At 46.0% G+C, this 125,869-nt stretch overlaps 3 protein-coding genes across 4 annotated transcripts in view; 2 read left to right on the forward strand and 1 right to left on the reverse strand.

Moving 5' to 3' along the window:
• TMPRSS6 (transmembrane serine protease 6) overlaps window positions 1-3,193 on the forward strand; it is a 122,900-nt gene extending 119,707 nt beyond the window's left edge. For both annotated transcript variants that reach the window (XM_068255027.1, XM_068255028.1), the window contains one exon: window positions 2,269-3,193. In XM_068255027.1, coding sequence (XP_068111128.1) covers window positions 2,269-2,430 — 162 coding nt within the window. In that variant the 3' untranslated portion in view covers window positions 2,431-3,193. The remainder of the gene's footprint in view (window positions 1-2,268) is intronic.
• Window positions 3,194-12,150: 8,957 nt separating this feature from the next.
• On the reverse strand, window positions 12,151-111,931 carry KCTD17 (potassium channel tetramerization domain containing 17). The gene is made up of 7 exons (XM_068251940.1): window positions 111,533-111,931; window positions 109,860-109,968; window positions 100,781-100,866; window positions 62,634-62,729; window positions 28,607-28,732; window positions 24,257-24,342; window positions 12,151-12,383 (listed from the first exon to the last, which is right to left on the reverse strand). Exons 1-6 carry the CDS (start codon window positions 111,719-111,721, stop codon window positions 24,262-24,264), a joined length of 687 nt encoding a protein of 228 aa, XP_068108041.1. The 5' UTR covers window positions 111,722-111,931; the 3' UTR covers window positions 12,151-12,383; window positions 24,257-24,261.
• LOC137531918 (E3 ubiquitin-protein ligase TRIM11-like) lies at window positions 56,668-58,787 on the forward strand. Its single transcript, XM_068251939.1, has one exon. It carries the CDS (start codon window positions 56,693-56,695, stop codon window positions 58,238-58,240), a length of 1,548 nt encoding a protein of 515 aa, XP_068108040.1. The 5' UTR covers window positions 56,668-56,692; the 3' UTR covers window positions 58,241-58,787.
• Window positions 111,932-125,869: the final 13,938 nt, after the last annotated feature.

Consider the following 125,869-nt stretch of genomic DNA (forward strand, 5'->3'; position numbering starts at 1 on the left):
GACATCTCACCTGATCCTCGGTGGTAGAAGGTCCCATCGTGCTGCCCGGAAGCTGCGCGGCCCGTCCTCTCGCTCCATCCACTGTCCTTCCGGCGGCTTCTCATGCTTTGCATAATGACGCAATCAGGAGAAGCCCCCTAGTGGCGGCGCCTCCTGATGCGTGCTTCCGGGCAGCATGATGGGACCTTCTACCACCTTCCGCTGCGCTTACTCTGCATTAAAAACGGGGGCGAAGGGGGCTGTTCCGACTTAAGGACAGATTCAAGTTAAGAACGTTCGTTAACCGAGGACTAGCTGTATAAGTTAACCGGTGATGATGTAATGTGCTAAAGTATGCGATATGATGATAATTTGCCATAATTATGATTTTGAAATTGAATTGATTTTGCGTAATCCATTTGTAACTTTGCATGTTTCGCAAAGTTACGAACTTGGCCGTCATAAACAATTTTTGGTGTAAACTGTGGAAAAACATTTGCACCAGTGTTGCTTGCGAATTTGCATCGAAGTAATTTTTGCATCGAAGATTTCATTTTCGATTTTGAAAAAAGTTTTGCAAAATTGCTTGTATTTTAATTTTGTTTTTGTTTTTTTCAATACTTTTACTGCCAAAATTTTTGCTGGGAAAATGCAAAAAAAAAATCTATATTTTTACCGTGAAAAGAGTGAAAATCGTGAAAAATAACAAAACTTAATGGCATTTTTGCTTGAAAATCGAATTTTATATTATTTTCATTAAAATGAATGCAAAAAGAATATTAGCATTTTTGTTCATCTCTATTTTGCACAAACCAGAATCAAGAGGCAACAAGCAAAAAAAATAAATAAATAAATAAAAAAGTAGTTTTTCAAAAAATCAAGTTAAAAAAAATCCAAAGAAAAAATGGTTTTAAACCAAGTCAAATGATGTTGTACTGCGGAACACTTGAATATATAACTAGTTCTGAGTTATGAATTTTAAAGAAAGCCTGAGACTTTAAAAGAAGAGAAAGTCACAAACTTACCTCCATCCTCCAGAAACTTTCCACATCTTCCTTGACTTCAGATGAAGTCGGCGGGACATCGATATACTGCACAAAATGCAGCAAGTAGCTAAAATCGATTTTCTCAAAAACTACAAGGTCTTTTTGAAAAAGTATTTTTTTAAAATTTGTACCCACTATTCTCCAAAAGGTATGTAGCAATTTTGGTGACAATAGCATGTATGGGACTTTGCTATTCACTGCTAAAGTAAGCGCAAAATTACCAATTATTATACCAAATCAATTGAATTTACAAATTGTAATTACGTATGGGCGTAATTGTGAACATTTACTCGAAATTTTGCTTACTCGTAATTAGCTGATCACCGATTGTTAGAAATCACCTTTACTCCGGCACCAGCACCCCCTTAGAGGTGCACCTCACAGAATGTGAGCTGACTCGACTCTCCACACAGCAAGCATTATAGGGGATAGACTTCTTGAGGCATCTTCCAAGTTCCAAAAGGTTTATTCAGTACACAGATATACAGATACAGTTCGTCATATCTTAGCAAAGCAGATTCTTCTTTAGTAATTCTGTTGTGTTGCAGCTTCTTGATTACCTTCCTAGTGAAGGTAATCAGGTGATCTTCTGTCTATACTACGTTACATCTAGACTAACTATGTACAGCATACATTATATCAGATTACATAAAGAAAGGAAGTAATTATGGTTCCAGTCAGTAGAAGTCAGTAGATGGAGAGCGTGAAAGTAAGAGTGCCCTTCGTTGGCCCATCATGAACCTTAATACTGACCAGGAAAGAGTTAATCGTGACCTCATCTGACACATCCCCCAAAATCTACTATTGGCTCAGACCCCTCGTGGTGTCATAATACCCACCTACTTGATTAATATTCTATGATCCCTTTTCCCCACATACAGGAATGTTATGTTTGGAAAATATGGCCTATGTTGATTGTTCCCGTAGTCCATTTATCTGGGGCAGTGTAGGCCTAAGAACTTGGACTAGGAACATCTTCTCAGTATCTGCTAGCATCATCTGCTTCAAGCAGACACTGAGATGCTTCTGCCTGCATCATGAAAAACTCTATTTTAAAGGTATACTCTGCGAACAAGCCTTTTACCTAAAACTCAGTCCAAATAACTGAGGCCTACTTAAATTATAACACCGATCATCACTAGTAATTGTCACAAGTGATTGCACTTGTAGGAAGAGATGTAATAAAATGTAAAACACTTTTGAAACCATTTAAAAAAAATTATATTTTCCTCTTTTACTTTAGGGTGACTCTGGTAGCCCACTGGTATGTAAAGATCTGAGAGGCCGCTGGTTCCAGGCCGGCCTGGTAAGTTGGGGGGCTGGTTGTGCAATACCCAAATATTACGGAGTCTATACTCGGATTACCAAACTTGTCGGATGGATTCACAATGTCACAGCCATCTAGCAGAATAACCTGGAATAAAAACCACCAAGATTTACCTGTGCACTGGAACGGCTACACAAAGGATGGAAATATCTGATTCAAACTCATCAGGGAAGAGGAGCGAAGGGTCAATTAAAAAGGAAAAGAGTACATCATTGCTAGCTTATAACATTTACATTCTTTACAATAATTCTCAAATAGTTACTTAGTATGGTCGCAAGATTCCAATTTCCAAATTTCCAATTCTACATTAATTCCGACCAGGAGATTTTTGTTTTAAAGGTCAACGAGGTGACATGTGACATGATGAGATAGACATGTGTATGTACAGTGCCTAGCACACAGATAACTAGGCTGTGTTCCTTTCTTTCTTTCTCTGCCTGAAAGAGTTAAACATCAGGGATGCAAGTGACCGTTTCTGCCCGGGTCGGTCTATAGCATAACCCTCACTGGTAAGTAATTACAGCCATAAAACACTTTGCTCTCAGTAAATGGCTTCTGAGAGCAGGAGGGTCAATAATTCATAGATTTGGGCTCTTTCATACTTCAGTGAATGTGTCATTGAGCTGAGACAATGAAACAGTAAAAACTTAGAAACTAGATTTAAATATAAAATAAAACGATCGGATAGCTAAAAAAAAAGTCATTTTTAGGAGAAGGAGGATAGATACAATTGTTTTACTCATCAGTTTATTTTCACCTCGGATGTCCTTTTAAAGAATAAAAAAAAATCTGAATTAAATTGTTATAAATCTTACTTTAGTTGAAGTCTAACATTGAGCTGTTTGGAATATAAATTCTCTTGACTTCTTCAAAAAATTTAACAACTTTAACATTTTGCTTAGTTAACAAAGATTTTTTTTTGCACAATTATATTTATATTTATGTGGTTTTTTTTGGTTTTTTTTTTTGGTTTTTTTGAGATGCATAACACTTTAACTTTTCAAAAAAGAACTTGATTATTAGAAACATTTGATGGTCACTTTTAACAAATTCAATTACATGTCTCATTTAAATCATACAAAAAAAAGTTAGAACTATGATCGGAAAGTCGGAATTTTGTCAAAGTCAGAATTTAGTATTTCCGACCATATCTAGTACTTACCAATAAAGGAAATGAAAAAACATGAAAATTCAATAGTTTTTGACATCTTAGCCAACAGGAAAGACAGTGTGTTCCCACTTTTATAAGTAAGTCATTAGAAAAGTGGCAATATTGCTAAATGTCATAATTTATAACATTGACTTGTGAGCATAAATTCATTAGAAGATTAAGTTGATATAAATTCATAGGCCATGAAATGTGAATTTGGGAATTGAAGCAGAAAGTTCTCACCATCAGAATCCTCAGAAGATACAAAGGTAGCTTAAAGTGGATCCGAGACAAACTTTTGCTCCCTTCATTTTCCTGCCCCTTACATAGAGTTTATTGGGCATTCTTCCCCCCAAATGCTTTTTATATTTTATTTATTACCTAATTGCATGTAAATTAATGTATCCATGCCCAAAGCTCCTCCAGCGCCTTGGCATTCTGAGACCCATGCTGCAAGTGCTCATGGGAGCTCAGCCTGGGGAAGAGGAGGCTTTCGCTGAAGCATACACGAGATTTCAGAGGCAAGGGGGCGGAGAGGGGAGGAAAGAGGAGGAGAGCGGAGTGGAGTTTTCACAGGTTGAGGGGTGGAGATACAGGCAAGCTTGAATGTGTAATGTGACAAACAGAACATGGCCACTCTCATTGTATCGCAGGAAGAAATAATCATATACTGTTGAAGCTGTTTGCAGCTAGAATTACTGCGTAAACCATCTAAACCTTCGATAAGATATATAGACAAGTTACTTACTATAGTTAGTTTTTCATCTCAGATCTGCTTTAATTTTCTACTGTAGAAGCCCAAATTTTAGTTTCTGACATTCTTGTTGAGAAGTTGACCTTGTTCTTCATTAGAATGTAATGTGATTTTGAGAAAGGTTTTCTTGTGAACTGTATGACTGCGTTTTACAAATAATTGTTTCTATAGTGGATCAGGATGTCTTAGGAACCATTAAGTTTACACTTTTATTCTAAATAATCTTTGCTAAACTAAAGCCTTTGTGACACAAATTGCCTTACAGAACATATTAATATCTTTTAGAACGAGAAACTATTTTTCTAGAGCAGACAAAAAGGGTCTATTTTATAAACGTAAGCAAGGTTTTGATACATTGGCTTCTTCACATGAGAGGAAATTAGTGGCCTGAGGCCAAAATAAAATTGCTTTTACAAAATAATCATTTGTAATTCCTGCAAATCATACCTGTATGAAGTACTTAAAACGGAGGTTTTGTTTTTTTGCTTTTTTATCTTGAGGTTGTTTTTTGTTTTTGTAGCAAAGAGTTATACCTAGAGGTGATCAGCTGACTGGTCACATGATCTGGCTCTGCCATCTTGTATGCTGGGAGAAATTGTTTTACACATAATGTCTTCTCAAGAATGTGTTTTCTTGGTAAAAACCTATGAAGCATTGCCATTATTAGTGGAATTCCATGTAATGTCACTGGACTAGGAACTAAATAGCAATAACAGTACTGGGGTAAATGTATACCTATTAACTTTTATTTTATCCTTAAGCAAATCTGTCTTTATTCAAAATGTTGACTAAAGCTTGCAAGTTAAGTCACACACATCCAATGGTGAATGGACAATCACTGTAGGTAAGCTCTCACACTACATGAAAGTAGTAAAACGGGCCAATGATTGGTCAATCAAAATTACATGCGTGTACCAGGCTGGCACACTTTCAATTTAGATTGGCGAACCACTGACCAATTTTACGACCTCCATGTAGTATCAGAGCTTAGTATTCAATATCTGTTGACCCTTATACTACACGGAGGTGGTAAAATTACACACATCCAATTCCGATTGATCTGATTTTATCTCTAGCTGTCCAACACACCAGCTTCCGTCTGTGAATGATGATAATTTTACAACTTTGGAACTTAACTCACTTTCTGTTTTGGCTCCAGCAACAGGAAGAGAAGGAAAACCCAGACAGCAATAAAAAATGTGAAAATTGTTTGCCTTGATTTACATTTTATGCCCAGTAAATAAAAAATAAAATTACAAAAAAAAATGAAAATGTTTGACGTTTGATGGAATGAAATGTTATTTAAAACTCTACACCAGAAAACCAGAAACATATACACTAGCTGATGGCCCGGCGTTGCCCGGGTATGTATTTGGCTGGTGTTGGCTCCGCCCACTTTTACTAACCCCAACACACAATTACTCATTGACCTAGTTTGTGAGCTTTGCAGTCTTTGGCATCAATAATTTGACCAACTGTACCAGGTTTGAGGCTTGTGCAACAGTGCAAGAATGGTAGCAATAAAATATTCCCCTTGAAAATGAATAGGTGAATTTTGATTGGCTTTTGCAGGCTCTACCCACTTTTCTGAATATTAATCTCAGTCACCCAGTGACCAACTGCGCTAAGTTTGAGAACCCTGCCATTAACAGTGTAAGAATGGGTGCAGTTTACATTTTCCCAGTGAAATTTGTATTTGTCTCCGCCAACTTTTTGATTATGGTGATAAAAAGTATCCTATATGTTATTCCAGGTAATGTACTATGTGTGTGCCAAACTTCATTCAAATCCGTTCAGCCATTGTTGCATGATCCAGTAACAAACATCCAAACTTTCACATTTATAATATTAGTGAGATAGATACAAACACTGCAAATCACAAATCCAATTTCCGATTCCGAATATCGATTTGCGAATCCAATTTTCCCTGTATGCTATCAACACAAGAAGGAAAACGCAGAAAAACCGCAGTATGCAGTACCAATTAAAAATCGTAATCGCGTGTAAAAATCGCAAATCGGAATCGCAAGTAGTGCGTAAAATGCTTAAATCCAGTTTTAATTAAGAAAATAGGGGGATGACCTATACTCAGGACATCCAACTTTCTGAATTAAAATTGGGTATAAATTACTTTTTTTAACTCCACGCAGAGCATCATTGGGAACCACCCCCTAGTACCAAGCAATAACTGTTTCTGCTGAATCCTTATTCTAGAGCCCTACCTAGTGTGTCCATCTCCCCTCCACTTAAATTGTAAGCCTTTGGCAGGGTCCTCCCCTCCCTAGCCCCCTTGGCGGTACAAAGTTTCCGAGGCTGCGTCCGCCGGGAGGTTTTTTGCCTAAAATTGTTTTTTTTAAATGCTTTAGCTAGCATTTCGCTAGCTAAGCGTATGGCCAAAGTTGCTCCGGTCCCCCTCATGCCCGCCGATCACCGCCGGCTATACGTACCTCACCACGATCCCACGAAAAGTGCAGTTTCCTGATCGGCTTCCGGCGTTGCTATGGCGATGATCGGAGATGACGTCATCCGCAATCCCGACCGCCGTCATCGTGAAGCCTGGAGCCGATTGGGCAGCTGCGCCGGCGTGGGAACGCTGGGGGGTACGTATAACGGAGGCTATTGCGGGCGATCGCGGGGGACCGGAGCAACTTTGTGCATATGCTTACCTAGCGAACCGCTAGCTAAAGCGTAATGCACCGATTTAAAAAAAAATAAAAAACGTCCTGGGGCCATGTGATCCTCCGCGGCGGCTACCCCGTATGTAGTACGGGGTTATCGCTAAGGAGGCTAGTGTATCCTACATGATCGTGTGCTCCTTTCCTATGACAGCCTCGTACTTGTATTACTGGGCCTACCTAACCAGCCCAAACCACATGATCATGTATCTTGTACCCTCTCCCTTCCCTAGTGTATTATACATGATTGTGTGCTCCTTTCCTTTGACTGCCTCGTACTTGTATTACTGGGCCTACCTAACCAGCCCAAATCACATGATCATGTATCTTGTACCCTTTCCCTTCCCTAGTGTATTCTACATGATCGTGTGCTCCTTTCCTATGACAGCCTTGTACTTGAATTACTGGGCCTACCTAACCAGCCCAAATCACATGATCATGTATCTTGTACCCTCTCCCTTCCCTAGTGTATTCTGCATGATTGTGTGCTCCTTTCCTATGACTACCTCGTACTTGTATTATTGGACCTACCTAACCAGCCCAAATCATATGATCATGTATCTTGTACCATCTCCCTTCCCTAGTGTATTCTACATGATCGTGTGCTCCTTTCCTATGACAGCCTTGTACTTGTATTACTGGGCCTACCTAACCAGCCAAAATCCCATGATCATGTATCTTGTACCCTCTCTCTTCCCTAGTGTATTCTACATGATCGTGTGCTCCTTTCCTATGACAGCCTCGTACTTGTATTACTGGGCCTACCTAACCAGCCCAAATCACATGATCATGTATCTTGTACCCTCTCCCTTCCCTAGTGTATTCTACAGGATAGTGTGCTCCTTTCCTATGACAGCTTCGTACTTACAATACAATAATACAATACAATAACATTTCTATAGCGCTTTTCTCCCATAGGACTCAAAGCGCTTAGGCTCTCTCAGATTCAGTAAGTAGTAGGATGAAGTATTCACACAACAAAAGTTATATTTCTGCAAATGCCAAACTGAACAGGTGGGTTTTCAGTCTGGATTTAAACACGTCCAGGGATGGAGCTGTCCTGATCTGTTGAGGTAAGGAGTTCCAAAACGTAGGGGCAGCATGACAGAAGGCTCTGGGACCAAAAGTTTCCAAGTGGACTCTGGGTATGACTAGATTATTAGAACCTGTTGACCTGAGAATGCGGGAATTGCTACGCAGCTGCAACATATCTTTCATGTATCCAGGGCCTAGATTATTCAGGGATTTAAATGTCAGTAGGCTGATCTTGAATAGAACCCTCCATTCTATAGGTAGCCAGTGAAGGGAGTGCAGGATTGGCGTTATGTGGCAGTGACGGGGTTGGTTGGTTAGCAGTCTGGCAGCAGTATTCTGTATCAGCTGTAGGCGGTACAAGACCTTTTTTGGAAGACCAGTGTAAAGAGCATTGCAGTAGTCCAGTCGGGATGTGATGAAGGCGTGGACTAAGGTTGGCAGATCTTCTGGGGGTATGAGGTGCTTGATTTTTGCAATGTTCTTCAGGTGAAAATAGGATGATTTCACCACAGCAGAGATTTGAGTTCTGAAGTTTAAATCCCCATCAATTAGAACTCCCAGGCTACGCACATGATTAGAGCTGCGTAGATCCGTGCCTCCTATTCCCAGTGGTGAAGACTGCAAGTTAAGTTGTTTTGTTATGCTCTGCCCTCCGATCAGAAGGACTTCAGTTTTGTCTGCATTTAGTTTCAGCCAGTTGTCATTCATCCATTTCTGTAGTTCACGTAAGCAGACGTTTATAGTTAGAGTTGGGTCTGTCACACCAGGCTTGAAGGAAAGATATAGTTGGGTGTCGTCTGCATAGCAGTGGTATGTCAGGCCATGTTTTTGGATTCGTTTTCCCAGCGGTAACATGTAAATCGTAAAAAGCTTGTATTACTGGGCCTACCTAACCAGCCCAAATCACACGATCATGTATCTTGTACCCTCTCCCTTCCCTAGTGTATTCTACATGACCGTGTGCTCCTTTCCTATGACAGCCTCTACTTGTATTACTGGACCTACCTAACCAGCCCCAATCACATGATCGTGTATCTTGTACCCTCTCCCTTCCCTAGTGTATTCTACATGACCGTGTGCTCCTTTCCTATGACAGCTTCATACTTGTATTACTGGACCTACCTAACCAGCCCAAATCACGATTATGTATCTTGTACCCTCTCCCTTCCCTAGTGTAATCTACAGGATCGTGTGCTCCTTTCCTATGACAGCTTCGTACTTGTATTACTGGACCTACCTAACCAGCCCAAAATCACATGATCATGTATCTTGTACCCTCTCCCTTCCCTAGTGTATTCTACATGATTGTGTGCTCCTTTCCTATGACAGCCTCGTACTTGTATTACTGGACCTACCTAACCAGCCCTAATCACATGATCATGTATCTTGTACCCTCTCCCTTCCCTAGTGTATTCTACATGATCGTGTGCTCCTTTCCTATGACAGCCTAATACTTGTATTACTGGGCCTACCTAACCAGCCCAAATCACATGATCATGTATCTTGTACCCTCTCCCTTCCCTAGTGTATTCTACATGATTGTGTGCTCCTTTCCTATGACTACCTCGTACTTGTATTATTGGACCTACCTAAACAGCCCAAATCATATGATCATGTATTTTGTACCATCTCCCTTCCCTAGTGTATTCTACATGATCGTGTGCTCCTTTCCTATGACAGCCTTGTACTTGTATTACTGGGCCTACCTAACCAGCCCAGATCACATGATCATGTATCTTGTACCCTCTCCCTTCCCTAGTGTATTATACATGATCGTGTGCTCCTTTCCTATGACCGCCTCGTACTTGTATTACCGGATTTACCTAACCAGCCCAAATCACATGATCATGTATCTTGTACCCTGCTTGCCTCGTATAACTTTTCCCTTTGTTGTATGACCTTGTTGCATTATGTCTGCCCACCTTTGTATCATTGTATGCATTTATTGTCCCTGTGCTGCGTAATATGCTGGCACTGCACTTTATAAATACAATAAATACATAATAGTAATATTAGGAGGGTTATAGCTGCCTGGTATGTAGTTGGCTCCACTGCTTCTTCTCTCATCCATCTTGGTCTTTTAGGCCAGCTCTCCTCCCATCCATATCCACCTCTCATGGGTGCTCATGTGACATCACACAGGTACTCATTTGAGATGGACGCGTATGTATGTGTACACCGCCGGTGAGTTGGTGCAGCATGAACAGAATGGCGGCAGCTTACCCTGCTGCTGCTCAAATTGCCAGCAACATTAGACACTATTCCTCCTCCGAGTTGCTACAAGAAGCAATTTGGGTTTTGTCAGACTGGTAACCCTGAATTATCCATGTGCGAGGTGCGCACTATATCACAATGTGCTATAGCGGCACCCAAGTCAGGCAAAATGCGCCCGGCACCGAAAGCACCTCCTGCTTCAGAGATGGAAATAGACTGAGAGCACCTGGCCATACAGCAATAAAACAGGGAGGGCAGCCCAATACATGAAAGGTAACTATGGCCCTTTTTAATATACATGCCTACATCATTCTGCACCAGAAGGCAATACATGTTTTGGACGTGACTGGGGCTATTTCTGGGTACAAGCCATACAGGCAAAGGACTGTGGTGCCCTCTAGTGTACAGGGCACAATACTCCACCTTCTGAATATTTTTTTTTTCTGGCAGTCTGTAGTGCACAGAACAGTATATTCCAGTTTTTCAGTGTCCCTATGGAGTATTTCAACTTTCCAAGGTCTCCTGTAGTGGATCCTAACATTCCAGTATCTCTAGTAAAGTAAATCCTTGGCTGATTTTATTTTAGGCAGATTCTGCTCAACCTACTACATTTTTTTTCTCCAGAAACGTTCCCTTAAAATAGTTGTGAGAGGGACATGACAAAAACTATTTTGGGATTTGTTTGGCTTTCAAAGGTTGAAAAGTTACTGTGTCAACTTCTATTTGGGTTGACTTTATGTATAAGGTGCACTGTTTTGCTTAATACATAGGTGGAGGAAAGTCGAAAGCATGTATAATCAGATCTGCACAGGTTTGCAACAGTATCAATAAACTACAGATATCAGTATGTTGAGACAACAGTTTCAAGTGGACCCAAACTCTTGCATTGCACACAATGAAAAGTTTTCATTCCACAAATAAATGCTGTAGAAATAAACTGCACTGAACAGTGTGTGTGTGTGTGTGTGTGTGTGTGTGTGTGTGTGTGTGTGTGTGTGTGTGTGTGTGTGTGTGTGTGTGTGTGTGTGTGTGTGTGTGTGTGTGTGTGTGTGTGTGTGTGTGTGTGTGTGTGTGTGTGTGTGTGTGTGTGTGTGTGTGTGTGTGTGTGTGTGTGTGTGTGTGTGTGTGTGTGTGTGTGTGTGTGTGTGTGTGTGTGTGTGTGTGTGTGTGTGTGTGTGTGTGTGTGTGTGTGTGTTTAGCTACATCAGAGTGTAATTAGCCTTATCAGTGGGTGTGACTCACAGTGCAGCTGCTCTGCCTGTACAAGAAAAGACAGATGCTTTAACCCTTTCTGTGCTTCCTGAAGTTCATCCAGTTTTCTTTTTTTTTCCTTTTAGGATTTCCATAAATTGTTATGAAGATTGTTTTCCCTATTGGTTATGCTTTGCTTTATCTTTTAAAGCAGACAGAAAATTCTGAGCTTAGATCCACTTTAAAGTGGACCTGAACTCAGAACGGCCTTTCTGCTCTAAAAGATACACCCCAGCATAATAACCTTTAAACCAAAAAAACATTTCTTTGTTACAGCTGATACAAATCCTGCAGTAAATCTGCAGTGTTTCTACTTCCTGCTTTCATGGGAGTGGACACATTGTTAACATCCTGTGCTTTCAAAGGAGCTTCTCTGCCATCTCTGCCATGGCAGTCATGTGACACAGGAGGGAGATCAGATTACAACTTGTGATTAGTCAAAGATGAGGGGGAATTAGATAGGCTAAACCCTCTAAATACATACAGGGTGCATTTCTCTGTTTTCCTTCTGTCCTGTGCAAGTGTTCAGGTCCACTTTAAAGGACAACTGACCTGATGGAGGCTGCCATATGTATTTCCTTTTAAACAATTTTTGTTTTACCTTGGACTTCAAAAAATTCAGCACAACGGTTAATAAGGGCAATGAAAACAGATTTCTCCAAAACAGTTTTAATAGGTAAGGCCCAATAGGCCACAGCATAAAACACATCAAAAACAACTGAGTAAACAAAATGTTCCTTTATTATCTCACTTCCAGACAGACACAGTGCAAGTGAAGAACTATCTACAGCTACCGCTACCCAACACACATCCTGATGAGTACGCAGATGTTTTTGGATGGGTTCATTGTCGATGTGTGGCAGTTAACAGTGACAGGTTGGCATGAAAAATGCATGAGTTTTTCGGAGGGATGTTTTGACAGAGGAGGGAATTGTAGGGAAATGACCAATGTCTGTAAGATAAAGAGAAGAACACTAAGATGAGAATGAGGATGGGGACATTCAGAGCAGACAGTGAACTGAAATTATGTGTAGATCAGGTTCATCTTTAGGGATGGTCAAATAATTTCAAATCACTGCAAATGTTAGGCCATTTGGACAATGGACCCAGAGCCGGGACAAGGTCCTCCAGCACCCAAGGCTGAGACACCAAAGTGCGCCCCTCCATCCCTCCCACCCCAGCCGTCACACACTGATTGCCATTAGACTAAGAGGTGCCCCAGGGCCCCCAACATTTTAATCTCTAGTTATCTGGCTTCCAACCCCCTTTGCTTAATTCTCTCTGCTTCAAACACAATATGGAAATGAAATCTGAGTGAGTTGTGCACCCCCTCCTGCCCTGCACCCTGAGGCTGGAGTCTCTCTCGCTTCTGCCTCAGCCTGGCCCTGTCCCCTCCTACACTGCGCCCTGAGGCTGGAGCCTCTCTCGCCTCTGCCTCGCCCTGCGCCCCCTCCTACACTGTGCCCTGAGGCTGGAGTCTCTCTCACCTCTGCCTCGGCCCGGCCCTGAATGGACCAATCAAATACAGCAGGCGTGGCTTTAGTGATGAGCAGAAATTTCATCTATGCATAATTACGCATTGTAATTTGCATTTACGCATCATAATCATAATGCGAAATTTTGAGGAAAAGCATAATTATTTTCATATGTAATTGAAAGCATTAAAAAAGCACATAACAATGTTTTTTAAACTGTAATTTTTCTGGAGTTTAAAAACCATTTTTCTTTGCATTTTTAAAATTGATTTTCTCAAAAACTACAAGGTCTTTTTAAAAAAATCTTTTTTTTTTTCGACTTGTACCCACTATTCTCCTTAACGTTTGTAGCAATTTTGGTAGCAATAGCGTGTGTGGGTGCTTTGCTATTCAGCGCCAAAGTCGGCACAAAATTAGACATCAATTATGTATAAATACATGCGTAATTACGAATGATTACACCCACACGTAATTACAAATTGTTAATTCAGTTGATTTTGTATAATTGCAAAAATGTATGTGAGATTTTGCGTAATCGTAATTAGCTGATTAAATCATGACTGCTTTTCATTGTTCTGTTTACATGCAGCAGAAATTACCATAAAACTTAGAATCATTTGCTACTCATTGACTTACCCTGACTATGGCCCAGTGCACACCAAAACCTCCAGCAGATCTGCAAAACGCTAGAGGTTTTTGAAGCAGATTTCAGAGCGATTCTAGGCATGTGGTTAGAGAGGTTTTCTACACATGCCTAGCGGTTTTTGGAGCGTTTTTGTGTAGCAGATGTCATATATTGTTACAGTGAAGCTGTTACTGAACAGCTTCTGTAACAAACACGCCTGCAAAACCGCTCTGATCTGGCGTTTATCAGAACTGTTTTCCACTTTCCTATGAGGCAGGAACGCCTCACAAATCTAAAAAATGCTGCAGCCCGGGAGTTTGTGTTTGTGGAAAAAACGAGCCGCTCTGGTGTGCCCCATCCCATTCACTTTCATTAGCCTGGCGGTTTTCCCCCTGCAAGCGTTTTAAAAAATGCTTCAGAACCGCTCTGGTGTGCACCAGCCATTATACTATATATGAAAGCAAAAGGAAAAGAGACATGGGGAGCGCCCTCTGGTGCCCAATCAGATGTTTGATCTGTAGAAGAGACTAGAATAATCTAATTGGTCTCTTAAAGGGACTCCGAGCAGTGCAGAAACTATGGAAAGATGCTGTAACGATTGTGGAACTTTCTCCGTGATCAGCGCACAACGCGTGCGCTGACACGGCGGAAATCCTCCACAAACGTATATTTGCAGGCACCCAGCAACAGGTGCTACGCACCTGTAGAGGGAAATTCCTGTCGGCAGATGGCGCTGGGGAGTGCAGAGGAACCAATCCTCTGTACCTCCACAAGTGCCAGACAGGAATTGTACGGAGCGCAGAACGCAATCGCAAGAGAGGCGAATGAGATTGAGCAAAGGGATAGGTTGTATGTGTGCGCGCCAATCCAGTCGCCACCCTGCGACCGCGCACACACAACAGCAGATACGAAACAGGAACGCGATCGCGAGAGGTGAGATCGCCAGACGGGACACAAGGCAGAACAGAACAGAATACAAGGTTAGCAAAGGCACAGCAAATAATACAATGAGGAGATATGGAAAATAATAAACGCTAGCTAACCGCGAACACCGCACTCATTCGCAACAGTGCACGCGGTTATGCGCGGTCTCCACGTGATAAGCACAACAGAGACAAGCATGCCTAACTAACCATTGACAGACAAACATGAAACAAAGGACGCGACGCTTGCTTAACGGTTACCTCACCGAGCCTTCAGCAAGCGGTCGCAACAGACAAGACAGACACACGAAAAACAGGAACTAGGCAGAAAGGATCCACCGCTCTTCCGCCAGAGCAAGTGTGATCCAAGCAGGAACACAGATCAGAAAGATCCACAGCCGCTAACGCTAGCAGCTAGTGCGATCTAAACAAGACAGATCAGATGAGGTAGCTGGTAGCAACCGCTGCTCCAGCTTACACTCCAGGAACTAGATCAGAAGGATCCACAGCCGCTACCGCTAGAGGCCAGTGCGATCCAAACAAGACAGAACGATTCGCTATCAACCGCCGCTGGTGACAGCGCAATCGCGACAGACAAGACAGAACAGAAGGATCCCCAGCGCTAGCAAAAAGTAGCTAGCGCGATCCCAGGAGACAGAACAGAAGAGATAGCTGGCAGCAACCGCTGCACCAGCTATACTCCAAGAACAGAGATCAGAACCATTTCCTGTCAACCACCATAGGGACAGGACAATGGCAAACAGGCAAAAACAAGACAGAACAGGCAATACAGATAATACAACCTGACTGGGCTAGAATGGGAGCCTAAAGCAACCCCCAGGAATTAACTATACTAGATAGCAATGGCTGACACTCCAGCAGTGTCCATCAGGAACAGACCACGGAAGGGAAATGACCAGCCAAGCATTGTGGGAAAGACATAGTACTTATAGTACACGCCTTCAATGAATGTGGCCAGGCAATTTGCATGACAACGTATGCAAATTCCTCTGCAAGCACAAGCTGCAAAACTGACAGAAGGTCTTCTTTCCAGAGTCCTGCAGCATGCAGACCTGAATAATGATCAAAAGGCTGCCTGCCTGCGCAGGCAGCTGAGCGGATCGTTACAGTACCCCCCCCCCTCCAGGGTCGAATTCCAGACGACCCTCAAAACTGCTATTAGCAACAGACTCAAACTGAAGACTCATGAAGGTCGGGGCAGCCCGACAAGGTCCAATTCCAGAGTCAGTCCACCCGAAACTGACCTAATCGGAGACAGAAGCCACCGAAACATGCCCATCAGTACTACCAGTCTCAGTATAACACCCATCAGGACTGTGAGCGCCAGAGAAGAAGCCAACGACACCCTCCAGACAATACCCACCACCTTCCACGGAGCGTCCGAAAATACCAAACCTGCCACAATACCTGTTCGAAGTGTCCCTTACAACACAAAAGCCACCGTTGATCTTATCCAGTGTACCAAGCAAAATTTCTCCCGGAATCTCCCAGAACCTTTTGAAGCTCCACAGAGATCCCAAGAGGGCAGAACAATCACCAGGCTCACATGGAGAATTACCAAGAACCCCCATGGAACCAATGACAATTCCGGATTCAGAATTACTGGGACACCCATCAAGATCAAGACTTTCAGGGACCACTTCTGGGCATGCAAGCAGGCAGGCTAAATCAGAGCATGTCTCCACCGAGGAAGTGTACGCTGGTAACCGAGGCACACTTGGGCTTTCTGGGTCACAGAGCACACTGGGGTACACCAGCACAGGAGAAACCTCAGGACATGTTGGGGAACTGCCAACCTTAGAGTCCAACACGAGGAAACCAAAACCAGGACCGGGCAGAGAATCATCACGAGCAATGGTCTCAAGCACTGGACTTTCACAAGAAGACTCGGATACAAATTCAGAAATTTCTGTGACAATAATATCATCATTGACTACATATGAGTGAAGCTCCATCAGAGCTGAAAAGGTAGCCAGCAGGGCAGCAATGCCTACGGAAGAGGGTAACACCTCAGAAGGACTTGGGGGGCAGGAGACATCTCCTACAAGTTCTGCACCCTTTGGGAGGAACTCTGAGACCTCCAGAACATCAAACAAGACCTCAGGAACATCATTTTTCAAGTTTTCTAAGAAGGATTCTGTACTATCCATGTTACAGGGCAAAACTGGAACTTATTTTGAGAACAGGGCAGATGTCCCAGGGAAGGTCCCACCATAAACTGCGACTGAATTTCATCATCATGAGTGGAACATACAGGCATATTCACTGGACCACACACTGACTCCCTACCTTTAATCTTGCTGCACCCAGAATTCTGCGTAGCAGTCAAACTAGCTTGCAACTCCAAAACTGCAGAAAGACAGGTAAAAATAGCAGCAATACCTAGACGAGCCTCTAGGGGCAGGGCAGGAGATATTGTACAAGGCAATATTGACTCATCCAGAGTACAGGGTGGAGAGTCAGAACTTTCTTCAAAGCACGAAAGGGACTCCCAAATATCAGTGTGATTGGACATTGTTTTGTTATTCATGGTACAGGGCAGGCTCAGAGAAAGCGTCTCTGAATAAGGCAAAGAAGGTTCAGCATCAGATTCGCAAAACCGAAGCGCTGTCTCACTCTTAGATTCGGCTAACAATGTCGAATCCGAGGAATCAGAACGCAAAACCTGCGAATCAAAATTCACTTTAGGTTGTGAAACTGATGCTTCCATAGCGCAAACCTCCGCGATCTGCGGAGCAGACTGCAAGGCATCTAGGACCGAAACGCTGGAGCAACTGTCCCCAGGCAACGGGCCCCTACAGGTGTGAACAAGGTGAGACAGAGACTCATTTGCAGAAGAAATAGCGACATCAACAGGATAAACTTTATTAGGCATATTAATCTTACTTTTGACGCTGCATAGTCGAGAAATTTTCCCCATAGCAGGGTCACAGACGGAAGATCTCAAAGATCTGTTTCTAAATGAAAAAGGATCCCACACATCCTTGAGGAAACCGGCAGACTCATGCCGATCACAATCTGCAGGAACATCCGAGAAACAGGCATCAGATCGCACAGATTCAAACTGCACACTGTCAGGGGCGAATCCTTCAGGATTCGCACAGGAATCAACCACAGAGGCACACTCATTCATTTCAGATTGCACAAAGTCAAGACTCACATGCTTTACCCCAGAAAGGCAGGAACAATCATCCGACAACAATGTCTCTTTATTGGAATCAATTGGTTGGTGTGTGTGCAACTCATCCAAAATCGTCTGCCACACATAAATCACCAGATCCACATCATCCTCGTCACATTCATCGGAATCAATCAGAAGGTACATTGAATCGAGACAAGCATTCAAGACATTTTCGCTTTTTGCGATGTAAAAATCGCAAAAGGCTTTCCAATCAAAATCGAATTCTTCCAGCAAGGCCCCAATATCCCAGGAAGCAAATGGGGGTTCAAACAGGCCAGTATCCAAATAATCTCCATAGGGGTGGAGTTCAGGAACAAAAACAGATTTTTTAACTGCTTTAATGTAGTGTGCGATCCTACCTATAGCAGGATCCACATAAGCTTTGGATTGGGGCAAAAAACCTGGAAACTGATCAGCAGATGCATTATAAACATCATTATCATACTGCATGGTTTTGCCCATTTCAGACTTGACAGAAATAACCTCTTTATTTGTGGTTGCTATGGGCAACGGATCTTTCCGCTGGGAAGCCTTCCTAGATCTTTTACGTTTAGACTTAGAGGCTTTGGATGGCTGCTTTTTAAAACCTGAAGTGGCAACAGACACATTGAACTGATTGTCATACTGAAAGGTTTTGCATGGAAGGGAAAGATCAGCTGACTTATCAGCAGCTACACACTCAATCAGAGCAGGTGGTAAACCAGGCAGTTTAAACCAGTGAGAGAATATCACTGCAAGAAACTGGTACAGATTATCATTCCAGGAATTTATTTTTAACAGATTATATGCCCAGGTGAACAAATCGTCTTTTAAGAGCACATAGGCAAACAGAAGAGCCGACGTGGACGGGTCAGAAATCTGAAAGGTGGGATTCAGACAAAACCTCACACATTCAGAAAGAAATTCCGCCTTAGTCTCTGAATTTAGCCTTTTAAAACTCTTAAAGACACAGGAGCCAAACTCGACAAAATCGTACAAATCAGAAATTCCCTCTACACTGGGGTTTTGGGTTGGGCTGGTCATTCTGTAACGATTGTGGAACTTTCTCCGTGATCAGCGCACAACGCGTGCGCTAACACGGCGGAAATCCTCCACAAACGTGCAGGCACCCAGCAACAGGTGCTACGCACCTGTAGAGGGAAATTCCTGTCGGCAGATGGCGCTGGGGAGTGCAGAGGAACCAATCCTCTGTACCTCCACAAGTGCCAGACAGGAATTGTACGGAGCGCAGAACGCAATCGCAAGAGAGGCGATTGCGAATGAGATTGAGCAAAGGGATAGGTTGTATGTATGTGCGCCAATCCAGTCGCCACCCTGCGACCGCGCACACACAACAGCAGATACGAAACAGGAACGCGATCGCGAGAGGTGAGATCGCCAGACGGGACACAAGGCAGAACAGAACAGAATACAAGGTTAGCAAAGGCACAGCAAATAATACAATGAGGAGATATGGAAAATAATAAACGCTAGCTAACCGCGAACACCGCACTCATTCGCAACAGTGCACACGGTTATGCGCGGTCTCCACGTGATAAGCACAACAGAGACAAGCACGCCTAACTAACCATTGACAGACAAACATGAAACAAAGGACGCGACGCTTGCTTAACGGTTACCTCACCGAGCCTTCAGCAAGCGGTCGCAACAGACAAGACAGACACACGAAAAACAGGAACTAGGCAGAAAGGATCCACCGCTCTTCCGCCAGAGCAAGTGTGATCCAAGCAGGAACACAGATCAGAAAGATCCACAGCCGCTAACGCTAGCAGCTAGTGCGATCTAAACAAGACAGATCAGATGAGGTAGCTGGTAGCAACCGCTGCTCCAGCTTACACTCCAGGAACTAGATCAGAAGGATCCACAGCCGCTACCGCTAGAGGCCAGTGCGATCCAAACAAGACAGAACGATTCGCTATCAACCGCCGCTGGTGACAGCGCAATCGCGACAGACAAGACAGAACAGAAGGATCCCCAGCGCTAGCAAAAAGTAGCTAGCGCGATCCCAGGAGACAGAACAGAAGAGATAGCTGGCAGCAACCGCTGCACCAGCTATACTCCAAGAACAGAGATCAGAACCATTTCCTGTCAACCACCATAGGGACAGGACAATGGCAAACAGGCAAAAACAAGACAGAACAGGCAATACAGATAATACAACCTGACTGGGCTAGAAGGGGAGCCTAAAGCAACCCCCAGGAATTAACTATACTAGATAGCAATGGCTGACACTCCAGCAGTGTCCATCAGGAACAGACCACGGAAGGGAAATGACCAGCCAAGCATTGTGGGAAAGACATAGTACTTATAGTACACGCCTTCAATGAATGTGGCCAGGCAATTTGCATGACAACGTATGCAAATTCCTCTGCAAGCACAAGCTGCAAAACTGACAGAAGGTCTTCTTTCCAGAGTCCTGCAGCATGCAGACCTGAATAATGATCAAAAGGCTGCCTGCCTGCGCAGGCAGCTGAGCGGATCGTTACAGATGCATATCATTTTAAAGCTCTCTTTCTCCTCTTTCCAATAATATATAAACCACCGCCCTACGCCTTTTAGTTTTCGCTATTTTCGCGATTGAAATTGCCGCGGCCGCAATTTCGATCGCGAATATAGAGAAAACTAAAAGGCGTAGAATGACGATTTAGGTGTCGTCAGAAAGAGGAGAAAGAGAGCTTTAAAATGATATCCATCTTTCCATAGTTACATTGTATTACACAGGGCGACTTTTTCTCAAAGTCAGCAGCTCCATTCAGCAGAAAAAGTCGCCCTGTGTAATACAATGTAACTATGGAAAGATGGATATCATTTTAAAGCTCTCTTTCTCCTCTTTCTGGCGACACCTAAATCGTCATTCTACGCCTTTTAGTTTTCTCTATATTCGCGATCGAAATTGCGGCCGCGGCAATTTCAATCGCGACAATAGCGAAAACTAAAAGGCGTAGGGCAGCGGTTTATATATCATTGGAAAGAGAGCTTTAAAATGATGTGCATCTTTCCATAGTTTCTGCACTGCCCGGAGTCCCTTTAAGAAGCCCATACTTAACTCAATATTGAGGCCCGATCTGCCTTCCGAATTATTAATTTTATCAATTCAGAAGAGGATTGGTGCCACAACATAGCCATCTGATCAATCTTCCAATCGATTTCTGTCCGAAATTGGTTAAAAGGATCGACCGAGCATGCTGAAAAATCTCGGCTGTAAGTACTCAATCGTGTGTGTAGCATTAACTGCGTTCGATATCACGATGACCGATGTAACTGAGGTATCTTCCCCCCCCCCCAGGTGTAAAGCTAGGTCAATTTCCAAATAAATAGATTTCATGCTGAAAATGATTGGATATCAGTCTGCAGTGTATGGGCAGGCAACAGGCCCCTCTTTGATCAGACTCCATCAGAGAGGGGTCTATCTGTCTGATGGTCAGTCTGCCCATACATCAAGTCATCTATGGGTACATTTAGCTTCCACGTATTCCTAGCCCTTTTTATATTGAATTGAGGGTTCACTGGCAGATTGACACTTTTTTGGTTGTCCAGTTTTAAACATCTGATCTGCTCTCATTATGACAGCAGAGCTCTGTGCATCAGTTATTGGCCCCTAATTACTGTGAGCCAATCACTGTTTAAAGTAGGGAAATAACTGCTCTGGTCCTTCAACATCTACAACTGTCTGGTCCCCAAGTAGTTAAAGCGGAACTGTAAATTCATGAATGAACTGAAACCAGCTGGCGCGGGGGAACAGAGGCTTGTGGAGGACCGGCGCAGGACAAGGGCGGCTGCTGGGGGCTTGGGGAACCCCCAGGTAAGTGAAGATGTTTTTTTTTTTTTTTTTTATGAATTTACAGTTCCGCTTTAAAGTACTCCAGTGTCCAGTACTTGTAGTTTTAGACCTTAAAAAAGCACCACTGCACAACTCATCCACTCCTGGATCTCTTTGCTGCCTTTTCAGCCCGGTCATCTCCTCCTTTGACGTGTCCCCATATCTTCCGGCATCTTCACCGCTATTGCGCTGACCCGGTGTAACCCGAAAGTACTTCTGGGTCAGTGCCCTAGCAGTGAAGATGCAAGAAGATATGGGGGATCTGGAGGAACGGTAGAGCTGAGCAGGCTGAAAAGGCAGCGAAGGGATCCAGGAGTAGGTGAGTTATGCTGTGGTGCTTTTTTTCAGGTCTTTAAAGTATGGAAGGCACTACAAGGGGGCGTGATTGGGGAAGATAATTGCCATTTCCTCCCCACCCATATTCGACGTTCCAGTCAGTTGAAGATTTCAGCTAACTAGAACATGGACCCCTTGGGGGCACTGGACTGAGAGAATGGTGCTGTGACATATGTCACAGCATCATTTCCACAACACCACCTTTAAAGAGAACCAGAGCTAAACAAAAGAAAATATTCTATACATACCTGGGGCTTCTTCCAGCCCCATATGCGCTGATTGATCCCACCCTGCCGTCCAGCGCTGCCCGCAGCTATGAGAACCAGGACCCCACTCTGCCGCCAGTCGGAACCAGTCTAGCGTAGCAGAGGTGCGCTCTTTGCGTATCTCTGCAGCAGTGTATGGAGAGATACGTGGAGGTCGCACTTCTCCTGCGTAGCCCGGCTCCGATGACGTGAGTGACGGGAGCCGGTTCTCGTAGATGCGGGCAGCGGTGGATGGCGGCGTAGGATCTATCAGTGCATATGGGGCTGGAGGAAGCCCCAGGTATGTATAGAATCTTTTCTTTTGTTTAGCTCTGGTTCCCTTTAATTATCAACCCCCTCTCTCAGTTCGGGGTACTTTAATCTAGTGTGTGAACCTAGCTTTATAAACAAACTTTTATTTCAGCCTATCAGCAGAAATAATCACGATCTTCTGAGCAGGGGTGCAGCTAAGGTTTTTGTGGCCCCAAGCGGACTGTAGCAAGAGGCCCTATCCTGCGGCGCGCGAAGCGCGCCGCGGCGAAAAATGGGTGTGGTTATCCCGCGCAAGTGGGCGTGGCCATGACATGTGGGTGGAGCAGGAGGGCGGATTGGGGCGGGGCTGTTTGCAGGGAAAAAATGGATGTTGGGGTGATGCGGCCATGACATTGTATGGGCGAAGCTTAACCGTAGCACAGCAAATATAGCCAACTATGACCATTAAATAATAAATGCAGCAACAGTTACCCCAGACACCAGAAAATAAAAACGCAATTTGGGCCACATTTCAGCAGAAATCAAACGCAATTAGGGCACATTTTCAGCAGAAATCAATCGCAACTAGGGCCACATTTTCAGCAGATATCAAACGCATTTAGGGCACAGTTCAGCAGAAATCAATCGAAATTAGGGCCACATTTTCAGCAGATATCAAACGCAATTAGGGCACAGTTCAGCAGAAATCAATCGCAATTAGGGCCACATTTTCAGCAGATATCAAACGCAATTAGGGCACAGTTCAGCAGAAATCAATCGCAATTAGGGCCACATTTTCAGCAGATATCAAACGCATTTAGGGCACAGTTCAGCAGAAATCAATCGCAATTAGGGCCACATTTTCAGCAGATATCAAACGCATTTAGGGCACAGTTCAGCAGAAATCAATCGCAATTAGGGCCACATTTTCAGCAGATATCAAACGCAATTAGGGCACAGTTCAGCAGAAATCAATCGCAATTAGGGCCACATTTTCAGCAGATATCAAACGCATTTAGGGCACAATTCAGCAGAAATCAATCGCAATTAGGGCCACATTTTCAGCAGATATCAAACGCATTTAGGGCACAGTTCAGCAGAAATCAATCGCAATTAGGGCCACATTTTCAGCAGATATCAAACGCATTTAGGGCACAGTTCAGCAGAAATCAATCGCAATTAGGGCCACATTTTCAGCAGATATCAAACGCAATTAGGGCACAATTCAGCAGAAATCAATCGCAATTAGGGCCACATTTTCAGCAGATATCAAACGCATTTAGGGCACAGTTCAGCAGAAATCAATTGCAATTAGGGCCACATTTTCAGCAGATATCAAACGCAATTAGGGCTGCAAAAAGAAAAGAATTTACTCACCTGGCAGGCTGGCAGGCACTGGCAGAAGTCTTCTCTCCCCGTCTCCTCTCCCGGCCGGCTCCTCAGGCGCGCAGTTCCAACGGAGCTCCCTCCCTGGCTTCCTCCTCCGCTCCAATCTCCCGCGCTGATTCATGCAGGGCTACGGGAAGATGGCCACCCGAAGCCCTGTACTGGAGACATAGTCTCCAGAGCAGGGCTTCGGCGGCGGCCATCTTCCTGTAGCCCTGCTCTGCTCTGCCAGTGCCAGCCCGGCGGGGCTGCGGGGAAAAAGTGACGTCACGCCGACGTCACGGAGCCGCCGAGGCCCCTAAGATTGTGAGGCCCCAAGCGACCGCTTGGTTCGCTTTATGCCTCGCGGCGCCCCTGTTTCTGACCATGTGTAGAGCCCCGACTTTAGAGATGTGCCCCCTAGCCTGGATAAAGTAGGGCAAGAGATATACACACTGTAGATCTGATGGACAGGAGACTCAGGGTGGAATGAGAGCATTGTGTTCACATTGGGGGGGGGGGGGGGAGGATAGATTATATCTCTGATTACAAGATAAATTCGTAGAGAACAGAGAGACATACCTGTGCTAAGGCCGCTCGTCCCTCTCATGCAAGACAATACAGTCCGGGTTCAGCACGATCTCCTCGTCTGGCCCAGCTTCACAGCTCTGTGAGAAGTCAGAACACAACCACGGTCATTAGTCAGTCATTAGCAGTTCATCTCACTGGCTTGAGACATGGTGTCAGTCTTCCGTTTAATGTTCACAGAAATTGTATGTGTGTATGCACCTCCCCGATCTTCATGCTTAACCAATCAGCTGGCTGGTATATAGATTGTGGCCATGCATGTTGTACATCTGTGTGCAATCAGCGGGAGAGGTGAACGCAGGTGGACTGGCGGGAATGGGGGGGGCTGTATGGCAGCTATACACCAGCGGTTCTGGATGAAAGCCTGGCTTCAGGGACATAAAGAGATGATTTGAATATTCAGGAGTGATGCATTGTGGGAAACCACAGTGACTCACAGCAAATACCTTCTGTTTTAACCTCCTGAGCGATAATCCCGAGCTGAGCTCGGGGTATGTCGCGCAGGAGGAGTTCTCAGGCCCTGGTGGGCCGATTTGCATAATTTTTTTTTTTGTTACACGCAGCTAGCACTTTGCTAGCTGCGTGTAACTTCCGATTGCCGCCGCTCGCCGCCGTGCCGCGCAGCCCCCCCCCTCCCCGACCCCTTGCGCAGCCTGGCCAATCAGTGCCAGGCAGCACTGAGGGGTGGATCAGGACTCCCTCTGACGTCACGACGTCCATGACGTCGGTGATGTCATCCCGCCCGGTCGCCGTGGCGACCGGGGAAGCCCAGCAGGAAATCCCGTTCTGAACGGGATTTCCTGCTTACTCTGATCGCCGAAGGCATTCGGAGTGGGTGGGGGGATGCCGCTGGGCAGCGGCTATCATGTAGCGAGCCCAGGGCTCGCTACATGATTTAAAAAATAAAAAAAAAAGTGCTGCGCCCCCTCCTGGGCGATCTTATTGTATCGCCCAGAGGGTTAAGAAGGCAATTTATACTTACTGTTGCTTTTTATTAGGAGAAAGAGGCTCCCTGGTGTGTACAAAATTCTTTAAAGACAAATAAAAATGAAAGAAAGGGAGGTAGCTTAACAAAAAATAACAAAATCTTTGTAACAACAAAAGATTTTTATTATTAAGCACAGGCAACGCGTTTCACGGGTCTAAGCCCGCTTCCTCAGGCCAATAACAGTGCCAAATGAAAAAAACTAATTAGCATAGGGAACCTCCCTATGAGAGTCTAGAGAGGCTCCCTATGCTAATGAGGTTTTTCCATTTGGAACTGTTATTGGCCTGAGTAAGCGGGCTTAGACCCGTGAAATGTGTTGCCTGTGCTTAATAATAAAAATTTTTTGTTGTTACAAAGATTTTATTTGAGGTAAGCTACCCTTCTTTCTTTCATTTTATTTGTTTTTAAAAAAAAATGTATACACACCAGGGTGCCTCTTTCACCCACATTGTGCTCATATACCCCTCGACATATCCTGTTGGAGGGGTTCAGACAGACTGCATGTGGTTCACACCACAGGGGACAACTGTCGATTTTCCTGAGAGAGCGACCGTCACCATGTCTGGCTGGACCACCCCGAGTGGAGTCGAGGTTTATGGTCTCCACCTGCTTCTTGCGGTCGGTTTCCCCTCTGCAACCTGCCTTTGTGAGTAGTTTTCATGATACCACTTATAGAACTTATACTAAAACGTAATACGCTATTGGGCTCCTGTCCTTTTTGTGTTTCCTGTGTCTTTTCTCCAGCGTGTCAAGATACCCCTACCATACCACATTTTTATTAGAAGGGCTTTTCAGTATCTTTTGGCCACCTATACTTTCCTAGTGGTTGTTGGTCACCCTGAGCTGCCTGGGTATTCTATGGTCATGATATATTATTCTTAGTTTGGGAAACACTCCTTTTGACACAAAAGGCAGATAAAGACAATCCTTCACAGGGCAATCCACTTCACCCCAGCAGAAGACTTGGAGATTTAGCAAGGATTATATATTTCTTTAAGATACCACAATGTTTTGCAGTTCGAAAAAGAGTTCAAATGTTTATTTGCACAAAATACAAAAATATTCCTTATTGAGAATGATTAAGACAATCCTATCGGACAATCTTCAGGAAGATCACAAGCAGGGCCGGTGCTACAATTAAGGCAGGGAAGGCAGCTGCCCTAGGGCCCCGACTGCCTGGGGGGCCCCAGCCCCCGCTGGCAGCAAACATTAAAAAATCTGCGCAGCCTGGGACACTGTGCTGTGCGTTGTGCATCATGCCTGCTGGCTGCTGCTGCCTGTGTCCTGGGCTGCTGACTGGGTGTGTGGGTGCCGGCCGGGTGCGGTGCGGAGACCGTGAGTTATAAAATTTGAGCCTGGCCAGAGCTGGGGAGCGGGGCCTGGAGCGGGGAGGAAGGAAGAGATACATACCGCTACCACCGGTTCCAGCGTCGGATCTCCATGGAAACCAGCCGGCGTCCTGACTCCTGAGCCGTCCTCTCTTCCACTCAGCGCTGCCGGCTCCACCTCCTGGATGCACATCAGACGCAGGCATGGACGTCAGTGCATGGACGTCCATGCCTGCGAGGAAAGGACGTCCTCACGTGACGTCTTCAGCGTCATCACTGGAGTGGCGGCGGCATCAGCGTGCGGAGAGCCTGTCTGTGTCCGGAGCCTGACTGACTCGTAAATCTTAATGGTAAGTCAGTCAGGCAATCCTCTATGTATGTTATAGTAATAACATGTTGATGTGTGCGGGGGGGGGGGGTGTCATCTAGGGGGCCCCCTATTTATTTTCTGCCCCAGGGCCCCCTGTCACCTAGAACCGGCCCTGATCACAAGTGTGGTCAAAGCACTCTCTCTGCTAGATGCATCCATAATCCATGTTGTGCCAGTAAGGTGGTACAGATGGTCCATTATTCTTATTTGCTTATTGACTGAGCCTCTTTTGGAGGTCCTGTCGTGGTCCTGGGAGAAACAAAAATCTGTTCAACACTACAGGCCTGATGAAGGGCACATGCCTGAAACAAACTAGTGTCTATGCCTAGAAAAGTATTTTTACTACTCCAAGCCAGCATTTGTAGCATTGATCTCAAGAGGATGTGATCGTTGATGTGCTTTGACCAAACTTGTGATCTTCCTGAAGATTGACCGATAGGATTGTCTTAATCGTTCTCAATAAGGGATATTTTTGTATTTTGTGCAAATAAACATTTGATCTCTTTTTCGAAACTGCAAAAAAAGTTGTTGTTGTATCTTAAAGAAATATACTGTATATAATCCTTGCTAAATCACTGATTCTTCTATGACCATGACAATGATCATATGTCTCTGAAGGTTCTATCTCATGCAAGTCATGGACAATAAGTTAAAGTTAACTGAGCTTTTTAACTTTTTTTATATTCTAGAAGACATTTCCCCATTAATCCAAGTGACTTCTTACAGGACCACTATCCCAAAAAATGTAAATTATATAAGACTGTATGTGAATAAAATGTACACATGTTCCAGAATAAAACACACTATAAATGCTTGTATGTGTTCCTATCTTGTTCTTAGAGAAGAATGCAAAAATCTGACAGGTTTTGGACTAGTCTATATCCTCATAGGGGATTCTCGTGATCTTCTTTACCTTCAAAAGCACTTAGGCCCAGTGCACACCGAGCGGATTTGGATGCGATCCGCCGGCCACATCCGCCTGTAAATCCGCTTAACTAATGTATTTCAATGGGCTGGTGCACACCAAAGCGGGTCGGTTTTAGCTGAAACACAAACTCCCAGGCTGCAGCATTTTGTGGATTTCGGAGGCGTTTCTGGCTCCAATGTTAAGTATAGAAAAAACGCAAAACGCTTGATAAAACGCCACATCAGAGCGGTTTTCTGTAACAGCTTTACTGTAACAATATCTGTAATCTGCTACACAAAAAAAAAACGCTACACAAAACTGCAAAACGCTTCATAATAAGAAGAAAATCCGCTTCAAAATCCGCTAGCGTTTTGCGGATATACTAGCGGTTTTTGGTGTGCACTGGGCCTTACTGAATGTCAGTTGTTCAGTCTGACCGCCAAGGTAGTGTGCAGCAAGTAGGGAGGCTGGTGTATAGATCCTTCACAGGGATTGCATTTGTAGAGAATAAAGGAAATATTGAGAATCCCCCATGAGGTGATAGACTAGTCCAAAACCTGTAAGATCTGTCACATTGGGGCAGCGACATAGGAAGTTCAGGTTACAAATTAGTATTCTGAATTTCATGACAAATATAAATGGGAAAAAAAAGACATCTATAATCCAGAGCAGGTCCATGTTGTGAGATGGTGAGTATCCCCCCAGATTTACGGTATAAATCGGTGTGGATGTTTGGTGGAATAGGCAGTACCTGTGTTGTGCTGCACGCTCCCGGACCGCACGTTTTCACCGTAGTCTGGAGCTCTCGGGAGACCACGCAGAGGAACTCTGGCTGCCCCTCACTGCTGTAGCTGTACGGAGACCCCACATTCACCAGCTGCAGAGATGGTACAGAGGTAAAAAGCACAAAGTGTGAATCAAAATCGGCCACCCAACATGCCCACACATTGGCAATTCTTAGGAGAACTCATGGAGAAGCATGTGATCAGTTTGGTCAGCTGATAGATTTGTAAGGTTCTGATTTGCTGGTCAGGATCAAGTGTTAAAACAGGAAGTCTTCACAGCAAATCAAAACCTTACAAAACTATCAGCTGATCAAACTGATCACATGCTTCTCCGTGAGTTCCCATACGCAGGGCCGTCCCTACTCACAACATGAATTCTAAAGCTAGACCTACATGGATGAATTACAGATCAGATCAGCCCTGACTTGGGTTGTTTTGCTGCTGTAGACTTATTGTCTGAATTGGTGTTTTTATTTTCTTTCTGTACATTAAACACTGATGTTATGTCTGTTTTACGTCTGTTGTACTCCTGAGGAAGCCCACCTTGGGTGAAACATGTTGAGTCAGACACCTCACTGTATATAGAGCACCCCTTGTTTGTACCACTTACATGTTATGTCTACAGAGTTTTTCTGATCGTATGCTTTTCAGTGGTGACAGACCCAGCAATACACCACACTAGTACCCACTGATCTAGATGTAGGTGTGTGTGCTTCTGAAACGGTAATACACTCCGCAAATAACGTAAATACAAAAAGCGGTACATTTCAAAAACAATAAATATTTAAAACAATCATTTTCAAACACAAAAAGTGCGGTTGGACGGGCCCAAAGCTCACTTTTTATTGGGCGACCAAATTTCTGCTTTTGGTGTCCAATAGCTGATATTTGCATTAGCGCCTACGGGGTGCCCTAGTTTTCCTTTAGCTGCTGAGCGCCAAAATTTCCTGCATCCACCGAATGCCACACTACTGCGGCACTGACGTCATAGTCCAGCGCGCACAGGAAGTGTCATTTTTTGCTGTATTACACAGTGTTGGAAGCGATACAGTGTGAGCAGCTCATGAGCTCAGCCATTTATTACAACATTATTTTAAATGAATTATCCATGAAAAAAGTTTTGTGTAAAAAAAAAATAGTTTTTGATAAATAAAATAGGTAACCATTTGCACCATCACTTCAGAGATTCTCATGAACTGACTGCTGTCTGTGTTCACACCCAGCCTAAAAAGAACTCCCCTTTACTCACATATCTGATGGGTGTGGTTCCCTCAACACTCACCTTCTCATGCTTGCCTACCCCCCTACATCAGTAGTATCATAATGCATTCTGTTGGGCACCCCCTCAACAGATACACCTATTGGCTATCATTCATGAACAGCTTGTCGGTAAAAAGAATCTGTGCGGGAAAACACTGCTGGCGGATTTTTAGACTTCTGGGTGGGCATTCATAAAGAAGTGTGTAGGGTGTGGTGACAGTGCGGAGATTCCCCGAACTAGGCTGGCGGTAGGCAGGCGGTAAGCAGGCGGAGACACGGAAGCTGCCGAGTTGATACATTTCTCCGTGTTCCGCTCTGCTGCAGCTGCCTGGGAGGTCTGTGTGTCTCCATTCACTTACATTGGTATCGCCACATCAGAGGGAGCGGAACTTCCCGACCTGACACCGTTTGCGGTGATCTTCATGAATGAACATTTTGCTACATTTGTTCCGATAATCATCGCACAAGGCGGTGATTTATCACTCTGCTCGGTAGTGTCAGTTTTGCATGCGGAAAGAGCCTTTATGAATGCTGACTTTGCTGAGTGGTCGGTAAAGTCAGCTGTTTTAAGCATTTCCGCATGCGGAAATGCTTTATGAATGATAACCATTGTCTCTACCCCCACCTTTAAGCCCCGTCTAGACGGGGAGAGATTGTGGCGATCCGGCGGCTTGATTAGCCGCCGGATCGCCTCTTCCGCGTACCCGCGCGTGCCCGCCGCGTCCCCGCTCGTCGCGCGTGCGCCGGATTCGATTCCCCGCCGGCGCCGCTTATCTCCCGCACGATTCCCTGCCATTGTCCCCTCGTGGGGATCGAGCAGGGAATCGGCGGTGAGGAGATCCGTCCTGTCGGATCTTATCAATCGAGCCGCATCAGCGGCTCGATTGATAAGGACCATCGCGGCCGCATCTACGTGTGTAGATGCGGCTTTAGATTGTAAGCCTCTTGCAGGACGCTCCCCCTAGTGTCTCTAGCATGATCATGCATCTTCACTGTCGGACACCTCTCTCATGGACTAGAACAGACTTTATCAGCTTTTACCTAAGACATTGAATTATTACCACCAAATGACATTCAGCCCCACAGCATTATCATGCTTCTTGTTTCTCATTATGTACTCCTTGTACGACTTATCCAAGGTGGACCTTCCATGACAAAGCCTGAAGCACCTGCTTCAGGCGGCAGATTACCTGCGAGTGGCACCAGAACATTTGGCGTCGTGAGCTGGGGTGTGGGCTTGGAAGGGGTGACACCTGCCCGGCAAAAGTGCGGAGGGGGGCCAACATCATTTCTCCCTCCCTCTCCATGGGCCCACCTCCTGTGTCCCCTCACCAGCAGTGTGTTTTTATACATCTCTCACCTGTCCATGCTTCTCAGCAGCCGGCTTCTCTATACTTCCTGTTTCCCTACGCATCATGCAGGGAAACAGGAAGTAGAGAGGAGCCGGCCACCAAGAAGCATGGACAGGTGAGAGCTTTACAAAAACACACCGCTGTGCCCTTCGAGAGGGAGGGAGGAAGGAATGATGTTGCCCCCCCTCCCCACTTTTGCCAGGGGGCTGCAGCATAAAAAAAAATGGCTTCCGGCAGCAAATAGTGTAAAACCAGCCCTGGTCTTGCTTGTCTTGTATGTTTACTCCGTTTATCTTTTGTGCAGCTCTGCGTAATATGTTGGCGCTTTATAAATCTAATAATTAAAATAGTGGAAGTCACCCAAAAGAATAAAACACTTTAAAAGTGTTAAAAAGGAGAGGATGTAGTTGGCATATGAAAGAACTAATTGTATAATGATTTTAGGCAGTTTTATTGCAAAATAAAACTCATTTCGCATTTTTTTCTGCTTCCTTGAGTCAATAAAAAATGGTGCCTGATGGTTGTAGTGAATGGGAATAATTGCCATGTACTCTCCTTCCATCCAGAGCCGGGACAAGGTCCTCCAGCACCCAAGGCTGAGACACCAAAGTGCGTCCCTCCATCCCTCCCACCCCAGCCATCACACACTGATTGCTATTACACTGAGGCATCCCAGGGCCCCCAACACCTTCATCTCTAGTTATCTGGCTTGCAGTCACTGCCATGTATCCCCTTTTCTTATTTCTCTCTGCTTCAAACACAATAGGGGAATGATAGCTGGGTGAGTTGTGCGTCCTCTCCTACACTGCGCCCTGAGGCTGGAGCCTCTCTCACCTCTGCCTCGGCCCGCTCCCCCCCCCACCCACTCCTACACTGCACCCTGAGGCTGGAGCCTCTCTCGCCTCTGTCTCGGCCCAGCCCTGCTTCCATTCAGGAGTCTTCAGCTTTCTGGAGAGCAACCACCATTAGGTCAGACACCCCTACCCAAGCGGGGGAGGATTCTCCCGCAGGCTATACATGTGGTTTCAACCATAACAATGTGAGTACCCTCTTCTGTAGCCTTGAAGAAAAGGCAGCAATATTATACTGCACGGGATGCATAAGCGTAATTTGGGGCTCCGGTGATTGCTGGGCCCTGAATTACATCTCCCTCCAAGTTGCATTGATGCTCCACTTCTGGAGGGGCACCCGATGCGCCGTTTTTGGCGCACCGGGTGCGACATTTCCAGAGCAGCGGGTACGACGTTATCATTGCACCGCGCACTATTATTGGCATGCCACGCTGCGCGCAAAGTGCGCGGTGCTGTGCGCAATGTGTGGGTGCAAACCTCCTAATGTCCTGGTTTGCACACACAAAGTATTAAGGCTCACTAACCGGCTTAGCGCCGGTTAGTGAATCAAGGCCCGTGTGTCCAGGTTACAAAAACTGGGGAGAGCCAAAAACTAATTTCACTGGGAAATTATATGGCAGGGATCTCAAAGTTTGCCCAGATGGTCACTGGGTGACTGGGATTAATATTCAGGGAAGTGTGGGGAGCCTGTAGTAGCCAATCAAAATTCACCTGTTGATTTTCAAGGGGAATATTTAAATTGCTGCCATTTTTACACTGTTAATAGCAGATGCTTTAAATCGGCTATAGTGGGTCATTGGGTAATTGGAGTTCAAATGCAGGAGAGGGGCGGAGTCACAAACCACCAATCGGATTTATTTAATCTCTATGAGCATATACAAATTATTGATGCCAAAGCTCACAAACACAGTCATTGAGTGTTTGTGTGTAGGGTTAGGAAAAAGTGGGCCGAGCCGACACATCCAAATATATACCCAGGCAACGCCGGGTCATCAGCTAGTTATACATAAAAGAACCTCCAGCATGCAACTGTTTGGCAATGGCAATTAAAGGGCCAGTGCTCCTAAAGTATGTGATAACGCCACACCAGCAGAAAAAGTTTTGAAAGATTTGAATGCAGGATTAGCATCTTTATCAGTTAATACACTCAGAACAGTCGCGGTTGAAATGTTATTTGTATGGTGACAATCCCGCTTTAAGACTATTTCCAAGTTATTTGCTGATACTTTCTCTGCATGCATGAGTATAAGCAAACCTCCAACTACTGTCCCATTACGCTATGTACAACCTTAAAGAGGCCCTGTAGTGACATATAGTGGACTAAATAATAATAATAATAATAATAAAGTAATCAGGATAACCACTTTTACAGTAATTGTCCTGATTTCAGCATCAGAAACACTTCCTATATGTATATATTGCTGCATATTGGCATGTAGCCACGCCCTCCTACTTATCCTGGCTGTGTATTATTTGGAATACTCCTTTCAATTCCTCCCTGAACATTCTGGAAGACCAGAGATCTTTTCTGCTGACTTTAGAACTCTCAATAAATGAGCATTCCAAAGAGATCACCTGCCAGTACTAAAGATGTTGCCACCTCTGATAGATTTCAGAGAGAGGAAAAGTTTTACGATGGGTAAACAGTGCACTGACTAAATAATTAACCACTTGCCGACCGCCCACAGCCGATGGGCGGTGGCAAGTACTGGGCACAAACGACCATCGACGGTGGCGGCGGCGGGCGTGGTTATGTGGCGATCCCGTCATTCGCGACGCGATCAGCCGCCGGCGACAGGCTCCGCCCTGCTCGCGCTGTTACCCGCCGGCCGTTCGGAAGCGCCGGCGGGTTACTAGCTCCCACATCGCCACTGACAAAGTGTATAATAGGTTTTGTAATGTATACAAAGCCTATTATACAGGCTGCCTCCTGCCCTGGTGGTCCCAGTGTCCGAGGGACCACCAGGGCAGGCTGCAGCCACCCTAGTCTGCACCCAAGCACACTGATCTCCCCCCCTTCCCTCTGATCACCCACAGCAGTGTTCTCCCCAGGCTCTTTTAGCCGGGTGCTCCACCCGGCTGTCATCGGCTCATCTTCTCCTCTGCTGTGTATGCAGAGAAGCGCCGGCCTGCATTCTGTTATCACGCCCCACCCGGCTACTTTTTCTTGCCACCTGGCTACTTTTTCATGCCACCCGGCTGGAAAAAATTTCTGGGGAGAACACTGCACAGCACCCCTCAGACCCCCCCTTGCCCACCCCCCAAACCACTGTTTGCACCCAATCACCCATCAATCACTCCCTGTCACTATCTGTCAACGCTATTTTTTTTTATGCCCTAAACTGCCCCCCCTGCTCCCTCCTGATCACCCGTCCCCCCCCACCCCTAAGATTCTCCCCAGACCCCCCCCCCCCGTGTACTGTATGCCTCTATCCCCCCTGTAATAACCCACTGATCACCTGTCAATCACCCATCAATCACCCCCTGTCACTGCCACCCATCAATCAGCCCCTAACCTGCCCCTTGTGGGCAATCTGATCACCCACACACACCATCAGATCGCCTGCAGATCCGACGTCAGATCACCTCCCAAGTGCATTGTTTACATCTGTTCTCTCCTCTAAAAACCCACTAATTACCCATCAATCACCCATCAATCACACCCTGTCACTGCTACCCATCAGATCAGACCCCTATTTGCCCCTAGGGCACCCAATCACCCACCCACACCCTCAGAACGACCTCAGTCCCCCCCAGACCTCCCCCCCTGTGTACTGTATACATCTATTCTCCCCTGTAATCACCTGTCAATCACCTGTCATTCACCCGTGATTCACCCGTCAATCACCCGTCAATCACCACCTGTCACTGCCACTTATCAGATCAGACCCTAACCTGCCTCTTACGGGCATCTGATCACCCTCCCACACCATCAGATTGCCCCAGACCTACCCTCAGATCACCTCCAAAGTGCACTGTTTATATCTGTTCTGCCATCTAATCACCCACTGATCACCCATCAATCAGCCCCTGTCACTGCTACCCATCAGATTAGACCCCTATCTGCCCCTAGAGCACCCAATCACCCGCCCACACCCTCAGAACGCCCTCAGACCCCAGCCCTGATCACCTCGCCAGTGCATTGCTTGCATCTATTCCCCCCTCTAATCACACCTTGAGACACCCATCAATCACCTCCTGTCACCACCTGTCACCCCCTAGCACACCTACCCATCAGATCAGGCCCTAATTTGCCCCGTGTGGGCTCCTGATCACTCGGCCAAACCCTCAGATCCCCCTCAGACCCCCTTCCGATCACCTCCCTGGTGCATTGATTGCTTCTATTTTCCCCTCTAACCACCCCCATCAATCACCTCCTGTCACCCCCCTAGCACTCCTATCCATCAGATCAGGCCCAATACAACCTGTCATCTAAGAGGCCACCCTGCTTATGACTGGTTCCACAAAATTCGCCCCCTCATAGACCACCTGTCATCAAAATTTGCAGATGCTTATACCCCTGAACAGTCATTTTGAGACATTTGGTTTCCAGACTACACACAGTTTTGGGCCCGTAAAAATGCCAGGGCAGAATAGGAAACCCACAAGTGACCCCATTTTAGAAAAAAAGACACCCCAAGGTATTTTGTTAGGTGTATGACGAGTTCATAGAAGATTTTATTTTTGTCAAAAGTTGTCGGAAATTGATTTTTATTGTTTTTTTTTTCACAAAGTGTCATTTTTCACTAACTTGTGACAAAAAGTAAAATCTTCTATAAACTCACCATACACCTAATGGAATACCTTGGGGTGTCTTCTTTCTAAAATGGGGTCACCTGTGGGGTTCCTATACTGCCCTGGCATTTTAGGGGCCCTAAACCGTGAGGAGTAGTCTAGAATCCAAATGCCTCAAAATGACCTGTGAATAGGACGTTAGGCCCCTTAGCGCACCTAGGTTTCAAAAAAGTGTCACACATGTGGTATCGCCGTACTCAGAAGAAGTAGTATAATGTGTTTTGGGGTGTATTTTTATACATACCCATGCTGGGTGGGAGAAATCTCTCTGTAAATGGACAATTGTGTGTAAAAAAAAATATCAAAAAATTGTCATTTACAGAGATATTTCTCCCCCCCCAGCATGGGTATGTGTAAAAATACACAACAAAACACATTATACTACTTCTCCTGAGTACGGCGGTACCACATGTGTGGTACTTTTTTGCACCCTAAGTGCGCTAAGGGGCCCAAAGTCCAATGAGTACCTTTAGGATTTCACAGGTCATTTTGCGAATTTTGGTTTCAAGACTACTCCTCATGGTTTAGGGCCCCTAAAATGCCAGGGAAGTGTAGGAACCCCAAAAATGACCCCATTTTAGAAAGAAGACACCCAAAGGTATTCCGTTAGGAGTATGGTGAGTTCATAGAAGATTTTATTTTTTGTCACAAGTTAGCAGAAAATGACACTTTGTGAAAAAATTAATTAAAATCAATTTCCGCTAACTTGTGACAAAAAATAAAATCTTCTATGAACTCACCATACTCCTAACGGAATACCTTGGGGTGTCTTCTTTCTAAAATGGGGTCATTTGTGGGGTTCCTATACTGCTTTGCACCCCCCACCCCAGGTAGAGCCCCCTTCCCCTCTAAACACAGCATAATTTCTTGCATACATGTATTATGGTTGCCTGTGGTTTTTGGCTCGGGATATTGCTGAATTTACTTTTTTGGAAATCTCTTCTTATTCTCTCTCTGTCCTCTTTTCTAACACTAAGCCAAGTCCTTCCTACATACACGAATTATGTAGCCATATTCCCCAGACAACATAATTAATCTGATCTGATATCTGAGAGATGGGGAGTCGCTCATGGCACAAGCCATGCCTGTACCCCTCTAGATACGCCTCTGTGTATATGCAACCTCAGACTGCCTGCCTGAATGGCGTTCCATCTATACAGAGCCCCAGGGACACAGCCAACCTCACTGCTGCCACCTGGTGTCCATACCATGAAAGTGGAGCATCTGACTGGCTGCCTGAATGCTGCTCTAGCTGTACAGAGCCCTGGAGGACAGCAGGTGGCAGCGGTGAGAGTGACTGCACTTGGCTCTGCTTCTCACATAGCTACCAGTAAGTGGCTCTGCGTCTATTGTGACGAGCAGCTACAGCAGAGCTCAGGAGACAGCAGAGAACAGTGTAGGGGATGGGATGCGGGACCAGGGGGTGGGATCCGGGACAGCCTCGCCCAAAATGAGACGGTTGGGACCTATGCAGATTCTTTTTTTTTTATTGTAAACAAAGAAAATAAGAAAGTGATCGAAGTAAGGACAGGCAATGTACTGGAGACAGGCTAAGGGGCACCCAGGACTCACTGATGTGAGGGAGGAGAGGATTCCATAGAGAGAGTAACACACATTGGCCTCGATAAAGCATTGCTGCATTGGGTAATGGAAAAAACAGCTGACTTTACCGAGCACTTAGCAAAATGTCAATTCATAAAGGCTGTTACCGCATGGAAGGCTGACATTACCGAGCAGTGAGGTAAATTACCGACTTGTGTGGTAAAAACGTCTGAAAATTTCAGTAAATGTCAATTCATAAAGGCTGTTACCGCATGAAAAGCTACAATTACCGAGCAGTGAGGTGAATTCCCGACTTGTGTGGTAAACACGTCTATACATTTCAGTAAATGTCAATTCATAAAAGCTAGGACATGCAGAAAAGCCCAGGAAAATTACCGTCAGGTTTCATGTAGCGAAATCAGAGCGGAATCTGTTTGAAACTGTACTGGGAGCTGTGACTCTGAAGCAGAAGTGAACTATAACTGATAGGAGCAGGGAGCCAATAGAAAAAGCCCCTGTCTTCTGCAAGAACCCTGTGATCGTATCTGATTGGACCCGCAGGCTTCTCTGGTGGATCCAGGATTTCCCCATGCAGCAGGCAGAGAGATGACGGAACAAAACAGGCTTCCCCTGCCTCTTTCAGCAGTTTAACCATTTAGGTTCCTGTTTGAAGATGCGGAGGAGCTAGTGGGGAAATCACCTAAGCAGGGCATGTGTAATGTCTCCTGGAAGTTCCTCTAAGCTGTGGCAACTAAATAAAATGTTATGAAAAACTAGTGGACAGATTAAAAATGAGTAGAGGCAGAATAACAAACAGTAAAACAAACATGTACATTCTAAAGGGATGTCTGGGATGCCTCTTACTATTGTAATGCTGTCTCTGCACGGAAAACAGCATGTAACAACACAGACAACTCACACTCTTCTACTCTTACCGACAATGGGCTTTGGTAAATTACCGAACTTCTACCGCATCTGTGAAAATGTTTAGGAATTAGCACACAAAAGTCTAAAATACAGAATGTGGTATTTTCCTGACCAATTTTTTTTTTCGCACAGCCTTTTAAGAATCCACCCTATTGGGTAGATCGTGTAACTCGAGTTAAACATGACGTGGGCTGTCTGTGTGGGGGAAGTTTCCTGGAGATTGGCGAGGCTAGCTCTATAGTGATTGGGCAGAAACAGGCCATACATCCCTCAGTGTATGGCCAGATCGACCACAGAGACCCTTCTCTGATCAAATCAGATCTATTGCCTGCCCACACACTGCACAGCAATTTCCAATTAACCACTTCAGCCCTTAGTCGTTTTCACTTTATGCAACCGAGCAATGTTCACCTCCCATTCATTAGCCTATAACTTTATCACTACTTATCACAATGAACTGATCTATATCTTGTTTTTTCCGCCACCAATTAGGCTTTCTTTGGGTGGTACATTTTGCTAAGAGCGTTTTAACAGTAAGAATAAGAAAAAAATTGAAAAAATGCATTATTTCTCAGTTTTCGGCCATTATAGTTTAAAAATAATACATGCCTCCATAATTAAAACCCACGTATTGTATTTGCCCATGTCTCTCGGTTATGACACCATTTAAATTATGTCCCTATCACAAAGTATGGTGACAATATTTTATTTGGAAACAAAAGTGCATTTTTTACGTTTTGCATCCACAATTTACAAGCTTATAATAAAAAAAAAATATAAATATTTCATCTTTACATAGATATTTAAAAAGTTTAGACCCTTAGGTAAATATTTAAGTGTTTTTTTTTTATGGCAATGCTTTTTTTTATTATTAAACATTTTATTTGGGTATTTTTGGGAGGGTGGGATGTAAATAGTAATTTTTTTAATGTAAATATATGTTTATTTATTTTTATTTTTTTTATGTAGATGTACTTTTACTTTTTGGCCACAAGATGGAAACCTTAAGTTTGTTTATGTGACGTCACTCTAAGCGTAACATGTACGCTTAGAGGGACGTAAGGGGATGTAGGAGGCAGAAAAAGTGAGGCTTCCGTGAGAAGCCATCGCTTTTTCTGTGGGGGAGAGGAATCAGTGATCGGGCACCATGGTCCGATTCATTGATTCCCGGGGTAACGATCCACGGCTGGGAGCGCGCGTGCCGTGGGGGAGCGTGCTCCCACGGCCGATCGCGTGCGGGAGCGCACATGGCCTCCTGGACGTAACTTCTACGTCCAGGGTGCTTAAATGGTTCATTTCACCATGAGGGCAAACAGGAGGTAGCCAAGAGTCGCCCTGGTGGAGAGGCAAGGCTTTAAAAAACCGTGCACGGGCACAAGGGGGACACTTTACACCTGGGGAGACACCTGTCAGGGGTCCGCTGGGTCTGTCAATCATCAAATGCCATTACCGATGTGCAGCCGATCGAGACTTTCGTGATCAAGATTTTCCAGCATGTTGGGACAGAAATCAATTGAAAGATCGATCTGGCAGCCATGTCGTGGGTGGCACCGATTCTCTTTGATTGGGTTGAAATACTGAGTGATGAATGGGAACCTTACATTTACTAGCAAATCTGCATATATTTACCAGCACCTCCAGTGATGAGATCGTACAGGGCGGGAGTCACCTCTAAGTGGGCATCATTGCCTGGGTCGTGTTAGATCACTGACAGGGTTGCGGAGAGGCGTGTGAATTAGAGATAGTGTAAATAATTATTGGTCTTGCACATTCAGTGATTGCCGGACCGTAATGCAATAAATTAATGAAAAGAAGAACTATATGGGTGAAGGTAACTAAAGCAGCAGGGACAGCAGGGTCAGCCATACTATCCCAGGGAAATAAACAACACATATATAAGTAGCTCTTCTTCTACTTACATAACATGTATTGTATGGTCCATGTTTTGATTTCAGAGAATGTTATATAGGAAACTAGCTGATTGCCCGGCGTTGCCCGGGTATGTATTTGGCTGGTGTTGGCTCTGCCCACTTTTTCTAACCCTAACATACAAACACTCAATTTGTGAGCTTTGCGGTCCTTGACATCAATAATTTGTATATTCCCATAGAAATTAAACAAATCAGATAGGCTGTTTGTGGCTCCGCCCCTCTCCAGCATTTGAACCCCAGTCACCCAATGACCAACTGTAGCAGGTTTGAGGCATCTGCTATTAGCAGTGTAAAAATGGCAGCAGTTTAAATATTCCCCTTGGAAATCAACTGGTGAATCTTGATTGGCTATTATAGGCTCCACCCACTTCCCTGAATATTAATCTCAGTCACCCAGTGACCATCTGGGCAAAGTTTGGGAACCCTGCCATAAACAGTGTAAGAAGGGCTGCAGTCTACATTTTCCCAGTGAAATTAGTTTTTGGCTCCACCCACTTTTTGTAACCTCGACACAAAGTCACTCAATGACCAAGTTTGTGAGCTTAGCGGTTCTTGACATCAATTATTTGTATTTTCCCAGTGAAATAGAACAAATCTGATTGGCTGTTTGTGGCTTCGCCCCCTTTTCCAAATTTGATCCTCAGTGCAGTGACCCAAAGGACAACTGTACCAGGTTTGAGGCTTGTGCTATTAACAGTGCAAGAATGGCACTAATATTTCCCTTTAAAATCCACAAGTGAATTTTGATTGGCCTTTTTTAGGCTCCACCCAGTTTTCTGAATAGTAATCCTATCCACACAGTAACCAAAGCAAAGTTTGAGAACCCTGCTGTTAGGAGTGATCTAGTTACCTCTGCAGCGGGAAGCGGTGCGGCCGTCGCTCCCACGCCTGACGTCACCGCGGATCTCGCCGCGTCCTCACGGACATCTCCTTCCGACAGAACAGGTCTCTCCAGGTTGCATCAGAGCAGAGTAACGCACGCACGCACGCACCAGGAGACAGGACCTTTATGCGTTGAGGAGGCAGGTCAGCTGACAGCAGTGTTCTGGCTCTCGCTGCTAATTGGCCGGGTTTCGCTGGGCGGGTAGTTTGGAATTGCCTGTCTGTATTTAAAGAGAAACTCCAACCAAGAATTGAACTTTATCCCAATCAGTAGCTGATACCCCCTTTTACATGAGAAATAGAATGATTTTCACAAACAGACCATCAGGGGGCGCTGTGTGACTGATTTTGTGCTGAAACCACTCCCACTAGAGGCTCTGAATACCGCGGTACTCTGGGCAAACTGCCACAATGTAACAATGTTCACAGACAGGAAATGGCTGTTTAGAGCTGTCTAACAGCCAGAACAGCTAGAAACAGCTACATAAAATGCCCACAGTAACAATGTCACCATGTAATACATGTCAGAATGTGAATCTGGGAGAGGAAAGATTTTACAATGAGCAAACACTGACTAAATCATTTATACATAATTATGGTAAAAATGAAGCACTTTTTTTATTACATTATTTTCAGTGGAGTTCCTCTTTAAACCCTGTATTGTCAGTGGCTCGTTGTCTGCTGTTGCTGAAACTTCGCAGTGAAAGCTCTCAGACCTTAGTCAGATCCGTGTGTGCTTGATCCGGCAGGACCCCGGGGATTCACACTTAGCTTAGGAGAATATTAATATTACTGTATATTGATTTATTGTGTATGACCTCTTGCCTGAACTTCTGATTACTCTCTGCCTCTCGATTCTGTACCTTTGCCAATCTGATCTATTGCCGACCTTAGCTTGTATACTCACTACGATTTTGCCTGACAATTCTGTACCGCTGCCTGACCGACCTGTTACCGACTTTGCTTGTACGACCACTCTCAATTTAGTGATAGCCCCTACCACCAAGGGCTATCACTTAGGTCTATATATAAAATTGTATGTATGTATGTATGTATGTATGTTTGTATGTATGTATGTATGTATGTATGTGTGTATATGTGTGCCGCGATCACTCGAAAACAGCTTGACCGATTTGAACGAAACTTTGTATACAGATCCCTTACTACCTGGGATGATATGTTCTGGGGGTCTCGCGGCCCCCCTGTTTTGGGCGGAGCTACAAACAGCAAATCAGATTTCACCCATTCATGTCAATGGAAAAAATGTAAAAGGCCGCCATTCTTACAGTAATTAAGCCAGAGTCCCCACACTTGGCACAGGTGGTCACTTGGTGACCGAGGTTACAAGTGGGTGGAGCATAAAACAGCCAATCAAATTTAAGCCATTCATTTTAAATGGGAAAATGTAAACTGCAGCCATTCTTACACTGTTAATCGCAGGGTTCTCAAACTTGCCACACTTGGTCACTGGGTGAATGCGATTAAGATTCAAGAAAGTGGGTGGAGCCTACAACAGGCAATAAAAATTCACCTATTCATTTTCAAGGGGAATATTTAAACTGCTGCTATTCTTACACTGTTAATGGCAGAGGCTTCAGACTTGCTACAGTCGGTCATTGGGTGACTGGGGTCCAAATTCACTAAAGGGGTGGGGCCACAAACAGCCAATCAGATTTACTTGGTGGATAAACTGCTTCCATTCACACATTTTTGATGCCAGGAACCTGAAAGCTCACAAACTTGGCCATTGAGTGACTTTGTGTCAAGGTTACAAAAAGTGGGCGGAGCCAAATACAAATTTCACTGGGAAAATATAAACTGCAGCCATTCTTACACTGTTAATGGCAGGGTTCTCAAACTTTGCACATGTGGTCACTGGGTGACTGGGATTAATATCCAGGAAAGTGGGTGGAGCTTACAACAGCCAATCAAAATTCACCTATTGATTTTTAAAGGGAATATTTAAGCTGCTACCATTCTCTTATACTGTTAATAGCAGATGCCTCAAACCTGGTACAGTTGGTCACTGGGCGACTGGGGTTCAAATTCAGAAAAGGGGTAGAGCCACAAACAGCCAGATTTGTTTATTTTTCAATGGCAATATACAAAGTATTGATACCAAGGACCCCAAAGCTGATAAACTTGATAATTGAGTGACTGTATGTCAAGGTTAGAAAAAGTGGGCGGTGCCAACAATTAAATTTTTACACGGCAGGGTTCCCAATATATTTACATTGCTGCCATTCATGCACTCTTAATGGCAGAGGCCTTAAATCTGGTACTGTCAGTCACTGGGAGACTGGGGTTTAAATTCTGAAGGGGGCGGGCAAAAAACAGCCAATCAGATTTGTTTAATTTCAATGGTAAAATGCAACTTATTGATGCCAAAGACCCCAAAGCTCATAAACTTGGTCATTGAGTGACTGTATGTCAAGGTTAGAAATAGTGGGCGGAGCCAAAAACAACTAACTTTTTACATGGGAAAATATAAACTGCAGCTATTCTTACACTGTGAATGGCAGGGTTCTCAAACTTGACACAGTTGATCACTGGGTGACTAGGATTAATATTCGGAAAAGTAGGTGGAGCCTACAAGAGCCAATCAAAATTCACCTATTGATTTTCAAGGGGAATATTGAAACTGCAGCCATTCTTACACTGTTAATGGCAGAGGCCTCAAACCTGCTACAGACGGTCGTTAAAGAGGAACTTCAGCCTAAACAAACATACTGTCATTAAGTTACATTACTTATGTTAATTAAAATAGATAGGTAATATAATCTCTTACCCACCCTGTTTTAAAAGAACAGGCAAATGTTTGATTTCATGAGGGCAGCCATCTTTTTGGATGAAAGGAGGTGAAAGGTAGCATGAGACACAGTTCCAACTGTCCTGTGTCCTGATCACCCCTCTCAGTTGCTAGGCAACGTGAATAACAACATAGGAAATCCCATCATGCTTTGCACAGCATCAGGGAAAAAAAGCCCAGGCAGTTTTCTTTGATGGGTGGAGCTTAGCTAAAAATGCAGCTAAAAATGATGCTTTGGTAAGAAAAACAAAGTTCTGATGCTGTGAAACTGTTAAAGAAACACCAAGCCTTTTCAGTTCTGCTGAGTAGATTTTTAGTCCGGAGGTTCACTTTAAGTGTCTGGGGTTCAAATTCAGTAAAGGGGGGGAGCCAAAAACAGCCAGATTTCTTTGCTGGATAAACTGCTTCCATTAGCACAATTTTGATGCCAGGAACCCAAAAGCTTGGTCATTGAGTGACTGTGTGTCCAGGTTACAAAAAGTGGGTGGAGTTAAAAACAGATTTTTCTGGGAAATTGTAAACTGCAGCCTTACTTCACTGTTAATGACAGGGTTCTCAAACTTTGCACAGCTGGTTACTGGGTGACTGGGATTATTTTTCAGGAAAGTGGGTGGAGCCTAAAAATGCCAATCAAAAATCACGTCGCTTTTCAAGGAGAATATTACAATTGCTGCCATTTTTGCACTGTTAATGGCACAAGCCTCAAACCTGGTACAGTTGGTCATTGGGTCACTGGGGTTTAAATTCAGAAAACAACAACAACAACAACAACAAATAACATTTGTAAAGCGCTTTTCTCCCGTGGGACTCAAAGCGCATAAGCATGGCTCCGACCATCGTGGTACAGGGGAAGAATTTTATAAATCTGGAAATGCCAGGCTAAACAGGTGGCTTTTCAGTCTGGATTTGAATAGCTCCAGGGATGGTGCTGTCTTTACTGGGTGTGGTAGGGAGTTCCAAAGAGTAGGGGCAGCATGACAGAAGGCTCTGTCTCCAGATTTTTTGAGGTGCACTCTGGGAGTGACCAAGTTTATAGAACTTGCTGATCTGAGGTTGTGAGAGGTGTGGTGCAGCTTCAGCAAGTCCTTCATGTATCCAGGGCCCAGATTGTGCAGGGATTTGAATGTCAGCAGTCCAATCTTGAAGAGTATTCTCCATTCTACTGGTAGCCAGTGCAGTGAGCGAAGGATCGGTGTAATGTGACAGTGGCGAGGCTGGTTTGTTAGCAATCTGGCAGCAGCATTCTGCACTAATTGCAGGCGACGCAAGTCCTTTTTGGGGAGGCCAGCATAAAGGGCATTGCAGTAGTCCAGCCGTGATGTGATGAAGGCGTGGACTAGGGTTTGAAGATCCTCTGGGGGAATCAGATGTTTAATCTTTGCAATGTTCTTCAGATGAAAGAAGGAAGATTTAACTACAGATGAAATTTGGTTTCTGAAACTCAATTCCCCATCGATTAGTACGCCAAGGCTGCGCACAAGGTTGGAGCTGTTTATGTCTGAATTCCCAATCCTGATTGGTGTTGCTTTAGGATAGAGCTGTTTTGATGGCGAGCACTGGCTTTGGACAAACAGGACCTCAGTTTTGTCAGCATTCAGTTTCAACCAGTTATCATTCATCCATGCCTGAAGCTCAGCTAAGCAAGAGTTTATTTTTGGGGTAGGGTCTGTTCCACCAGGTTTGAAGGACAGGTATAACTGTGTGTCATCGGCGTAGCAGTGGTACGTCAGGCCATGTCGTTGGATAAGTGTACCGAGTGGCAACATGTAGATTGCAAACAGCAGAGGGGATAGGATTGATCCTTGTGGCACTCCGAATTGTAGAGGTGCAGGTTTGGACATTATAGGTCCTAGGGATACTCTCTGTGTTCTGTCAGTCAGGAATGATCTGAACCACTGGAGGACTGATCCACTGATGCCACAGTACTCCTGCAGTCTGTTAAGCAGGATTTCATGGTCAACTGTATCAAAAGCAGCTGAGAGATCCAACAGGATTAGGATGGAGCATTCCCCTCTGTCCCTTGCCATGAGCAGATCGTTGCAGACTTGGATGAGGGCTGTTTCGCAGCTGTGGTGTTTCTTAAAGCCAGATTGTAGAGGGTCCAGGATGTTGTTTACTGACAGCCTGGTTTCAAGTTGCAGATAGACAGCCTTTTCAATAACTTTACCTAAGAAGGGGAGGTTGGAGACAGGTCTGTAGCTGCTCATAGCATCTGGATCCATGGAAGGTTTTTTGAGAAGGGGCTTGATGATTCCTTCTTTTAGAGAGGTAGGAAACCTCCCTGCTTGCAGAGAGCAATTTACTATTTTGTGAAATGCTGGACCAAGCAGGTCAGGGCATTTCAGCATATGTTTAGTTGGTCCAGGGTCCAGGTCGCAGGTTGTCTGGTGGAGACGACAGAGGGTGTCTGAGATCTCTTCCTCACTAATACTTTTGAAATCAGTCCAGGGTGTTAGGTTGTTTTTGCAGCTATTTCCATTAGTTGCATGAGTCTTGGGTGCTGTGGACTGAATGAGAGACCGAATAGGGGAAAAGGGGACAGAGCTACAAACAGTGAATCAGATTTGTTTCATTTCATGGGAAAATACAAATTATTGATGCCGAGAACCCCAAAGCTCACAAACTTGGTCATTGAGTGACTGTGTGACCAAGTTACAAAAAGTGGGCGGTGCCAAAAACAAATTTCACTGGGAAAATGTAAACTGCAGCCATTCTTACACTGTTTATGGCAGGGTTCCCAAACTTTGCCCACATGGTCACTGGGTGACTGAGATTAATATTCAGGGAAGTGGGTGGAGCCTATAATAGCCTATCAAAATTCACCTGTTGATTTTCAAGGGGAATATTTAAATTGCTGCCATTTTTACACTGTTAATAGCAGATGCCTCAAACCTGCTACAGTTGGTCATTGGGTGACTGGAGTTCAAATGCTGGAGAGGGGCAGAGCCACAAACAGCGTATCTGATTTAATTTCTATGGGAATATACAAATTATTGATGCCAAGGACCCCAAAGCTCACAAACTTGGTCATTGAGTTTTTGTGCGTTAGGGTTAGAAAAAGTGGCGAAGCCAAAACCAGTCAAACACATACCCGGGCAACGCCGGGTCATTAGTGGGTGGAGACAAATACAAATTTCACTGGAAAATGTAAACTGCAGCCATTCTTACACTGTTAATGGCAGGGTTCTTAAACTTTGCGCAGTTGGTCACTGGGTGACTGGGATTAATATTCAGAAAAGTGGGTGGAGCCTACAAAAGTGAATCAAACTTCACCTATTGCTTTTCAAGGGAAATATTTAATTACTACCATTCTTGCACTGTTAATGTTAACCTGGTACAGTTGGCCATTGGGTGATTGGGGTTCAAATTCAGAAAAGGGGGTGAAGCCACAAACAGTTAATCAGATTTTTTCATTTCAATGCAAATAATTGATACCAAAGACCGCAAAGCTCACAAACTTGATAGCTATAGCATAGACATCTAGAGATGGGCCGACATCTAGAGATGGGCCGAACTGTTCGCCGGCGAACGGTTCCAGGCGAACTTCAGTGGTTCGCGTTCGCCTGGGCCAGGCGAACTTTTGCGGAAGTTCGATTCGCCCCATAATGCCCTATGAGGGTCAACTTTGACCTTCTGCATCACAGACAGCAGGCACATTGTAGCCATTCAGGCTACACTAAGCCCTGGAGCCCCACCCCCCCTTATATAAGGCAGGCTTGCCGGCCATTACACAGACTAGGGACAGCTGCTGCAGACGTGTTCTCCTAGGGAAAGATTAGTTAGGCTCTTGGATTGCTCCTGGCTGATTGTTATTGCTAAAATAGCACCCCTCAACAGCTCTTTTGAGAGATAATGTTTTCCAGATGTGTTTTTTTTGTGTGTGTGTTGCTCACTGACATTATACAGCCCTATCTGTTGCAGCTGGACCTTAGTAATTGTTATTACTGTGCCAGCCAGGCCCTGCCTAACTATCTATACTGGGACACCTACCTATGCCTACCTAACTACTGGGGCACCTACTTACCTATACGGGGACACCTACCTACCTACCTATACTAGGGGACTTACCTATGCCTACCTACCTATACTGGGACTCCTACCTATGCCTAGCTAACTACTGGGACACCTACCTATGCCTAGCTAACTACTGGGTCTCCTACCTATGTCTAGCTAACTACTGAGGCACCTACCTATGCTTACCTACCTATACTGGGACTCCTACCTATGCCTACCTACCTATACTGGGTCTCCTAGCTATGCCTAGCTAACTACTGGGACACCTACCTATACTGGGACTCCTACCTATGCCTAGCTAACTACTGAGGCACCTACCTATGCCTACCTACCTATACTGGGACTTCTACCTATGCCTACCTACCTATACTGGGACTCCTACCTATGCCTAGCTAACTACTGAGGCATCTACCTATGCCTACCTACCTATACTGGGATTTCTATCTATGCCTACCTACCTATACTGGGACTCATGGGCGTAGAGCCCGTGGTTGCAGGGGTCGCCGTGGCGACCGGGCCCGCCTCCTAAAGAGGCGGGGGAGGGGCCCGGGGGCCTGGACCCCCCAGGTGTTGAAATCCCGGGGACTGGCTCCCGAAGGCAGAGCAGGATGCTGCAGCGGAGCAGCCAGTTTCTCCCGGAGGCAGAGCAGGGCTACGGCAAGATGGCTGCCGAAGCCCTGCACTAGAGACTATTTGTGTCTCCAGTACAGGGCTTCGGGCGCCATCTTCCCGTAGCCCTGCACTCTGCCTGTCAGCGAGGGAGAAACTGGCTGCTCCGCTGCAGGATCGTCGCTGGAGGAGCTGCACGAGGGAGGCTGGTTGCACGTCGGGGAGCTCACGTCAGAGGCTGGCCAGGTGAGTGAATTTTTTTTATTTGTACAGGTTTATTTTCTGGTGACTGTCCCCACATAACGATTATTTTCTGGTGACTGCCCCCTCATAACGATTATTTTCTGGTGACTGCCCCCACATAACGATTATTTTCTGGTGACTGCCCCCACATAACGATTATTTTCTGGTGACTGCTCCCCACATAACAATTATTTTCTGGTGACTGCTCCCACATAACGATTATTTTCTGGTGACTGCCCCCACATAACGATTATTTTCTGGTGACTGCCCCCACATAACGATTATTTTCTGGTGACTGCTCCCCACATAACAATTATTTTCTGGTGACTGCCCCCACATAACGATTATTTTCTGGTGACTGTCCCCACATAACAATTATTTTCTGGTGAATGCCCCCACATTGTGTTTATTTTCTGGTGAATGCCCCCACATTGCGTTTATTTTCTGGTGAATGCCCCCACATTGCGTTTATTTTCTGGTGAAAGCTCCCACATTGCGTTTATTTTCTGGTGAATTCCCCCACATTGCGTTTATTTTCTGGTGAAAGCTCCCACATTGCGTATGTTTTCTGGTGAATGCTGCGCACATAACGATTATTTTCTGTTGACTGCTCCCCATAATGCGATTATTTTCTGGTGAATGCTCCCACATTCTGATTATTTTCTAGTGAATGCTCCCACATTGCGATTATTTTCTGGTGAATGCTGCGCACATAACGATTATTTTCTGGTGAATGCTGCGCACATAACAATTTTCTGGTGAATGCTGCGCACATAACAATTTTCTGATGAATGCTGCGCACATAACGATTATTTTCTGGTGAATGCTGCGCACATAACGATTATTTTCTGGTGAATGCTGCGCACATAACGATTATTTTCCTTCAGACTGGCATCTTGCTACTAATTGCCCTATTTCCTCTGGGTTCTGCGTATGTTTGCAAATTGAACATGGCAGCCATGCTGCTGGAAAGCGGAATTGCACAGCTATGGGGATTTGGATATGTGTGTGCTTCGGGTGTTGCAAGGGGGGGGGGGGGGGGATGTTGTTGCCGGGAGGGGGGGGGCCCACATCCAGATTCAACATCGGGGCCCAGAGGTTTCTAGCTACGCCACTGCTGGGACCTACCTATGCCTACCTACCGATACTGGGTCTCCTACCTATGCCTACCTACCTATACTGGGACTCCTACCTATGCCTACCTACATACAAGAAGATAATAAGGTCGTTGCTTCATTGTGGACAGACCAAATTTGATCAGCTGGACAGTCACTGTTGTTCTATCATTGAGCTACCACAGCCCGGCGACCATATGGGCTGGGAAACCGCCACGGCCTGCACTCCGGCCATGGTGCGCACCAGTCCAGCACGGTCGTCACTACGCAAACAGCTGTTTGCGGCGCGTTACACAGTGAGTTTGGTGTGTCAGTGTGAAGCAGAACTCTAATTACACTCCCTGATTGATGTATACCCATGCAAGATGTTTTAAAGCACTTTAGGCCTGCAATTTAACATTCAATGTGATTTCTGCCCTTTAAGGGAACCAGAGATGCCGGACGTACAAAGAAAAAAATATTTTATACATACCTGGGGCTTCTTCCAGCCCCATTAGCCTGGATCGCTCCCACGCCGCCATCCTCCGCTTCCTGGATCTGCCGGTACCGGGTCCCGTCACTTCCGGCGGACGCGACCAATTGGCTGCATCACAGGGGCTCCCAGCATAGCCTTACGCGTGCGGCTGCGCAGTATGCAGCTGCACACGTAAGGGTATGCCGGGAGCCCCTGTGATGCGACCAATTGGCCGCGTGCTGACGCCGACTGGCCGAAACTACGGGACGCGGAACCGGCGGATCCAGGCAGTGGAGGACGGCGGCGTGGGAGCGATCCGTGCGTATGGGGCTGGAAGAAGCCCCAGGTATGTATAAAAGCTTTTATCTGGCGTCTCTGGTTCCCTTTAAAACGCTGCTTTGCGTCACATCCAGATTTTTCCCCGGGACTTTTGGCATGTATCCCACTCCGCCATGCCCCCCTCCAGGTGTTAGACCCCTTGAAACATCTTTTCCATCACTTTTGTGGCCAGCATAATTTTTTCTATTTTCAAAGTTCGCCTCCCCATTAAAGTTGTGATGATTTGCTCAGCTGCCTGTGCAGGCAGCCAGCCTTTTGACCATTGTGTAGGTCTGCATGCTGCAGGACTCTGGAAAGAAGAGCTTCTGTCAGTTTTGCAGCTTGTCCTTGCAGAGGAATTTGCATGACAACGTATGCAAATTCCTCTGCAAGCACAAGCTGCAAAGCTGACAGAAGCTCTTCTTTCCAGAGTCCTGCAGCATGCAAACCTACACAATGGTCAAAAGGCTGGCTGCCTGCACAGGCAGCTGAGCAAATCATCACAAAAGTCTATTGCGGTTCGCAAACTTTTCTGCGAACCGAACCTTCCGCGAAGGTTCGCAAACGGGGTTCGCGAACCTAAAATCGGAGGTTCGGCCCATCTCTACTGACATCTTCCAAAGCATTTTACAGAATACATAGTCATGTCACTGACTGTCCTCAGAGGAGCTCACACTCTAATCCTACCACAGTCATATTCTAATGGCCTGCCATATTATTTTTATGCATTTATATAGCACTGACATCTTCTGCAGCACATTACAGAGTACATAGTCATGTCACTGACTGTCCCCAGAGGAGCTCACAATCTAATCCTACCATAGTCATAGTATAATGTCTTACCATATTATAATTATGTATTTATATAGCACTGACATCCTCTGCAGCACATTACAGAGTACATAGTCATGTCACTGACTGTCCTCAGAGGAGCTCACAATCTAATCCTACCATAGTCATAGTCTAATGTCCTAGCATATTATTATTATGTATTTATATAGCACTGACATCTTCTGCAGCACATTACAGATAGTGTTGGGCGAACAATGTTCGCCACTGTTCGGGTTCTGCAGAACATCACCCTGTTCGGGTGATGTTTGAGTTCGGCCGAACACCATCAAGTGTTCGGCCAAACCGTTCGGCCACATGGCCGAACAAAGAGCGCATGGCCGAACGTTCCACGAACGTTCGGCTAGCGCTGTGATTGGCCGAACGGGTCACGTGGTTCGGACCCGAACGCACTCTGATTGGCCGAACGGTCACGTGGTTCGGGTAAATAAATACCCGAACCACGTCATATCTCCGCCATTTGTCTGTGGGTTTAGCTTTGGGTAGGCAGGCAGGGTAGTTCACTCTCCAGCCACGCTAGCCAGGGTCCCCCCCAGTCATTGTGTGTCGCTGCTGGGAACAGTAGTACACCGCTCGCTCAGCCACACTATATATAGCATTGGTTACTGCCACTGTGTACCTCGCTCAGCCACACTATATATAGCATTGTGTTTACTGCCACTCTGTGTACACGGCTCAGCCAGACTATATAGCATTGTGTGTACTGCCACTGTGTACCTCGCTCAGCCACGCTATATATAGCATTGTGTTTACTGCCACTCTGTGTACACCGCTCAGCCAGACTATATAGCATTGTGTGTACTGCCACTGTGTACCTCGCTCAGCCACGCTATATATAGCATTGTGTTTACTGCCACTCTGTGTACACCGCTCAGCCAGACTATATAGCATTGTGTGTACTGCCACTGTGTACCTCGCTCAGCCACGCTATATATAGCATTGTGTTTACTGCCACTCTGTGTACACCGCTCAGCCAGACTATATAGCATTGTGTGTACTGCCACTCTGTGTACACCGCTCAGCCAGACTATATAGCATTGTTTACTGCCACTCTGTGTACACCGCTCAGCCAGACTATATAGCATTGTTTACTGCCACTCTGTGTACACCGCTCAGCCAGACTATATAGCATTGTGTGTACTGCCACTCTGTGTACACCGCTCAGCCAGACTATATAGCATTGTTTACTGCCACTCTGTGTACAACGCTCAGCCACACTATATAGCATTGTTTACTGCCACTCTGTGTACACCGCTCAGCCAGACTATATAGCATTGTGTCTACTGCCACTCTGTGTACACCGCTCAGCCAGACTATATAGCATTGTTTACTGCCACTCTGTGTACAACGCTCAGCCACACTATATAGCATTGTTTACTGCAACTCTGTGTACACGGCTCAGCCAGACTATATAGCATTGTTTACTGCCACTCTGTGTACACCGCTCAGCCAGACTATATAGCATTGTGTGTATTGCCACTCTGTGTACACCGCTCAGCCAGACTATATAGCATTGCGTACTCTGCCAGTCAGTGTGTATATTGCTGGAATCAGTAATACTCCACTCACCGCCAACCACTATATGAGCTCACCATGAGTTCCTCAGAGACCTCCGCTGTGAGCAGCACTCCCAACAACAGCAACAGCCAACGCCCCACGCAAGCTATAACATCCACCCCAGCAGCCAGTGGTCAGCAGCAGCCCTCCCCGGAGGAGAACGTTGTGTCCATCGGTCCGTCGCCAGAGCGATTAATGAGGGCTGCCATTGAGGAGATGATGGGGCCTGATGTGGAGGAGGAGGTCTGGCTCAGGCCAGCATCCCAAGTTAATGTTGAGGACGATGAGGGGTCTCTGTCTGGGGATGTTGGGGTGGCAGAGGTGGTGGGTGGGTGAGACTCAGGAGAAGAATTGTATGATGAGGATGATGATCGGGACCATCTGTATGTGCCTCAGAGTCCGACCCCGGAAAACATGTTGTATCGTGTGTTTAGGTACTAAAATCTGCGTTCCCACTTCCCAGTACTGCCCGCAGTGCCCGGGTCCACGGATCCATATAATTTTTTGGGCAGCACTATCAAACTGTGGTACTATGAGTGAGTTGCCATGGTCCTTCTGTGCTGCCTGTCACACTCACCGTCTGTCTGCAGATAGATTGTTCAACACAGCTACGCCATCTGACATGTAGTCCTGGACCTTGACCATCTTCTCCAGGCGATTGGTGTTGGAGGACGTGGAACTGCCCGATTGCTGTTCTGTGGGCTGCTGCATGGGTGTCAGAAAATGTTCCCACTCCAAGGACACTGCCAATACCATTCCCTTTTGGGCACTAGCAGCAGCTTGTGTTCTTTGCTGCCCTCCTGGTCCTCCTGGGTTTGCTGAAGTCAGTCTGTCGGCGTACAACTGGCTAGAGAAGGAGGAGGATGTCAATCTCCTCTCTAAAGTCTCCATCCTCAAGGGCCTGCTGGAATTGTTCCATTTTTGACCTGTCTGACACTTTCTTCAATCAGTTTTTTAACATTGTGTTTGTATAAACTGGGTATAAACCCAGTAATTGGTGTTGTCCAGATTCCAGAATAATGAATAATAATGAATAGTGAATAATGCGCGGGCCGCGTTCAATGCAGTCTAGCATGAATTGAGCCATGTGTGCCAGAGAGTCCTGCCAGACTCCTCTGTCTTCATGTTCTTGTGAGCGTTGTGATTGTTGTGATGCACCATATTCGTCACCAGCATCACTTTCTTCCTCTTCTGCTGTCCATTCCCGCTAAATTGTGGAAGTCCAACGTGCACCGCTCTGTCCCTTGGCAGTGGGGGCATCCAATTCCTGCTCCAACTCCAGCTGTTCCTCGTCCTGTTCTTTGTCATAGCTGGGACCAGCGTTTCCTGAGGCAGGTTGCCTGATGTTGGTATCATCACGCTGATCGTTTTCATCTTCAGAATCCCCCACTTGCATCATGCCAGCGGTTTTCCATCTTCAACATTGATTTCTTCAGTAAACACAGCAGTGGTATTGTAATGCTGACTGTAGAGTTGTCACTGCTCAGTCACGCAACGTGGATTGCTCAAAATTTTGGAGGACTTGGCAGAGATCCAACATGGTGGCCCAATCAGATCCACAGAAGCTTGGTAGCTAGCTGCTGGAATGCGCCTCGGCACTGCGCAAAAGCGTGCTAGCATGTGCAGCGTAGAATTCCAGCGCGTAGGGAGGGACATCACCCAGCGAGCGATGGTGCTCTAGATTGAAGCGCTCCTGCATCTCTTGGTGAGTCCTTCAGAAGCGGTACTGGACTTTTAACAATGTTTGTTTTTTTTTTCCTTCAACAGAAGATCTGCCACGTTGGAGTGAGGAGGACGCCGCCGACCCCGACACCAAGCTGAACCCCGGCGAACTCCAAGCAGAGGATCTTCAGGAACCCTCAAGGCTTTGAGCAAGCTGAGGAGGATCAGCAGTCCCGACGAGACCTCTCCTCATATGCGACTGAGTGCAGTGGAGCTCCCCAGAACAACCTCTCAGTTGTCACTTTGTCACTGGTCACTTTGTCACTTTGTCATTTTGTCACTTTGTCACTTGTCACTTTGTCATTTTGTCACTTTGTCACTTGTCACTTTGTCACTTGTCACTTTGTCACTTTGTCATTTTGTCACTTTTCACTTTGTCACTTGTCACTTGGTCACTTGTCACTTGGTCACTTGGTCACTTGTCCAGATGATCTCGGTACACCTCCTGCGATTCAAATTCCTGCACACATTGCTCTGGGATTTGGGTGTGATGAATGATGCATCTAACTGGCCACCGGAGGCAATTAAGGCCTTCAAAACATTGAAAGCAGCTTTCTGTTCCGCCCCCATTTTGCGTCATGTTGAGTTGTTGACGTCATGTTCATCTTCGGCCTCGCCTTGCATTTCAGTGCGAGGTGCATTTTCCACAGAAAAAGGTTGTGAATCCGGGCACAACATTTGTGGCTGTTCCATTGACCTTTCACAGGTAGAAGATTGTGGGGGTGGGAATAGCTCCTCCGAATAGCCCATTGTGTCCTGAAAACTACTCATTGCATTGCTTTGCGCACACATTTTTTTGTCCTCATGCAAGGCCTGAGTTGCACCTGAAAGCGTGGCCTTCTCCTCCTGCGCCTCCTCCTGTTCCATCACGTCTGCTGCTGCTGGGTTAGCGTTGACGCCCGGTCCCTGTTTATTTAACCTCTTATCTTTATTACATTTATGACTGCATGGCGGTAAAAAGCATGCTATCCGCACGCTTCTTGTCCTCATGCAAGGCCTGGGTTGTGGTGTCTCAAAAAGCATGGCCTTCTCCTCCTGCGCCTCCTCCTCCTGTTCCATCACGTGTGCTGCTGCTGCTGGGTTAGCGTTACCGGTACCTTTTCCTGGAACCTCTTCTCTGTATTACATTTATGACTGCATGGCGACAAAAAGCATGTTACCTGTGCAAAGAAACATGACATTTTCCACATTTAAAAGACTTCCTTTGAAACTTTACAATCAATTTTCTCAAAAACTATAAGCTCTTTTTCAAATATTTTTTTTCCTCTTGTACCCACTCCCAAGGTGCACATACCCTGCTAATTTGGGGTATGTAGCATGTAAGGAAGCTTTACAAAGCACGAAAGTTCGGGTCCCCATTGACTTCCATTATGTTCGGAGTTCGGCGCGAACACCCGAACATCGCGGCGATGTTCGGCGAACGTTCTCGAACCCGAACATCTAGGTGTTCGCCCAACACTAATTACAGAGTACATAGTCATGTCACTGACTGTCCTCAGAGGAGCTCACAATCTAATCCTACCATAATCATAGTCTAATGTCCTACCATATTATTATTATTATGTATTTATATAGCACTGACATCTCCTGCAGCACTTTACTGAGTACATAATCATGTCACTGACCATGCAGACGGTGTTCTAGTTTAGACCAGGAAGCTATTGCTGTACGGAGGGAGTGTAATCCAGTACGTATCTGTGCTTCTAATTAAAAAAAATCAGCTTTGCCGTCACCCCTCCCCCAGGCAGACAATAAGTAACTGGTTCTTCTGGAATCTGAGAATCAGAGACTTTCACTTTCGTTTCCTCTCCTGCTGCCAGCGATGGCGTCTGCTGATCTGAGCGAGGAGCTGGAGTGTCCCATCTGTCTGACCATTTATAACGATCCTGTAAACCTGAGATGTGGTCACAACTTCTGCCGGGTCTGTATTGATCGTGTGCTGAACTCACAGGAGGGGTCTGCAGGTTATTCCTGTCCTGAATGTAGAGAGAAGTACAAGGAGCGGCCGACACTGCAGAAGAACATTGCTCTGAGGAACATAGCAGAGCGTTTCCTGACTACTCAGCCAGATCAGGAGGCATCCGGAGTCCATTGTACTTACTGTGTGGACTCTCCTGTACCTGCTGTTATGTCCTGTCTGCACTGTGACGCTTCTATGTGTGATAAACACCTGAGAGTCCACAGCAAGGCACCAGAACACGTCTTATGTGCCCCCACCACCTCCCCAGAGACCAGGAAATGCTCCATCCATAAGGAAATACTGAAGTATTACTGCACTGAGGATGCTGCCTGTGTCTGTGTGTCCTGCTATGTGATCGGGGGACATGTAGGACATAAGATGATGTCACTGGATGAGGCCTCTGAGGAGAAGAAGAATAAGCTGAGGAATGATCTGCAGACACTGATGACAGAGACAGAGGAGGCTGAGAAAAGAGTCCAGAGTCTGGAGGAACGCAGCAGAAAAGCAGACGGTGAGGCAGAGAGAGTCACTGCCCTGTTTACAGACCTCAGGAGACAGCTGGAGGAGCTGGAGAAGAGAGTCCTGAGTGACATCACAAGGCGGGTACAATGTTATGATGACATCATCAGACAGCTGGAGATAAAGAAGGAGGAGCTGTCCAGGAAGATGTGTCACATTGAGGAGCTGTGTAACATGACTGACCCACTGATTGTCTTACAGGAACCAGACACAGGTGACTTGTGTGACACGGAGGACAGACATGATAAGCAGCTCCATGATGGCGGGGATCTGGATGTGGCCAGCATCTCACACACATTACATACAGAACTAGCTGATATCATGTCTGGGGTAACTGGGGGGCTCTCTGTACAGCCTGCAGACATATTACTGGATGTAAACACAGCTAGTAATGGGCTACATGTATCAGATGACAGGAAAACTGCATCCTGGTCAGATATACGGCAGAACCGCCCAGAAACGCCAGAGAGATTTCAGGATAAGCCTCAGGTGTTGAGCAGCCGGAGTTTCTCCTCAGGGCGACATTACTGGGAAGTGGATGTTGGGAGATTAGCTATATGGGCAGTCGGGATGTGTTACCCCAGTATAGCCAGGAGAGGAGATCAGTCACAGATTGGATGGAATAACAAGTCCTGGTGTTTACACAGGGGGTATAATCAGTACTTGGTGACACATGACAGGATAAAGATCCAGTTACCTGACAGGATCCGCAGTGATAGAGTCAGGATATCTCTGGATTATGAGGCCGGGCAGATCTCCTTTTATGCCCTGTGTGACCCCATCAGACACCTCCACACATTTATTACCACCTTCACTGAGCCCCTCCATGCTGTGTTAGGTGTAGGGAAGGGAAGTTGTATAAAGATATCTGGGGGGAGTCAGGGGGTGTGAGAGCTCCGCCCACTGGTGACATCACAGGGGGAGGATTGTGATTGGCTGATTGTCCTGCCAGTAATTACTAGCTGTCTGTGATCTCCAGGGACAATTCCTGGTTTCTGTCCTAAATAATTATATCCTGAAATCCTCATTTATTGTCACATGATTATAATTGTATTTCTTTATCTGTAACGGATAATAATCACTATTCTCTGTAGTACTTCCAGTGGTGAGCTGCCTGTGATAAGAAACATGTATGAAGCAGGTCACTTAGGCACACATATCAGCAATGCTATGCTGCGCGCCCTGCACAAGAGTAATTCAGGAATCCAGTGATCGCCCCCTCTGAGTTGCAATAACTCGGAGGGGGAATAGTATTTAACACCACCAGGAAGTCTAGCGGCAGCAGGGAGAGCTGTCATGTGGCTCGCTAGCGGTCGTAGCATATGTACGTAACATGTAACCTGAAACTAACTATTCCTATATCTTCTTCATATATTCTGGAGTTATATTACAAACAAATAAATAAACAAATAAATGTTATAAAACAGATAAACAAGAAGCATTACTCATGAATATAAATATTTACTGACTATGTCCAGCAAATGGAGCTTCAGACACCTCATTAGGTTTGTACAGCCCTGCTGATCAGGTGTGGTTCTGTAATGAGATTACACTGCACTGCTGGCTGACTAACACAGGAGGGGCACAACTCTCTATAGGGCAGTGATGGCTAACCTTGTCGCTCCAGCTGTGGTGGAACTACGAGTCCCATGAGGCATTGCAGTACTATGACAGCTCTACTGCATAACTCTGGGAGGCAGAGTCATGATGGGATTTGTAGTTTTGTCACAGCTGGAGTGCCAAGGTTAGCCATCACTGCTATAGGGATATGTACACATGTGTAATGCTAGGTACACACGATACAATTTTCTGTGAGATTTACCTGCCATTTTGTTTCTTTTTCAACATGTCCGATCTTAATTTTGATCGATTTTCTGATCAATTTTCCGATTGATTTCCGTTCACTTCTATGGAAATCGATCTAAAAAATCAATCAGAAAATCTATTTCAATTAAGATCGGACATGTTGAAAAAAATCGATCTGGCAGGTAAATCTAACAAAAAATTGAATTGTGTGTACCTAGCATTAGAGCCATCTACTGTATATATATACAATCAAATATATGTATATATGTATGTGTGTGTGTGTATATGTATGTGTGTGTATATGTATGTGTGTGTATATGTATGTGTATGTGTGTATGTGTGTATGTGTGTATGTGTGTATGTGTGTGTGTGTGTGTGTGTGTGTGTGTGTGTGTGTGTGTGTGTGTGTGTGTGTGTGTGTGTGCGCGCGCGCGCGTGTACCTGCCGCGATCACTCGAAAACGGCTTGACCGATTTGAACGAAACTTGGTATACGGATCCCTTACTACCTGTGATGATATGTTCTGGGGGTCTCATGTCCCCCTGCACACCTGGGTGGAGCTAAAAACAGCCAATCAGATTTCACCCATTCATGTCACTGGGTGACTGGGGTTCAAATTCAGAAGGGGACGGGGCCACAAACAGCCAATCAGATTTGTTTAATTTCAATGGGAATATACAAATTATTGATACCAAGGACCCCAAAGCTCATAAACTTGGTAATTGAGTGACTGTATGTCAAGGTTTGAAAAAGTGGGCAGCGCCAACAACTACATTTTTTACATGGGGAAATATAAACTGCAGCCATTCTTACACTGTTAATGGCAGAGTTCTGAAACTTAAAGAGTAACTGTCAGGCTGCAGAAGCTAATTTAAACCTCTATTCTCCTGTGTTAAACAGTTTAGAAGGAAGCCCAAAAGCAATTAGTGAAGATAAAAATCTCAGTTACCTTTGATGTGTGCTTATCAGCAAGGCTGTTATTCTTAAGAAGACGCAAGCCGCATACCATACTGCAAAGCATTCTGGGGCTCTCCCCTCGGCTGCTAATGAGACGTTACAGCAGCTTGTAATCGCGTAGCACTGATAAATCTCGGGCAGAGTACACTGCAGGAGTCAGCTATTGTTCCTAGCCACATGGCTCATTAATATTCACTGCACAGTAGTGTTATTCAGTAGGAGCTTTTCTGTGATCAGAAGCAGGCAGGACATGACGACACATTTGGCTTCACAAACATGGAACCTGCCATGAGCTGTCAGGAGCATCATTCTCTGCATATACTATATACAAATTCTGTGAAATCCAAACGTGGACAGTGAAATGCATATGTAATGTAAGTACAGCCAATCTTTAGCTACTGATATATGTGTTTATTTTCTCTGAGACCTTATACCTAACAGCTCCTCTTTAACACTGTTAGTCACTGGGTGACTGGGATTAACATATGTGGGTGGAGCCTACAACAGCCAATCAAAATTCACCTGTTTATTTTCAAGGGGAATATTTACATTGCTGCCATTCTTACACTCTTAATGGCAGAGGCTTCAAACCTGATACAGTCAATCATTGGGTGACTGGGGTCCAAATTCACTAAAGGGGGTGGAGCCACAAACAGCCAATCAGATTTACTAGATTGAGTTTAGCCATTCTGTTCTTGGCAGGGTTCTCAAACTTGGCACACTTGGTCACTGGGTGACTGGGATTAATATTCAGGAAAGTGGGCGGAGCCTACAACAGCCATTCAAAATTCCCCTATTAATTTTCAAGGGGAATATTTAAACTACTGCCATTCTTACACCGTTAACAGCAGAGGCTTCAAACTTGCTACAGTTGGTCAGGGGACCACATTCACTAAAGGGGCAGGGCTACAAACAGCCAATCAGATTTCCTTGGTGAATAAACTGCTTTATTCACACATTTTTTAAGCCAGGTACCTGAAAGCTCACAAACTTGGTCATTGAGTGACTGTGTGTCAAGGTTACAAACAGTGGCCGGAGCCGAAAACAGATTTCACTGGGAAAATGTAAACTGCAGCCATTCTTACACTGTTAACGGTAGGGTTCTCAAATTTAGCATAGCTGGTTACTGGATGACTGGATTAATATTTAGAAAAGTGGGTGGGGCCTAAAACAGTCAATCAAAATTCACCTGATGATTTTCAAGGGGAATATTAAAATTGCTGCCATTCTTACACTGTTAATGGCACAAGCCTTTAAACCTGGTACAGTCGCTCATTGGGTCACTGGGGTTCAAATTCTGAAAAGGGGTGACGCCACAAACAGCCAATTAGATTTGCTTCATTTCACTGGGAATATACAAATAATTGATGCTAAGGACCCCAAAGCTCACAAACTTGGTCAATGAGTGACTGTGTGTCAAGGTTACAAAAAGTGGGCGGAGTCAAAAACTAATTTCACTGGGAAAATATAAACTGCAGCCATTCCTACACTTTTTATGGCAGGGTTCCCAAACTTTGCCCACATGGTCACTGGGTGACTGAGATTATTATTCAGGGAAGTGGGTGGAGCCTATAATAGCCAATCAAAATTCACCTGTTGATTATAAAAGGGAATATTTAAATTGCTACCATTTTGACACTGTTAATAGCAGATGCCTCAAACTTGCTACTGCTGATCATTGGGTGACTGGGGTTCAAATGCTGGAGAGAGGCGCAGCCACAAACAGCCATACTGATTTGTTTAATTTCTGTAGGAATATGCAAATTATTGATGACAAAGTCCCCAAAGCTCACAAATTTGGTCATTAAGTGTTTGTGTGTTAGAGTTAGAAAAAGTGGGCGGAGCCGACACCAGCCAAATACATACCCGGGCAACGCTCGGTCATCAGCTAGTATATAAAACAATGTTGTTGTGACATGTATGTGAAAAAATGTATCTGAAATGTCTCTGAACTGAGGTTTAACTAAATTGAATGGAGTTTGGGTAATCCATTTGTAAATTTCACGTTACACAAAAATTACAACCACGGCAGTCGTAAACAATTTTCCACGTCAACTGTGAAAAAACTTTAGCACAAACCAGAATGCGGGAATAGTGGGAATGAGCAAGAAATAATAGGAAGTTAAAACATTTCTTTTCAAAAAGATTTTTTGAGAAAATCAATTTTAAAAAATTAGAAAAATAATTTGCTTGCTCTCAAAAGTATTAAGTTTAGCATTTTCCTGTGATGACGTGTATTGCGGAACAGGAATATAACTATGAAGGAATTATAATGGAAATTAATTACAAATTTGTTGGGGTGCTGGAATTTGGCTTCGTAATTGTAAATTTGTAAGCGAAATTAAGATTTTACAAAATTTGAGCTCAACACAGGTGGTGCTGCTTCTCTACACTGCCCAATCAGCAGGCTAGGGGGCAGGCCTTACCCAGGTTGCGTTGCTCAGCAACAGGAAGCAGAAATAGAGGCACAGAGTGTGTTACTCAATTCCTTGTAGATCAGCAAAGGTAATTTATTCTTTACCTGCTCAAATTTCCAGCTGTCAGACATGGTGGAGACCATCTGAGCCAACTCCGCTTCCTGACACTGCAACACCCGATAAACATGTTTCTGTTGGGACTAAAAAAAAAAAAAAAAGACACTGATGATGAAATGAAACTAAAAAATGCTTACAGTTAAAAAAATAAATGAATGAAATAAACAATTGTATCTATCCTCCTTCTCCTAAAAATGACTTTTTAAGATATTCCACAGTTTTATATTATATTTCAATCTACTTTTAAAGTTTTTACTGTTTTGATGTTTTTGCTCAATGACACATTCATTGGAGTATGCCAGAGCTAAAATCTATGAACTATTGAACCTTTTTATCTCTTCCCTGCTCTCAGAAGCAATTTTCTGCTAGGAAAGTGTTTTATAGTTGTAATTTCTTATCAGTGAGGGTCACACTGTAGTCTGACCCAGTCCTGATTCAGACAGGAACCGCCACTTACATACCTGATGATTAAGGCTGGTTTCACAGTGGGACGTTACAGGCGCACGTTAGAGCAGCCTGTAACGCAGCCCACCGCACAGTAATGAAAAATCAATGGGGCTGTTCACAGTGCGGACGTTGCGTTACATTGTAACGCTGCGTCACAAGACAACGTACTGCATGCAGTACTTTGGACGCGGCTGAGCCGCGTTAGACTGCTTGCACATGCTCAGAAATGTTGGGGAGGAGCGGAGAGCGGCCAGGCACATGGCTAATTAATATGCACTGCACGTTATGACGTGCAGTGTTTACTTCCTGGAGCAGCCGCTCTGTGCGGCGATTGGCCGGCGGGACCACGTGATGCCGCATGCGCACAAGAGTGCGCATCACGGCATCACTGACGCCAGAGTGAGCTGCACAACGCGGCTCACTCTGACGTCCAGATCTAGCACCACCAGGCGTTCCGTTAGGGGGACGTTATGCGACCTTAACGCCCCCTCTAACGCAACGTCCTGGTGTGAAATTAGCCTAACTCTTTTAGGCAGAGAAAGAAAAAAAAGGAACACAGTGTAGTTATTTGTGTGCTAGGCACTGTATATACACATGCTTATCTCATCATGTCACATGACATCTTGGGTTTCCTGTAAGGTGGGATTATACTCCAAAAAGTAAAATTTCAGTATCTACTTGTTAAATAAAAGAACATTTAAAAGCATCACCAAGTATTCCCTGTGTGTAAAAATGTTTATCTTCACTGCCTAAAGCACTACAGGCTTGCTCATCTCTGGTCATCAACAAATGTAATCATTGCAAGCTGGCACTCTGTGCCTGTGTCTTGACTCTGCTCCCCCTCCTTCTGCTGAATAGACACATTGTCCTGGCAACAGCTGAGTCAATTCAGAAGAGGGAGGGGGCAGAGGGAAGAAACAGACAGAGAGTGTTGGCTGGCAATGATTACATTTGCCAATGACCAGAGATGAGCAAGCCTGTACTGCTCTCTGCAGTGATAATAAACATTTTCACACAGGGAATGCACGGGAATGCCTTCAAATGTTATTTTATGTAACTAAGAGTAGTTAATGAAATTAGACTTTTGGGAGTATAATCCCACTTTAAAGGGAACCTTAACTGAAATTGATATGGATGTTTCCTTTTAAACAATACCAGTTGCTTCACAGTCCTGCTGATCTCTTTAGCTGCAGTAGTGGCTGAATCACATACCTGAAACAAGCATGCAGCTAATCCAGTCTGACTTCAGTCAGAGCACCTGACCTGCATGCTTGTTGAGGGGCTGTGGCTAAAAGTATTAGAGATGCAGGATCAGCAGGAGAGTCAAGCAACTGGTATTATTTTAAAAGGAAAAATCTATATCCTTCTCCGTTTAGGTTCCCTTTAAATTTTGGCAACTAAACAGCATTATACATACGGTAGCACCAGGAGAAGTTTGCTAGCTCTCAATGAAGAGATGCTTACATGCACCCAACAATCTCCATGCATACATTCAAGAGAAGGTGTCCCCTGGTCTACGATTCAGAGGATTCACTGGTAAACAAAATAAGGTTTATTAAAGAACTAAAATGGGACAAAATGCATTTCTCGGGACTTTGCCACTTCCTCGGGTCTGTAACAAGGTGTTTGGATCTGGGCCAAGTGAGCACCGCTTGACTTAGCGTAACGTAAGGCCAGTAATGTCTGAAAGGGGCACACACAAGACAATCCGTGCACCGCTTCCTTGATACACTGTGTTTATTTTCCCATGCAATACATCAGCAGATGGATAGGCAATATTCCAGTGACAGTGTTCACATATACGTTTGCATTATGTCAATCTGACCTGTGCCGTGGACGGGTGCGGGGGGGTGACCAGGGGATGGGAGGACTGCGCGACAGCCGTTTCGCGCCGGTGTGGCGCTTGTTCACGTGCAGGTATCCTTGGGCGAATGGCGGCGTGTACGGGCTTCCGTGATGACACTCGGAGGCCCCGCCCATCACGCACGCCATTGGCTCCTGGGTGCTGGGTAGTGATTGAGTGCGAGGCTAGGGGGGAGGAGACCGGCCTGTGACATGGCATTGGTTAAGTGGTTGCTATGTCAACAAAGACACGCATATACAGTGATTACAGATCGCCGCAACATGGCGAATTTAAACTGTGCATACATTGTAAACATCATACCGTGACGTGCTCCAAATTATACAATTATTAGTGCCCTGACCCATTCATTATAAAACTTCAAACACTTGTGCTTTCTTTGTGTCTTAATAAAAGACACGCTCGCACTGGGCCAATGTGACTGCCTGAACCGTGCCTAAATCTCCACCTGCTTTTTATATAAAAAACTTTTTATTAGAAACCTCATTTAAAAACACCCTTATTGCGGCGATCTGTAATCACTGTATATGCGTGTCTTTGTTGACATAGCAACCACTTAACCAATGCCATGTCACAGGCCGGTCTCCTCCCCCCTAGCCTCGCACCTAATCACTACCCAGCACCCAGGAGCCAATGGCGTGCGTGATGGGCGGGGCTTCCGAGTGTCATCACGGAAGCCCGTACACGCCGCCATTCGCCCAAGGATACCTGCACGTGAACAAGCGCCACACCGGCGCGAAACGGCTGTCGCGCAGTCCTCCCATCCCCTGGTCACCCCCCCGCACCCGTCCACGGCACAGGTCAGATTGACATAATGCAAACATATATGTGAACACTGTCACTGGAATATTGCCTATCCATCTGCTGATGTATTGCATGGGAAAATAAACACAGTGTATCAAGGAAGCGGTGCACGGATTGTCTTGTGTGTGCTGCATATGAACTTGTGTTTCAAAAAGATCTGTCTGCACGCTTCCACACGCTAAGATCCCAGTTGCAGCAAGGATTAGGACGGGACTGATTATTGTACATGGTGCAGCAGACCAAACAACTCCCCCCTTACTGAGTGCCGGGCCAACCAGCATCTTTTGTGTACCACAATGTCTGAAAGGGGTTTGGCTAAATACTGTAGACAAACTATCACGCTGGTACGTGATGAGGTAACGTACAAGTGTATACACAAACTATAGTACGTAAAGCGTAGTCAGGAACAGGCCGTAATCGTGCACAAGTCAGAGATATCAAGGTACAGAGTAGCTAAACAAAATTGTAGTCAATAATCAAGCAGAGTCATACACATAGGTCAGATGTCAGTCGTATTGTAAGGATCAGGCAATAACGAAGTCAGGGACAGGCCGAGTTGAACACATGTATCAGATGGCAGTGGTACAGAAGGATCAGACTAGAGCGAGGTCAAGAGGCAGGCAAAAGGTCGGTACACCGATAAATATACAATAGATGTTACTTCAATAATATTACTAGAATATTACGAATAAATTACAAAGTATATAACTACAAGAACAAGACTGACTGACTAGAGTACATATATATTGTGCGTCTACACAATATATTAATGTAGCTCAAAATACTGCTAGCTAGGCCAACCAGCGTGCTGATTAGTATCAAGGCCAGTGAGCAACTGACTCACTTGGCCTAATATACCCTAGAGGCAAAGCAGACCCAGACCCCAGGATGACAGCCCCTCCTGTTAGACACGCCTCCTCAGCCTGCAAAGGCTGCTCTGCCCTACGCGTGCCCGACAGGAGGAACTGCGCGTGCGAGCCCCTTGCTGCACCGCTGGAGGGATGCCGGGGATGCCTTCAGAAGACGTCGTGGGGTGTTGGGGATGCCCTGAGAAGACGCTGGAGCGGAAGTCCCGTTGTTACTCAAACGCACTTATTTTGCCACGCCCACTTTATGCACGTAAAGCAGACAGAAAGCTTTTTTCCTTAGCCATGTTTCCCTCCCGTAAGTTCATGTATCTAATCAAGCAGAATAAGAGCGTAGGTTCTCCCAGGGTCGGGATGGTTGCTGTACAGTCAGGGGTGGAACAATAGACTCTGCAAGGGATGCCTCCGCAGGGGGGCCCAGAAGCCACAGGGGGCCCCGTGGGGGGGAAAGTTTGAGAGACTGACAGCTAAGGGCATGGAGAGAAAAAACGTATTCTGCTCTCGCACCATTTTTATATTGACTGCATGTGTCCACCACACAGATAAGGACTCATACACACTTTGGAATTTGTACACTGTCCCTGCTCCCTAGGGTTCGTAAAAAAAAATAACATCTGTCTCTCACTGCTGCAAAGTTCTGATGACTTCATGTACAACCTTACAAACAAAGGAGTCACATTTTTAAAAAAAGTTGTAGACTTTCCCTTTTCAGCAATCACTCCAAAAGGATTCCTAGATTCTTATCACACACAGGCTAATGACCTTATGGCCTCTGATTACTTTTACAACACAGTAGAGTGGAGATTGATGTCTTATGCTGGGCATACACGGTTAGTTTTTGCGCTGGTATCGATGCCGGCGCGTCACTGCGCGTGCGCGTGTTCGATTCCTGCTGGTCCCCGCTGGTGCTGCTAATCAGCCGCTCGTTTCTTCCCATTGTTCTCCCCACCGGTATGAAGCGGGGTATCGGACAGGTTGGATCTTATCAATCGAGCCATCAGCGGCTCGATTAATAAGAATTATCTGACCGTGTATGCCCAGCATTACTGTTGCTGCTGCTTCATTGAGAGCTTTTTGTCTCATACTGAGTCCAAGTTGTTGTAATAACAGTATCAATCAGACAGTGACATTCTGAATGTTTTGCCAAAGTTACATTGATACTATATCTTACGTTCAGCATGTCAGTGTTGTTCCTCCATATAGCATGTGCTCTCATGTAGTACAATAATACGGCTGTGTGTGTGTGTATGTACTGGGAGCAGAGCTGCAACAAGGGACTTGTTGGCTGCAAGGGGCTGGAGGAAGCCCTGGGTAAGTAGATCTGGGGGTAGCATAGATTGCCTGACATTTCCTTTAAGTATAAGTGTTTTTATCTGAATGGGGAAAACACAATGGTCCTCAGTTTTCCTGTGCAGAACAACGGAGGAAAGAGGCTCCCTGGTATGATAAAAGCGTCTAAAAACAGCTTAAAAACTGTAAATAGTATGAGGTATCTTACCTTAATGATGAAATCCCCGTAAATTATTATAAAAGACTAGCTGATTGCCCGGCGTTGCCCGGGTATGTATTTGGCTGGTGTTGGCTCCGCCTACTTTTTCTAACCCTAACACACAATTACTCACTGACCAAGTTTGTGAGCTTTGCGGTCTTTGGTATCAATAATCTGCATTGAAATGAAACAAATCTGATTGGGTGTGTGTGGCTCCACCCCCTTTTCTGAATTTGAACCCCAGTCACCCAATAACCAACTGTACCAGGTTTGAGGCCTGTGCCATTAACAGTTCAAGAATGGTAGCAATTAAATATTCCCCTTGAAAAACAACAGGTGAAGTTTGATTCACTTTTGTAGGCTCCACCCACTTTTCTGAATATTAATTTCAGTCACCCAGTGACCAACTGTGCAAAGTTTAAAAACCCTGCCATTAACAGAATGGCTGCAGTTTACATTTTCCCAGTGAAATTTGTATTTGTCTTCACCCACTGATGACCCGGCGTTGCCTGTGTATGTATTTGACTGGTGTTGGCTCCGCCCACTTTCTAACCCTAACGCACAAACACTCAATGACCAAGTTTGTGAGCTTTGGGGTCCTTGGCATCAATAATTTGTATATTCCCATAGAAATTAAACAAATCAGATAGGCTGTTTGTGGCTCCACCCCTCTCCAGCATTTGAACCCCAGTCAACCAATGACCAACTGTAGCAGGTTTGAGGCATCTGCTATTAACAGTGTAAAAATGGCAGGAATTTAAATATTCCACTTGAAAATCAACAGGTGAATTTTGATTGGCTACTATAGGCTCCACCCACTTCCCTGAATATTAATCTCAGTCACTCAGTGACCATCTGGGCAAAGATTGGGGAACCCTGAAATAAACAGAAGGGCTGCAGTTTACACTTTTCCAGTGAAATTTGTTTTTGGCTCCGCCCACTTTTTGTAACCTGGACACAAAGTCACTACTCAATGCCCAAGTTTGTGAGTTTTGGGGTCCTTGGCATCAATAATTTGTATTTTCCCATGAAATGAAACAAATCTGATTCACTGTTTGTGGCTCTGTCCCCTTTTCTGAATTTGAACCCCAGTGACCCAATGACCAACTGTACCAGGTTTGAGGCTTGTGCCATTAACAGTACAAAAATGGCAGCAATTTTAATATTCTCCTTGAAAAGTGACATGTGATTTTTGATTGGCATTTTTAGGGTCCACCCACTTTTCTGAATATTAATCCCAGTCACCCGGTAACCAGCTATGCTAAGTTTGAGAACCCTGCCATTAACAGTGTAGACGGGCTGCAGTTTACAATTTCCCAGAAAAATCTGTTTTTAACTCCACCCACTTTTTGTAACCTTGACACACAGTCACTACTCAATGACCAAGTTTGTGAGCTTTTGGGTTCCTGGCATCAAAATTGTGCTAATATAAGCAGTTTATCCAGCAAAGAAATCTGGCTGTTTTTGGCTCCTCCCCTTTACTGAATTTGAACCCCAAACACTTAAAGGGAACCTGAAGTGAGTAAAATTATTTAAAATAAACACATGACGTCGCTGCAAATGAATATTACATACTTACCTCACTGTCAGTTCCTCTCAGAAGCTCACCATTTTCTCCTTACAGTGATCACTTCCAGTTCTGACAATATTTTGTCAGAACTGAAATATACCAGTTGCTGTCAGTTATATATCAGCAGCTGTCAGTTACAACTGAATGTACAAGGTAATGTCCATGTTTCCCTATGGCTCAAGTGAGCGATATTACAGTTTAACAGTGTGATGAGCAGGAAGCTGTTATGGGGTAATGGCCATTTTTAAAATGGAGGACGGAGAATTCCATTGATCATAGTGGACAAATGGGACACGGGAGAGGAGAAAGAGATTGGGGAGTAGACTGCACGGGAGGTAAGTATGACCTGTGCATGTTTATTTTGACTTTTTATTTTCAGTTCAGGTTCTCTTTAACGACCGACTGTAGCAGGTTTGAGGCCTCTGCTATTAACAGTGTGAGAATGGCTGCAGTTTCAACATTCCCCTTGAAAATCAATAGGTGAATTTTGATTGGCTCTTGTAGGCTCCACCTACTTTTCCGAATATTAATTCTAGTCACCCAGTGACCAACTGTGTGAAGTTTGAGAACCCTGCCATTAACAGTGTAAGAAAAGCTGCAGTTTACATTTCCCCATGTAAAAAGTTAGTTGTTTTTGGCTCTGCCCACTATTTCTAATCTTGACATACAGTCACTTAATGACCAAGTTTATGAGCTTTGGCATCAATAAGTTGCATTTCACCATTGAAATTAAACAAATCTGATTGGCTGTTTTTGGCCCGCTCCTTTCAGAATTTAATCCCCAGTCTCCCAGTGACTGACTGTAGCAGATGTTAGGCCTCTGCCATTAAGAGTGCATGAATGTCAGCAATGTAAATATTCCCCTTGAAAATCAAAAGGTGAATTTTGATTGGCTGCTGTAGGCTCCACCCACTTTTCTGAATATTAGTCCCAGTCACCCAGTGGCCAACTGTGTCACGTTTGAGAACCCTGCCAATAACAGAATGGCTGAAATCAATCTAACAAATCTGATTGGCTGTTTGTGGCTCCACCCCTATAGTGAATTTGGACCCCAGTCACCCAATGACTGACTGTATCAGGTTTGAGCCCTCTGCCACTAACAGTGTAAGAATGGTAGCAATGTGAATATTCCCCTTGAAAATCAATAGGTTCATTTTGATTGGCTGTTGTAGGCTCCACCCACATTTCTGAATATTCATCCCAGTCACCCAGTGGCCAATTGTGTGAAGTTTGGGAACCCTGCAATGTAAAAAATGAAGTTGTTGGCACTGCCCACTTTTTCTAACCTTGACATACAGTCACTCAATTATCAAGTTTATCAGCTTTGGGGTCCTTGGTATCAATACTTTGTATATTCCCATTGAAAAATAAACAAATCTGGCTGTTTGTGGCTCCGCCCCCTTCCTGAATTTGGACCCTAGTCACCCAGTGTCCAACTGTACCAGGTTTGAATCATCTGCTTTTACCAGTATAAGAGAATGGTAGCAGATGAAATATTCCCTTAATCTGTCACCCAATGACCAACTGTGCAAAGTTTGAGAACCCTGCCATTAACGGTGTAAGAATGGTTGCAGTTTATATTTTCCCAGTAAAAGTTGTTTTGGCTCCACCCACTTTTTGTAACCTTGACACACAGTCACTCAATGACCAAGTTTGTGAGCTTTCAGGTTCCTGGCATCAAAAATGTGTGAATGGAAGCAGTTTATCCACTAAGGAAATCTGATTGGCTGTATGTGGCCCCGCCCCTTTAGTGAATTTGGACCCCAGTTACCCAATGACCGACTGTAGGAAGTTTGAAGCCTCTGCCATTAACAGTGTAAGAATAGCAGCAGTTTAAATATTCCCCTTGAAAATCAATAGGTGAATTTTGATTGGCTGTTGTAGGCTCCACCCATTTTCTTGAATCTTAATCGCATTCACCCAGTGACTAAGTGTGGCAAGTTTGAGAACCCTGCGATTAACAGTCTAAGAATGGCTGCAGTTTACATTTTCCCATTTAAAATGAACGGCTGAAATTTGATTGGCTGTTTTATGCTCCGCCCACTTTTCCTGGATTTGTAACCTCGGTCACCAAGTGACCAACTGTGCCAAGTGTGGGGACTCTGGCTTGATTACTGTGAGAATGGCAGCCTTTTACATTTTTTCCATTGACTTGAATGGGTGGAATCTGATTGGCTGTTTGTAGCTCCGCCCACATGTGCAGGGGGGCCGCGAGACCCCCAGAACATATCATCCCAGGTAGTAAGGGATCTGTGTACCAAGTTTCGTTCAAATCGGTCAAGCGGTTTTCGCGTGATCGCGGCACATACACACACACATACACACACACACATACACACACACACACATACATCCGATTTTATATATATAGATTTTTCTTAGCACAGGCAATGCTTTTCCCGGGTCTCACGCTTCATCAGGCCAATTGCAGTGCCAAATAGAAGAAATCCTTTACCATAAGGAGCCTTCTTGTGCAGAAAGCAAGGGGGGGTGGGGGGCACCATCCAAAGTTTCACGGGGGGGCCCAGTGATCTCTAGTTACGCCCCTGTAGTACAGTGATACAATGCAGAGATTTGGCAGAGTCCTTTCTGCCAGGGCAATCTGATGATTTGTTAACCCTTTAGCAGCCAAATAAAGTAAAACATTATTTGGCTTCTGGGCTGGATCTTTCCTGCCGCTGGGGGAAGTGTGCCTGGCCGGCTCGGCAGGGTATGCAGAGTGGGCGGCAGGGAGCTTTTATAGTTACCTGTCCGGACAGCTGGATCGGCTTCTTCCTCCTCCTCTGTGACGGCAATGTATTCCCGACGTCTTCTCAGGGTGATCGGGATCCAGGAGAACGTGTCAGCGTTACAGCGCCACCCGGTGGTGATGGAGGATTTTCTTCCATCTCTTTCATCACCCCTCTTCCACCACCAGGTGGCGCTGTAACGCTGACAAGATCTCCTGTAACCTGGTCACATGTCATATCATGTGATCGGAGGAGATCGAGACCCAGAAGACCTGCCGGAAGTTCAGAGCTGCTGGTGGAGGAAGAAGAGAAGCCGTCCGGAACAGGAAACTATAACTGCTCCCTACCCCCGCTCCCTGGCTGCACCAGACATTTACTGGCAGAGGTTATGCTAGGTACACACCATACAAGTTTCTGCCAGATTTACTATTTCCAACAGGTCCGATCTGATTTCCAATCGACTTTCCGTAGAAGTGAAGGGGAAATCGAACAGAAAACAGATCGGACCTATTGGAAATTGGGTGAACCTAGCATTACAGTACATTGCACAGCAGTTTTTAAACCACTTGAGGACCATAGGATTACACCCCCCTAGTGACCAGGCTATTTTTTACAATTTAGGCCACGGCAGCTTTCAGGGCTCATCTACTTGGTGCAATTTTCCATCAGATCGGATCTATTAGATAATTTCCAACCGGTCCAATCGGATGGCATTAGATTTTGCAATAGATTACGTGTCCATGTCAAAGCAAAATCTATTGCAAAATTGATGTGAAATAATGTGGACGTCTACACACAATGCAATTTCTCATTAGATCCATCTATCTGATGGAAAATTGTACCATGTAGATGAGGGCTTGTTTCAGGGCCGCACAACTCAGCACACAAGTGATTCCCCCCCCCCCCCCACCCCTTTTAGTCCCCACCAACAGAGCTTTCTGTCTTAGATCGCAGTGCTGTACAATGTAAATAGACGGCAGTTTCGTCGTCTAACAGTCTCCTAGTGGCGGTCGTTATTCAAGTGCAAATGCACACGCATCGGCGCGAGCGATCTCCAGCAAAACACGCCCCCAGGACTGCACACCAATTGTCGTTAGGCGGTCCTGGGGCTGCTGTCGCGTTGGCGTGGAGCAGTTTTTAAGTATTTGAACAAAAACATTTGTTTGAACCTGCTAATGGGTTAAAATGGCAGAGTAAGCAGCGCACATCCAATGCAAATACCGCCAAACAACGTGTTGTAAACATGGATTAGAGTACAAATCCACTGGCCCAATGACCTTTGTTTAGCAGACAAATAGATTTCGGTGGACTTTGGTTTACTGGTTTCTTTCACACAGTGAAGGGATCTTTCTCACAGTCACACCTCAGCGTATCTGATGTATTTCCCAATGAGGAGGATTTCCATAATACAGCTGTAAATACTCCTGCTCTCTGTTCTGCAGGGACCATGCTGGCCAGTCTACTCAGCAAACCGGGGCCAAGAGAGGCTGCTAAAAACTAAAAAGCTTCAGGGAAACTTCACACGGCGAGAGGTGAAAAACAAGGACTTTGGTACTTTTATAAAAAGCACATGTCAATGCCAAGAAATCCTGTAAGGGCCGGAGCCCACGAACGCAGTTGTGCGCAGTTGTGTCCGCTTTTTAGCAACACATGGAGGAGCGCACTTTGGTGTCTCAGCCTTGGATGCTGGAGGACCTTGTCCCTGCTCTGCACATCATTGTTACAGATGCTGAAAACCAGACAGAAGCGGATACAACTGTGCACAACTGTGTTAGTGTGCTCAGGCCCTAAGAGTGTAAACACACATACAATTTTGATTGGTCAATGATTGCCCAATTTTACCATTTTCATGTGGTATCAGGGTCAACAGACTTTGAATGCTATGAACAGATTGTGTAGGTAACCTCATACTACAAGGAGTAGTAAAAGTGTCCAACCATTGGCCAATCACATTTGGATGTGTGTACACACCCTAAAGCATGGTACACACTCAATTTTCATTGACAAATTACTGACCAATTTTACCACCTAAATTAACGCTGGGTACACACATGAGATAAAAGTCTTTGGAAAATAAAAGATCATATAAAGCCCATAAAATTCCTCTCTACCACGCCGCATAGCCGCTCCCTATCACTTCTCTGTTCGATAATAATCCTACATCTGTAATTGCGAACAATAAATCTCTGATTTGATTTAACCCTTTGAAATAAGTCATGCAGCCTCTGTGGAGCTCTCCCGCCGTTATCCGTCTGTTAATTATAAATTAAAACATGCATCGTTAATTCTGCGGTACGCAGTCAAGGCTACGCGGTACAGTGCTGCTAGAATCCTAATGCCTTATACACACCATACAATTTTCTGTTAGATAGATCTGAAAGATTGAGCGATAAATCTCTTTCATCTGGATCTTTTGTGAATTTTTTTACAAAGATTATCTGCAGATTATCTTTGATCTTTCCCTTTTCAAAGGCTTCTACCTTGTGTGTACCCAGCTTTAAAGGGACACTGTAGGGGGGGTCAGGGGAAAATGAGTTGAAGTTACTCGGGGCTTCTAATGGTCCCCCGCAGACATCCTGTGCCCGCGCAGCCACTCCCCAATGCTCCGGCCCCGCCTCCGGTTCACTTTTGGAATTTCAGACTTTAAAGTCTGAAAAACACTGTGCCGGCACAGCCGTGTCCTCACTCCCGCTGATGGCACCAGGAGTGTATAGCACAAGCCCAGTATGGTCTGTGCCTGCACCATGTGCTCCTGGTGACATCAGCGGGAGCGAGGACACGGCAACGCAGGCGCAGTGGTTTTCAGACGTTAAAGTCTGAAATTCCAGAAGTGAACAGGAGGCGGGGCCGGAGCATTGGGGAGTGGCTGCGCGGGCACATGATGTCTGCGGGGGACCATTAGAAGCCCCGGGTAAGTTCAACTCATTTTCCCCCGACCCCCTTACAGTGTCCCTTTAAGGCTCGTACACACGCTCTACTTTAGGTAACGATGGGTCCGTCAGACCCTCCCACTGGGCGGGCGTTCCAGCGACAGTAGAGCGTGTGTACAATCTGTCAGGCTGACTGATAAGGCTGTTTCTGAACGATCCACTCAGCAGATTATTTAGATAAGATTTCATACTACATGGAGGTTGTAAAGTTGGTCAGTAATTTTAGCCTGGTACACATTTCCAATTACGGTTGGCCAACCACTTTTACCACATCCATGTAGTATGAGGGTTTACCTACACAATCTGCTCTTAGTATTCAATATCTGTTGCCACTCACACTACATGGGGGTGGTAAAATCGGTCAGTGATTGGCCAATTATACTTGAAAGTGTGTAACAGGCTTTAAACTTGCTTGGTGCAGATTGGTGTGGTGTGATTTTAGAGGAGCTGCGCGGTGCTGACTGGTACTCTTAGCAGGCACTGACTAGTGCTGGCATTTTTGGCAGGCACACTGATTGGCGTTTGCCGATGATGCCACCTGCATTGGCAGATATTTTCCATCGACTGCTATGAAGGCCCAATCAGCAGTTGGTGCTACCGAGATGCATGTAGCAGAATTTAAAAAAATGTGAACCAGTGCCAGTATTAGAATCTTTATGGTTCTGATGATGACCCCACTACTAGGATTCAAACCTGGTTTTCTGACCAATGCAATCAATGTAAGGACAATACTGTATATTCATAAGAAACTGAATGAAAGTATAAGGAGAAGAAATGGCTGTACCCACATTAGAGTGAATTAAAGTGTCATGGCAGACAATTTGGTATCCAGAGACCAGAGCCGGGACAAGGTCCTCCAGCACCCAAGGCTGAGACACCAAAGTGCGACCCTCCATCCCTGCCACCCCAGCCGTCACACACTGGTTGCTATTAGACTAAGAGGCCCCTCCCCATCCCTTCCACCCCAGCCGTCACACACTCATTGCTATTAGACTAAGAGGCGCCACAGGGCCCACAACCTCCCCAACACCTTAATCTCTAATTATCTGGCTTGCAGTCACTGCCATGTATCCCCTTTTCTTATTTCTTTCTGCTTCAAACACAATTAGGAATGACAGCTGAATGAATTGTGCGCCCCCTCCTACACTGCGCCCTGAGGCTGGAGCCTCTCCAGCCTATGCCTTGGCCCGGCCCTGCCAGAGACTAAAGTGCCAGGTGAACCATCACAAAAAAGTGCAAGTGCAATAGTATATGAAAAATCACAGTGTATAAAGATTAATGGAAATATATAACTCATAAAACAAACAGAAAATAGTGCTAACAAGCCTATCTGAGCTAGAGGTAACATTAAGGTTCTATCTGAGGATATGGGAACAGCATACAGGTGGCAGAACCAAAGAAATAACGCCAATACAATAGGCAGGTTACATCAAATACTTAGCAAAGGTGTGGTATTGCACTGTGCGTCCCGGGAGTAGAGTAGAGTCACCCACAGTGTAGCATAGAGAGGGGGGATCTTAAAGTGAACCTCCAGACTAAAAATCTACTCAGCAGCACTGAAAAGGCTTGGTGTTTCTTTAACAGTTTCACAGCATCAGAAATTTGTTTTTTTTTTATCCAAACTTCATTGTTTTTCTTATCCATTTTTGGCTGCACAAGCTCCGCCTCATCAAAGAAAACTGCCCGGGCATTTTTCCCCTGATACTGTGAAAAGCATGATGGGATTTCTGATGTTCTCGTTGCCTAGCAGCTGGGAGGGGTGATCAGGACACAGGACAGTTGCAACTGTGTCTCATGCTCCCTGTCACCTCCTATCAACCAAAAAGATGGCTGCCCCCATGAAACCAAACATTTTCCTGTTCTTTTAAAACAAGTTGGGTAAGAGATGATATTACTTATCTATTTTAATTAACATAACTAATGTAACTTAATGACAGTATGTTTGTTTAGGCTGCAGTTCCCCTTTAAAGTGTACCAGAGCTGAATAAAAGTAAGAGTTTTATACATACCTGGGGCTTCCTCCAGCCCCATCCGCACGGATCGCTTCCATGCTGCCGTCCTCAGTCTTCTCCGTCTTCTGTTCCGGGTCCCGTAACTTCTGCCAGTCGCAGCCAGTCTGCGCAAGAGAAGTGCGCCCTCTACATATTTCTCCGGCGGCTGCTGGAGAGATATGTAAATAGCGCACTTCACTTGCGTCAGACTGGATGCGACTGAAGGAAGTAACTGGATCTGGTACAGAAGATGGAGAAAACGGAGGACGGTGGCGTGGAAGCGATCCGTGCGCATGGGGCTGGAGGAAGCCCCAGGTATGTATAAAACTCTTACTTTTATTCAGCTCTGCTTTCCTTTAAATCACTAGGTTGCCTCTTTAATATCAATGATACTCAACACACTGGAGAAGTGAACCATCTCAGACAGGCATGTGCGGCGTAGGTGGTCTCCGGGTGCTCAAGCAACTGCCCTTGTTTGACCCACTACCCCAGGCCCCTGGTCTTCCTCCTCACTGCGAGTGTGGCATCAGTGGTATGGCGTGGACTGGAGCGTTGTAGGAAACTTGCAGTAACTTATACTCACTGGTTGCCGACAGACGCAGGAACCCAGGTGGCGCAGGTGCCAACATGTAGGAAGTTTGGCGTCTCCGTGGCAACCCCACACCACGTGCCATTGTCGCCATTGTGACAGCATAGACACGGCTGCCAAGGAGACCAAAAAGAGGCGGAGGGAACTGGCGGACTGGCGTTAACAGGTTTGACTGAATGCAGCCTCTGTGACTGAATGTGTGTGTCAAACGGAGGTCTCAGGGTGATGGTGTGGGACAGTGGGAGAGCCTTACTACTCTGGTTTGGTACTACTGTGCATTTCATGGGTGGCGGGGAGGTCACTTGTCACTGCAGAGGAAGGAGGTTGGGGGGTAGGTCACCCACCACTTGTTGGTATTACTGTGCATTACTTGGGCGGAGTTAAATGTAAGCACCCCCCACTTAAGGACCCTCTGCACGACCCTGATCCCAGACATAGGCTTATGCTTCGTACACATAATAAATGGGGGTTGGGCAAGTCGGCCAATCGGGGCTACCTCTAGTGAGAAGCTAGTATGTGTATATTGACCCCCTATGTGTTAATAAGATCCGGAGTGCTAGTTTATCTCATATGAGTTCTATTATTCTTCTTTGTTACCTCCCCCACTCTGACGCGTGCTGCCCCATCGTCCTTCCCCATCCCCCATAGCAACAGAGCGCGTCACTAGCCTACCCTGTACTGAGGCAGAGATCTCTGCTTGACTGTGGTGTCACATGTGGGCATCTGATTGCCCTCCCGGGGACATCAGCAACGTCTGTCCAGAATAAGATACACAAGCTGCCTTCTGGGTCTTCCTCCATTTAAGCAGGAGGTGTAAATACAGGGAATAAGCCGCTGCAACCGCAGAGGGGCCTAAAGCTGTAAGGGGGATCCAACTTCTACCTCACTCCCTCTGATACAGGGCTCCATTCTTCACATCAGGTGTTTTGTGGCTACACTTGTTATGGGGGTGAAGACCATGATGGCCTCACTTGTTGTATGACCCTTGTGAGATGGGCCTGGAGGCTGTGAGGGTCACCAGGGGTAGGCGAGGGGAAGGGTGTGACCATTGGTAGCCCATCAAAGTTTTCCTGGGAGATTCCTGTGTTTTGAAGTTACACCCCTCCATCCAAGCAGACTTCTGCTCCCAGCATTCCTCTGACAAACGTATCGATCTCTTAAGATCCACAGGCAAATCGCTTCCATATTCTATTCACACAAACGCGAAGCCTCGCGGGATACAAATGAACCCGGGAAGGATGATTTGATATTCAGAACATCACCGGGCATTTCATTTACGAGATATTGCGTGCATTTCAGCTATCCTGAGGTAATGCTTGTTCTATGTCTATTTATTCCCCCGACCCCCAGGGGGCCACACTTGTATTCTGCACGAATAATGCCTTATTATATACCTGACTTATGGGAAGGAACGAGGTGCTAACACATCACAGGTGAAGGGAGATCATTCTGTTTCTAGACAAGAATGAAATAATTACTTTCAGCAGACCTAAACTTGGCCACACACTTTCCTAGAGAATAAAGCAACTTCAGAAAATACTGTATATGTTATGTGGTTAGAAATGAACTTTTAGGCTGCTTTCACAGTGGGATGTTACAGGCGCACGTTAGAGCAGCCTGTAACACAGCCCACCGCACAGCAATGAAAAATCAATGGGCTGTTCACAGTGCCCTTGTTGTGTTACATTGTAACGCTGCACGTTCTATGAAAGTGCAGCATGCTGTGCGTTATACGCTGTTTTAGCGCGTTAGACTGTTTGCACATGCTCAATAATGCTGTTTTATTTTTTTTTGTATGCAGGAGAGGAGGAAGGGAGAGTTGCTATTTTGCCTAGCCACATGGCTAATTAATATTCACTGCACTGCTAGGCCGGTTCTCTTCCTGCTGGCAATGATTCATATGAATCATTCTCTGCCTGCTAGCAATGATTCATATGAATCATTCTCGGTTCTCTGCCTACTAGCAATGATTCATATGAATCATTCTTGGTTCTCTGCCTGCTAGCAATGATTCATATGAATCATTTTCTGCCTGCTAGCAATGATTCATATGAATCATTCTCGGTTCTCTGCCTGCTAGCAATGATTTATATGAATCATTTTCTGCCTGCTAGCAATGATTCATATGAATCATTCTCGGTTCTCTGCCTGCTAGCAATGATTCATATGAATCATTGCTGGTTCTCTGCCTGCTAGCAATGATTCATATGAATCATTCTCGGTTCCCTGCCTGCTAGCAATGATTCATATGAATCATTCTCGGTTCCCTGCCTGCTAGCAATGATTCATATGAATCATTCTCGGTTCCCTGCCTGCTAGCAATGATTCATATGAATCATTCTCGGTTCCCTGCCTGCTAGCAATGATTCATATGAATCATTGCCAGTTCTATCGAACGAAAATGGCGCACCAAGAGCAGCATAACGCGGCTCTATGTAGCGTCCACCTTTAGCACCACCATGCGTTGCGTTAGGGGAACGTTATGCGACCTTAACGTCCCCTGCAACGTTGCGTTGCAAGAGCCCTTAAAAGATCCCTATTGCAAAAAAAAAGTAGGCATTTAAAATCTGACAGATTTTGGGCTAGTCCATCTCCTCATGGAGATTCTAAGGGTTTTCTTTGTTTTCAGCAGCATTTCCTGAACAGCAGTTTAACTGACAGAATAATAAGATACCAGCCAGCCTCCCTACTCACTTGCACACTATTTTGTCAGTTAGACTTTGCAACTGCTGTTTAGGAAATGCTTTTGAAAACAAAGAACACCTTGAGAATCCCCCATGAGGAGATGGACTGGCCCAAAACCTGGCCAAATCGGTTCTGTCAGATTTTAACTGCCTACTTTTTGGACGATTGTGGCCCTTTAAAGGGGAACTTCAGCCTAAACAAATATACTGTCATCAAGTTACATTAGTTATGTTAATTAGAATAGATAGGTAATATAATCTCTTACCCACCCTGTTTTAAAAGAACAGGCAAATGTTTGTGATTCATGGGGGCTGCCATCTTTGTCATGGGGGCAGCCATCTTTTTGGTTGAAAGGAGGTGACAGGGAGCATGAGACACAGTTCCAACTGTCCTGTGTCCTGATAACCCCTAGCAGCTGCACATGCTAGGCTTCAAATGTAAAATTCAAAATGTAAAAAAATAAAAAATTGCATCAAAACAGCAGAACGAGAGCAACAACATTAGAAATCCCATCATGCTTTGCACAGCATCAGGGGAAAAAAGCCCGGGAAGTTTTCTTCTGTGCAGCTAAAAATGAGGCTTGTATAAGAGAAACAAAGTTCTGATGCTGTGAAATTGTTAAAGAAACACAAAGCCTTTTTAGTGCTGCTGAGTCGATTTTTAGTCCGGAGGTTCACTTTAAGGCCTTATTTAATGAGTTGCAGTGCGTCATATTGCATCCAATTCCCAAAATGGGGCGCAAAGCGAGGCAACTCAATGCAATGCGTTAAATGTAAATAGAGGCTAAAGGAAAGCTGAAGGGGAAAGAAGAGCCCTAAATGGGATAATCTAGAGGCTTCTCCCTTCCTCTTCAGACTCCTCCCCCCAATCCCGCACAGCCCTCCCCCCCAAACCTTTTACAACAAGGGCCTTGTCCAAGAGTGCATGTGGCGGTACTTCCATCTGTGAAAGGCACAAGACAAGGGAAAAGCTAAGCCTGAGCGGCTCCGTGCTACCGCGGTACCTTCTTACAATGGTGTAGGTTTGTGCCCTTAAATTATACTAACGGTGGCCATAAATGACACCCACCCCCTGATTTATAACCCTTCCCCCCATACCTAACCCTAATGACCCCCCTTGCCGATGCCTAATCAACCAACCCTCCACCCTGCCAATCTCTAATCATCCCCCCTCCGATGCCTAACCCTAACCACCTCCCCTGCCGATCCATAACCCCCCCGGCATCTGATACCTAACCCTAACCAAATCCAACCTCCCCCTCTCCCTCCAGCGATGCCTAACCTTACCCACCCACTGCAAAACTGCTGATATAAATGCCGGATTCGCTGCACACAAATTCAGAATATCAGATGCCGTGAAAGTTTGGCGCTGCCATAGGTTCCCATACAAACTTTCTGCCCCCTTTCAAGTAGTGTGCAGGGGCGTAACAATAGACCCTGCAAGGGATGCCTCCGCAGGGGGGCCCAGAAGCCACAGAGGGCCTGTGGGGGGAAAAGTTTGAGAGACTGACAGCTAAGGGCATGGAGAAAAAATTATACTTTGGAATGTTTACGCTGTCCCTGCTCCCTAGGGTTTGTAAAAAAACATCTGTCTCTCACTGCTGCAAAGTTCTGATGACTTCATGTACAACCTTAGAAACAAAGGAGTCACATTTTGAAAAAAAGTGGTAGACTTTCCCTTTTCAGCAATCACTCCGAAAGGATTCCTAGATTCTTATCACATACAGGCTAATGACCTTATGGCATCTGATTACTTTTACAACACAGTGGAGTGGAGATTGATGTCTGACTGTTGCTGCCTCATTGAGAGCTTGTGTATCACATGGAGATCCTGTAATAAGAGTATCAATCAGTAACTTTCTGAATGTTTTGCCAAAGTTACAGTGAATGAATACTATATCTTATGTTCAGCATGTCATTGTTGTTCCTCCATATAGCATGTGCTCTCATGTAGTAATATAATACGGCTGTGTATGTATGTATGTACTGGGAGCAACGAGGGACTTGTCGGCTGCAAGGGGCTGGAGGAAGCCCCGGGTAAGTAGATCTGGGGGTAGCATAGATTGCCTGACATTTCCTTTAAGTCTAAGTGTTTTTATCTGCATGGGGAAAACACATTGGTACTCAGTTTTCCTGTGCAGAAAGCGAGGGGGGTGGGGGGGCCATCAAAAGTTTTGCGGGGGCCCCTATCCAAAGTTTCGCAGGGGGGCCCAGTGATGTCTAGTTACGCCCCTGGTAGTGATGATGAGAAATAGGAAAGCGTCTAGAGTCTGTTTCTTTGGTGCTGGTTTTGTGAACTGTTGGCAATTTCTGTATTTTTACATAGTTACGGTACATAGTTAGTTTGCTTGAAAAAGATCGGTCCATCAAGCTCACCCAGAAACATTGGTGCAATTACCTTTTTATCATGGCAGGGTCACTTTAAGGGTCTGGTAGCTCCACCCCCTTTGACGCGGCGGCGTCTGCTCTGAAAAATTGGCAGATCTGCTGTGACTCCCGAAGGCTCAGATCTGCATCTCACATTATTAGATAAAATAAGGCGGAATTGCTTCGTACATTTTAAACGCATCGCTCATCCCTGGGCAACAAACATGAATAGCTTCTACTTTCATTCTCGTCTACGGTCTACACAAAAGCTAATTAGGCAACGCAGGTTTTTGTGTGAGCGGCATTTAGCCTGCTGAATTATTTTGTGAGAACGTCTCCTTATTGAATATTTTATATCTCACTGCCTCCCCCGCAGTGTGCCAGCTATTCAGAAAGCCCACATGCTTTTATTATTATTATTATCTCTGTGTTTCATTATAAAATTATTATATTGGATATTGTCCTGTGGCTGGTATATTATAGTGATAATCTATGGTGCAACCAAGCAACCATTGGACCCCATAGTAAAGTTTTGCATGCCCCCCCCCCCCCCCCCAAAAAAAAGTTATAAGGAAACTTTGTACCCCTCCCACGCACACCAGTTTTAGGTAGCCAGAGGTGCCCCCAAGAATTACGCAACACCCCCAGTTTTGGTAGCCAGAGATACCCCCAGTACAGGTAGCCAGAAGTACTCCCCATCAAAGGTGGGCCCTCCTGTATGGGTAGTCAGAGGGGCTTCCGTAATAGATAGCCCCAAGAATAGGTAACCAGAGGAGCTCCCAGTATAAGGTAGCCCCCAGTAAAGAAAACACCTCTCCTGTTCTCCGCTCGCATTACTCTGCACTGCAGTGGGCCCACTGTGGATCCTATTATCACCTCTGGCCATTGCCACTGGGCCCCCTTGGCTACAGGCCCCAGAGCAGCCACTATGGCTGCTATGGTGACCCCCCACACCACTGCCCATTTTACAAACATGCTATAGTAATTAAAGCTACACTTATCACGATGATCATTGCTTGAGTTAATCACAAAACACCTGGATATCTGTCGGACCCTCTGACCCAGTGGCAGCTGCATCTTCAAATTTTGGAGGGCACAAAGGGGGCACGATGGCCGTCCGTGCTCTGACCGCTGATCACCGCCTGTCTCCAGGTTTGCTTGAAAATAAAAATGATAATCTGTTTGTTTTTTGTACACAGACAATTACTGTCTTCCCAGCGAGAGATCGGCTCCCGACTGTGGTCTTCTAGGGCAGAGAAGATAATGAAATGAAAATTGCCTTAGCGGTACCCCATTGTTGTGTCATTAATCATACAATTACAGGAGATCCCTGAATGATGTACATGCTCAGCATAGATGACTGGTGAGATATACTGACGGCATTGCGGAGGATGGATCGAGACAGTGATGGGAATTTATTCTCATTTAAATGTGATATTTCATTAAAGGGAACCTGAAGCGACAAGTATATGGAAGCAGCCTTATTTATTTCCTGTTAAACAATGCAGATTGCCTGGCTGTCCTGCTGACCACCTGAAACAAGCATGCAGCTAATCCAGTCACACTTCAGTCAGAGCACCTGATCTGCATTCATCTCTCTTCTTGCTCTTCCTCTGCTGCTCCACTCTGTCAAGCTCTTCAATGGCTGCCAGTTAACCAGAGGATTCGCGTGCATGAAAAAGGGCGCTGTGAAAAAAGGGCCCGACTGGGTAACAAAATGGCGCGGGTGGATAACAAAATTTCTTAACGATAAACATTGTTATCAAACTTGGTTAATGATAAATACCATTGTAATAACAGACGGGAAATAATAACAGGAAGATATTAACGTTAAAAATCGTTACGTAATTCAACAATACAGCTTAACTAAATCCTACTCTCACACAGAACCCTCCCCTAGTGGTGCCTAATCCTAAATACTCCTCCAGGTGGTGCCTAACCCTAACCAAACCCCGGTGGTACCTAACGTACAGTTTCAAGGCACAATCAGGCACTGACTTTGTAACACAAGTTACACTGCAGTCTCTTCCAGGCTATGAGCGTTAGCTTAGTGCAGCAGAAGTCAAACTTATTAAATAATGATTTAATATTCCAGAAAAAAGTGGAACAATGCAGAAAATAATTTATACAAAAGATTTACTAAAACAAAGTAAAAATTACAACATAAAAGTTACAAAGGTACACACAAGACAGGTTGCAGAAATAAAAGGGAAAAAAAATGTTACCAGCGTATACAGAGCGTTGTTTGTGGGAGAACGCAGCTTCTGACCAGTAGTCGGGGCAGCTCTAGCGCCTTTGCTATCTCCGAGGAGCTACGAGTTGTGAAGGACCTGTGCGGGTTCTTATAGGCCCATTTGGGGCTTGGGGGTACAAGTCCAACCTGCCTCCAAAGGTTTGCACAGAATGCTTGTCATATCCTGCGATATGCAAACTTCAAAGGTTTTTCCTGTCCCACTTTTGATCGTTCAGAGATTTCAAAACACTTTCAACAGGCTGTCATTTGTAAACTTAAAACGTTCCTGTGTTAGCTTCCAACTGTCCACACTCATTTAATCTGGATTGTATTTTGTCTTGTTTACCTATACACAAAGTTTAAAGCAATTCAAGATCCAGGACAGAATAGAGGGTCGTTACCTCATTACCTGTATCCAGAGGAACTTAATGCAAATGTAGTGTCATTGACATACAGGCAATCACATTAACAGGTCCTGCTCTACTGTTCACAAGCGTTCACCTTTAGATGCAAATGTACTATTCTGGCATACAGGAGATCCAATTAGCAGCGTCCAACTTCCAGAGGAACTGAATACAGAAGCTCAAAGTAGCAGCTTCCTTCAGCCCTACACATGACACAAAATGAAAAATAAGCTTCTATGTTCTCCATATTACCATACATATCATCATCATCATCACATATATATTCTCACAGTGCCTAACTCTAACCACCCCCTAGTGGTGCCTAACCCTAACCACCCCCCCTGGTGATGCCTAACCCTAACCACTCCCCCTGGTGGTGCCTAACCCTAAGCACTCCCCCTGGTGGTGCCTAACCCTAACCACTCCCCTGGTGGTGCCTAACCCTAACCACTCCCCTGGTGGTGCCTAACCCTAACCACTCCCCTGGTGGTGCCTAACCCTAACCACTCCCCTGGTGGTGCCTAACCCTAACCACTCCCTCTGCAGAAACACCCTTTTACACATAGAAATGATAATATCTTCGATAACATAAAATCTGTACATACAAACAAAATAATGACAAAAAGTATAACGCTGCAAGCTTCTAAAACGATAACATACTTCAAAAAGTATAATGTTCTAATGTTGTTAACGATATTTATCGCGGCGCCCTTTTTTCTGTTTTTTTTCGTCATATAGCAGCGCCCTTTTCGTCCATCCTCAGCCGACACCTTTTTTCCTGCTACCCTTTAAGTTTATATATCTGGGACAGCTGCAAAGGATGTAGCACAGTGACTGCATATCACACCTTCAGAAAGAGAAAGAGTAGCCTTATTAACTCTCCCGGGTCTAGACCTCATGGGGGTTGTGAGCTGGTAAGCTCTCAGGGCTTCTGTTCATATCCTGGATAGAGAGGGTCAGTGAGGTGCTAATAGTTCTGGGTTGCAAGCAAATGTAATGCAAAGTGTATGCAGTCCAGAATGGGCCAATAAGATGCCTTTCCTGACATTTTTGGTTTGGCCCAGTTCCGAGCTACTGTCAGTAGGGATGGTCGCTGGATTCCATGGAATTAAGAATTCCGTGATTACGGCCGGAATTTGATGATTCCGTTCCGTTGTGATGGAACGGAATTGCTATATCACTCTGGCGGAATTTCCGTGGAAAAATATTAACCACTTGAGGACCCACCCTTTACCCCCCCCTTAAGGACCAGCGCTGTCTTAGCTGATCTGTGCTGGGTGGGCTCTGCAGCCCCCAGCACAGATCAGCGTGCACGCAGAGCGACCAGATCGCCCCCCTTTTTTCCCCACTAGGGGGATGATGTGCTGGGGGGGTCTGATCGCTCCTGCCTGCCGGGTGTTGCGGGGGGGGCACCTCAAAGCCCCCCTCCGCGGCGAAATCCTCCCCCTCCCTCTCCTACCTGGCCCCCCCTGGAGATCCGGGCTGCACAGGACGCTATCCGTCCTGTGCAGCCAGTGACAGGACGTCCCCTGTCACATGGCGGCGATCCCCGGCCGCTGATTGGCCAGGGATCTCCGATCTGCCTTACGGCGCTGCTGCGCAGCAGCGCCGTACAATGTAAACAAAGCGGATTATTTCTGCTTGTGTTTACATTTAGCCTGCGAGCCGCCATCTGCGGCCCGAAGGCTATTCACGGAGCCCCCCGCCGTGAATTGACAGGAAGCGGCTGCTTCCTGATTAATCAGCCTGCAGCTGGCGACGCAATGCTGCGTCGCTGGTCCTGCAGCTGCCACTTTGCCGACGCACGGTATAAGCGTGCGGTCGGCAAGTGGTTAAATTCCGCTGAATTTTACGGAATTCAAATTTTTTTCCCCACCGGACTGATTTTGGCCTAATAAGAAGAATTTCTGCTCGACAGACTTCCTTTCTCCCTTCCTCCCTACCTCCTCCCTTTCTCCCAGAGGGAGGAGGGTCTTGTCTTCCAGGGAATTGTAGGATTTCAAAAGCCAACTCACATACATTGGCCAGGAATTAAACCCAGGCCTACCGCTTGGTAGGCTGCTATCCTAACCATTATACCACCAACACCACACACTACAATGCTACATGCTGAAGCCAGCCTAGCATGTACCATTGTGATATACCCAAGAGAAAAATGAGCTTGCTTAGGGAATTGTAGGATTTCAAAAGCCAGCTTACATACATTGTCTCTCTCTCTCTCTCTCTCTCTCTCTCTCTCTCTCTCTCTCTCTCTCTCTCTCTCTCTCTCTCTCTCTCTCTCTCTCTCTCTCTCTCTCCCTCTCTCCCTCTCTCCCTCTCTCCCTCCCCCCCCCCCCCCCCCCCCCCCCCCCCCCTGAACTGAATTTTCAACTTAAAACTAGTGTTGGGCGAACAGTGTTCGCCACTGTTCGGGTTCTGCAGAACATCACCCTGTTCGGGTGATGTTCGAGTTCGGCCGAACACCTGACGGTGCTCGGCCAAACCGTTCGGCCATATGGCCGAACTAAGAGCGCATGGCCGAACGTTCCCCGAACGTTCGGCTAGCGCTGTGATTGGCCGAACGGGTCACGTGGTTCGGACCCGAACGCGCTCTGATTGGCCGAACGGTCACGTGGTTCGGGTAAATAAATACCCGAACCACGTCATATCTCCGCCATTTGTCTGTGGGTTTAGCTTTGGGTAGGCAGGCAGGGTAGTTCGCGCTCCAGCCACGCTAGCCAGGGTCCCCCCTGTCATTGTGTCACTGCTGGGAACAGTAGTACACCGCTTGCTCAGCCACACTATATAGCATTCTGTTTACTGCCACTCTGTGTACCTCGCTCAGCCACACTATATAGCATTCTGTTTACTGCCACTCTGTGTCTGCTGGGAATAGTAGTACACCGCTTGCTCAGCCACACTATATAGCATTCTGTTTACTGCCACTCTGTGTACCTCGCTCAGCCACACTATATAGCATTCTGTTTACTGCCACTCTGTGTCTGCTGGGAATAGTGGTACACCGCTCGCTCAGCCACACTATATAGCATTCTGTTCACTGTTCTGTGTCTGCTTGGAATAGTGGTACACCGCTCGCTCAGCCACACTATATAGCATTCTGTTTACTGTTCTGTGTCTGCTGGGAATAGTGGTACACCGCTCGCTCAGCCACACTATATAGCATTCTGTTTACTGTTCTGTGTCTGCTGGGAATAGTGGTACACCGCTCGCTCAGCCACACTATATAGCATTCTGTTCACTGTTCTGTGTCTGCTGGGAATAGTGGTACACCGCTCGCTCAGCCACACTATATAGCATTCTGTTTACTGTTCTGTGTCTGCTGGGAATAGTGGTACACCGCTCGCTCATCCACACTATATAGCATTCTGTTCACTGTTCTGTGTCTGCTGGGAATAGTGGTACACCGCTCGCTCAGCCACACTATATAGCATTCTGTTCACTGTTCTGTGTCTGCTGGGAATAGTGGTACACCGTTCGCTCAGCCACACTATATAGCATTCTGTTCACTGTTCTGTGTCTGCTGGGAATAGTGGTACACCGCTCGCTCAGCCACACTATATAGCATTCTGTTTACTGTTCTGTGTCTGCTGGGAATAGTGGTACACCGCTCGCTCAGCCACACTATATAGCATTCTGTTTACTGTTCTGTGTCTGCTGGGAATAGTGGTACACCGCTCGCTCAGCCACACTATATAGCATTCTGTTTACTGTTCTGTGTCTGCTGGGAACAGTAGTACACCGCTCGCTAAGCCAGAGTATATAGCATTGTGTTTACTGCCACTCTGTGTACACCGCTCAGCCAGACTATATACCATTGTTTACTGACACTCTGTGTACACCGCTCAGCCAGACTATATACCATTGTTTACTGACACTCTGTGTACACCGCTCAGCCAGACTATATACCATTGTTTACTGCCACTCTGATTCTGCTGGGAACAGTAGTACACCGCTCGCTCAGCCAGACTATATAGCATTGTGTTTACTGCCACTCTGTGTACACCGCTCAGCCAGACTATATACCATTGTTTACTGACACTCTGTGTACACCGCTCAGCCAGACTATATACCATTGTTTACTGAAACTCTGTGTACACCGCTCAGCCAGACTATATACCATTGTTTACTGCCACTCTGATTCTGCTGGGAACAGTAGTACACCGCTCGCTCAGCCAGACTATATACCATTGTTTACTGACACTATATAGCAGACTATATAGCATTGTGTGTACACCGCTCAGCCAGACTATATACCATTGTTTACTGACACTCTGTGTACACCACTCAGCCAGACTATATACCATTGTTTACTGCCACTCTGATTCTGCTGGGAACAGTAGTACACCGCTCGCTCAGCCAGACTATATACCATTGTTTACTGACACTCTGTGTACACCGCTCAGCCAGACTATATACCATTGTTTACTGCCACTCTGATTCTGCTGGGAACAGTAGTACACCGCTCGCTCAGCCAGACTATATACCATTGTTTACTGACACTATATAGCAGACTATATAGCATTGTGTGTACACCGCTCAGCCAGACTATATACCATTGTTTACTGACACTCTGTGTACACCGCTCAGCCAGACTATATACCATTGTTTACTGCCACTCTGATTCTGCTGGGAACAGTAGTACACCGCTCGCTCAGCCAGACTATATACCATTGTTTACTGACACTCTGTGTACACCGCTCAGCCAGACTATATACCATTGTTTACTGCCACTCTGATTCTGCTGGGAACAGTAGTACACCGCTCGCTCAGCCAGACTATATACCATTGTTTACTGACACTATATAGCAGACTATATAGCATTGTGTGTACACCGCTCAGCCAGACTATATACCATTGTTTACTGACACTCTGTGTACACCGCTCAGCCAGACTATATACCATTGTTTACTGCCACTCTGATTCTGCTGGGAACAGTAGTACACCGCTCGCTCAGCCAGACTATATACCATTGTTTACTGACACTCTGTGTACACCGCTCAGCCAGACTATATACCATTGTTTACTGCCACTCTGATTCTGCTGGGAACAGTAGTACACCGCTCGCTCAGCCAGACTATATAGCATTGTGTTTACTGCCACTCTGTGTACACCGCTCAGCCACACTATATAGCATTGCGTACTCTGCCAGTCAGTGTGTATATTGCTGGGATCAGTAATACTCCACTCACCGTCAACCACTATATGAGCTCAACATGAGTTCCCCAGAGACCTCCGCTGTGAGCAGCACTCCCAACAACAGCAACAGCCAACGCCCCACGCAAGCTATAACATCCACCCCAGCAGCCAGTGGTCAGCAGCAGCCCTCCCCGGAGGAGAACGTTGTGTCCATCAGTCCGTCGCCAGAGCGATTAATGAGGGCTGCCATTGAGGAGATGATGGGGCCTGATGTGGAGGAGGAGGTCTGGCTCAGGCCAGCATCCCAAGTTAATGTTGAGGACGATGAGGGGTCTGTGTCTGGGGATGTTGGGGTGGCAGAGGTGGTGGGTGGGTCAGACTCAGGAGAAGAGTTGTATGATGAGGATGATGATCGGGACCATCTGTATGTGCCTCAGAGTCCGACCCCGGAAAACATGTTGTATCGTGTGTTTAGGTACTAAAATCTGCGTTCCCTCCCAGTAGTGTTGGGCGAACAGTGTTTGCCACTGTTCGGGTTCTGCAGAACATCACCCTGTTCGGGGTGACTATATAGCAGACTATATAGCATTGTGTTTAATGCCACTCTGTGTACACGGCTCAGCCACACTATATAGCATTGTGTTTACTTCCACTCTGTGTCTGCTGGGAACAGTAGTACACCGCTCACCCGCCACTGTATAGCATTGTGCTCTGTGTCACTGCTGACAATAGTGGTACACCGCTCACCCACCACTGTATAGCATTTCTGTACTGCCACTGTACTGCTGCCAGTCAGCGTGTACTTTAAGGATAAGTGAAATGAGGAAGAAATCCGGTGAAAGAGGGAGGGGCAAGGGAAGAGGTGTTTCCCCTGACGGTTCACGTACAGGCCACAGGGGAGCACCCAAGAAAACCCACTCAATACTGCCCATGTTGTCCAGGACAACAACCCTCACAGATCCAAAAGAACAGGACCAGATAATTACTTGGATGACCTCTCAAGCGTCCAGCAGTGGGTTAAGCAGCACCAGCACATCACGCACGAGGTCCGAGTCCTCAGCCAGTTAAAGTCTGGGCTTTCTTTGAAGACTGCACTGAGGATGTTACCATGGCGATTTGCAAGGTGTGCAAGACCCGCCTGAGCAGGGGGAAAAGTATTAACAACCTCTCCACCACCAGCATGAGCCGCCACATTCTATCCAAACATCCCACTCTGTGGGCAAACGCGGCAGGACAGGGTACCACCAGCAACACTGCCTCCCTTGGGTTCACCAGACTCACCACCAGACCCGCCTCAGCAGCAGCAGTAGCCCAGCCATTGCGTGGTTCACAACATTCACAAACATCAGACGATGCTGACACTGTCACTTTCCGGACTAGTGCTCTTGAGGTCTCCCAGTGTTCATCAAACACAACAACCAACAGCCCTTCGGTGTGCAGCGCTACGGTTGAGTTGTCTGTCTCTGAGATGTTTGAGCACAAGAGGAAATTGCCAGCAAATGACCCCCGGGCCGTGGCAGTAACAGCCAGCCAGCATAGCCAAGCTTCTGGCCTGCGAAATGCTGCCATATCGAGTGGTGGAGACAAACAGCTTCAAGGGCATGATGTCAGTGGCCATCCCACGTTACGTGGTTCCCAGCCGCTACCACTTTGCGCGCTCTGCAGTGCCTGAGTTGCATGAGCACGTGGTCAGCTAAATAACCCGAAGCTTGAAGAATGCCGTTGCCTGCAAGGTTCACCTCACCACTGACACCTGGACGAGTGCGTTCGGCCAGGGTCGATACATCTCCCTTACCGCGCACTGGGTGAACCTTGTGGAGCCTGGCAGCGATTCCTCACCTGCTACGGCGCGGGTGTTGCCCACGCCGCAAACAGCTGGATAACAACAGCAGCACCTACCTCTCTGACTCCTTCTCCTCCAACGCATCTCAAAGCTGTACCTCATCCGGAAATGCTAACCCAGCACCAGCAGCAGTAGGATCGTGGAAGCAGTGCAGCACAGCTGTTGGCATGCGTCAGCAAGCGTTGCTGAAGCTGATCTGCCTTGGGGATAAGCAGCACACAGGGGAGGAAATTTGGAGGGGAATAAAGGAACAGACGGATTTGTGGCTGGCACCGCTGGACCTGAAACCGGGCATGAAGCTAGACACCTGGCACGAACTGGCAATGTACGCAATAGAGGTGCTGGCTTGCCCGGCAGCCAGCGTTATGTCGGAACGCTGTTTCAGTGCTGCCGGAGGCATCATCACAGATCGGCGTATCCGCCTCTCCACAGAAAATGCAGACCGTCTGACTCAAATTAAAATGAATCAATCCTGGATTGGAAACGACTACGCAACACTCCTGGACCCCAACCAAGTAACATGACCGATGAACATCTGGGATGGTTTAGCGTTTCCGGTCCCTGTTTATTGAACCTCTCATCTGTATTACATTTATGACTGCATGGCGGCAAAAAGCATTGCTGCTATATCCGCACGCTTTTTGTCCTCATGCAAGGCCTGGGTTGTTGTGTCTCACAAAGCGTGGCCTTCTCCTCCTGCGCCTCCTCCTGTTCCATCACGTGTGCTGCTGCTGCTGCTGCTGGGTTACCGTTGCCGGTCCCTGTTTATGGAACCTCTTATCTTTATTACATTTATGACTACATGGCGGTACAAAGCATGCTATCCGCACGCTTTTTGTCCTCATGCAAGGCCTGGGTTGTTGTGTCTCACAAAGCGTGGCCTTCTCCTCCTGCGCCTCCTCCTGTTCCATCACGTGTGCTGCTGCTGCTGCTGCTGCTGCTGGGTTACCGTTGCCGGTCCCTGTTTATGGAACCTCTTATCTTTATTACATTTATGACTACATGGCGGTACAAAGCATGCTATCCGCACGCTTTTTGTCCTCATGCAAGGCCTGGGTTGTTGTGTCTCACAAAGCGTGGCCTTCTCCTCCTGCGCCTCCTCCTGTTCCATCACGTGTGCTGCTGCTGCTGCTGCTGCTGCTGGGTTACCGTTGCCGGTCCCTGTTTATGGAACCTCTTATCTTTATTACATTTATGACTACATGGCGGTACAAAGCATGCTATCCGCACGCTTTTTGTCCTCATGCAAGGCCTGGGTTGTTGTGTCTCACAAAGCGTGGCCTTCTCCTCCTGCGCCTCCTCCTGTTCCATCACGTGTGCTGCTGCTGCTGCTGGGTTAGCGTTGCCGCGTGGTCCCTGTTTATTGAACCTCTTATCTTTATTACATTTATGACTACATGGCGGTACAAAGCATGCTATCCGCACGCTTTTTGTCCTCATGCAAGGCCTGGGTTGTTGTGTCTCACAAAGCGTGGCCTTCTCCTCCTGCGCCTCCTCCTGTTCCATCACGTGTGCTGCTGCTGGGTTAGCGTTGCCGCGTGGTCCCTGTTTATTGAACCACTTATCTTTATTACATTTATGACTGCATGGTGGTACAAAGCATGCTATCCGCACGCTTCTTGTCCTCATGCAAGGCCTGGGTTGTTGTGTCTCAAAGCGTGGCCTTCTCCTCCTGCGCCACCCTCCTCCTGTTCCATCACGTGTGCTGCTGCTGGGTTAGCATTACCGGTCCCTTTTCCTGGAACCTCTTATATGTATTACATTTATGACTGCATGCCGACAAAAAGCATGTTACCTGTGCAAAGAAAACAGACATTTCCCGCATTTAAAAGACAGTTTTCCCTTTGAAACTTTAAAATCGATTTTCTCAAAAACTATAAGCTCTTTTTGCTAAATTTTTTTTTCCTCTTGTACCCACTCCCAAGGTGCACATACCCTGTAAATTTGGGGTATGTAGCATGTAAGGAGGCTTTACAAACCACAAAAGTTCGGGTCCCCATTGACTTCCATTATGTTCGGAGTTCGGGTCTCCATCCACTCTGGATTACAGTGAAACAGACATGAATCTACATGGCTATCTGGGGTTCTCTTCAGACAACTGTTGAACACAAAGGGCAAGGCCATGCCTGGGTGGGCTTGAACCACCAACCTTGCAGTTAACAGCCAAATGCGCTAACCAATTGTGCCACACAGACTGTGTGCCACAGAGACTGTGCATGCAGTTGCTGTTGAATGATTTTATGGGGATGTATGTGTGTCTTTTGGAGGGAGGAAGTAAGTCTGCTCTAAGAAGTTTCAGCATGTAGTGTTGGTGGTATAATGGTTAGGATAGCAGCCTACAGAGTGGTAGGCCTGGGTTCTTTTCCTGGCCAATGTATGTAAGCTGGCTTTTGAAATCCTACAATTCCCTAAGCAAGCTCAATATTCTCTTGGGTATATCACAATGGTACATGCTAGGCTGGCTTCAGCATGTAGCATTGTAGTGTGTTGTGTTGGTGGTATAATGGTTAGGTTAGCAGCCTACAGAGCGGTAGGCCTGGGTTCGATTCCTGGGCCTGGCCAATGTATGTGAGTTAGCTTTTGAAATCCTACAATTCCCTAAGCAAGCTCATTTTTCTCTTGGATATATCATAATGGTACATGCTAGGCTGGCTTCAGCATGTAGTGTTGGTGGTGGTATAGTGGTGAGGAGAGCTGCCTACCAAGCACTAGACCTGGGTTCAATTTCCAGCCAAGGTATGTAAGCTGGCTTTTGAAATCCTACAATTCCCTGGAAGACAAGAGGAAGGAAGGAGGGGGAGAAGGAGAAAAAGGACTAAGGGAACAGTCAATAGGGTCTATGGGCTACCATTTAGCATAAATAAGGTTACATTTGCGATTATTTAAATTTTTCTGCCGGAATCCGGATTTCGCAAAAATCCGGCGGAATTTTCATAGCGACGGAATTCAGCACGGGCGGAATCCACGAATTCCGGTGGAACGGAATTTGCTCTTTCCGATCATCCCTAACTGTCAGTGACTGTACTCCTGTTACTGGAAAGTTGATGTAAGCAATGGGCTTCATAGGATTTTCAGTTTTGCACATAATTTGTATAAGATGTTTGTTTAGATGCTTTTGATACATTACAGCCCCCCGGACGGAGGGGAGGGGTTCATGTAGAGGTCATGGAGATGATGTCACTCCTCCTGGGAGTGGCCAAGTGGCCTGATTGTCACCCAATCACATCTTAAAGGTTTACCATATGGATCTCGGGGTATTTAAAGATGGATAAGATGAAATATTATCTCCAGGGAGAAAAGGTAATTGAATAGGGCCCTTGGTGTCTTTCCATCAGCTAGATGCAAGTACATTCCACCCCAGTGGTTTAAATACTATACAATGGTGATCTTCCATATTAACTTTTTATGTTTTGGGGGATTTTGACATTTAGGGGTTAGAGAAAACACCTACACACTGACTGCATCTCTATTGATTCATTAACACAGTGACATAGTGGCACATAAGATAATATTTTCTAAAAAATTGTCCATGAAGAAAAAGGACTATGCTCACCTCTACCATGGCAGTCGCAGCGCTAACAGGGACCTAGTGTTCTGATCCGCTGCTGCTGATTTTCCAGTGACAGTAATGGTTTCTGGTAAGGACTTCCACAGCCCCACCCATAACAAGCATAGCCCTACCCATGACAAGTGTGGCTATAAGTACACCTGCTCCAGAGGCGTGGCTCTCTACTAGAAGGAGGGAGGGTACGATGTTAGGGGCCCCTCATCCCTGGGTTCCACCGCCACTGTAAGGGTTGCTTCTCCATCCACTCTGGATTACAGTGAAACAGACAGAAGGTGGAAGTACATTTTTTTGTGGGAATTTATGGCCACATTTGCTGCCCCCTTTTTGGGGAAGGAGGGGGGGGGGGGTTGCGTAAACCTATTTTTTCATCTGAAAAAATTGCAAAACTTCACAAAAACAGTGGAGAAGTCAGCAGTAAAAGGCAGACACTTCTGTTGAGACGACATGAAAGAGACGGTCGATATGTCAGATAAAGGAAACCTGTTCAATATCAGCCAAGTTTTCACCAGCCCAGTACTCCCGCCAGTACTCCCAGATCATTGATTTTACGTTTCCTTTCTCCTATCAGTTCTCTGAGAAATATCATCTCATTTAACCCATAAATTCTGCTTGCAGACATTTGTTTTATTGCCATAATAACATGCTACACCTTCACGATAAGAACAGGTCTGTTCAACATACGAGAGACGCAGAAGCGGTCTACTGCTGGAGAAACCAGGGGAGAGCAACCTGCAGACTATGAGGACAGGAATGGTGTTATACGGCACTATGTGAAATGCTTCAGTTATAGTCCTAAGTGGAATAGTTCTCTCTAATGCTTCTGTAGTAGGTACCCACATGAAGACTGCAGAAGATGGAACAGGGAACCTTCTACGACCTGACAAATGCTTGTTCCCTGATGATCCATCTTCTGCCGTGGGCAGGATCGGACTGGGACACTGGGGGCCCACCAAAGAGATTTTAACCTGGGGCCCACACATCCCATGATTGCAGTGAAAAAAGGGCGTGACCATGCACCGGAAGGTGGGTGTGGTCATGCTGTATTATAGACAGGACCAAATGTACATGATATTAGCAGCATTGTAATTCAGAGACACTGCTGCCCAGCAAAACTTTGCATAAAGTCCCCTCCTTCCATATAAAGTAATGTCCTACTTTGCAGAGGTTGCGACCGCATCGGGGCCCTTGGACCAAAGAGGCCCAGAAGGGCCCTCCCTCAACTACAGTATTGCATCTCTATTGGTCCTGTCACTGTGCTCATAATAATCACTTCTATACATATTTTGAACAGTGGTAATCATTAACAAGCTATTTCCCATCCCCTTCTTGCCCCTCTGACACTGTAGTTGCCATTGGCAGGTTTTGGTGCGTCGTATCAATTGTTATGTATAGAGTGCTTGGGGGGCCCAATTGTAAAATTTGCATCGAGGCCTACAGCTCCTTAGCTATGCCACTGCTCTCAGCATGAGTGATTACAGCACTGAGAAGAGAATTTTTGTGCTGCGGGCAGCAATTGGAGCTCTGTCAGACAAGGAGGGGGGGGCCACCAGAGACCTGGAGGCGGGGCCCACCGAGGGAAAACACTGTACTACTGTGGCCCAGTCCGACCCTGGCCGTGGTACGATGGCACACAACGGGTGAAACACGATCACGGTACTTTTGTACAGAGGTCTATGGCAATCGGAACAATCTGATCCGCCGTGACGGTCATTTAAAGATGAGCGATCGCTGCAGGTGGATGCATCCTGCAAAATCACAAGGCTTTGCCAAATGATGCCGCGAAAATTCCGCGTCGTGGGTATGGGCCTGTAAATCGTCCTTGAGACCCCTAACCGGTTCAGTAAATTTTACTTTGAATTGGAGCTCTCCACTTCAGAACAGTTGTAAAAGGCGCCAGTCACATTCTATTGCACACCATGGCCACACAAGCACCCTCTATTTGTAGCCGCAGTTTGCATGGTGGGTCATCCAGTGCCGGCTATATTATCGAGCAATTTTTTCACCAGGACTCTAGCGGATAGGGTTAAGCACTGCTGGAGGGGGGCTTCTTTAGTGTGAGGTGTTGGCGATCCTTTTAGCGTATGTGGAGACCCTTAGTGTTAGGCATTGGGGGTGGGGTTAGGCCTCGATCACATCAGGGCCGTTTCTGTGCGCTTTTCACAGTGTATTGCCCTGTACGTTCTGCAAGGTATTGATTTTCCTATGTAATTAAATGTGCCTCGTTCACATCTATGCGCTGCGCTGAGCAGCGTTACAAAAAACGTAGTATTGCATGCATTTCTGTGCGTTGATTTGTAAAGCACACATCAATGCAATTGAATGGGTGCACTTCTTTAGCACAAAGAAGCACATAGAAGCGCATGCGTTTTTTTACCCTTTATTAAAAAAAAAACACATTTTTATATGAAAACAAAGCTTTATTGACAACAGCTACTGTTACAATAAACAAAACATGCTTAAAAAAAGGGCAATGCAACACACTGAAATGCGCACTAAAGCACACACAATCGCATGCTTTTTTTTATCATGCTCTTTTACACGTTTTTCAATGCACCCAATGTGAATGAGGCCTTAGGGTTAGGCACCACCAGGGGTGATCTTAAAGGGAACCAGAGCTGAAAAAATAAAGATTTTATACATACTGTACCTGGGGCTTCCTCCAGCCCCATACGCGCTGATCGATCCCACGCCGCCATCCTCCTCGGGCCGCAGCTACGAGAACCGGCTCCCCGCTCTGCCGTCAGTCGGAGCCAGTCTGAGCGTAAGGGAAGTGCGCTCTTTGCGTATCTCTGCAGCAGTGTATGGAGAGATAGGTAGAGGGCGAACTTCTCCAGCGTAGCTGGCTCAGATGACGTCAGCGACGAGACCCGGTTCTCGTAGTTGCAGGCAGCGGAGGACGGCGGCGTGGGATCGATCAGCGCGTATGGGGCTGGAGGAAGCCCCAGGTATGTATAACTGCTTTTTCATTTTTTCAGCTAGGGTACATCTCTGGTACCCTTTAAAGTTAGGCATCGCTAGAGGGTGGGGGGGGCTCTGTGTCAGAGTAACGGCAGGTCATAGTGAAATATCAGTAAATATTACCAATATTTTACTTCTATTTACTATCATTTTCTGGCAAGTCCTTCTTGCCTAAGATCAGAAATAATCAGATTGTTGCCCTTTGTCTATGAGTCGCTCAGAGCTGAGTCATGTGACTGACACTTCCAAAGGAAATTTCTCTGGAATAGCCGCATCAAATATAAGATGTGTGTGAGTTGTCTCAGTAAAACAATTGTAAATAGAAGTAAAAATGTTTGTACGATCTTTTGATCAATTTTATCTCTTAACCTCCCTGGCGGTAACCCCGAACGTAGTTCGGGGTAAGCCGCGCAGGAGGTTTTCTCCGGCCCTGCCCGGCCGATTTGTTTAATTTTTTTTTTTGCTAAACGCAGCTAGCACTGTGCTAGCTGCGTCAGCACACCGATCGCCGCCGCCCCGCGCTCGATCGCCGCTATCCGTCGCGCCGTGCGCCCCCCCCCAGACCCCGTGCGCTGCCTGGCCAATCAGTGCCAGGCAGCGCTGAGGGGTGGTTCGGGACTCCCAATGACGTCCCGACGTTGGTGACGCCATGGCGACGGGGGCGACGGGGGAAGCCCTCCAGGAAATCCCGTTCTTTGAACGGGATTTCCTGATCGAAGCGGGCGGGGGGATGCCGCTGAGCAGCGGCTATCATGTAGCGAGCCCTGGGCTCGCTACATGATATAAGAAAAAAAAAAAACTGCTCTGCTGCCTCCTGGCGGATTTTTTTTATACCGCCAGGAGGGTTAATAGCGATCAAAAGGTTGTCGGCGGATTTTAAATGCAGTTAAATGAAATGTATCCTTACCCATCAGTATTGCGGCTGTCATATGGGGGGCGGGATAAATACTCAGCCAAAGTGATGCGCCAGGACAGATCCCTCGCCGAGCCATCAGGGGGTATCGGGGGCTGCCGTACACACACTGGATTCTCGGCAAAGGCAAAGTCGTTATTGGCCGCCTTGGCTGGGTATCATCTGGCATGTGTACAGGCCTTGAAAGGTGACCAGATGAACATGTATAAATACATCAGAGGGTAATACAAAAGCTTGGTAGATGAGCTTTTTGTCCCTAGGGTTGTATAAAGGACAAGAAGACTTTTTGGGGCATTATTTGTTTAATGCGCTACCTGGCTGGCTGGATTTGCAATCTTGATTTCATGCAGTTAGCACTCTATAAATTGTCCAAACTCCTCCCCTATCTCATCATCACCCAAAGAAGGTAGCCTGTCAGGAGGTAGTCAGGGAGGAACTGGGAGGAGTTATCGACCTTCCTGTGAGCACTCAGCTGACCCCGCCCATAAATGGGAGAGGAGGGAGGAGGTGGGTGGGATCAGGTGATGGTGTTGTGCCAAGTAAAGGCACCCATTTTGCTGGCAGCTCTATACTTTGAGCACAGATCTCTGGCTCATGTGACTGAATTTCCCAAAGGGAATTTCAGTGGAATAGCTGCATCAAAGATGAAAATTGTATTGGTATAGCCCTTTCTTTATCTTTACAAACAAGAACAATGGAATATGCGAGAGGGTAAATGAGGGGGTTAAATGTAAGTTTGGGGTTTTCCTCACCTTACTGGCTTCCACTTCCTCCATCTTCTCGTGAATTAATTTCACCAGCGAAGCGATGTTATAAAACTCCGCCTCTTCTAACACTCCTGGAGAGGGAAACGTGGATAATAAATAAAATAATTATTGTGTCTGACATCTCTGTTACTTAAAAATACACTTTCCTTTTTCCGTAACTAGTTGCCAGTAACAACATGCACGGACTAGGGGCGGGTCAACGACATGCTAATGATTCTGAGTTAGTGAAAATATTATGCTTGTTTTATGCAAATGAATGCAGCTTGGAAATTGACTGATCTAATGCAACAGCTTATGCATTTGATTGGCTGGCTGCTCTTTGCAGTCAGCATACATTTCCATAAAATTAGCATAACATTTGCATCCACTTGTTAACACCTCATTGACCATCACAAGCAAGTGGCAGGTCTCAAGGTGCGTACACACATGCGACTATAGTCGTTTGAAACGATCGTTCCCCGACCATTTCAAACGACGATCATTTAAAAAAAAGGTGCCAACGACCAGTAAGTCTAACGACGGACGAGCTAGATCGTTAAAACCGAACAATCTAGCTTGGCGGATTTATCCCAACGATGATCGTTTGCAAAAGTAGTACATCATTGGAAACGTTCGTACTAGGCTTAACATGCGCATTTCGCTATTTCTCCATGGAACTTTTCATTTTTATGCGCAGGCGCAATAGTTGCTTTATGTGATGTAACGTTCATTCTAATGATCAGATCGTTACACACTTTTAAAAACTAACTTTACTTAGGTCGTTCTTTCCTTAATTAAAAGTTCGTTCGTCGTTCACAATGAACGATCGTTGTTGCATGTGTGTACGTAGCTTGAGGATAGCTGCTCTGCTCCAGTCCTTAGCATGATACACGTTAAAAGACAGGGATGGCTCTAGCTACTACGGGGCCCCGAGGCAAAAGTAACCTGGGGGCCGCCATGAACGAGGTGAGTGTGTGCCTGTCCCCACTGTCTCCATAAGGCTGCGGGGGGAAGAAGGGGGTGCGCTGGGGGGAGGGGCCTCAGCCACAAAATTAAGTGGTTTTATGGGGACCCCTATAGATGCTGGGGCCCTGGGACAATGGCCCCCTTTGCCCCTATGATTTTGCCCTGTTTAAAGAGTCCCTGTAGTGACATAGCAGAATGCAGGAAAGAGGCGCTGTAGTGACATATAGCAGAATGCAGTAAAGAGGCCCTGTAGTGACATATAGCAGAATGCGGTAAAGAGGCCCTGTAGTGAAATATAGTAGAATGCAGTAAAGAGGCCCTGTAGTGACATATAGCAGAATGCAGTAAAGAGGCCCTGTAGTGACATATAGCAGAATGCAGTAAAGAGGCCCTGTAGTGATATATAGGAGAATGCAGTAAAGAGGCCCTGTAGTGACATATAGCGGTATACAAAAAAGAGGCCCTGTAGTGACATATAGCAGAATGCAGTAAAGAGGCCCTGTAGTGACATATATCAGAATGCAGTAAAGAGGCCCTGTAGTGACATATAGCAGAATGCAGTAAAGAGGCCCTGTAGTGACATATAGTAGAATGCAGTAAAGAGGCCCTGTAGTGACATATAGCAGAATACAGTAAAGAGGCCCTGTAGTGACATATAGCAGAATGCGGTAAAGAGGCCCTGTAGTGACATATAGTAGAATGCAGTAAGGAGGCCCTGTAGTGACATATAGCAGAATGCAGTAAAGAGGCCCTGTAGTGACATATAGCAGAATGCAGTAAAGAGGCCCTGTAGTGACATATAGCAGAATGCAGTAAAGAGGCCCTGTAGTGACGTAAAGCAGAATGCAGTAAAGAGGCCCTGTAGTGACATAGCAGAATGCAGGAAAGAGGCGCTGTAGTGACATATAGCAGAATGCAGTAAAGAGGCCCTGTAGTGACATATAGCAGAATGCAGTAAAGAGGCCCTGTAGTGACGTATAGCAGAATGCAGTAAAGAGGCCCTGTAGTGACGTATAGCAGAATGCAGTAAAGAGGCCCTGTAGTGACATAGCAGAATGCAGTAAAGAGGCCCTGTAGTGACATATAGCAGAATGCAGTAAAGAGGCCCTGTAGTGACATATAGCAGAATGCAGTAAAGAGGCCCTGTAGTGACGTATAGCAGAATGCAGTAAAGAGGCCCTGCAGTGACATATAGCAGAATGCAGTAAAGAGGCCTTGTAGTGACATATTGCAGAATGCAGTAAAGAGTCCCTGTAGTGACATAGCAGAATGCAGGAAAGAGGCGCTGTAGTGACATATAGTAGAATGCAGTAAAGAGGCCCTGTAGTGACATATAGCAGAATACAGTAAAGAGGCCCTGTAGTGACATATAGCAGAATGCAGTAAAGAGGCCCTGTAGTGACATATAGCAGAATGCAGTAAAGAGGCCCTGTAGTGACATATAGCAGAATGCAGTAAAGAGGCCCTGTAGTGACATATAGCAGAATGCAGTAAAGAGGCCCTGTAGTGACATATAGCAGAATGCAGTAAAGAGGCCCTGTAGTGACATATAGCAGAATGCAGTAAAGAGGTCCTGTAGTGACATATAGTAGAATGCAGTAAAGAGGCCCTGTAGTGACATATAGTAGAATGCAGTAAATAGGCCCTGTAGTGACCTATAGCAGGATGCAGTAAAGAGGCCCTGTAGTGACCTATAGCAAAATGCAGTAAAGAGGCCCTGTAGTGGCATATAGCAGAATGCAGTAAAGAGGCCTTGTAGTGACATATTGCAGAATGCAGTAAAGAGTCCCTGTAGTGACATATAGCAGAATGCAGGAAAGAGGCGCTGTAGTGACATATAGCAGAATGCAGTAAAGAGGCCCTGTAGTGACATATAGCAGAATGCAGTAAAGAGGCCCTGTAGTGACATATAGCAGAATGCAGTAAGGAGGCCCTGTAGTGACATATAGCAGAATGCAGTAAAGAGGCCCTGTAGTGACATATAGCAGAATGCAGTAAAGAGGCCCTGTAGTGACATGTAGTAGAATGCACTAAAGAGGCCCTGTAGTGACATATAGCGGAATACAGTAAAGAGGCCATGTAGTTACATAGAGCAGAATGCAGTAAAGAGGCCCTGTAGTGACATCTAGCAGAATGCAGTAAAGAGGCCCTATAGTGACATATAGTAGAATGCAGTAAAGAGGCCCTGTAGTAACATATAGCAGAATGCAGTAAAGAGGCCCTGTAGTGACATATAGCAGAATGCGGTAAAGAGGCCCTGTAGTGACATATAGTAGAATGCAGTAAGGAGGCCCTGTAGTGACATATAGCAGAATGCAGTAAAGAGGCCCTGTAGTGACATATAGCAGAATGCAGTAAAGAGGCCCAGGAGCAAAGTTCAGACAAGATGACCACCACTGTTCCTCAGAGTGGCAGCATGCTCCCATGAAGGTGGAATTTGGAGGAATGAGGGAGGAGTCCCTGGCAAACACTTTTGACTGATCCCCATCTTTGGGTGAAGTCTCAGGTCCAGCCCAGGGGCTGGACAGGGGGCGGTTAATCCCCTGGGTGGGTTCCTGGTGACCACCAAATATGACATTTTCTACATCCCGGCTTACGCTTCCCGCACACACTTAACGGCCACAAATTCATGTTCCTCAGAATATGACAGTTCATATGACATCAAACTTGGGTGCTTTTGCACGCCTGGTTACGAAATAGCGGAATACCTCGGGTTCTGGGTATGTCAGTGGCCTCATACCTCTCATATGAACGGTATTCCTAAAACATGCTAAAAATCATACAACACATGCATTTCAATCTGCCCCTGCTGGAGCCAGCCTTCATGCTGTCTCTAGCTTCCTTTGGCTCTCCCTGGATGAAAGTACTTTTGGTGTGTTAATTAACATCTGAGTGAGATCAGCTCCTACAAACTCTGACACCTCTGCTAAGGCCCAGATCCCAGTCATATGCTAATTAACAAGTCACAGGCACAAGGCTTCATGAAAAGAGGCTATGAAGCTAGATTTCCCAAAAGAAGAACCCCAGGTTGACAGACTGCTACCCCCCTAGACATAAGATTCCGATCTGGCAACGCAACGACAATCGATGCAGGAAGCTGATTGCGTTTTCTGGTCTCACGGCTCGTCCGTCAGTGCCTCTTTAATTAATTTTGTTCTGCAGGTACGGCGAGTTGAGATTTAAATATCAGCATTTAAAGGTTAGTATTTGATATTAGGCGGTATTTTTAGCACATTGAACTACAAAGCTAGAAAATGTGGGTTTCAATAATAACTGAGATGAGTCACTCCAGCTAAAGAATACAGATTTATCGCAGGAAGAAGCAAATTACATAATTATAAATGAATGCGCACAAGCTCACAATCATAAGGCGTAGTTAAAGTGGAGCTGAACTCTTGCACAGGACAGAAGGAAAACAGAGACATGCATCCTGGGGTCTACATGAAAAGGGCGCCGGTAAAAAAGGGCGCCTGGTGGAGCCCATATATACCAACTTCGGCTACAAAAAAGGCGCCTGGTGTAGCCCATATAAAAACTTCGGCTACAAAAAAGGCACCTGGTGTAGCCCATATAAAAACTTCGGCTACAAAAAAACTCCGGGATGTGTAAATTACTATTCCCCCTCCAGGTCGCCATGGATAGTGGGGGAATGAAATAATTCGGCTTACAGTGCTTGTAGCCCATATAAAAACATAGGCTACAAAAAAAATGCAATAATATGGGCTACAAAGGGGCGCCCTACTGTAGCCGAAAACCTTGTAGCCGAAAAAATATGGGCTACAAAGGGGCGCCCTACTGTAGCCGAAAACCTTGTAGCCGAAAAAATATGGCCTACAAAGGGGAGCCCGCTTGTAGCCTATATCAAAACTCGGGCGCCCTTTTCTACACCTTGTAGCCCATATTTCCAGAAATAACATTGATGTCTATGGCGGCGCCCTTTTTATACAGGCAGCTCGGGTGCTTTTTTCAACCGATCCCGCATCCTGTTTAGAGAGTTTAGCCTGTCTAATTCCCCCTCATCTCTGACTATTCACAAGTTATAATTTGATCTCTCTGCTGTGTCAGCTCAGGCATCTCCCCTGCAACGACAGAGCAGCTAATTTGTAAATACAGGATGTTAACAATATGTCTGCTTCCATGAAAGCAGGAAGTAGACACACTGCAGATTTATTGCAGGTTTTGTATCAGTTGTAATAAAGAAATTATTTTCTTTAAAGGTTACTATGCTGTTGCTTATCTTTCAAGTCCTCTTTAACCACTTCACCACTGAGGGGTTTTACCCCGTGAGCACCAGAGCAATTTTCACCTTTCAGCGCTCCTTCCATTCATTCGTCTATAACTTTATTATTACTTATCACAATGAAATGAACTATATCTTGTTTTTTTCGCTACCAATTAGGCTTTCTTTAGGTGGGACATTATGCCAAGAATTATTTTATTCTTAATGTGTTTTAATGGGAAAATAGGAAAAAATGTGGGGGGAAAAAATCATTATTTTTCAGTTTTCAGCCATTATAGTTTTTAAATAATGCATGCTACTGTAATTAAAACCCATGAAATGTATTTGCCCATTTGTCCCGGTTATTACACCGATTAAATTATGTCCCTATCACAATGTTTGGCGCCAATATTTTATTTGGGAATAAAGATGCATTTTTTTTCATTTTTGCGTCCATCCCTAATTACAAGCCCGTAGTTTATAAAGTAACAGTGTTATACCCTCCTGACATAAATATTTTGAAAGTTCAGTCCCTAAGGTAACTATATTAAATGACTCCTTATCCTGTTGGGAATCTGGCTGGCGTCGTACCTACTTCCCCACTCCTGTGCAACCATCTCCTCTTGTATTTCCGGAAAATGGGAAATTTGCGGTAGTATTGGACCAATCAGAGAATCTGGTGATTTATCATGTAAATCGGACAACCACAGAAATTTTAGGCCAATCAGAAGACTTGAAAATACTTGGTAGTGTTTGAGTCTTGTGATCGGTCTATAATTACTGCAGCAATCCAATTTTGGGGAAACATTTGGCATTCTCTGATTGGTTCAATGCTTCTTCTGAGTTCTGTTCTGAGTTCTGTGATTGGGCAGAAATGACCATGTGGAGGAAATCCAATTTCTGAATGGCAATCTCCGATTTTCACTGCTAAAAGCTGATTTCCGATCAGAAAATTGGAAATTTTCATTCCGACAGGAATTTCCAACTATCCCTAGTTATAGTACATAGCAAGGAAATGAGCAGCGCTACTTAAAAACAGACTAGTGCCTACCTGCAAAAGAGGGCAAGCCCCACTTGTGGGATCGAATACACACCGAGCATACACATGACCTGTCTACCACTGGAGGATGTTGGTTTCCTGTAACAGCTTGCATGCAACCCATTAAGTACTCGTCAATCCTCCATAGGAGGGGCCTAACACTAACTAAATCCTAACCTATGTATATGCATAGCCTGGGTGCGCTACCAAGTAAAATTGAAAAAGCGAAAATTGCGCAAAAGGTGGATCAGCGCAACACCAGGCCGCCTCCGAATGGCCTCCAATCAGAGATGCGCTGAGCCCCCCCAGGAACTACAAACACACCTTGAACCCAAACAGAAGCTCTGCAGTTCCTGGGGGGGCTCAGCGCATCTCTGATTGGAGGCCATTCGGAGGCGGCCTGGTGTTGCGCTGATCCATCATTTGCGCAATTTTCGATTTTTCAATTTTACTTGGTAGCGCACCCAGGCTATGCATATACATAGGTTAGGATTTAGTTAGTGTTAGGCTCCTCCCATGGAGGATTGACTTCTTCGCAGTGGGAGGGACGAGTACTTAATAGGTTGCATGCAAGCTGTTACAGGAAACTAACATCCTCCTCCAGTGGTAGACAGGTCATGTGTATGCTCGGTGTGTATTCGACCCCAAAAGTGGGGCTTGCACTCTTTTGCAGGTAGGCACTTGCCTGTTTTTAAGTAGCGCTGCTCATTTCCTTGCTATGTACTAATTTAATTTGTTTTTGGTCAGCTGCTCCCACTTAACAGCCATGCTTTTGGTGTATATGCAGAGCTATCCCTAGTTATAAGCAGGGCCTGCGCTACCATAGAGGCAAAAGGGGCATTTGCCCCAGGGGGCCCCCGACCTCTGCTGAGGCCCCCGCAGCGCTGACCCTGCTCCATTGTGCCTGCTCCCCCCACTCCCCGGGGTCATAGAGTGGCAGGGAGACAGCGTGTCTCAGAGTGTAGCCGCTGCCCGTCTGCTCACCCACCGGGACTAATAGGTATTTATGGCTGCTTGCAGGGCCCCGGGGAGCAGAGGGGTAATAGCAGGGGGAGGGGGAAAAGCTTTGCGCTGGGGGGCCCCAACGCTATAGTTTGCCACAGGGCTCATTAAACCGGCCCTGGTTATAAGGTTTAATGTCCAAACAACTATTCTACTTACAACAGTTACTAAAAAGAATCCCTGTTCAATGCTTTTTCCTGTTGCATAAAAATAATCTATTATAAATTGGATGGTTGCTGTTCCTGGACAATAAAGTTTGCTATATTGTAAGAGGAAATATCTTTCTGACTGGTCTTTAGGGACCATAGGAGGTGCTGTAATTTCCACAAGTCCAGGAGAGGCAAGAGGACAAGGCAGGGGCGAAGTGAAGGGATGGAGTGGAATAGAGATTTTGGGATGACTGCAAAAAATGGACAGCAAAAACTCAAACTGACTAGGAATAGCAGCAAGGGGGCAGGAGGATTAGAGTCCTTTCATATAGGCTGCTGAACTGCGCGCTGAGTCAGCAGTTACCAGGCAGCAGTGAGCAGTTACCAGGCAGCAGTGAGCAGTCACCAGGCAGCAGTGAGCAGTCACCAGGCAGCAGTGAGCTGTCACCAGGCAGCAGTGAGCAGTCACCAGGCAGCAGTGAGCAGTTACCAGGCAGCAGTGAGCAGTCACCAGGCAGCAGTGAGCAGTCACCAGGCAGCAGTGAGCAGATACCAGGCAGCAGTGAGCAGATACCAGGCAGCAGTGAGCAGATACCAGGCAGCAGTGAGCAGTCACCAGGCAGCAGTGAGCAGTCACCAGGCAGCAGTGAGCAGTCACCAGGCAGCAGTGAGCAGTCACCAGGCAGCAGTGAGCAGTCACCAGGCAGCAGTGAGCAGATACCAGGCAGCAGTGAGCAGATACCAGGCAGCAGTGAGCAGATACCAGGCAGCAGTGAGCAGTTACCAGGCAGCAGTGAGCAGTTACCAGGCAGCAGTGAGCAGGTACCAGGCAGCAGTGAGCAGTTGTAAGAGTCTAACAGTCTTTTCACTGCCTATCAACTACTTGTGTGGAAGAACCCTTGGGAACATTAATAGTTACTGGAAAGACACTGACACAGGGCAGTCTCCATGTTTAGGCGGGGTCGGGGTCCATGTAGTAATATTCACTACAAAATCTTGTCTGTTTCACAGTTGTGCTGCCTGAAGGCCCGAAGATCATGGCTAACCAATATTGGCGTCCGGCCTTGTCCCTTGTATGCAGAGATTTCACTGGATTTTCTGAATCTCGTAATATTATGTACAGTAGACTATGACATCTCTAAATTATCAAAACTATCTGCAATTTTGTATTTAGAAATATTTGTATTTAGAAATATTACCGGTATTGTTTTCATTTCTGCATTGTTTTTCCTGCAGTGTTTTACAAAGTGGTGTACCCCTCCAATATTTACTTCTGAGATTTTCTTTAGGATGCTATTTCTAAACCCATCCTTGTTAACTTCCTCTTGCCAACTAACCTAATTAATTGTAAGATGTTCCCCCAGGTGTTTTCTCAACATTACAACTTTCCCACCCTTTTGTTGCTCTGTTATAACTGTTAGAAATATGCAGCAAATTCAAAAACAAGCATACGTTTTTCATAAAAAAACACTATGTCTCAGTGTTCTCATTTCCTGTGCTATTTTCAACTAACTATACAGTATAATGATTTGCCAATCATCACATTTGTTTTTTAGTTGCATTTTAAACAGCATTTCACTTTATTTGAGTAAAAACACAAACACAACCCAGGAACAGGAATGAAGAAATTATACAAGAAACAATTTAGTCAGCTCTAAAGTGACCAAAGCAAAGCAGGAATCTGAGAAACAGAAAGGATGGTGGGATTACCTTCAATGGAAATGTTCTTGTCGATGACCAGCTTGCCATAACGCAAATACCGAAGGATGGCACCAAAGTATGATGGATCCCTGTCAATAAGAAATGCTCCCGTCTCATCCTAAAGAGAGAAAAATGTATGGACCGAGTTTCAGAACACAACAGACGGAGGCAAAGCTACCTAAGGTAAGCACAGAGGTAAGTCCATGCTGAATGCACATACCTCTGTGCCTTGTCTGTTCCTCTCCTGGTTTCGATGAACTTTGTAATCACTCCTTAAAAATGTAACTTTTGGCTAAAGTCAAATTTCCAGAAGAGGCAGCCTTGTGGAGATGTTCCCTTATATCACTCTCCCTTAAAGTGCACCCGAGGCACATTGTGGCCTATAAAAACAGATGTTTACATATGAAGAGGGAAGCCCCGCCCTTACCGTTGTCAAGTGGGACCTCTGGAGAGGGCGCAGATGTACTCCTGCAGGTGAAGCTGAGGCACAGTCACTCTCATGCACCATGCGGAGCGTGGACATGAACTTCAAGAGGGTCCCTGGCAGTGGTCTGGAGGACAGTATAAGGTGAACAGAGGCGCCTAAAGAGCAAACATAGATAAATCTTTTAAAACATGAGGAGGCAGTGGTGGACTTACCTCCTCCAAGTAGACACAAAAAAACATAGAACATTTATTGATACACTTCAGGGTTCTTTGCAACGCGTTTCACAGGTATGACCCTGTTTCATCAGGCCATTGGGGTAGGAGAATATGGCAAATGCAGGTCTCAGTCTGGGCCAAGCGCCTCTGGCCCAGACTGAGATCAATACATTTTCTATGTTTTAAACAGGAATACGTTTTTGTGTCTACTTGGAGGAGGCAAGTCCACCATTGCCTCTCAATGTTTTAAAGTTTTATCTATGTTTACTCTTTTGGCGCCTCTGTTCACCTTGTACTATACGAGTCCCCCCCTGGTGGAAGGGTGTTACCCCTTTCTTCTGATCTATGGAGAGCGACTTCTTTATCCTGAAAGGGGACAGGCTTAATCTCTCCATGTGCAGCTACAGTGGTTGCCTGAGCGGTAACCCTGGTTTGTGAGTATACAGATACTTACTCTATCATCAATTCATCCTTACCAGTACATATGACACTATATCGGGCTCTCTGTGTCATTCTTTATTTATTAGTGGTCTGGAGGAGGATAAAGAAAGCCTCTGGAGAATCCAGAGGCCTACCTCTTCCTAGGTAAAGATCTTTTTTTTTTTTAGGTCACAATCCACCTCAGGTTTTCTTTAAGGGGAGTAAATGGGATGGGGAAGAGGGGGGAATGGGAGGGGGATAGGAATATCGTAGCAAGCCCGCCTCTTCCTGTCTGAAAACTGGACTTTAGCAGAAAGTTATTGAAGTGATTACAGGGACCGGGGGTAAGGAGGAGTGAAACGGACAATGCACGGCGGTATGGGGATCCAGTATGAGCTGACTTCTATGCTTACCTTAGGTATCTTTGCCTCCTGCCAGGTATCCTTTAAATGAAAGTGATGTGTAAAGTTAAAAATAAAAAATGAAAGTATGCAAAGCACAGGATGTGCACTGAACACGTAAAGACAGACGTGAGATGACAGTGAAGAACCTGGAAAGAGGAGACAAGAATAGACAGATGGAGGAATGTACGTAGGAGGGACAAAGCCTGCCTGTCTCACCGTCTCAGACAGCAGCTTGGACTCCTGGCAGATCCGGCAGAGGAAGGAGTTGGGTTCTTGGCACAGCGTTTGTTTTGTGGTGAGGAAGACCGTGCCTCCCACGTTCAGACGTACCCACTTGCCCCCCTCGCTAGCTGCCTGCTGCATGCCAGCCTCTCTAGCAGCATTGCATGGTGGCATCTGCATCATCTTCCTCGCCGCGTCCCGATGTCATGAACCAGTCCCTGCCACGTCTCTCTATCCCCCGGAACAGCCCTCGGAAATTTCTCGGATGCTAAATAAGGTAAATAGGGTAATTACAGCTCCGACTACACTGAAGCAGCAACGTTATCTTTCCTACGGCTAATTAGTTTTTAGCATTAATTCCGTTGTTTGTCTCGAGTGCTGTAGAGGTTCATCCTCTCCCGTTGGCTCTGATCACCACACCCTTCCTCTCCGGGGACAGGTTGCCAGCCACAGGTATATTCTAGGATGATGCCTATCTCCCTGCCTCCCAGAGTCCCATCTGTCGCTGGATCAGGTTTCCACCACAACAAAACGAAGACAGGCGCCATCCTGGTCCCTCTAAATCTCATCTCATGATTGTGTTTTCTGAGCATGAGGGACGTACGGTTCACTTGGGATAGAAATTTGACTTCTGAATGTTTTCTTATTTCACATGAGACCAGAATCACGAGTTTGAAAAGGGTTTGGAAACTATTAATTAAAGGGAACCTAAAGTGAGAGGGATGGAGGCTGACATATTTGTTTAGTTTTGAAGAATACCCAAAGCGAAAATAAACTAATTAAATAAACAATTGTATCTATCTTCCTTCTACTAAAAAAATGACTTTTCCACAATTTTATTTTATGTTTAAATCTACTTTTTAAGTTTTAACTGTTTTATTGTTTTTGCTCAATGACACATTCATTGAAGTGTGCCAGAGCTAAAATCTATGAACTTTTGAGCCTTTTTATCTCTTTACTGCTCTCAGAAGCCATTTTCTGCTAGGAAAGTGTTTAATAGTTGGAATTTTTTATCAGTGAGGGTCACACTGTAGTCACTTCCTGTCTGTGTCAGGACTGAGTCAGCCACTTACATACCTGATATTTAACTATTTCCTGCAGAGAAAGAAAAAAAAGGAACACAGCACAGTTATTTGTGTGCTAGGCACTGTACATACACATGTCTATCGCACTTTTCTCCTGGTGGACTTAAAGCATTAGAGCTGCAGCCACTAGGACGCACTCTATTGTAAGTAGCAGTGTTAGGGAGTCTTGTCCGAGGTCTCCTTACTGAATAGGCGCTGGCTTACTGAACAGGAAGAGCCAAGATTCGAACCCAGGTCTCCCATGTCAGAGGCAGAGCCCTTAAAGGAAAACCATAACCAAGGATTAAACTTCATCCCAATCAGTAGCTGCTACCCCCTTTCCCATGAGAAATCTATGCCTTTTCTCAAACTGATCATCAGGGGGCGCTGTATGGCTGATATTGTGGTGAAACCCCTCCCACAGTGTGATGTCATGACCATGGTCCTGGCAGTTTCCTGTCTGTGAACCTCGTTGCATTGTGGGAAATAGCTGTTTCCAACTGCCAAAAAACCAAGCAGCATCTCCTTCCACTGACATCACCTGCCAGCAGTAAAAATGTCACCATGTGATAAATGTCAGAATGTAAATCAGGGAAAGGAAAGATTTTACAATGAGCAAACACTGACTAAATCATTTATACATAATGGGATCCATTTTTTGGTTTGGAGCAGACAGTGACACTCACTGTATGGCAAGAAATTAATTTCACATCATGTCACTCATACAAAGGTACACATTAATGATACAATCTTCATTGTACAATCTTACCAAATCTCTGTAGTAGAAGTGTAAACAGAGTGCATACACTTTGGATACTTTAGGCAGTCCCTCATATTACATAGGAGTGGTAAGATTGTATCACCGATGGGTTGGTCACTTTAAAGGACACCCGAGGCAAAAATAAACTAATGAAATAAATGATTGTATCTATCTTCCTTCTCCTAAAAATGACTTTTTAAGATATTCCACAGTTTTATTTTATGTTTAAATCTACGTTTTAAGTTTTAACTGTTTTATTGTTTTTTGCTCAATGACACATGCATTGAAGTATGCCAGAGCTAAAATCTATGAACTGTTGACCCTTTTAATCTCATTCCTGCTCTCAGAAGCCATTTTCTGCTAGGAAAGTGTTTTATAGTTGGAATTTCTTATCAGTGAGGGTCACACTGTAGTCACTTCCTGTCTGAGTCAGGACTCAGTCAGCTACTTGCATACCTGATATTTAACTCTTTCATGCAGAGAAAGAAAAAAAGGAACATCTATTTATTTATGTGCTAGGCACTTACATACACATGTCTATCTCATGTCACATGTCACTTTGGGTATCCTTGAAAGAACCACTTTAGCAAAAGAATTTAAAATTTAAAAGGAGGGTATGGGAGATGTTAGTATTTCCAGTAGGTAGTAGGGATGATGCAAATGTATGCACATCTGTATGCAAATGTATGCAGTTTGAAAAGGACCAATCAGTTTAAACCCAGGTTTAAATATATTGGTCCATTTTTGAGCTGCATATATTTGCATAAAAATGTGCATAATTTTGGAAGTATTTACATCTCATTGATCATGATGATGTATTGCAAATAGCATGCTGTTCTGTAGTGCTAGGCCAATCAATAGTAACAGGAAGTGCTGCCTGTTAGAATGGTTTCATCCAGCTCTGTCTGTTTTCACTCCTGTTCTGCAGCCTGAAAAGGGGATGAGGTGCAGCCAAAACAGGAACCGCCTTACTGTACAGCCTGCTGTTAACTCATTCAGATCAGCTCCTTCTGGGCAAGTAAAAGGTGGTTAAGCAGGATTTATGGCTTCAAAAGCCATTAAAAAACCCATCTTGTGGCCAAAAAGTAAAAATGCAACCACATTAATAACAAGCCTTTATTTACAAGAATAACAGTAATATACCCTTATGCCATACATATTAAAAAAAGTCCATAAGGTAACTATTTATTTTATTTTTAAATGGTGTAATTTTTTTTTACAAGTGTTTTATTTTGGTAACTGTGGAGTAGGGGTGAAAGGGGTTTAAAAAATAACAAAAAAAAGTGTTTTTCAAGCGTTTTGCGTGCAATTTTAATGCGTTTGCGCTTTGCATATACAAAACGCATATGCGTTTTGTATGCATTTTTAATGCGTTTTAACATTTTGATTTATGCAAATTACTAGGAAGACAACAGGAAGCGGAAATACATCACAAAACAATTAAAAAACGCATGGAAAATGCATGGAAAACGCATACCATTGCTTTCTCATTGACTTTCATTATGTGCGTTTTTGAATACTATGCAAGAAAAAAAACAACGTTTTTAAAAATGCACACATACAAAATGCATATGCGTTTTTTCCTGCGGCCCACAGACTTTCATTAGCGGCAAAAACGCAGCGGTTTCCGCAACGCTGGTGTTTCTGCTATGTGTGCACCCAGCCTCAGCCGGACTCCAGCGACTTTGAAGAGAATACCGGGGGGGGGCTTTTAGTTAAGATATGGCGGGGGAAGGGGGGGCAGAGAGGAGAAAGGGGGGAGCTGTGGGCATCAGGAAAGGCATACACCCGCTCCCCTCGTTTCTCTTATTTTATTCGCATCTGATCTGGTATCCTTTAACTTTTAGCCGACAGCGTCACGCTGATGGGCGTGGCCACAGCAGCAGCCCCAGGACCGCCTAATGCCGATCGGCGTAAGGTCCTTGGGGCTTGTTTTGCAGGAGATTGCATGCGCTTCTCGGCTTGGTAGGCGGAGCATGCGCTTCTCGGCTTGGTAGGCGGAGCTCTGCTCTGCCTTCAGTTTCCCAGCGGACACTGTTAGCCGTCTAATTAACGGTAGCGCTGTACTGGGGACAGATGGCTGTCCCCTTGGGAGACAGGAAAGTGATCGTCGGCAGTGGTGCTCAGCAGAGCTCGAATATTCGAGTATCTCGAATATTCAAGCTCTTTTTCAGCTATTCGAGCTCGGTATTCGAGCTCCGAATAGCTGCAGCTATTCGAATGGGCTATTCGAGTAAACGCGAATAGCCCATTCACTATTCGAGCTATTCGAGCAAACGGAGCTATTCGAGCTCGGGTACCGAGCTCGAATAGCGTCATAGCCCAGATTGATGTCCTTAGAGCCAATCAGAGGGCTCCCAGGCCCTCTGACGGCAGCCAATCACAGAGGGGGACCCTGGCCAGCCCCTACCCTATAAATAGCGGCCGCCATGTTAGGTTTCTCCGTCCTTGCCTGAGACTTGCATAGAGAGAGAGTTGCTCCTTTGTGCTTTGGCTTAGCAAGAGCTCTATTGTGGTCATTCACCTAGCATTTTTGCTCACATACACCTCCTATACACACCTATATTGTTGTTAGTTAGATAGACATTGTATTTTAGTTAGTAGCTTTTGTGTTACATAGACAGAGACAGCTGCTGCAGGCAAGCTTACAGCTTTAGGCCTCAGGGCCTGCCTGTGTGGGCAGCTGTTCTCTCCTGTCCTCTGTTAGTATATTTCTCTCATCTATACCAGTATTTCTGCTGTCCTTTACTACTGATTGATTCTGTATTTAGTATTGTAGTTATACTGTACTAGGACACTCACTGTCACTGTTCATAGGCTAAGGCTACTAGCTCCTGCGTGTGTGCACTCACTGTCTTGTACACACACACTCTATTTCCTTCTGATTACTGATTGATTATTGTAATTAGTTGTACTTACTGTTACTACTTACTCTTACTGTACTATAGGAGTCTAGGACACTCAGTCACTGTTCATAGGCTACTAGCTCCTGCGTGTGTGCACTCACTCACTGTCTGTGTACTGTAGTGTACACACACACACTCTATTTCCTTCTGATTACTGATTGATTATTGTAATTAGTTGTACTTACTGTTACTACTTACTCTTACTGTACTAGGACACTCAGTCACTGTTCATAGGCTAGCTCCTGCGTGTGTGTGTGCACTCACTGTCTGTGTAGTGTGTACACACTACACACACTCTATTTCCTTCTGATTACTGATTGATTATTGTAATTTCTAGTTGTACTTCCTGACTCTTACTACTTACTGTAGTAGGGACACTCACTCAGTCACTGTTCATAGGCTAGCTCCTGCGCGTGTTTGCGCGTGCGTGCACTCACTGTCTGTAGTGTACACACACTAAATTTACTTGTGATTACTACTGATTATTGTAACTTCTAGTTGTACTTCCTGACTGTTACTACTTACTTACTGTACTAGGGACACTCACTCAGTCACCTCACCCACCAACCCACTCCATTAAAGTACCCCACTTTTAACCCGCCCTTTTAAAAAACGTTTGTCTTTACGCCCAAAACATCGAAGATGTCTGGAAGTGGCAGCCAGCGCGGTTTGGGCAAGGGGAAGGGCAGCAAGGGAATCAGGAGGAGAGGGAGCAGCATTGTGGCAGGCCGCGGCCGTGGCTAACATTCCTCCCATAGCCACTGGCCGTGGACGCCTTGGGCGCCGCCCAGCAGGAGCATCTGCAACTCACGCTGCAGAGACACAGCAGCAGCAGCGTGTAGCACCTGCTCCGATTTTCCTCCAGCCGGGTCGGAAACGTCCCATTGAGGAAAAGCATGCAGACACTGTGGTGCAACTCATGACGGAGGATGAGCAGCCCGCCATCAGCTCTGCATCCGAGGCCTCCACCCTCACCACCACCACCACCACCCCTGTTCGCAGCAGCCGCCCAGCAGGGTCTGGGGAGGAGTCCAGTTCACCGTCACAAGTTGGCGACCTGTCACTCAGCAGTATTTTTACCCCAGGCACCATCAGGGTATTGTCTGCTGTTGTTGGCGATTTGGAGGAGGAGATGCTGATGGGCACTTTGGGGGATGAGGGATTGGACAGCAAGACTGTGGCGACAGTCAAGCAGCCCATCCATGCATCAGGAGAGGAGTTTGGGGGGTCATCATCCCAGCAGGACATGTTTCAGGAGGGGGAGGATGATGATGACCCGGTCACAGACAGAGACTGGGTGCCACCACCTCCAGGGGATGTCGTCCTCAGCAGCTCTGAGGAGGAGGAGGAGGATGCGCTTGTGGGCCTTGCAAGGAGGCGCATCATTGCAAGCATTGGCAGCAGTAGGCAGGTCCCACAGCCTGCTGGTGTCTCAGGCTCAGCAGCAGCAGCAGCAGCAGCAGCAGCAGCATCTGCCAGTACCACCACCAGCCGCACCCAAGCCCCCCCCCCCCCCCCCAACCACCACAGGGAGACAGGCGGCAGCAGCGCTTCCATGCCGTAGGAGGATGTTTCTGTCACCAATCTGGCGATTTTTCACCATGCCCACTGTGTACAGCAAGTACGCCACTTGCAACCACTGTCAGCGGAAGTTGGGCAGAGGTGCAGACCCCTTAAAGTTCAGCACCAGCTCGCTCATCAACCACCTTGCTGCGAAACATTTCCACCAGCATGAGGAGTTCCAGAGGCTGAAGGCATCTGGTGCTGGCAGTGGCACCACACCCATCACTGCACAGCCTTCAGCTGCAGCAGCAGCAGCAACAGCAGCCACCCGCCCTCCTGCTCCTCCAGCAGCACCAGCAGGAGTGCGGAAACGCACTGCTCCTCCCCCCTCTGCAACTCCTGCCGCCGACACTGAGGCCTGTTCTGGCAGCCAGTCCTCAGTGGCCTCCTCCGCTGTGTCTGCTGATTCCCGTGCCAGCAAAAGGCCACGCCAGAGCCTTTTGAGCGAGTCCTTCCAGGGGGTGGTTAGGGCTCTGCCTCCCAGCAGCCGTCGCGTGCGGCAGCTGAACGGCTTGCTGGCACGGGCCATGTGCTCCCAACTCCTGCCGTACACGCTCGTGCAGGAGGGGAGCGACATTCGTGCGCTGCTTGCTTGCGCAGCCCCAGACTGGCAGCTCCCCAGCAGACACTTCTTTGCCCGCAAGGCCATTCCTGCACTGCACCGCTTTGTGATGGCCAATGTGGAGCGAGGGCTGGAGCACGCGGTTGGTGAAAGGGTCCACGTCACCATGGACTCCTGGAGCAGCCGCTTCGGGACAGGCCGCTACCTGTCCTTCACTGTACACTGGGTCAGCTTGGTGGAAGGGGGTGAGGATGGGAGAGCAGCAGCGGGCACAGCAGCAGCAGCAACACAGTGGGTGGTGCCACCCTGCAGGGTCAGGGGAACTGCAGCAGGTTCCTCCGATCCTCTGCCATCCTCCGGCACACCTGGCCAAACCCCCCGCCTCAGCAGCAGCGTGAAGGCCCGCCACTGCCAAGCGCTGCTGCACTTGGTCAGCCTTGGGAAGACCAAGCTGACGGCAACCCATGTGTTGGCCAAACTCCAGGAGCAGGAGAGGATTTGGCTGACCCCCAGAGGCCTCAGAGTCGGAGAGGTGGTGGCCGACAATGGGGCCAATCTGGTTGCCGCAATAGACAGGGGAAACCTGACCCACATCCCCTGTCTTGCCCACGTGCTGAACCTGGTGGTGCAGAAGTTCTTGCGCACCTACCAGGGGATGGGTGAACTGCTGGAAACGGCAAGGAACGTTGTGCGTCACTTCCGGCGCTCGGCTGCAGCCTGTGCGAGCCTGGAAGACGTGCAAAAGGAGCTGGATCTGCCACGCCATCGGCTGATCCTTGACGTTCCGACTCGCTGGAACTCCACCCTGGCGATGTTGGAGCGTCTGGTTGAACAGAAGCGCGCTGTCAAACAGTACCTTGCCCTGGCCACTGTTTCCGCCGCTCAGAGAAGGGACAAGACCAGCAACATCCCGTCCATCGTCCCCGATGATGACTGGAGGCACATGCAGCAGGTGTGCTTAGTGCTGGCTCCCTTTCTGCAGGCCACTAACATGGTGAGCAGGGACCATGCTATGGTCTGCGAGTGGGTGCCCCTGGTTTGTCTGCTGAACAGGGCCCTCGATGCTTTGCTGGAACAGGGAGCGGCAGCCTTGGACCAGCAGGAGCGGCAAGCAGCTGCACAGTCCACCTCTGAGGGGGAGGAGGAGGATGACTTGGTGGAGGTCCCTGACCTTGCTGCTGATGAGGGGGAGCAGCACAGTGCAGCTGAGTTGGTGCGGGGGTGGAGAGAGGATGAGGCTGACGAGGCAGAGGAGGAGGATGAGGACAGCAGCACTGCCGTCGATGTGCCAGCAGATGTGGCCCGCCTCTTCCCAATGGCAGCGCACATGCTGACGTGCCTGCGCAGGGACCCCAGGGTGATCCAGATGAAGCAGAGGGAGGACATCTGGATCAGCATGATGTTGGACCCACGCCTCAAGGGGAAGTTGAGCCAGTTCCTGCCGCCTGCAGGAGGAGACCCAGCGCAACAAATAAGGAGCTTGCAGCAGGCCCTTGTTGAGCGCTTGGAGGAAGCCTTCCCCCAGCCTTCCACCCCCACTGTCCAGCAGCCAGCACAGAGGCAGCAGCAGGTGCCTGCATCCAGCAGCAAGCGCCCCACAGACCTGCTGTCTCTCAGCCACGAGCTCTACAGGACTGTAGAGGCTCCGGCAGCAGTGACTAGAGAGGAGGTGCATGCAGCAGCATCCTCCACCGGTCACAGCCAGCGCCTGACCCGCATGGTGGCTGACTACATGGGGTCCTACAGCGGGCTTGACAGCGATGCCCCTGTTGATCCCATGGAGTATTGGGTCAAGCGCCTGGAGATCTGGAGCGAGCTGGCGCAGTACGCCCTGGAAGTGCTGTCCTGCCCCCCTTCCAGCGTGCTGTCCGAGCGCTGCTTCAGTGCAGCTGGTGGTGTGGTCACCGAGAAACGCTCACGTCTGTCTCACAAGTCTGTGGACAGACTGACGTTTCTCAAGATGAACCAGGCGTGGGTGGAAGGCGAGTTCCTGGCCCCTGTTGTTGGCGAGAGGGGGACATGAACTGGCTAAGAACCATCGTTAATGTGCCTTACCACCCTTTACCACCTCCTGGCTCCTGCTCACTAAGCCAGCCTGGTTCACTTTGACTATTACGTCGCCTGCAGCCACACATTTTACACCTACAGTGGGCTGCTGTGTACTGCCCTTCTGCTGTCTGTCTGTGTTTCCCACTGCCAGGGTACACAGATTTACCTTCTGCTGCCACTCTGCCACCAGCTATTACGTCAAACAATAGCTATATATCTGTGCAATTTGTTTTACAAACAAAACCAAAAAACCATTAAAAAAAAAAAAAGGTTTAATTTTTCTGAGGTGCCCGGGTTGAAAACTGTGTTGTCCCAGTTGTGTATTGGACACGATGTGGGCTGCACGACCGCTGTCTGGGACCTCCTGTTGTGTTCATTTACGGCCTGGTATCACCGCTAGGTACCAGGGCTATTATGTCACGCTGCCTGCCTGCTGCCACACTCACACTACTCCTCCATTCCTCCTGCTGCTGCTGTCTGTCTGTGTTTCCCACTGCCAGAGTACACAGAATTACCTTCTGCTGCCACACTGCCACCAGCTATTACGTCAAACAATAGCTGCTCACATTACTCCTCCATTCCTCCTGCTGCTGCTGCTGTCGGTCTGTGTTTCCCACTGCCAGGGTACACAGAATTACATTCTGCTGCCACTCTGCCACCAGCTATTACGTCAAACAATAGCTATATATCTGTGTAATTTGTTTTACAAACAAAACCAAAAAACCATAAAAAAAAAGGTTTAATTTTTCTGAGGTGCCCGGGTTGAAAACTGTGTTGTCCCAGTTGTGTATTGGACACGATGTGGGCTGCACGACCGCTTTCTGGGACCTCCTGTTGTGTTCATTTACGGCCTGGTATCACCGCTAGGTACCAGGGCTATTATGTCACGCTGCCTGCCTGCTGCCACACTCACACTACTCCTCCATTCCTCCTGCTGCTGCTGTCTGTCTGTGTTTCCCACTGCCAGGGTACACAGAATTACCTTCTGCTGCCACACTGCCACCAGCTATTACGTCAAACAATAGCTGCTCACATTACTCCTCCATTCCTCCTGCTGCTGCTGCTGTCGGTCTGTGTTTCCCACTGCCACGGTACACAGAATTACATTCTGCTGCCACTCTGCCACCAGCTATTACGTCAAACAATAGCTATATATCTGTGTAATTTGTTTTACAAACAAAACCAAAAAACCATAAAAAAAAGGTTTAATTTTTCTGAGGTGCCCGGGTTGAAAACTGTGTTGTCCCAGTTGTATATTGGACACAATGTGGGCTGCACGACCGCTGTCTGGGACCTCCTGTTGTGTTTATTTACGGCCTGGTATCACCGCTAGGTACCAGGGCTATTATGTCACGCTGCCTGCCTGCTGCCACACTCACACTACTCCTCCATTCCTCCTGCTGCTGCTGTCTGTCTGTGTTTCCCACTGCCAGGGTACACAGAATTACCTTCTGCTGCCAGTCTGCCACCAGCTATTACGTCAAACAATAGCTGCACACATAATTACTCCTCCATTCCTCCTGCTGCTGCTGCTGTCTGTCTGTGTTTCCCAACGCCAGGGTACACAGATTTACCTTCTGCTGCCACTCTGCCACCAGCTATTACGTCAAAAAATAGCTATATCTGTGTAATTGGTTGTAAAACCAAAACTACAAAACCATTACAAAAAAAAAGGTTTAATTTTTCTGAGGTGCCCGGGTTGAAAACTGTGTTGTCCCAGTTGTGTATTGGACACGATGTGGGCTGCACGACCGCTGTCTGGGACCTCCTGTTGTGTTTATTTACAGCCTAGTATCACCGCTAGGTACCAGGGCTATTATGTCACGCTGCCTACCTGCTGCCACACTCACACTACTCCTCCATTCCTCCTGCTGCTGCTGTCTGTCTGTGTTTCCCACTGCCAGGGTACACAGAATTACCTTCTGCTGCCAGTCTGCCACCAGCTATTACGTCAAACAATAGCTGCACACATAATTACTCCTCCATTCCTCCTGCTGCTGCTGCTGTCTGTCTGTTTCCCAACGCCAGGGTACACAGATTTACCTTCTGCTGCCACTCTGCCACCAGCTATTACGTCAAAAAATAGCTATATCTGTGTAATTGGTTGTAAAACCAAAACTACAAAACCATTACAAAAAAAAAGGTTTAATTTTTCTGAGGTGCCCGGGTTGAAAACTGTGTTGTCCCAGTTGTGTATTGGACACGATGTGGGCTGCACGACCGCTGTCTGGGACCTCCTGTTGTGTTTATTTACAGCCTAGTATCACCGCTAGGTACCAGGGCTATTATGTCACGCTGCCTACCTGCTGCCACACTCACACTACTCCTCCATTCCTCCTGCTGCTGCTGTCTGTCTGTGTTTCCCACTGCCAGGGTACACAGAATTACCTTCTGCTGCCAGTCTGCCACCAGCTATTACGTCAAACAATAGCTGCACACATAATTACTCCTCCATTCCTCCTGCTGCTGCTGCTGTCTGTCTGTGTTTCCCACCGCCAGGGTACACAGATTTACCTTCTGCTGCCACTCTGCCACCAGCTATTACGTCAAAAAATAGCTATATCTGTGTAATTGGTTGTAAAACCAAAACTACAAAACCATTACAAAAAAAAAGGTTTAATTTTTCTGAGGTGCCCGGGTTGAAAACTGTGTTGTCCCAGTTGTGTATTGAACACGATGTGGGCTGCACGACCGCTGTCTGGGACCTCCTGTTGTGTTTATTTACGGCCTGGTATCACCGCTAGGTACCAGGGCTATTATGTCACGCTGCCTACCTGCTGCCACACTCACACTACTCCTCCATTCCTCCTGCTGATGCTGCTGTCTGTCTGTGCTTCCCACTGCCAGGGTACACAGAATTAGCTTCTGCTGCCACTCTGCCACCAGCTATTACGTCAAACAATAGCTGCTCACATAATTACTCCTCCATTCCTCCTGCTGCTGCTGTCTGTCTGTGTTTCCCAACGCCAGGGTACACAGATTTACCTTCTGCTGCCACTCTGCCACCAGCTATTACGTCAAAAAATAGCTATATCTGTGTAATTGGTTGTAAAACCAAAACTACAAAACCATTACAAAAAAAAAGGTTTAATTTTTCTGAGGTGCCCGGGTTGAAAACTGTGTTGTCCCAGTTGTGTATTGGACACAATGTGGGCTGCACGACCGCTGTCTGGGACCTCCTGCCTGCTGTGTTTATTTACAGCCCTGGTATCTCCGCTAGGTACCAGGGCTATTATGTCACGCTGCCTGCCTCATTGACTGCCTGCTGCCACACACTCATCCTCCTCCTCCTGCTGCTGAATTTACCTCCTGCTGTCTGTGTGTTTCCACTGCCAGGGAGCACATACAATGGCGCTTCCAACATGCGTGCGCCACCAGCTATTTGTTACGCTCAAAAATAGCTGCATTTCTTTAAAAAAAAAAAATTGAAAAGAGAAATAAGTGAAGAAGAAGACGATATAGAAGAAGATGAAGAAGAAGAAGATGAAGAAGAAGAAGAAGAAGAAGAAGAAGAAGCAGAAGGAGAAGAAGAAGAAGATGAAGAAGATGAAGAAGATGAAGAAGATGAAGAAGATGAAGAAGAAGATGAAGAAGAAGATGAAGAAGAAGATGAAGAAGAAGATGAAGAAGAAGAAGATGAAGATGAAGAAGAAGATGAAGAAGAAGATGAAGAAGAAGATGAAGAAGAAGATGAAGAAGAAGATGAAGAAGAAGATGAAGAAGAAGAAGAAGATGAAGAAGAAGAAGAAGAAGAAGATGAAGGAGAAGAAGATGAAGAAGAAGAAGATGATGAAGATGATGAAGATGAAGAAGATGAAGAAGAAGATGAAGAAGATGAAGAAGAAGAAGAAGAAGATGAAGAAGATGAAGAAGAAGAAGAAGAAGATGAAGAAGATGAAGAAGAAGAAGAAAAAGATGAAGAAGAAGAAGATGAAGAAAAAGAAGATGAAGAAGAAGAAGATGATGATGAAGAAGATGAAGAAGAAGAAGACAATATAAAAGAAGAAGAAGAAGATATAGAAGAAGATATAGAAGAAGAAGAAGAAGTATATACAGTACTGAACAAAATTGTGGACACAACTTCTCTTTTTACCTTTTTTTTTTTTAAAGGAACATCCCCACATAATCACTTGCTGTTGTTACTTGGAAAAAAAGATGTTTCTTGCATCATTCACCCTCAAAACAAGTGTAGGAAGCTATTTAAGGCCAATTCGAATAGTCAGCTCGAATAATGAGCTCGAATACCGACTCGAATAGTGAGCTCGAAGTCCGAGGTCGAATCGAATACTAAAATTTATTCGACTCGAATATTCGACTGACCTCGAATAATTTACTATTCGAATTCGACCAAACTCGAATTTTGAAAAGGGGTATTTGAGCACCACTAATCGTCGGTCATAGGCTGGAGCCTATGACAGCGGATGACGCTGATTGGCTGGTGGGGGGGGGGGGGGGGGGAGGGCTGGGGAATAAATATTGAAAAAATTAGGGACATTTATTAGAAAAATAATACAATAAATATTTATATTAAAAAAATAAACATTGGGGGAGCGATCAGACCCCACCAACAGGAAGCTCTGATGGTGGGGAGAAAAGGGGGGAATCACTGGTGTGCTAAGTTGTGCGGCCCTGCAGCGTGGCCTTAAAGCTGCAGTGGCCCTTTCTAAGAAAAAAAGGCCTGGTCTTTAGGGGAGTTTAACACTGCGGTCCTCAAGTGGTTAAGGGATGAAAAAACACGGCTTACGTGCATTGCAAGGTATGGAGCACTCAACATACTATGCATTAAAAATAAGACAACCATGAACTAGAGATGAAACCTGTTTTTCTAGCACTATTTAGCACAACAATAGATGCAGCTTCTCTGTGCTATTATCATTTGTTCCTGACCTCTGGCCCTGCAGGTCTATAAACAGACAGCAGCGTATTGCCAGAAGATATATTGTGTATATACGCACACCTACATACATGCATTGTGTTATTAGGGGCCTAGAACGAGGTCACATAGTCTGCACAGCATAATGGCTGAATCCTAGGTAACCGGGCAATTATACTCCTGCTAACAACCACAACTGTCCTTGAGTTGGGCATAATAATGAATAGGTATGATTTTATCATCCATAAAAACATTTATGTAACCTTCTAGTGCCCAGATCCATGCTGTATATAGAGGCTGGATAGTGGAATGGCCTCTCTGATACAGAAGACCAAGGTTCAAATCTCAGCTCTTCCTGTTCAGTAAGGAGACTTACATAGATATACATAAATAAAGGGATACAAAATAGCCTTTTAAAATGTCTCCTTCTCCAGCTCTGACGTTCTGAAGTCCAGCCCTCCAGGGTATCGGACCAAATTGGGTGAGAAGCAGGGCTGTGTGGCTCTCCCTAATATCGGTCAAGGTTACCGCATGGAGAGTTATCAGCTGGTCAG

This window comes from Hyperolius riggenbachi, chromosome 9 (genome assembly GCF_040937935.1).
Source record: "Hyperolius riggenbachi isolate aHypRig1 chromosome 9, aHypRig1.pri, whole genome shotgun sequence".
In the NCBI taxonomy this organism is placed as follows: Eukaryota; Metazoa; Chordata; class Amphibia; order Anura; family Hyperoliidae; genus Hyperolius; species Hyperolius riggenbachi.

Excerpts from the sequence above, each read along its gene's own strand:
- KCTD17 (XM_068251940.1), bottom strand. The coding sequence starts at position 111,721 with ATGATGCAGATGCCACCATGCAATGCTGCTAGAGAGGCTGGCATGCAG. Across the intron at positions 28,733-62,633 it reads ACAGCTGGAAATTTGAGCAG|CTGGTGAATGTGGGGTCTCC; the intron begins GTAAAGAATAAA and ends CCATCTCTGCAG. Across the intron at positions 24,343-28,606 it reads GAGCGTGCAGCACAACACAG|AGCTGTGAAGCTGGGCCAGA; the intron begins GTACTGCCTATT and ends GACTTCTCACAG.
- LOC137531918 (XM_068251939.1), top strand. The coding sequence starts at position 56,693 with ATGGCGTCTGCTGATCTGAGCGAGGAGCTGGAGTGTCCCATCTGTCTG.